The sequence below is a fragment of the Ranitomeya imitator genome, chromosome 5 (genome assembly GCF_032444005.1).
Source record: "Ranitomeya imitator isolate aRanImi1 chromosome 5, aRanImi1.pri, whole genome shotgun sequence".
Taxonomy (NCBI): domain Eukaryota; kingdom Metazoa; phylum Chordata; class Amphibia; order Anura; family Dendrobatidae; genus Ranitomeya; species Ranitomeya imitator.
Genome location: NC_091286.1, coordinates 330,053,532 through 330,197,710, shown reverse-complemented (window position 1 = coordinate 330,197,710; position 144,179 = coordinate 330,053,532).

The window sequence follows — 144,179 nt, the reverse complement described above, 5'->3', positions numbered from 1 at the left end:
TTCGCAACTCTCTTGATGTTAAGCCGATATAAATGAGTTTACATGTACATATCGCAAAGTATACGACATAAGTCGTACTACATGTGATATGATCCATTATTTTAAACTCGCGCTTACCATCAGATGAGCAGAAAGTGGAAGATCTAACCATATTTCTGCAGGCCATACAGTCACCACATGGAAAGAAACCATTCTTTGGTTTACCAGCTTTAAATGGATCATGTTTCTTTGCCACGTAGTGACTGTGCACAAGTATGTCTTTGATGTTATTACTACGGCGTGATGTCATTAGAGGTCGTTCGGAAAGACAATTCTTGAGTAAGGGGTCAGTTTTCAAAATGGGCCAGTGTTTGTTTAGAACACATCTCATCTCGTCCCACCTGTGATTAAAGGTGGATATAAATCTAGGTTGGTTATCCCCAATCTTATCTCTAGCTTTCCTGTTATCACTCAAAAGATCATTTCTGCATGTCTGTTTTGCTCTTATATACCCCTTCTTAATGGTACGTCTACTATATCCACGTTGGTGAAATCGTTCCCCAAGGTCCACAGCCTGCCTCTCAAACAAGATGTCAGAGGCACAGATCCTTCGAGCCCGAAGGAACTGTCCAATGGGGATGGCTCTTATCGTGGAGGGTGGATGGGAAGAGGAAGAATGCAGGAGCGCATTTTCTGAGGTTTCTTTCCTATACATATCAGTGTAAATTTCGCCACTTCCTTGGACCCTTAATGTAATGTCTAAAAATGAAATTTCATCATGATGGTACGTATATGTGAGCTTAATGTTGGAGCCGTTATCATTCAATCCCACCATAAACTTATGTAACTCCAGGGCAGGGCCCTGCCATATAAATAAGATATCATCAATATATCTGTACCAACCAAGAATTTGGTGGACATAGGACATACGGTGCGGACTGTGCGCCGCCCTGAAAGATCTCACGCTCCCAAAAGCCTAAAAATAAATTTGCATAGGACGGCGCACAGGCCTCCCCCATGGCAGTGCCCTGCCGCTGGAGAAAAAAACGATCTTTAAAAATAAAAACGTTATGCGTAAGGATGAATTCCAACAGCTCCAACACCAGCTCACGTAAATCCGGGTCCAAGTTACTTGCCTCCAGAAAAAATCTTGTGGCTCTCAACCCATCCACATGTCGAATACTCGTGTATAACTATTCGACATCAGCCGCAACCAAAAGCATGTTTTCCTCCACGATAAGGCCATCTACCCTACGCAGGACGTCTGTAGTGTTCCTGACATACGAGGGCAGCGTTTCGACCTGTGGTTTTAGATAATGTTCAATAAATTTGCATGTTGTATCGCATAGCCCTCCTATGCCAGAGACAATCGGACGCCCTGGCGGAGAGAGGAGGTCTTTGTGGACCTTGGGGAATAAGTAAAAGGTGGGTATCACCGGGCATTGGGTAAGCAGACCACCCAAAGTTTTTTTATTAATAATACCTCTTTCACAGGCTATTTCTAAAATTGTTTGAAGTTGTTTCTGAAAAATCAATAGAGGATTTTGTGTTAAAGGGGTATATGTGTCTCTATTCCTCAGCTGCCTAAATGCTTCCTTTTCGTACCTCTCCACTGGCCAAATGACCACATTTCCCCCCTTATCGGCTGGTTTAACAACCACATCATCCCACATCTTAATCTCTTGCAGAGCCTCTCTCTGCTTAGGTGTGAGATTATCTCTTTTCTTGTAATTGCTAATTTTACTGAGGTCCTCCGCCACTAATCTAGTAAAAATTTCCACCTGTGGACAGAGAGATAAGGGAGGAAATGTGGTACATCTGGCCGAAATGTGAGGTGGAGAGGTACTTACCCCCATGTCAAGGGACTCTCGTTCCAGATCTTCATGATCCCTTAAGGTTTCCAGTTCAATGGGATCCTTAATATCAGCATATCCCGAGGAGCGTAGGTGAAGCCTTTTGAGGATGATCTTCCAGGCAAATAGATGTAAGTCTTTCAGTGCTACAAAGAAGTCAAAATTATAGCATGGGGAAAACTACAAACCTAGACCCAACACCTCCCTCTGTGATTCTGAGAGAACATGAAATTAATTACCTCCAATACATTAGATTTCATTTTTTTATCCTTCACAGGAGATATATCCATTTTACGCTTATTTCTCAATCGTCCATTTCTCCACTCATTTCTCTCCTGATCTTTTTTGGTCCAGAATGGTCGACTATTTTCAGCTCTTGATCCTCTTTCCTCAGACGAGGATACAGAGGAGAAAGAAATAGACCGGCTCCTTGGGACTGACTTATTGAATGTACGTCTATTATACCACTTATATACATGACCTTGTTGTCAGTCAGTTACATCTCGCTGATATTTTTTAGTTTTGTTTTGTACTACTTCTGTCTCCCATTTCTTAAGAGCCAAATCTATTTCATCCTTAAATTTAGATTTTGCTTCACTCGTCAAACATTTATTAATTTCTTCTTGTACTACATTCAATTCATCGTCTAGTTCTTTCAGCTGTTTTTCATTATGTTTGGCCAATAATTCCATAAATTTTTTTGAACATGCTGATGCCGCATCTTCCCATTGTTGAACAAAATCGTTATCATTTACCACAAAGGATGGGAACACTTAATAATAATCTTTATTTTTATATAGCGCTAACATATTCCGCAGCGCTTTACAGTTTGCACACATTATCATCATTGTCCCTGATGGGGCTCACAATCTAGAATCCCTATCAGTATGTCTTTGGAATGTGGGAGGAAACCGGAGTACCCGGAGGAAACCCACGCAAACACGGAGAGAACATACAAACTCTTTGCAGATGTTGTCCTGGGTGGGATTAGAACCCAGGACCCCAGCGCTGCAAGGCTGCAGTGCTAACCACTGCGCCACCGTGCTGCAACACTTGTACCCGTAAGCCCCTAGGGACCAAATCGCATCCCATATACCGCTCAATAAAGGCTTTATTCCACCACAGACGAGTACGTCTGTGGAGAAGTTCCTTATATTTGTTGGTCAAAATACTAGTGTCTCCGGATCTAAAATCAGCTGTGCTACCAGCACCCTCATTAAACACTTGATCAAGCTGATTTAGCCACGCTTTTTCGCGTTCATGAAAGTCCATATCTTCAAATTTGGTTACTGTGAAAACACAGATAATAGCATAACAGAAAAAGGCCAAATTTAAATATTTAACAAATTTCTCTACCATGCTCACAACCCTAGTGGGGGAGCCTCACAGAGAGAACCACAATTACAAATTGGACACTCCACAATACAGAAATAACCATGAAGAATCGGAGTAAATGTCCATAGATATTCTTCAAATTTTTATTAAATTATCAACAAATACAGCTACAAAATATTAATATTAACAGATCAATACATAATACTAAGACAGCAAAATGAGGGATGATGGTAGCAAAAAGATGGAAAAACACAGCGTGGATATACCTAATGCCAAAATACTTTCCTAAAGTGCATAGTGCAACTACTAACTGGGCCAGGATCAAGGCACTGTAAGGTTACCACGTGAGTCATAACAATAGCTTAATCAGGTACGCAGAGCCATGCGCATTGGCTCAAAGACCCTCTAATAAGAGTATATTCATGCATATAAATGTGCTCAAATAACCTTACCCAGATACTGGCAATTAGGACGCTCCACGCTGTGGCCCCAACGCGCGTTTCGCGTCAGCTTCGTCAGGGGGCGGTGCTGCTACATGTCCTGCGTGTGTCTTATAAAGGCCGCTCTAATTACCTGCATTAAGCCCACATGTATCGGCGCATGTCACTCCCGTCCGGCAGGGAATTACATCCCGGGCGGCCCCCAAGATGGCGCCACGGTCAATTCGGGCGGAAGTGGCGTCATTGGACCGCACGCGTCATAACACGGCGCCGCCCACAATGTCCCACAATCCAGACGCAAGCGGACATGCGCACTGTGGGCCAAGGCATCTGAACTGTCGGTCATATCGTCATGGAGACAAAGACAGGGAGGGAGGGAAGGGGGGCGGTGTCAGCGAGCTCCACAAATGCAACGCCAGCCACTATACTATGGATACGAAGGTTAAGCCGCTGAGGGAGCTCACTTCCAATTTGTGCCACAAAGTGTAAAGAAGTGTGATACCCCATAATGTTGCAGTGACAATCATAAAAGACATAACCACAAAAATATGCATAAATACAATACTTGCATATCTCTACGCAGTGATAAATATACCATAAGGAAAACATGGGAGAAAGAAACTGAAAATATACATAATAACGCTAGAGCCATAGTCAGTAAATATGTGACGCACCATTCTAGCAAGAATTTTTTAAAATGTTTGTTATACCTAAGCTTAATAAAATGACAATATATCTCAAAACTCTCAATCAATGTGAGGCATAAAAAGTGAACACACCCATAAAGTTACATACAAACATGCATGTTAACAATACAATAATAGAATGCTTAATATGAAAAATAAGGGATATAACGATCTGTCTCCTTTTCTCCATAGTTGCTGTCCATTCAAAAACACCACCAAGGAGACTACAGGATGATTGAAGACACTGCATCTCAGAAGAAACGCTTCACCGTTACAATATAGTCCTGACTCGACCGAAGAACCAGCCCCTTGGTAAGTACAATTAGAGCGACATACTAATATAAATGCAGAAAGAAAGAAAAATTAGTAAAACACAAAAACACAAAGCAACACCAAAATAAAAACAGATTAAAGGCCGAAGACATGTACTACAAAAAGGAACTAAAACTCAGTTGCTCATTGAGACCCGCTGGGGCAAGCGTATTCAATACAGTAATCCAGCGGCATTCTCTTTGAGCCAATTTCCGTTTGGCATCACCACCTCTGATTCCCATTTGAATTTTTTCGATTCCCCATACTTGGAGTTCTTTGGGGTTACAATTATGGCACTTCCGAAAATGTTTCGGGATTGGTTTAAGATTTTCCACATCTTCCACCTCTCTTGCCGCCTTAATATCTCGTACATGTTCACGTACACGGATTCGCAACTCTCTTGATGTTAAGCCGATATAAATGAGTTTACATGTACATATCGCAAAGTATACGACATAAGTCGTACTACATGTGATATGATCCATTATTTTAAACTCGCGCTTACCATCAGATGAGCAGAAAGTGGAAGATCTAACCATATTTCTGCAGGCCATACAGTCACCACATGGAAAGAAACCATTCTTTGGTTTACCAGCTTTAAATGGATCATGTTTCTTTGCCACGTAGTGACTGTGCACAAGTATGTCTTTGATGTTATTACTACGGCGTGATGTCATTAGAGGTCGTTCGGAAAGACAATTCTTGAGTAAGGGGTCAGTTTTCAAAATGGGCCAGTGTTTGTTTAGAACACATCTCATCTCGTCCCACCTGTGATTAAAGGTGGATATAAATCTAGGTTGGTTATCCCCAATCTTATCTCTAGCTTTCCTGTTATCACTCAAAAGATCATTTCTGCATGTCTGTTTTGCTCTTATATACCCCTTCTTAATGGTACGTCTACTATATCCACGTTGGTGAAATCGTTCCCCAAGGTCCACAGCCTGCCTCTCAAACAAGATGTCAGAGGCACAGATCCTTCGAGCCCGAAGGAACTGTCCAATGGGGATGGCTCTTATCGTGGAGGGTGGATGGGAAGAGGAAGAATGCAGGAGCGCATTTACTGAGGTTTCTTTCCTATACATATCAGTGTAAATTTCGCCACTTCCTTGGACCCTTAATGCAATGTCTAAAAATGAAATTTCATCATGATGGTACGTATATGTGAGCTTGATGTTGGAGCCGTTATCATTCAATCCCACCATAAACTTATGTAACTCCAGGGCAGGGCCCTGCCATATAAATAAGATATCATCAATATATCTGTACCAACCAAGAATTTGGTGGACATAGGGTGCGGACTGTGCGCCGCCCTGAAAGATCTCATGCTCCCAAAAGCCTAAAAATAAATTTGCATAGGACGGCGCACAGGCCGCCCCCATGGCAGTGCCCTGCCGCTGGAGAAAAAAAACGATCTTTAAAAATAAAAAAGTTATGCGTAAGGATAAATTCCAACAGCTCCAACACCAGCTCACGTAAATCCGGGTCCAAGTTACTTGCCTCCAGAAAAAATCTTGTGGCTCTCAACTCATCCACATGTCGAATACTCGTGTATAACTGTTCGACATCAGCCGCAACCAAAAGCATGTTTTCCTCCACGATAAGGCCATCTACCCTACGCAGGATGTCCGTAGTGTCCCTGACATACGAGGGCAGCATTTCGACCTGTGGTTTTAGATAATGTTCAATAAATTTGCATGTTGTATCGCATAGCCCTCCTATGCCAGAGACAATCGGATGCCCTGGCGGAGAGAGGAGGTCTTTGTGGACCTTGGGGAGTAAGTAAAAGGTGGGTATCACCGGGCATTGGGTAAGCAGACCACCCAAAGTTTTTTTTATTAATAATACCTCTTTCACAGGCTATTTCTAAAATTGTTTGAAGTTGTTTCTGAAAAATCAATAGAGGATTTTGTGTTAAAGGGGTATATGTGTCTCTATTCCTCAGCTGCCTAAACGCTTCCTTTTCGTACCTCTCCACTGGCCAAATGACCACATTTCCCCCCTTATCGGCTGGTTTAACAACCACATCATCCCACATCTTAATCTCTTGCAGAGCCTCTCTCTGCTTAGGTGTGAGATTATCTCTTTTCTTGTAATTGCTAATTTTACTGAGGTCCTCTGCCACTAATCTAGTAAAAATTTCCACCTGTGGACAGAGAGATAAGGGAGGAAATGTGGTACATCTGGCCGAAATGTGAGGTGGAGAGGTACTTACCCCCATGTCAAGGGACTCTCGTTCCAGATCTTCAAGATCCCTTAAGGTTTCCAGTTCAATGGGATCCTTAATATCAGCATATCCCGAGGAGCGTAGGTGAAGCCTTTTGAGGATGATCTTCCGGGCAAATAGATGTAAGTCTTTCAGTGCTACAAAGAAGTCAAAATTATTGCATGGGGAAAACTACAAACCTAGACCCAACACCTCCCTCTGTGATTCTGAGAGAACATGAGTGGATAAATTAATTACCTCCAATACATTAGATTTCATTTTTTTATCCTTCACAGGAGATATATCCATTTTACGCTTATTTCTCAATCGTCCATTTCTCCACTCATTTATCTCCTGATCTTTTTTGGTCCAGAATGGTCGACTATTTTCAGCTCTTGATCCTCTTTCCTCAGACGAGGATACAGAGGAGAAAGAAATAGACCGGCTCCTTGGGACTGACTTATTGAATGTACGTCTATTATACCACTTATATACATGACCTTGTTGTCGGTCAGTTACATCTCGCTGATATTTTTTAGTTTTGTTTTGTACTACTTCTGTCTCCCATTTCTTAAGAGCCAAATCTATTTCATCCTTAAATTTAGATTTTGCTTCACTCGTCAAGCATTTATTAATTTCTTCTTGTACTACATTCAATTCATCGTCTAGTTCTTTCAGCTGTTTTTCATTATGTTTGGCCAATAATTCCATAAATTTTTTTGAACATGCTGATGCCGCATCTTCCCATTGTTGAACAAAATCGTTATCATTTACCACAAAGGATGGGAACACTTGTACCCGTAAGCCCCTAGGGACCAAATCGCATCCCATATACCGCTCAAGAAAGGCTTTATTCCACCACAGACGAGTACGTCTGTGGAGTAGTTCCTTATATTTGTTGGTCAAAATACTAGTGTCTCCGGATCTAAAATCAGCTGTGCTACCAGCACCCTCATTAAACACTTGATCAAGCTGATTTAGCCACGCTTTTTCGCGTTCATGAAAGTCCATATCTTCAAATTTGGTAACTGTGAAAACACAGATAATAGCATAACAGAAAAAGGCCAAATTTAAATATTTAACAAATTTCTCTACCATGCTCACAACCCTAGTGGGGGAGCCTCACAGAGAGAACCACAATTACAAATTGGACACTCCACAATACAGAAATAACCATGAAGAATCGGAGTAAATGTCCATAGATATGCTTCAAATTTTTATTAAATTATCAACAAATACAGCTACAAAATATTAATATTAACAGATCAATACATAAAACTAAGACAGCAAAATGAGGGATGATGGAAGCAAAAAGATGGAAAAACACAGCGTGGATATACCTAATGCCAAAATACTTTCCTAAAGTGCATAGTGCAACTACTAACTGGGCCAGGATCAAGGCACTGTAAGGTTACCACGTGAGTCATAACAATAGCTTAATCAGGTACGCAGAGCCATGCGCATTGGCTCAAAGACCCTCTAATAAGAGTATATTCATGCATATAAATGTGCTCAAATAACCTTACCCAGATACTGGCAATTAGAATGCTCCACGCTGTGGCCCCAACGCGCGTTTCGCGTCAGCTTCGTCAGGGGGCGGTGCTGCTACATGTCCTGCGTGTGTCTTATAAAGGCCGCTCTAATTACCTGCATTAAGCCCACATGTATCGGCGCATGTCACTCCCGTCCGGCAGGGAATTACATCCCGGGCGGCCCCCAAGATGGCGCCGCGGTCAATTCCGCCGGAAGTGGCGTCATTGGACCGCACGCGTCATAACACGGCGCCGCCCACAATGTCCCACAATCCAGACGCAAGCGGACATGCGCACTGTGGGCCAAGGCATCTGAACTGTCGGTCATATCGTCATGGAGACAAAGACAGGGAGGGAGGGAAGGGGGGCGGTGTCAGCGAGCTCCACAAATGCAACGCCAGCCACTATACTATGGATACGAAGGTTAAGCCGCTGAGGGAGCTCACTTCCAATTTGTGCCACAAAGTGTAAAGATGTAATTCCCTGCCAGATGGGAGTGACATGCGCCGATACATGTGAGCTTAATGCAGGTAATTAGAGCGGCCTTTATAAGACACACGCAGGACATGTAGCAGCACCGCCCCCTGATGAAGCTGACGCGAAACGCGCGTTGGGGCCACAGCGTGGAGCGTCCTAATTGCCAGTATCTGGGTAAGGTTATTTGAGCACATTTATATGCATGAATATACTCCTATTAGAGGGTCTTTGAGCCAATGCGCATGGCTCTGCGTACCTGATTAAGCTATTGTTATGACTCACGTGGTAACCTTACAGTGCCTTGATCCTGGCCCAGTTAGTAGTTGCACTATGCACTTTAGGAAAGTATTTTGGCATTAGGTATATCCACGCTGTGTTTTTCCATCTTTTTGCTACCATCATCCCTCATTTTGCTGTCTTAGTTTTATGTATTGATCTGTTAATATTAATATTTTGTAGCTGTATTTGTTGATAATTTAATAAAAATTTGAAGAATATCTATGGACATTTACTCCGATTCTTCATGGTTATTTATCGATTCAAAGTGACAGGAGACAGCATTTGTCCAGTATGGTTACAAACTGCTTTTCCTCCCTTATCGATGTTCTCCCTCACAGGTCATTCCCCTTTGATTACTGGGCATCTAAAATAGACACTTGGCCTGAATTGGCAGAATATGCATTACAGGAGTTCGCTTGCCCTGCTGCTAGTGTGCTATCAGAAAGAGTCTTCAGTGCTGCTGGTTCAATACTGACCGAAAAAAGGACACGTCTGGCTACCCAGAATGTTGATGATCTAACCTTCATTAAAATGAACCAATCATGGATTTCAAATTATTTTGCCCCACCTTCCTCTGCTGACACGTAGCTTGCCGGAAAAATGTCTTGCTTTTGGCCTCCTCTTACTGACTTCTCCAATTCCTCCATTTGCAGCTGCTGAATGTCCACCAAAAGCCATTTTTATATCTCCCTAAATGGGCTGACTCCCCCCACAGGGCCGTGGTCACCACCTGGCGTAAGCACCCGTGCCAGTGCCGTTTGCCTGGACAGGTGGGTGGGCCCATTTTTGGGTGACGGCACTGGCACAGGGTCCCTCATAGTACAATGAAGTGTCTCTGACGGTGATGGTGCAAAACCAACGTCAGACACACCGTCGTAATATGAGGGGCCCTGTGCCAGTACCGCCGCCCACAAGAGAGTGTTCCCCCCAGCTCGAACAGTGCTCTACCACTTGCAATACTTACCTCTCCCTGCTCCACCACTATGTAGTCTGTGCTGTTAAATCCTTCGATGGCACTGCCAATTCAAATTAGTTGAAATGATAGATGATAGTTAAAATATACAGGGGCCCTGGCCTCCATTTAGATCAGTTAAGACTAGGTTCACATTGTGTTAGTGCAGTCCGTTTAGCGCATACGCTAGTGGACTGCGTTAACGCAATGTCCAATAAGGATCGCGTTTAGCGATCGCGCTAGCGCAGATGCCCGATCTGTGCTAGCGATAACGGATCAAAAAATGCTGCAGACAGCGTTTGAGGTCCATCACAAAATAACGGAACATCGCTAACGCATGCCAAAAATGGCATGCGTTAGGGATGCGTTACATACATTGCGGTCAATGGGTGCGCTAAGGTATCCGTCACATTACGTTAGTGGCGCTATGTAACGGATTCCGTTAGCGGATACCCACTAACGCAATGTGAATCTAGCCTAATACTTTGCGCCTACTACCACTGTCTGCTACTCAGCAGAGGAGCCCACCCCTGTACCTAGCTATGCCACCTGTTTAGCCTTGTTACCAATTTTGAACTGCATTTAACCTACTTTATTATTTGGGCCTACTAACTGTGTCTGCCACTCATTACAGTTGTCCTCCACTGAACAAAACAATGCCGCCTGTTTAGTCCTGTTACCAATTTTGAACTGCATTTAGCCTACTTTATTATTTGGGCCTACTAACTGTGTCTGCCACTCATTACAGTTGTCCTCCACTGAACAAAGCAATGCCGCCCGTTTAGTCCTGTTACCAATTTTGAACTGCATTTAGCCTACTTTATTATTTGGGCCTACTAACTGTGTCTGCCACTCATTACAGTTGTGCTCCACTGAACAAAGCAATGACTCCCGTTTAGTCCTGTTACCAATTTTGAACTGCATTTAGCCTACTTTATTATTTGGGCCTATATCTGTGTTTCCTCCTCATCCTGCCCATTGCCCAGCCACTGCTAGATTTGTCTGCTGGTACATTGACCCAGACCAATACATTCCCCTTGCACTCTATACAGCCAGAATCTGACCCTGCTGAAAGTCAGGTTCCCCTTCCTGCATACTATACCACCTTACATGGGAACAAAGAGGAAGGTGCAGATGAAAGTGCAGGTTTCTTCATCAGGTGGGGGGGCATACTCGTAGGCGTCGTCACTGGCACAGGGCCCCTCATAGTACACAAAATTGTCTCTGCCAGTAGGAGGCGCCACCCGCCATCAAACACACCGCCGTACTATGAGGGGCCCTGTGCCAGTGCCAATGAGTGGGCCCCCCCCTGCTTGCTCAGGATCACAGCACTTGCAAAGTTGAAATACTTACCTGTCCCTGCTCCACCGCCGTGACGTAGTCTGCGTTTCCTGGGCCCACGAAAACCTTGAGCCAGCCCTACCCCCCACAACTTTAGCCAAATGACCCCCAGTTTTCAATGCCTAACTATTATTATAAAGTAAATTAAGATTGACAAGCTTAAGTAATAAGAATTGATGTTTTTGGCATTAAAATGGGCACTGTAGGTGTTTTCCTGTCCTCCACTCACTGCCGACTTTGATTCCCCTTTGACTTGCATTGAGTTTTGTGTTTTAGTCGGCCCCCGACTTTTCGCAATAATTGGCCGATTTCACCCGACCCAACCTTTGACAAAGTCAGGTTTTGCGAAACCTGACTCGATCCGAAAAAAGTAAAAGTCGCTCAACTCTAGTGGCAACATTACATTGGAACTGCCAGTTGTCAGTCCATTTTCTGATGACAGGTATTCCATCTCCCAATTATTCTATGGCCTTTAGTGGTGGGTTAGTCTGTCGAGTCTTCCCTTTCCCCCCCCTCCCCTTTTATTTTAATTTTTTTTTGGGAGGGGGTCTGTGGAGAACAGTGTATAAGGATTATTCACTATCCTTAGTACACACGTGGGCCAGGTTCTGGATTCTTTTTTGTTTTCTTCCCCAGCAGTTTTTGATGTCATGCTTTCAAACCAACTAGTTTGTCTACTGCTTTAATATTGTGCCGTCAATTATATTTTCTTAAACCACGGTGTGGGTGTGCAAAGATTGGTGGCTTTCTCTCCAGGGCCACTTCTTTGTATCCTTTTCACAAAGTGGCTACTATGTTCTTGTCATCATTGCTCATTTATAGCATCTGCGTAAATAAATAATTATATATTCAACTGGCTGGGTGCTTTGACACGTCAGTCTTGGTCCTATATGGTGATGTGTTCTTTGCATGCACCATTGTTCTATTTCTATTATATGATTGGGATGTCAGTCACGCGCTGTACAAGTATTATTCTCTTTTTCCACTGGGGCTTCTCTCCAGCACTGGTCCTGAACCTTATGTGACCACTGTTTGACATGACTTCTGTTCTTGTCTTTTTTGGTCTCCATGACATACTATGTCTTTTGTTCCCATGGTGACAGTTCATCACACCAGGTAACGTTTTTCGAGTTCTTTTTTGCGCATGCCTTGGTGTACAACCACTTTCTGTGGCTACGCACCGTGTGGGGGCCTCTATGGTCGTTGTGGCTCTTATCTTGTAAGTGTTTCTCGTGAGTGTATTGCATAATACCTGTTTATGCGCTGGTACAATCGTATACCAACAACTCACTATGCTCTTATTACAGGTCTTGCATGTGCTGGCACTTTTGTCCCTTTAGCTTCTCAGGTGACTTTCATCCTCCAGTTACGATTATGGTAATTTTCATTGTATAGACGCTATGCTATTTTAGCGTCTTATGCCTCTACCTCTCATTTGACGCTTTTTTGCTCATGTTTCCATGTTAGTGATGTATGCCATTTGGTAAATGTTCATCCGAGAACTGTTGTGAATTCTGTTGTCGAACTCCCTCCTGTGGTCGTGAATGGTATTTCGGCGAGTTCTGTCCATGGACTCCCTCTGGTGGCTGTGAGTGAAGCTGCTGCTTCTGAGGTTCCTTACACAGGTGACATGGTTTATCCTTTGGTTGGCTGCTCTATTTAACTCCACTTAGATCGTTACTCCATGCCAGCTGTCAATGTTCCTGCATTGGTTCAGTTCGCTCTTGGAGCTTTCTGGTGACCTGTCTTCTCCAGCAGAAGCTAAGTTCCTGATAGTTATTATTTGTTCATTGTTTCCTTGTCCAGCTGGTTATCATGATTTTGTCTTGCTAGCTGGAAGCTCTGGGATGCAGAGTGGCATCTCCGCACTGTTAGTCGGTGTGGAGGTCTTTTTGCACACTCTGCGTGGTCTTTTGTAGTTTTTTGTGCTGACCGCAAAGATACCTTTCCTATCCTCTGTCTGTTTAGTAAGTCTGGCCTCCCTTTGCTGAAACCTGTTTCATTTCTGCGTTTGTGACTTTCATCTTTACTCACAGTCAATATATGTGGGGGGCTGCCTTTTCCTTTGGGGAATTTCTCTGAGGCAAGGTAGGCTTTATTTTCTATCTCTAGGGCTAGCTAGCTCTTAGGCTGTGAAGAGGCGTCTAGGGAGTGTCAGGAACGCTCCACGGCTATTTCTAGTTGTTGTGATAGGATTAGGGCCTGCGGTCAGCAGAGCTCCCACATCCCAGAGCTTGTCCTGTGTGAGTTTAACTATCAGGTCGTGCCGGGTGCTCCTAACCACCAGGTCTATAACAGTACAGCTGGCCCAAAGTATTAATGCATCTCAATAGAGGGATAAGAGAAGTTCTGAGACCATTTTTTTTTCTTTGCACTGTGTTTTGTCTTTCTTTTCCCCTAATCCTTTGGGTGGTTCAGGACACAGGTGTAGATATAGACGTTCAAGGTCTGTCCTCTTGTGTGGATCATCTCACTGCAAGGGTACAAAACATTCAAGATTTTGTGGTTCAGAATCCTATGTTAGAGCCTAGAATTCCTATTCCTGATTTATTTTCTGGGGATAGATCTAAGTTTCTGAATTTCAAAAATAATTGTAAACTGTTTCTATCTTTGAAACCCCGCTCCTCTGGTGACCCCGTTCAACAAGTAAAAATCATTATTTCTTTGTTGCGTGGTGACCCTCAAGACTGGGCATTTTCCCTTGCGCCATGAGATCCTGCATTGCGTGATGTTGATGCGTTTTTTCTGGCGCTTGGATTGCTTTATGATGAACCAAATTCAGTGGATCAGGCAGAGAAAATCTTGCTGGCTTTGTGTCAGGGTCAGGATGAAGCGGAGGTGTACTGTCAGAAGTTTAGAAAGTGGTCTGTGCTTACTCAGTGGAATGAGTGTGCCCTGGCGGCAATTTTCAGAAAGGGTCTTTCTGAAGCCCATAAGGATGTCATGGTGGGATTTCCCACGCCTGCTGGTCTGAATGAGTCTATGTCCTTGGCCATTCAGATCGATCGGCGCTTGCGTGAGCGCAAAGCTGTGCACCATCTGGCGGTATTCTCTGAGCATAGGCCTGAGCCTATGCAGTGTGATAGGACTTTGACCAGAGCTGAACGGCAAGAACACAGACGTCGGAATGGGCTGTGTTTTTACTGTGGTGAATCGACTCATGCTATCTCCGATTGTCCTAAGCGCACAAAGCGGTTCGCTAGGTCTGCCACCATTGGTACAGTACAGTCTAAATTTCTTTTGTCCGTTACTCTGATTTGCTCTCTGTCATCCTATTCTGTTATGGCATTTGTGGATTCAGGCGCTGCCCTGAATTTGATGGACTTGGAGTTTGCCAGGCGCTGTGTTTTTTTCTTGGAGCCCTTGCAGTATCCTATTCCATTGAGAGGAATTGATGCTACGCCTTTGGCCAAGAATAAGCCTCAGTACTAGACTCAATTGACCATGTGCATGGCTCCTGCACATCAGGAGGATATTCGCTTTTTGGTGTTGCATAATCTGCATGATGTGGTCGTTTTGGGGTTGCCATGGCTACAGGTCCATAATCCAGTGTTGGATTGGAAATCTATGTCTGTGTCCGGCTGGGGTTGTCAGGGGGTACATGGTGATGTTCCATTGTTGTCAATTTCGCCTTCCACTCCTTCTGAAGTCCCTGAGTTTTTATCAGATTACCGGGATGTATTTGAAGAGCCCAAATCCGGTGCCCTACCTCCTCATAGGGATTGCGATTGTGCTATTAATTTGATTCCTGGTAGTAAGTTTCCTAAGGGCCGTCTGTTTAATTTATCTGTGCCAGAGCACGCCGCTATGCGGAGTTATATAAAGGAATCCTTGGAGAAGGGTCATATTCGCCCGTCGTCGTCACCATTGGGAGCAGCGTTCTTTTTTGTGGCCAAGAAGGATGGCTCTTTGAGACCTTGTATTGATTACCGCCTTCTTAATAAGATCACAGTCAAATTTCAGTATCCTTTGCCGCTGCTGTCTGATTTGTTTGCTCGGATTAAGGGGGCTAGTTGGTTCACCAAGATAGATCTTCGAGCGGCGTGTAATCTTGTGCGAATTAAACAGGGCGATGAATGGAAAACAGCATTTAATACGCCCGAGGGCCATTTTGAGTACCTGGTTATGCCATTCGGGCTTTCTAATGCTCCATCTGTGTTTCAGTCCTTTATGCATGACATCTTCCGAGAGTACCTGGACAGATTCATGATTGTATATTTGGATGACATTTTGGTATTTTCGGATGATTGGGAGTCTCATGTGAAGCAGGTCAGAATGGTGTTCCAGGTCCTTCGTGCGAATTCCTTGTTTGTGAAGGGGTCAAAGTGTCTCTTTGGAGTTCAGAAGGTTTCATTTTTGGGTTTCATTTTTTCCCCTTCTACTATCGAGATGGACCCTGTTAAAGTTCAGGCCATTTATGATTGGACTCAGCCGACATCTGTGAAGAGCCTGCAGAAGTTCCTGGGCTTTGCTAATTTTTACCGTTGCTTCATCGCTAATTTTTCTAGTATTGCTAAACCGTTGACTGATTTGACCAAGAAAGGTGCTGATGTGGTCAATTGGTCCTCTGCAGCTGTAGAGGCTTTTCAGGAGTTGAACATCGTCTCGGACAGAGGTTCCCAGTTTGTTTCGAGGTTTTGGCCGTCCTTTTGTGCTAAGATGGGCATTGATTTGTCTTTTTCTTCGGCTTTCCAGCCTCAGACTAATGGCCAAACTGAACGAACTAATCAGACTTTGGAAACATATCTGAGATGCTTTGTTTCTGCTGATCAGGATGATTGGGTGTCTGTTATGACCTGGTGGTAAGGACAATAATGGACCTGGTGGTTAAGAGCACACGGAATGACCTGATAGTTACTAATAATATAGGACGAGCTCTGAGACGTGGGAACTCTGCTGACCGCAATCCCTAATCATATCACACACACTAGAAATAGCCGTGGATTGCTCCTAACGCTCCCTATGCAACTCGACACAGCCTAAGAAACTAGCTAGCCCTAGAGATAGAAAAATAAAGCCTACCTTGCCTCAGAATAATTCCCCAAAGGAAAAGGCAGCCCCCCACATATAATGACTGTGAGTAAAGATGAAAATTACAAACACAGAGATGAAATAGATTTAGCAAAGTGAGGCCCGACTTACTGAACAGACAGAGGATAGGAAAGGTAACTTTGCGGTCAGCACAAAAACTACAAAAAGACCATGCAGAGGGCGCAAAAAGACCCTCCGCACCGACTCACGGTGCGGAGGCGCTCCCTCTGCGTCCCAGAGCTTCCAGCAAGCAAGACAAAAATCAAAATAGCAAGCTGGACAGAAAAATAGCAAACCAGAGAAAAACAAGCAGGAACTTAGCTTCTGCTGGGAAGACAGGTCACAAGAACGATCCAGGAGAGAACTAGACCAATACTGGAACATTGACAGGTGGCATGGAGCAATGATCTAAGTGGAGTTAAATAGAGCAGCCAGCTAATGAATTAACCTCGTCACCTGTGGAAGGAAACTCAGAAGCCGCAGCTCCACTCACAACCACCAGAGGAAGCCCATGGACAGAACCAGCCGAAGTACCATTCATGACCACAGGAGGGAGCTTGACAACAGAATTCACAACAGGTGTCCTTCTTGCCTTTGGCTGAGTTCGCCCTTAATAATCGGGCCAGCTCAGCTACTTTAGTTTCTCCTTTTTTCTGTAATTCTGGTTTAGATCCTCGTTTCTCTTCAGGGCAGGTTGAGCCTTCGGACTGTCCTGGTGTGGATACGGTGGTGGACAGGTTGCAGCAGATTTGGACTCATGTGATGGACAATTTGACATTGTCCCAGGAGAAGGCTCAACGTTTCGCTAACCGCCGGCGCTGTGTTGGTCCCCGACTTCGTGTTGGTGATTTGGTTTGGTTGTCATCTCATCATGTTCCTATGAAGGTTTCCTCTCCTAAGTTTAAGCCTCGTTTCATTGGGCCATATAAGATTTCTGAAGTTCTTAATCCTGTGTCATTTCATTTGGACCTTCCAGCTTCTTTTGCCATCCATAATGTGTTCCATAGGTTGTTGTTGCGGAGATACGTGGCGCCTATGGTTCCGTCCGTTGATTTTCCTGCCCCGGTGTTGGTCGAGGGGGAGTTGGAGTATGTGGTGGAGAAGATTTTGGATTCTCGTGTTTCGAGACTGAAACTCCAGTACCTGGTCAAGTGGAAGGGTTAGGGTCAGGAAGATAATTCCTGGGTTTTTGCCTCTGATGTTCATGCTGCCGATCTAGTTCGTGCCTTTCATTTGGCTCGTCCTGATCGGCCTGGGGGCTCTGGTGAGGGTTCGGTGACCCCTCCTCAAGGGGGGGGGGTTACTGTTGTGAATTCTGTTGTCGAACTCCTTCCTGTGGTTGTGAATGGTACTTCGGCGAGTTCTGTCCATGGACTCCCTCTGGTGGCTGTGAGTGAAGCTGCTGCTTCTGAGGTTCCTTACACAGGTGACGTGGTTTATCCTTTGGTTGGCTGCTCTATTTAACTCCACTTAGATCGTTACTCCATGCCAGCTGTCAATGTTCCTGCATTGGTTCAGTTCGCTCTTGGATCTTTCTGGTGACCTGTCTTCTCCAGCAGAAGCTAAGTTCCTGATAGTTATTATTTGTTCATTATTTCCTTGTCCAGCTGGTTATCATGATTTTGTCTTGCTAGCTGGAAGCTCTGGGATGCAGAGTGGCATCTCCGCACCGTTAGTCGGTGCGGAGGTCTTTTTGCACACTCTGCGTGGTCTTTTGTAGTTTTTTGTGCTGACCGCAAAGATACCTTTCCTATCCTCTGTCTGTTTAGTAAGTCTGGCCTCCCTTTGCTGAAACCTGTTTCATTTCTGCGTTTGTGACTTTCATCTTTACTCACAGTCAATATATGTGGGGGGCTGCCTTTTCCTTTGGGGAATTTCTCTGAGGCAAGGTAGGCTTTATTTTCTATCTCTAGGGCTAGCTAGCTCTTAGGCTGTGAAGAGGCGTCTAGGGAGTGTCAGGAACGCTCCACGGCTATTTCTACTTGTTGTGATAGGATTAGGGCCTGCGGTCAGCAGAGCTCCCACATCCCAGAGCTTGTCCTGTGTGAGTTTAACTATCAGGTCGTGCCGGGTGCTCCTAACCACCAGGTCCATAACAGAGAACTCACTGTTTCATATGTGCAGCGAATATCGTGGTTATGCGCCGTGGGGGCTTTTGGGGTTACGGTGGTCTTCTATCATATGGTTGCGTTTAAGATATATTCTAACAATTGCATTTGTACCACCATATTTCAGTATTGTACCAGGCTTCCACTTTTGGCAACCACTATAGTGCAGATACTATTCTCTGTATGGGCATGCGCAGCTGAAATCTTGTCTGTGAAGCCGTCTGGCATTCAGAAAGTGTTTCCCTGTGCCATGGTAACAGCAACTATCAGTGCGCCAGCGTTATTCGTCACTTCTCTTTTATCATACGATTGTGAACTAAATATATTTAACTTCGCTTCTGCACAAACAATATATTTATATCGATGTTGTCTAACTTATGACTGCTTTAGTTTTGTGCATCGCTGCCTCTTTGGTGCATTAGAAGGTTAATGCTTGTCGTCACCATGGCAACTTCCACTGTGCAAACGTCATATTTTATACCCTCGCATGCGCATGCGTAGTTTTACACTTTGCTTGTGCAGCTTTCCGGCACCCAGGAAGCGTGTCTTTTTGCCATGGTAACGGTAACTATTAGCGTGCAGGCACGATTTCCTCACTCTGTACTTGCACATGCGCATTTTTATGTGTAGCACTTCCTTCTTTGTCCACCATGGTTACGTACTCACATGCAGCCCAGTGTTTTGAGGAATGCACACGGCTGGTAAGTGCAGACGACGCCATCATAAGCATGAGCATTCCACTAATGCGTCTGCTGAGGCAAAGTTTGATGCACATTAAGGAGCTGGCGTCTGCAGCCGAGGAGGAGGGAAGCCTTGATGACAGTCAGCCATTGTCTGCTCAGGGAACTCTCCTGAACGAGGTGGCGGACAAAGAGGAGGAGGAGGAGGATGATGGGGATGAATATTTATTGGAGGAGGATGCTTCTCAGGGGGCAATACAAACTGGTGGCGTTGCAAGGTCAGGTACAGGGTTTTTGCGGGACACAAGTGATGTTGATTTGCAAGAAAGTGCTCCTCAACCCAGCACAAGCAGTGAATTGACACCTGGAACATTGGCCCACATGGCTGAGTATGCCTTGCGTATACTAAAAAGGGACCCCCGCATTATCAAAATGATGACCGATGACGATTACTGGTTGGCCTGCCTCCTGGATCCACGATATTAAGGAAAATTACAAAATATCATGCCACATGAGAGCCTTGAGCAAATATTGGCTACCAAACAAGCAACTCTTGTAGACCGTTTGGTTCAGGCATTCCCAGCACACAGCGGCGGTGATGGTTCTCACATGAGCCGTAGGGGGCAACATGGCAGAGGTGTTAGAGGTGCACAAATCCGAAGTGGCGTTGGACAGAGCGGTTTTTATGACCAGTTTGTGGAGTGATTTCGCAAAGACTGATTCAAAGTGACAGGAGACAGCATTTGTCCAGTATGGTTACAAACTACTTTTCCTCCCTTATCGATGTTCTCCCTCACAGGTCATTCCCCTTTGATTACTGGGCATCTAAAATAGACACCTGGCCTGAATTGGCAGAATATGCATTACAAGAGTTCGCTTGCCCTGCTGCTAGTGTGCTATCAGAAAGAGTATTCAGTGCTGCTGGTTCAATATTGACCGAAAAAAGGACACGTCTGGCTACCCAGAATGTTGATGATCTAACCTTCATTAAAGTGAACCAATCATGGATTTCAAATTATTTTGCCCCACCTTCCTCTGCTGACACGTAGCTTGCCAGAAAAATGTCTTGCTTTTGGCCTCCTCTTACTGACTTCTCCAATTCCTCCATTTGCAGCTGCTGAATGTCCACCATTAGCCATTTTTATATCTCCCTAAATGGGCTGACTCCCCCCACAGGGCCGTGGTCACCACCTGGCGCAAGCACCCATGCCAGTGCAGTTTGCCTGGACAGGTGGGTGGGCCCATTTTTGGGCGACGGCACTGGCACAGGGTCCCTCATAGTACAATGAAGTGTATCTGATGGTGATGGTGCAAAACCAACGTCAGACACACCGTCGTAATATGAGGGGCCCTGCGCCAGTACCGCCGCCCACGAGAGAGTGTTCCCCCCAGCTCAAACAGTGCTCTGCCACTTGCAATACTTACCTCTCCCTGCTCCACCACTGTGTAGTCTGTGCTGTTAAATCCTTCAATGGCACTGCCAATTCAAATTTGTTGAAATGATAGATGATAGTTAAAATATACAGGGGCCCTGGCCTCCATTTAAACCAGTTAAGGCTAGGTTCACATTGTGTTAGTGCAGTCCGTTTAGCGCATATGCTAATGGACTGCGTTAACGCAATGTCCAAAAAGGGATCGCGTTTAGCGATCGCGCTAGCGCAGATGCCCGATCTGTGCTAGCGATAACGGACCCAAAAACGCTGCAGACAGCGTTTGAGGTCCATCACAAAATAACAGAACATCGCTAACGCATGCCAAAAATGGCATGCGTTAGGCATGCGTTACACACATTGCGGTCAATGGGTGCGCTAAGGGATCTGTTACATTACGTTAGTGGCGCTATGTAACGGATTCCGTTAGCGGATACCCACTAACGCAATGTGAATCTAGTCTAATACTTTGCGCCTACTACCACTGTCTGCTACTCAGCAGAGGAGCCCACCCCTGTACCTAGCTATGCCACCTGTTTAGCCTTGTTACCAATTTTGAACTGCATTTAGCCTACTTTATTATTTGGGCCTACTAACTGTGTCTGCCACTCATTACAGTTGTCCTCCACTGAACAAAACAATGCCGCCCGTTTAGTCCTGTTACCAATTTTGAACTGCATTTAGCCTACTTTATTATTTGGGCCTACTGACTGTGTCTGCCACTCATTACAGTTGTCCTCCACTGAACAAAGCAATGACTCCCGTTTAGTCCTGTTACCAATTTTGAACTGCATTTAGCCTACTTTATTATTTGGGCCTATATCTGTGTTTCCTCCTCATCCTGCCCATTGCCCAGCCACTGCTAGATTTGTCTGCTGGTACATTGACCCAGACCACTACATTCCCCTTGCACTCTATACAGCCAGAATCTGACCATGCAGATAGTCAGGTTCCCCTTCCTGCATACTATACCACCTTACATGGGGACAAAGAGGAAGGTGCAGATGAAAGTGCAGGTTTCTTCATCAGGTGGGGGGGCATACTCATTGGTGACGTCACTGGCACAGGGCCCCTCATAGTACACAAAATTGTCTCTGCCAGTAGGAGGCGCCACCCGCCATCAAACACACCGCCGTACTATGAGGGGCCCTGTGCCAGTGCCAATGAGTGGGCCCCCCCTGCTTGCTCAGGATCACAGCACTTGCAAAGTTGAAATACTTACCTGTCCCTGCTCCACCGCCGTGACGTAGTCCGCGTTTCCTGGGCCCACCAAAACCTTGAGCCAGCCCTACCCCCCACAACTTTAGCCAAATGACCCCCAGTTTTCAATGCCTAACTATTATTATAAAGTAAATTAAGATTGACAAGCTTAAGTAATAAGAATTGATGTTTTTGGCATTAAAATGGGCACTGTAGGTGTTTTCCTGTCCTCCACTCACTGCCGACTTTGAATCCCCATTGACTTTCATTGGGTTTCGTGTTTTAGTCGGCCCCCGACTTTTCGCAATAATCGGCCGATTTCACCCGACCCAACCTTTGACAAAGTCGGGTTTTGCAAAACCTGACTCGATCCGAAAAAAGTAAAAGTCGCTCAACTCTAGTGGCAACATTACATTGGAACTGCCAGTTGGCAGTCCATTTTCTGACGACAGGTATTCCATCTCCCAATTATTCTATGGCCTTTAGTGGTGGGTTAGTCTGTCGAGTCTTCCCCTTCCCCCCCTCCCCTTTTATTTTAATTTTTTTTTGGGAGGGGGTCTGTGGAGAACAGTTTATAAGGATTATTCCCTGTCCTTAGTACACACGTGGGCCAGGTTCTGGATTCTTTTTTGTTTTCTTCCCCAGCAGTTTTTGATGTCATGCTTTCAAACCAACTAGTTTGTCTACTGCTTTAATATTGTGCCGTCAATTACAGTGTCTTAAACCACGGCGTGGGTGTGCAAAGATTGGTGGCTTTCTCTCCATGGCCACCTCTTTCTATCCTTTTCACAAAGTGGCTACTATGTTCTTGTCATCATTGCTCATTTATAGCATCTGCGTAAATAAATAATTATATATTCAACTGGCTGGGCGCTTTGACACGTCAGTCTTGGTCCTATATGGTGATGTGTTCTTTGCATGCACCATTGTTCTATTTCTATTATATGATTGGGATGTCAGTCACGCGCTGTACAAGTATTATTCTCTTTTTCCACTGGGGCTTCTCTCCAGCACTGGTCCTGAACCTTATGTGACCACTGTTTGACATGACTTCTGTTCTTGTCTTTTTGGTCTCCATGACATACTATGTCTTTTGTTCCCATGGTGACAGTTCATCACACCAGGTAACGTTTTTCGAGTTCTTTTTTGCGCATGCCTTGGTATACAACCACTTTCTGTGGCTACGCACCGTGCGGGGGCCTCTATGGTCGTTGTGGCTCTTATCTTGTAAGTGTTTCTCGTGAGTGTATTGCATAATACCTGTTTATGCGCTGGTACAATCGTATACCAAGAACTCACTATGTTCTTATTACAGGTCTTGCATGTCCCTTTAGCGTCTCGGGTGACTTTCATCCTCCAGTTACGATTATGGTAATTATCATTGTATAGACGCTATGCTATTTTAGAGTCTTATGCCTCTACCTCTCATTTGACGCTTTTTTGCTCATGTTTCCATGTTAGTGATGTATGCCATTTGGTAAATGTTCATCCGAGAACTCACTGTTTCATATGTGCAGCGAATATCGTGGTTATGCGCCATGGGGGCTTTTGGGGTTACGGTGGTCTTCTATCATATGGTTGCGATTAAGATATATTCTAACCATGCGTTTGTACCACCATATTTCAGTATTGTACCAGGCTTCCACTTTTGGCAACCACTATAGTGCAGATACTATTCTCTGTATGGGCATGCGCAGCTGAAATCTTGTCTGTGCAGCCGTCTGGCGTTCAGAAAGTGTTTCCCTGTGCCATGGTAACAGCAACTATCAGTGCGCCAGCGTTATTCGTCACTTCTCTTTTATTATATGATTGTGAACTAAATATATTTAACTTCGCTTCTGCACAAACAATATATTTATATCGATTTTGTCTAACTTATGACTGCTTTAGTTTTGTGCATCGCTGCCTCTTTGGTGCATTAGAAGGTTAATGCTTGTCGTCACCATGGCAACTTCCACTGTGCAAACATCATGTTTTATACCCTCGCATGCGCATGCGTAGTTTTACACTTTGCTTGTGCAGCTTTCCGGCACCCAGGAAGCGTGTCTTTTTGCCATGGTAACGGTAACTATTAGCGTGCAGGTACGATTTCCTCACTCTGTACTTGTGCATGCGCAATTTTATGTGTACCACTTCCTTCTTTGTCCACCATGGTTACGTACTCACATGCAGCCCATGCTGGTCGCCTCGGCGTCCCGGAAGCTGGTGTTCTCGCCCCTCAGGTAATATTACTACAGCTGTATCATATTTACTCTGATTTATTTGTATATTTAACGGTTACCGAACGGATCAGATCTTCAGCCCCTGACGAAGCCACCTAGCGGTGGCGACACGTGTCGGGCATCTCCACAGGCTCCCCCACCACATGGTTGTCTAAGTATCATCACACCGGTTCTTTCTTTGCTGGCCTCTGGGTATGCTTCTTTAGATATTTGCGGTACCTTGCCCATCTACTCTTTAATCGCTAGGACTCCCATCTAGGATTTTGCTCTATTTCAGCCCTAAGGATTCCCTCTATATTGAAGCCCTCTTTATTCATCTAGGCCCGTCTTTCAAACTTGGGTATGTTCATCCTTATTAGGCCTTTTTTGATTTTCACTTTATTTCATGCATATGCTTTTCATCTGCAATTTGTTTGTGAGCTCTGTTTTTCTTTGTTTGCCGTATTAGAGGCATACATATTATTCATCCTCACTACATTGTATGGTTTACAATATTATTCAGTCATTCATATATACATTTTTGCATGTTACTGTATTGCCTTTGTTTGTACTTTGATACTTTGACACCTAGGGTGGGGGCCCTTTTGGCTTCATTATGAGCCACATGTGTTGTGATTATGTCACGTTAGTGACTTTTTAAATGTTTTTATGTGTTTGGTCTGTTCTGTATCAATAAAATATTTCAATTGTTTATGGTGATCTTTGGTATTGGTCAGCAGCTTTTTTCTTTTTTTTGTCTATATCCTATACTGCTTGCTATATACTACGTGGCCACTATGTGGGCTGTGCTATATATTACATGGGCTGTGTTATATATTATGTGGCCAGTGTTACATACTATGTGGGCTGTGTTATATACTGCATGGCTGCTATATACTGCGTGGCTGCTATATACTGTGTGGGCTGTGTTATATACTACATGGGCTGTGTTATTTAGTGCATGGCCTATATTAACGCATCGCGTATTCTACAATATGTATGTATGTATGTATATAGCAGCCACATGGTATATACCACAGGCCACATAGTACTCCTATATACTACGTGGCCTGTGCTATATACTATGTGGCTGCTATATACATACATACATATTCTAGAATACCCGATGCTTTAGAATCTGGCCACCATCTAGTGTTATTATATTTACCATACCCCATTACACTTTGGGGTTCATATCACATTGATGCAAATGTACTTTAAGATAATAATTGATAATAAAGCCTCTTGATTTGTGGCAATCTTACTGCAAGTGTGTGTGTTTTATGAAGCATGCACCTACATGACATGCAGGTTCCAGCTAAGAACAGAAGATGTGGAAATACAAGATGGAACTGTCTTTGCAACTGGAAGTCAACTTATGTGATCGGCAGCACACTTCTGCACAGTCTCGGCAGCACACTGCTGCACAGACGCCTTCACTTCCTTGTTGCTGGGAGGGCGGGCACTTCTCCTTGAATGACAGTTCTGGTTCAGTAGCTTTGTCCTATTGCTGAGTTTCTAATTGCTACTTTTACATATTTATGGTCTGGTAGTGGCTTGTTCTAAAGTCTACACTATTATCACCATTTGCATATAGAACAATCAATAGTTTGGATAATGGCTAGAAGTATGAAGGAGACCAAAATATAAGCGTGCCTTGGTATAATGAGTTTAAAAATATAAGTCGAAAAAATATGTATATTTTTGAATTCAGTCTTTTTCCAAAAATTGTATCTTTGTGCAAGAGGAGTTGCTTGTTGAGAGACGATCTGCTTTAATTCTCACAACGATATTGTGTGTAGTTAATTTTTGAGGAATCTGCAGAATCATTTGCTGTGGAGACCAGCTGACAGAGCAATGATGTAAAAACACACACAAAGCTATTCTGATGAAGATGGCAGAACTTAAAATTGGCCCCTCAGTGTAGTGTACAGGAGCAGACTGGGCACTGAACATAGAGTATCTTTTTAGTATATGTGAGATGGTCAAAAAGATGAGTTCTTTTAATGGAAATGGCTTCAGAAAACATTTTTTTTTGTGATTTTTTGAAGGAGTTTTTCATTTTCTAAAATATTTCCTGAAGCGATTATGAAAAGTTTTTCAAGCTTTTTTGAAGATTTTTTTTTTTTTTAAATCGTCTTGACTATAAATTACCTTGTTTGGAACAACTGAATAAATTTGTGTGTAACGTTTTATAAAACCACATTATAATATATTATATAGAAATTATTAGTAAGGTGGGAAAGAGTACATAAGTAAGATGGAAAGGAAGTGTCTCAACTAGACAACTGCTTCTCAGAATGAAGTTGTCGTAATAAGATGGTTTTATATTTGCGAGTACATGCAGATACGTGTACTTAGTACATAAAGTAAGCAATTCTTCTGCACTAGATGGTGGCCCGATTCTAATGCATCGGGTATTCTAGAATATGTATGTCCACGTAGTATATTGCCTAACCACGTAGTATATTGCCCAGCCACGTAGTATATTGCCCAGCCACATAGTATATTGCGCAGCCACGTAGTATACTGCCCAGCCACGTAGTATACTGCACAGCCCACGTAGTATATTGCCCAGCCACATAGTATATTGCCCAACCACGTAGTATATTGCCCAGTGACGTAGAATATTGCCCAGTCACGTAGTATATCGCCCAGCCACATAGTATATTGCCCAACCACGTAGTATATTGCCCAGTCACGTAGTATATTGCCCAACCACGTAGTATATTGCCCAGCCACGTAGTATATTGCCCAGGCACGTAGTATATTGCCCAGTCATGTAGTATATTGCCCAGTGACATAGTATACAGCACATAGCCACATAGTATATTGCACAGCGACGTAGTATACAGCAGAGCCATGTAGTATACAGCACAGAGCCACGTAGTATATTGCCCAGTCACGTAGTATATTGCCCAGTCAAGTAGTATATTGCCTAGCTACGTAGTATATTGCCCAGTCACATAGTATATTGCCCAGTCACGTAGTATATTGCCCAGCCACGTAGTATATTGCCCAGTCACGTAGTATATTGCCCAGTCACGTAGTATATTGCCCAGTCACGTAGTATATTGCCCAGCCACATAGTATATTGCGCAGCCACATAGTATACTGCCCAGCCACGTAGTATACTGCACAGCCCACGTAGTATATTACCCAGCCACATAGTATATTGCCCAACCACGTAGTATATTGCCCAGTGACGTAGAATATTGCCCAGTCACGTAGTATATCGCCCAGCCACGTAGTATATCGCCCAACCACGTAGTATATTGCCCAGTCACGTAGTATATTGCCCAGCCACATAGTATATTGCCCAACCACGTAGTATATTGCCCAGCCACATAGTATATTGCCCAACCACGTAGTATATTGCCCAGTCACGTAGTATATTGCCCAACCACGTAGTATATTGCCCAGCCACGTAGTATATTGCCCAGTCACGTAGTATATTGCCCAGCCACATAGTATATTGCCCAACCACGTAGCATATTGCCCAGCCACGTAGTATATTGCCCAACTACGTAGTATATTGCCCAGCCACGTAGTATATTGCCCAACCACGTAGTATATTGCCCAGCCACATAGTATATTGCCCAACCACGTAGTATATTGCCCAGTCACGTAGTATATTGCCCAGCCACATAGTATATTGCCCAACCACGTAGCATATTGCCCAGCCACGTAGTATATTGCCCAACTACGTAGTATATTGCCCAGCCACGTAGTATATTGCCCAGGCACGTAGTATATTGCCCAGTCACATAGTATATTGCCCAGTGACATAGTATACAGCACATAGCCACGTAGTATATTGCACAGCGACGTAGTATACAGCAGAGCCATGTAGTATACAGCACAGAGCCACGTAGTATATTGCCCAGTCACGTAGTATACTGCACAGCCCACGTAGTATATTGCCCAACCACGTAGTATATTGCCCAGTGACGTAGAATATTGCCCAGTCACGTAGTATATCGCCCAGCCACATAGTATATTGCCCAACCACGTAGTATATTGCCCAGTCACGTAGTATATTGCCCAACCACGTAGTATATTGCCCAGCCACGTAGTATATTGCCCAGGCACGTAGTATATTGCCCAGTCACGTAGTATATTGCCCAGTGACATAGTATACAGCACATAGCCACATAGTATATTGCACAGCGACGTAGTATACAGCAGAGCCATGTAGTATACAGCACAGAGCCACGTAGTATATTGCCCAGTCACATAGTATATTGCCCAGTCACATAGTATATTGCCCAGCCACGTAGTATATTGCCCAGTCACGTAGTATATTGCCCAGTCACATAGTATATTGCCCAGTGGCGTAGTATATTGCCAAGCCACATAGTATATTGCCTAGCCACATAGTATATTGCACAGCGACGTAGTATACAGCACAGAGCCACGTAGTATACAGCACAGAGCCACGTAGTATACAGCCAGTGGCGTAACTACAAAGTGAGGGGCCCCGATGCGAACTTTCAAATGGGGACTCCCCCGCGCCAAAATATTTCCCACCGAAACTCACATTTTCCCTATTCATTTCGCACACTATAGTTGTGTTGCAATGTTGTATAGTCTGCCCAGCTACGTAGTATACTGCACAGCCCACGTAGTATATTGCCCAGCCACATAGTATATTGCCCAACCACGTAGTATATTGCCCAGTGACGTAGAATATTGCCCAGTCATGTAGTATATCGCCCAGCCACGTAGTATATTGCCCAACCACGTAGTATATTGCCCAGTCACGTAGTATATTGCCCAACCACGTAGTATATTGCCCAGCCACGTAGTATATTGCCCAACCACGTAGTATATTGCCCAGCCACATAGTATATTGCCCAACCACGTAGTATATTGCCCAGTCACGTAGTATATTGCCCAACCACGTAGTATATTGCCCAGCCACGTAGTATATTGCCCAGCCACATAGTATATTGCCCAACCACGTAGCATATTTCCCAGCCACGTAGTATATTGCCCAACTACGTAGTATATTGCCCATCCACGTAGTATATTGCCCAGGCACGTAGTATATTGCCCAGTCACATAGTATATTGCCCAGTGACATAGTATACAGCACATAGCCACGTAGTATATTGCACAGCGACGTAGTATACAGCAGAGCCATGTAGTATACAGCACAGAGCCACGTAGTATATTGCCCAGTCACGTAGTATATTGCCCAGTCACGTAGTATATTGCCTAGCTACGTAGTATATTGCCCAGTCACATAGTATATTGCCCAGTCACGTAGTATATTGCCCAGCCACGTAGTATATTGCCCAGTCACGTAGTATATTGCCCAGTCACGTAGTATATTGCCCAGTCACATAGTATATTGCCCAGTGGCGTAGTATATTGCCAAGCCACATAGTATATTGCCCAACTACGTAGTATATTGCCCAGCCACGTAGTATATTGCCCAGCCACATAGTATATTGCCCAACCACGTAGCATATTGCCCAGCCACGTAGTATATTGCCCAACTACGTAGTATATTGCCCAGCCACGTAGTATATTGCCTAGGCACATAGTATATTGCCCAGTCACATAGTATATTGCCCAGTGACATAGTATACAGCACATAGCCACGTAGTATATTGCACAGCGACGTAGTATACAGCAGAGCCATGTAGTATACAGCACAGAGCCACGTAGTATATTGCCCAGTCACGTAGTATACTGCACAGCCCACGTAGTATATTGCCCAACCACGTAGTATATTGCCCAGTGACGTAGAATATTGCCCAGTCACGTAGTATATCGCCCAGCCACATAGTATATTGCCCAACCACGTAGTATATTGCCCAGTCACGTAGTATATTGCCCAACCACGTAGTATATTGCCCAGCCACGTAGTATATTGCCCAGGCACGTAGTATATTGCCCAGTCACGTAGTATATTGCCCAGTGACATAGTATACAGCACATAGCCACATAGTATATTGCACAGCGACTTAGTATACAGCAGAGCCATGTAGTATACAGCACAGAGCCACGTAGTATATTGCCCAGTCACGTAGTATATTGCCCAGTCACGTAGTATATTGCCTAGCTACGTAGTATATTGCCCAGTCACATAGTATATTGCCCAGTCACATAGTATATTGCCCAGCCACGTAGTATATTGCCCAGTCACGTAGTATATTGCCCAGTCACATAGTATATTGCCAAAATTATATTGGGAAAAATAAATGATGGTCCAACTAAACGCAAACCGGATGGAATAGCATGCCACTGCAAGATGCTGTGGTATGCCTTCAATTTTGAATAAATCCCCAACATTATCACCAGCAAAGCACCCCCACACATCACACCTCCTCCATGCTTCACGGTGGGAACCAGGCATGTAGAGTCCATCCGTTCACCTTTTCTGCATCGCACAAAGACACGGTGGTTGGAACTAAAGATCTCAAATTTGGACTCAACAGACCAAAGCACAGATTTCCACTGGTCTAATGTCCATTCCTTATGTTCTTTAGCCCAAATAAGTCTCTTCTGCTTGTTGCCTGTCCTTAGCAGTGGTTTCCTAGCAGCTATTTTACCATGAAGGCCTGCTGCACAAAGTCTCCTCTTAACAGTTGTAGAGATGTGTCTGCTGCTAGAACTCTGTGTGGCATTGACCTGGTCTCTAATCGGAGCTGCTGTTAACCTGCGATTTCTAAGGCTGGTGACTCGGATAAACTTATCCTCAGAATCAGAGGTGACTCTTGGTCTACCTTTCCTGGGGCGGTCCTCGTGGAGCCAGTTTCTTTGTAGCGCTTGATGGTTTTTGCCACTGCACTTGGGGACACTTTAAAAGTTTTCCTTTTTTGGGGGGACTGACTGACCACTGATGGTCACTCATTTTTCTTTACTTAGCTGTTTTTTTCTTGCCATAATGCAAATTCTAACAGTCTATTCAGTAGGACTATCAGCTGTGTATCCACCAGACTTCTGCACAACACAACTGATGGTCCCAACCCCATTTATAAGGCAAGAAATCCCACTTATTAAACCTGACAGGGCATATCTGTGAATTGAAAACCTATCCCTGTGACTACCTCTTGAAGCTCATCAAGAGAATGCCAAGAGTGTGTGTGGCGCCCCAGGGTCCTGGTCATTACAGTAATGTCGCTTTCCTCCCCGGGAAGAGTGATGCTACGTTCAGATGCAAGGAAGGATAACTGCATCCAGGTATCACAAACATGCAACACATTTCATACTCAAGGCCACCAGGGGGAGCTTCTGATCCTATTTATTAGGTGACTCCCCATATATATACAGTATAACTGGCAGTCTGTAGGGAAAGTCAGTTCCTGTCAGAGAGACAGAGGGGAAGGAAGTAGAAAGATGTGCTAGAGAGAGAGATTGCAAGAAGTGAGCTTGTTGCGGAAAATCAGCTAGGCGGAGCTGGTAGGAGAGTAGCTGAGCAGACGTGGGGGTCTGCAGCTCCTGGCAGAAAAAAGAAACTCAGAAGGAAAGAACATCAGCAGAGTTAGTTCCAGACATCAGTCTGAGGAGGAGAGAGGATCCAGGGAGCTATGCATGCCCTCAGAGCTGCAGCTCCCAGAAAGATACATTTTGAAGGTAGAACTGTATTGCAGAGAGTGTAAAGGAAGGCAAAGCAAAGGAGAGGATACCAGAAGGGGACCAGTCCCAAACAGGCTGCCTCCTTCTGAGGCGCAGAACACCAGTAGCCGGGACACCGAGGTAGTAAGGACCTCTACGCCTTACTTCAGAGACCGGCAGGACAGCTAATTGCACGTTACCTGTCCGCACCTACACCCAGTAGGCACGGTGACACCCCACAGAGCCGGGTTATCTAAGAGACCCTTTAAATAGGCTCAAGTCACCAGTCATATGGGTTTTGTCCTATATTATACGGGGACAGAGAGAGAGACACTACATCTGTGAGGACCTTATTTGAAGCTTATGCAGTAAGGGACTACACCACTACAGCGCAAGGGAATGCTATTGATTTCCACCTGGACAAGGGGACTTTGGACTTGCCTCCGAACCAGCCGGACTCTGCTTGCCCTGTGGTCTGGTGCCCTGGACTGTGAATGCTGGAGTCTTAATAATAATAATCTTTATTTTTGTATAGCGCTAACATATTCCGCAGCGCTTTACAGTTTGTACACATTATCATCGCTGTCCCCGACGAGGCTCACAATCTAAATTCCCTATCTGTATGTCTTCAGTAAAGGTAAAGAGACTGCAACCTTGTGTCCTCATTCCTCACTTTGCCATTCACCATTCACCATCTACATACTGGGGAGCCCTGGGGATATACTTCACCTGTGGGAAGGTATACCATGTAGCTGCCATAACATCACCCCAGCAGACCCCTTAAAGCAGCGTCGGTCACCCTGACCGAATACCACAGGTGGTGTCACAAACACAAACTTTATCCCTTTTAAGACCTTTCCCTTTTATATGGACGTCCCATGGCCACGGACCGGGTCAGGCACCATGACATCCCCCTTTGAGCCGAACGGACCCGGAACGGAGTACCTGGAGCACCCCCAGACGCAGGGCCGTGGGTTATTCGGTACCGGTCCTCTCTGTCTCAGTTCTAAGGTTGTCACAGTGGCTGGACCCGGTCCGTGAGCCTGCTAAGGGGCGTCCAATAAAAGAGGTGATGAAAGTCGGCTAAAGTTTCATGACGCCACCTGTGGTATTCGGCCAGGTCGACCGACGCTGCTTGGGGTCCACTGGGGTGATGTGATGGCAGCTAGATGGTATACCTTCCCACAGGTGAAGTATATCCCCAGGGCTTCCCAGTAATGTAGGTGGCGATGGTGTGAGGTGCAGTCAATAACGAGGACACAGGGTTGCAATCTCTTTACCTTTTACTGAAGACTTTGGGATCTGCAATCCAGAGCACTGTCAATAGGGCTGTCTGAGACCGGCCGGTTTCTCACTTTCCACAATATCTTTCTCTTCGTGTCCTTTCTTAGGATACCGCTGCAAGGTAGTGCAGGCGCGGTTCCGTTGCTTTCTATTCGTTCTGCTAGGCCCCTGTTAGGAACCCACCCCTGACAGGTCCTCCCTGGACTCTCCCAGGCTGCGTTCTCTTCTAACTTCCTATCCGACCCCTAGTTTTACCAGTGTGAGGAGTGGCCTAATACATAGTGCCTTTTGCTCCCCCTAGTGGCCAGAGTGTGAAGTGTAATGTGTGCTTGTGATACCTGGTCAGGTGAACTCCTTTAGTGCAATCAGACATAACATTGCTCCCCTTAGTGGCAGAGCGACATTACTGCAATGACCAGGACTCTGGGGCGCTGCATACCCCCTTGCCCTGATGGGGTGCTCCATGTGCAAAGCAGTCATCAAAGCAAAAGGTGGCTACTTTGAAAAACCTAGAATATAAGACATAATTTCAGTTGTTTCACACTTTTTTGTTAAGTATATAATTCCATATTTGTTAATTCATAGTTTTGATGCCTTCAGTGTGAATGTACAATTTTCATAGTCATGAAAATACAGAAAAATCTTTAAATTAGTAGGTGTGTCCAAACTTTTGGTCTGTACTGTGTATGTATATATATATATATATATATATATTTAAACTTTTTAATCTAACACACTTTATGATTTTATTCAGTTTTTCTCACTGTAGGTCCAATCAGGATGAGGCATTACTCTAACTCATTGATGTTCAATTGGAAATAAAGGCAATTAGCATGTTAACTATCATCTTTAAAATTCTTTAATCTAATGGTGTTTCCTTTATCTGCACCTCTGTTGCTATACATTCTCGTTGTAATGCACAGTCAGTACCAGGACACAGTGGGAGGGCGCAGGTCTTTTTATAAATATGGCCAGGTTCAGCAAGGGTCAGGAGCCCTGACGAAAAAGATCCTAGCACTTTTGAAATGCATTGGCGTATTGACCCCTCTGAGCCTGCGTCCTTTTTGGTGATGTCATCCAGACCACGCCCCCTCCAAACACCACCACTGCTTGGTGGCGCCTCAGATTGAATTAGTAATCCATACAGTATTGGGTGCTTTCTGTTAATTTTCGTTGGTACATAACACTTAGAAAAAGCATTGAAAAATTGGTTTGGATTCAATTACTCATCCATACAGTATTCGGTGCTTTCTGTTAAACTTCAGTGGTTTATGCCACTCTAAAAAAGCATTAACATTTTTGTCTGGATTCAATTAGTCTTCCATAGAGTATTAGGTGCTCTCTGTTAAATTTTGGTGGTATGTAACACTCAAAAAAATAGTTGAAAAATTTGTCTGGATTCAATGAATCTTTCGTACAGTAGTATTAGGTGCTTTCTGTTACATTTTGCTGGTACAGTGGGTACGGAAAGTATTCAGATCCCTTTAAATTTTTCACTTTTGGTTTCATTGCAGCCATTTGATAAATTCTAAAAAGTTCATTTTTCTATTCATTAATGTATACTCTGCACCCTATCTTGAGTAAAAAAACAGAAATGTAGACATTTTTGCAAATGTATTATATACAGCTCTGGCAAAAATTAAAAGACCACCACATCAAATCCCTGTCAAGGGCAGCCCAATCCCCAATCTTGAACCCCATTGAAAACCTCTGGAATGTAATCAAGAGGATGATGGATAGCCATAAGCCATCAAACAAAGAAGAACTGTTTACATTTTTGCACCAGAAGCAGTGTGAAAAACTGGTGGAAAGCATGCCAAGACGCATGAAAGCTGTGATTAAAAATCATGGTTATTCCACAAAATATTGATTTCTGAACTCTTCCTGAGTTAAAACATTAGTATGATTGTATTCTAAATGATTATGAACTTGTTTTCTTTGCATTATATGAGGTCTGAAAGCATTGTTTTTTTTTTTAATTTTGACCATTTTTCTTTGTCTGAAAAAAATACAAAATTTCTTGCTTGGAAATTTGGAGACATGTTGTCAGAAGTTTAAGGAATAAAAGAACAATTTACATTTTACTCAAAAATATACCTATAAAGAGAAAAATCAGACAAACTGAACATTTTGCAGTGGTTTCTTATTTTTTGCCATAGCTTTATATTCAGAAAAAAATGAAATATCACATGGTCATAAGTATTCAGACCCTTTGCTCAGACACTCATATTTAAGTCATATGCTGTCCATTTCCTTGTGATCCTCCCTGAAATGGTTCTACTCCTTCATTGGAGTCCAGCTGTTTTTAATTAAACTGATAGGACTTGATTTGGAAAGGCACACACCTGTCTATATAAGACCTCACAGCTCACAGTGCATGTCAGACCAAATGAGAATCATGGGGTCAAAGGAACTGGCCAAGGAGCTCAGAGACAAAATTGTGGCAAGGCACAGATCTGGCCAATGTTACTGTTCTGTTTGATGAATCCTGTCATAAATCACACTCTGTGAGTATCTCCAGGCTCTTTATTCACATCATGTCTCAACCTCCATTACATGAATTCCGAGTACAACAACATCCAACAAGTTCCAAACAAAGAATATAGAACACACATGAAAGTAGTGAGACCCCTAGAGGCCACATGAACATATAACATATTGCTACATCCTTTCTCTTTTAACTAGAGGAACAATAAAAGATACTAAACTAATGTATACTATGACAAAGTTAGAAATTAACCTAGTACGTCCAGTTAGATATAATCTTTGAGGTGCGCCGGCTTTTTGCTAATTCTGCCAGCTCTGGTAATATAAGATGTGTCACTTTCTACATCTGGTACATCTGGTAGTTCTTCTGATATTGTCTGTCTCTGGCCAGAGTCCTCACCCTGATGGTCAGCTGTCACTGTTGGTGCCTGACTTGTACTTGCTGCCTTGTTGTCTTGGGTGTCTGGATACTGTTCAAAAGGCCATGAATCATCTCTTTCTTGCGTTTTCCTCAAATATCTTCGATTCCTCCTTAGTCTTCTTCCGTCGTATGTTAGAATTTTGTAAGACCGCGGTCCCAGTTTCTGGACAACCTTTGCCTTTTGCCAGTGTTTGTCAAATGTGGTGCTTGGCTGCAGCCGAATGTTGTCATTTCTCTGGAGCTCCGGTAGATCCTTTGCAGATTTATTGTAATAGAAAGCTTGCCTAGCTTGATTCTTCTGTAATTTAGCTTCGATGTTTCCCAGCAGCTTTGGCTCTAACAGAGGACACGCAGTTGGTACTAGTGTCTTTGTACGCCTACTCATGAGCCTCTGTGCCGGACTGCTGTCTAGGCCTTGGGTGGGTGTGTTTCTATGATCCAGTATAGACAGATATACATCAGCACCCACCTGGTTTGCTTTCTGCATGAGTCTTTTGGCCGTTTTTACTGCTGACTCTGCTTTCCCATTACTCTGAGGATATCTTGGAGAAGACATCTGGTGTTCAAATTCCCATTTCTTACTGAAAGTTTTGAATTCTTCCGACGTAAACTGTGCCGCATTGTCAGAGAAAACGATATCTGGAATGCCATACCTGGCAAAATGGGCATTGAGTTTTTTAATCACTGTTCTCGCCCTTGTGTCCTGCACCAAATCAACCTCCCAGAAGTTAGAGAAATAGTCCACTGTAATCAGGTATTCTTTGTCATTCCATGTGAACAAGTCTGTTCCTATTTTTGACCAAGGCCTATGTGGAATTTCATGAGGTTGCAATGTCTCCTTTGGTTGCTTATCATTGCAGGATGCACATATTTCACATTGTGCTATGTAATTTTTTATGTGGTCATTCATTCCTGGCCAATAAACTGACTCTCGTGCACGACGTAGGCATGCTTCCATGCCTAAGTGAGAAGAGTGCAATGTCTTCAATATGCCTCTTCTGAGAACTTCAGGTATAACAGCCCTGTCTCCTTTAAAGATGATTCCTTGCTGCACTGACAATTCATCTCTTATGTGGAAGAATGGTGAGACTTCCCTCGGAGCATGCTGCTTGTATTTTGGCCAGCCCTGCAAGATGACAGTCTTTAAACTCTGGAGACTTTTATCCTTCTCTGTAAAAGTCTGGATTTGCTTGACCTTTTTTTTTGACACTGCAAGGTAGTTACACATATTGATGGTTTCAATGTCTTCCTCCTCATCATTTGTGATAGGAAGGTAAGCTCTGCTTAGCGTATCTGCAATCAGTAAGTCTCTTCCTGGACAGTACCCGATGTCAACATCATATTTCTGAAGTCGCAACAGCATGCGCTGTAGTCTCTTTGGGGCATTTAGTAATGGTTTCTTTGTAATGCTCTCCAATGGTTTGTGATCCGACTGCACTGTTACCCGTCGACCGTAGGTGTACTGGTGAAACTTCTCCATCCCAAATACCACAGCCAGTAGTTCCTTCTCAATCTGCGCATATCCCTGCTCTGTTGTTGTAAGGGCTCTGCTTGCAAATGTAATTGGCTGTTTGTTCTGCATTAATGTGGCTCCAAGGCCTTTTTCCGAAGCATCACATTGTACCACCACTTCTCGATCTGGATCGAAATACTTTAGGGTTGCTGTATCTGCAGTGGCATTCTTTACTGCTCGGAAAGCAGTCTCCTGGCTTTCTGTCCATTCCCAGCGCACATCTTTGTTGGTTAGCTGTCTCAGTGGCTCACACATGTCTGACAGATGTCTGCAAAATTTTGAGAGATAATTCACCATGCCCAAAAATCGTTGTACTCCAGAAACATCAGTAGGGGTAGGCAAATCTTGTATTGCTCTCACCTTTTCAGGATCCACTTTGACCCCAGTTGAAGTCAGTCGATGACCAATATAGGCCACTTCTGTCATTTTCAATTTGAATTTGTCCAAATTCAGCTTTATGTTTTTTTCTCTGCATCTGTCCAAAAATTGTATCATCTTCTGATCGTGATCCTTGATTGCAGATTCCATATTTTCACCTTCTCCCACTACTAGGATATCATCCGCTATTGTCTTCACTCCAGTAAGTCCTTCCAAAGCCTGCATCAATTTCTGCTGGAATATCTCTGGAGCAGGTTTTAGTCCCATGGGCATTTTCAGCCATTTAAAGCGTCCAAATGGTGAAGAAAATTTTGTCAATAAACTTGAATCTTCAGTCAGGGCCACATGCCAGAATCCATTTTTTACATCACATACAGAAAATATTTTAGCCTTTGATAAATCTGGTAGAACATCATCTAATGTTGGCATTGGGTAATGATTTCGTTTCAGCGCCTTGTTGAGTGGCTTAGGATCAATACATATTCTTAACTTGCCCGATGGTTTCTGCACTATGACCAAACTGCTGATCCAATCTGTGCTCTTATGGACTGGTGCTATCATGCCTCTTCTCTGTAATCTTGCAGTTCTACTTTCAGCGGTTGCATTAACGCTACAGGCACTTTTCTTGTAGGTAATCTGGTGGGCTGCACTGTGTTGTCAATTTCTAGCCTATATTTACCTTCAAAGCATCCATCACCTTCAAATACATCAGCATACTCTGCTTTTATTTTCTGCATGTCCAAGTTGTGCTCTGCATTTAGTTTTGGATTTTGTATATCCTGGGCAACTTCAACAGACATAATGTTCTGAGACTGTACTTTTATTAAGTCCATTGCCTAAACTGCTTTTACTCCCAGTAATGGTACCTGGTTACCACCCCGTAACACGGTAAATTCAACTCTATAACTCTTTCTGTTACATGGGTTTCGTATTTTTAGCTTACATGTCCCCATTGGTTTCAGAACACTTTTGCTGTACATCACCAGAACCTTGTCAGTTGGCTCAATAGAAACCTGTTTGTTTAGCAGATCAAATGAAATTACATTGCAGCTTGCTCCACAATCCAGCTGAAATCTAATGGGCTTCTCATCCAACAAGAATGTTGCATAAAGCTGCTTGGCTTCCTTCACTACCTACTGCCCGACTACATTGACTTTCTCTGTTGTAGACTGCATTTGTAGCCATGTAATGTCCTCTGCACTGTCAGTGTCTGGTGTCACAGTGTGGAGCTGTCTATACTGTTTGCCTCTTCCTTGCCTGCAGACAGCAGAGGAATGATTCTTCTTGCCACATGACCTGCAGGTTTCCCCATATGCTGGACACATGGTTTTGTCTCTCTCATGTCTTTTCCCACAATACTTGCAGTGGACAGTATTTATAGGGTAGTCTGGTCCTGTCTTTCCTTTCATAGATACTGCATGTACCTTGTCATCATCATTCTCACTGGTGCCTGCCATCATCTTCAGGCTGTGCTTTGTGAGCTCAGCAGCCCTGCAGATTTGCATACATTTCTCTAAAGTCATGCCTTCCTCTCTCAGTAATCTTTCTTTGAGATGATTGTCCTTTATGCCACACACCATTCTGCCCTTGATTAGACTGTCCCTGATCTCTCCAAAGCCACATGTTTCTGCAAGTCTCCTCAGCTCTGTCAGATATCTGTCCACATTTTCACCATCCTCCTGATGTCTTGTGAAAAACTTATATCTTTCCACTGTCTCATTCTTCTTTGGGTTACAGTGTTTATCAAATGCCTGCACAATGTCTGCTAGGAGGAGGTTGTCTGTGTCTGGGAGCAAGGTGTGGGCTAATTCTCTGCCATTTTCCCCAATTAGGTAATAAAACAGCTTTACTTTCCGTTTGTCATCAGTGGGGCCCACAGTCAGATCCACATACAGTGTAAACTCTTCCTTCCAATGTCTCCAAGTCTGGGACAGATTACATGAAGTGACATCCAGTCTCTGAGGGGGCTTCAGACCAGTCTCCATTTTTCTGTACTGTCAGGGAATCTGTACTTACAGTTGCAGTGATCTGTGCAGTTCCAGTCTCATATAAGCTCTAAGAATTTGCAGGTTCTGTGCCCGGCTGCCACCATGTTCTGTTTGATGAATCCTGTCATAAATCACACTCTGTGAGTATCTCCAGGCTCTTTATTCACATCATGTCTCAACCTCCATTACATGAATTCCGAGTACAACATCCAACAAGTTCCAAACAAAGAATATAGAACACACATAAAAGTAGTGAGACCCCTAGAGGCCACATGAACATATAACATATTGCTACAGTTACACAAAGAATTTCTGCAGTACTCTAGGTTCCTAAGAGCACAGTGGCCTCCATAATCCTTTAACCCCTTCATGATCCAGCCTATTTTGACCTTAATTTCCTGGCCGATTTTTGCAATTCTGACCAGTGTCCCTTTATGAGGTAATAACTCAGGAACGCTTCAACGGATCCTAGCGGTTCTGAGATTGTTTTTTCATGACATATTGGGCTCCACATTAGTGGTAAATTTAGGTCAATAATTTTTGCATTTACCGTATATACTCGAGTATAAGCCGAGATTTTCAGCCCAAAATTTTGGGCTGAAAGTGCCCCTCTCAGCTTATACTCGAGTCACGGTGGGCGGCAGGGTCGGTGGGTGAGGGGGAGAGGGCGCTGAGGCATACTCACCTAGTCCCGGCGCTCCTGACGCTGCCCCTGCCTGTCACACTGTCTCCGGGTGCCGCAGCTCTTCCCCTGTTCAGCGGTCACGTGGGACCGCTGATTAGAGAAATGAATATGTGGCTCCACCTTCCATAGGGGTGGAGCCGCATATTCATTTCTCTAATCAGCGGTGCCGGTGACCGCTGATAGAGGAAGAGGCTGCGGCACCGAAGACCGTGTGACAGGCAGAGGGAGCGGGACGCCGGGAGCAGGTAAGTATTACATATTCACCTGTCCGCATTCCACACGCCGGGCGCCGCTCTGTCTTCCCGTCCTCTGGCTCTGACTGTTCAGGTCAGAGGGCGCGATGACGCATATAGTGTGCGCGCCGCCCTCTGCCTGAACAGTCAGTGCGGAGAGACGCCGGGACGAGACGCTGGGAGCTGCAAGCAGCGAGGTGAGTATGGCATTTTTTTTTAATTGCAGCAGCAATGACACAGCTTTATATGGCACAGCTATGGGGCAATAATGAACGGCGCAGAGCACTATATGGCACAGCTATGGGGCAATAATGAACGGTGCAGAGCACTATATGGCACATCTATGGGGCAAGAATGAACGGTGCAGAGCACTATATGGCACAGCTATGGGGCAATAATGAACAGTGCAGAGCACTATATGGCACAGCTATGGGGCAATAATGAACGGTGCAGAGCACTATATGGCACAGCTATGGGGCAATAATTAACGGCGCAGAGCACAATATGGCAGCTATTGGGCAATAATGAACGGCGCAGAACACTATATGGCAGCTATGGGGCAATAATGAATGGCGCAGAGCACTATATGGCACAGCTATGGGGCAATAATGAACAGCGCAGAGTACTATATGGCAGCTATGGGGCAATAATGAACGGTGCAGAGCACTATATGGCAGCTATGGGGCAATAATGAACGGTGCAGAGCACTATATGGCACAGCTATGGGGCAATAATGAACAGTGTAGAGCACTATATGGCACAGCTATGGGGCAATAATGAACGGCGCAGAGTACTATATGGCACAGCTATGGGGCAATAATGAACGGCGCAGAGCACTATATGGCACAGCTATGGGGCAATAATGAACGGTGCAGAGCACTATATGGCACAGCTATGGGGCAATAATGAACGGTGCAGAGCACTATATGGCACAGCTATGGGGCCATAATGAACAGTATGGAGCATCTATTTTTATTTTTGAAATTCACCGGTAGCTGCTGCATTTTCCACCCTAGGCTTATACTCAAGTCAATAAGTTTTCCCAGTTTTTTGTGGCAAAATTACGGGGGTCGGCTTATACTCGGGTCGGCTTATACTCGAGTATATACGGTATTTGTGAAAAAATAGAAATTTGGCTAAAATTTTGAAAATTTTGCAATTTTCAAATTTTGAATTTTTATTCTGTTAAACGAGAGAGTTATGTGACACAAAATAGTTAATAAATAACATTACCCACATGTCTACTTTACATCAGCACAATTTTGGAAACTAAATTTTTTTTTGCTAGGAAGTTATACGGGATAAAATTTGACCAGCAATTTCTCATTTTTACAACTAAATTTGCAAAACCATTTTTTTAGGGACCACCTCATATTTGAAGTCAGTTTGAGGGGTCTATATAGCTGAAAATACCCAAAAGTGACACCATTCTAAAAACCACCCCTGAAGGTGCTCAAAACCACATTCAAGAAGTTAATTAACCCTTCAGGTGCTTCACAGCAGCAGAAGCAACATGGAAAGAAAAAAATGAACATTTAACTTTTTTGTCACAAACTTTTTAGACACCAAAAGTTATTGTACAATTTGTCCTGAGTACGCTGATACCCCATATGTGGGGGGGAACCACTGTTTGGGCGCACGACAGGGCTCGGAAGGGAAGGAGTGCCATTTGACTTTTTCAATGAAAAATTGGCTCCAATCTTTAGCGGACACCATGTCGCGTTTGGAGAGCCCCTGTGTGCCTAAACATTGGAGCTCCCCCACAAGTGACCCCATTTTGGAAACTATACCCCCCAAGGAACTTATATAGATGAATATATATGAATGAACCCCCAGGTGCTTTACAAATTGATCCGTAAAAATGAAAAAGTACTTTTTTTTTTTTTAAATTCCTTTTAGCCTCAATTTATTCTTTTCCACATGGGCAACAGGATAAAATGGATCCGAAAATGTGTTGGGCAATTGCTCCTGAGTACACCGATACCTCATATGTGGTCAGAAACCACTGTTTGTGCACATGGCAAGGCTCGGAAGGGAAAGAGCGCCATTTGACTTTTGAATGAAAAATTAGCTCCAATTGTTAGCGGACACCATGTCACGTTTGGAGAGCCCCTGTGTGCCTAAACATTGGAGCTCCCCCACATGTGATCCAATTTTGGAAACTAGACCCCCAAGGAACTTATCTAGATGCATAGTGAGCACTTTCAACCCCCAGGTGCTTCACAAATTGATCCGTAAAAATGAAAAAGTATTTTTTTTCACAAAAAATTTATTTTAGTCTCAATTTGTTCATTTCCACATGGGAAACAGGATAAAATGGATCCTAAAGTTTATTGGGCAATTTCTCCTGAGTACACTGATACCTCACATGTGGGGGTAAAAAAAATGAACATTTAACTTTTTAGTCACAAACTTTTTAGACACCAAAAGTTATTGTACAATTTGTCCTGAGTACGCTGATACCCCATATGTGGGGGGGGGAACCACTGTTTGGGCGCACGACAGGGCTCGGAAGGGAAGGAGTGCCATTTGACTTTTTCAATGAAAAATTGGCTCCAATCTTTAGCGGACACCATGTCGCGTTTGGAGAGCCCCTGTGTGCCTAAACATTGGAGCTCCCCCACAAGTGACCCCATTTTGGAAACTATACCCCCCAAGGAACTTATATAGATGAATATATATGAATGAACCCCCAGGTGCTTTACAAATTGATCCGTAAAAATGAAAAAGTACTTTTTTTTTTTTTAAATTCCTTTTAGCCTCAATTTATTCTTTTCCACATGGGCAACCATGTCGCGTTTGGAGAGCCCCTCTCTGCCTAAACATTGGAGCTCCCCCACATGTGACCCCATTTTGGAAACTAGACCTCCCATGGAACTAATCTAGATGTGCGGTGGCCACTTTAAACCCCCAAGTGCTTCACAGAAGTTTATAACGCAGAGCCGTGAAAATAAAAAATCATTTTTCTTTCCTCAAAAATTATATTGTAGCCCGCAATTTTTTATTTTCACAAGAGTAACAGGAGAAATTGGACCCCAAAAGTTGTTGTCCAGTTTATCCTGAGTATGCTGATACCCCATAAGTGGGGGGGAACCACTGTTTGGGCACACGTCGGGGCTCGGAAGGGAAGTAGTGACGTTTTGGAATGCAGACTTTGATGGAATGGTCTGCGGGTATCATGTCACGTTTGCAGAGCCCCTGATGTGCCTACACAGTAGAAACCCCCACAAGTGACACCATTTTGGAAACTAGACCCCCCAAGGAACTTATCTAGATGGTGGTGAGCACTTTGTGAAGTGCTTCACAGAAGTTTACAACGCAGAGCCATGAAAATAAAAAAATATTTTTCTTTCCTCAAAAATGATGTTTTAACAAGCAAGTTTTTATTTTCACAGGGGTAATAGGAGAAATTGGACCCCAATAGTTGTTGCCCAGTTTGTCCTGAGTATGCTGGTACCCCATATGTGGGGGTAAACCACTGTTTGGGCACACGTCAGGGCTCGGAAGGGAAGTAGTGACGTTTTGAAATGCAGACTTTGATTGAATGGTCTGCGGGCGTCACGTTGCATTTGCAGAGCACCTGATGTGCCTAAACAGTAGAAAGCCACCACAAGTGACCCCATTTTGGAAACTAGACCACCCCCAAGGAACTTATCTAGATATGTGGTGAGCACTTTGAACACCCAAGTGCTTCACAGAAGTTTACAATGCAGAGCCATGAAAATAAAAATTTTTGGGCGCACGTCTGGGCTCGGAAGGGAAGAAGCACCATTTGACTTTTTGAAAGCAAGATTGGCTGGAATCAATGGTGGCGCCATGTTGCGTTTGGAGACCCCTGATGTGCCTAATCAGTGGAAACCCCTCAATTCTAACTCCAACACTAACCCCAACACACCCCTAACCCTAATCCCAACTCTAGCCATAACCCTAATCACAACCCTAACCTCAACACACCCCTAACCACAACCCTAACCCCAACACACCCCTAACCTTAATCCCAACCCTAACCCTAATCCTAACCCTAACCCCAACACACCCCTAACCCTAACCATAACCCTAACCGCAAGCCTAATCTTAACCCTATTTCCAACCCTAGCCCTAATTCCAACCCTAACTCTAATTCCAACCCTAACCCTAAGGCCATGTGCCCATGTTGCGGATTCGTGTGAGATTTTTCCGCACCATTTTTGAAAAATCCGCAGGTAAAAGGCACTGCGATTTACCGTGGATTTCCAGTGTTTTTTATGTGGATTTCACCTGCAGATTCGTATTGAGGAGCAAGTGTAAAACACTGCAGAATCCGCACAAAGAATTGACATGCTGTGGAAAATACAACGCAGCGTTTCCACTCGGTATTTTCTGCACCATGGGCACAGCGGATTTGGTTTTCCATAGGTTTACATGGTACTGTAAACCTGATGGAACACTGCTACGAATCTGCAGTGGCCAATCCGCTGCGGATCCGCAGCCAAATCCACACCGTGCGCACATAGCCTAATTCTAAGGGTATGTGCACACGCTGCGGAAAACGCTGTGGATCCGCAGCGTTTCCGCAGCTGTGTGTCCGCAGCAGTTTCCCATGAGTTTACAGTTCAATGTAAACCTGTGGGAAACAAAAAACACTGTGCACATGCTACGGAAAAAACTGTGTGGAAACGCAGCGGTTTACATTCCGCAGCATGCCACTTTCTGCGGATTCTGCAACGGTTTTACAACTGCTCCAATAGAAAACCGCACTTGTAAAACCGCAGTGAAATCCGCAGAAAAACCGCGGTAAATCCACGATAAATCTGCAGCGGTTTTGCACTGCGGATTTACCTAACCCTAACCCTAGCCCTAACCCTAACCCTAACCCTAGTTCTAACCCTAACCCAAGTGGAAAAATAAATGTCAATATATTTTCTTTATTTTATTATTGTCCCTACCTATGGGGGTGATAAAGGGGGGGTTAATTTACTATTTTTTTATTTTGATCACTGTGAGGGGAGCGGACCACAGAACGGAGGACTGGGGAGGAGATTGGTGGTGGTGGCGGGGGCAGATCAGGGTTGCTAGCCATGGCCAATGATATTGTAACATTGGCCATGGCTGGATTGGAATATTTCACCACTTTTCATATGTGAAATATTACAAATTGCTCTGATTGGCTGTTGCACTTTCAACAGCCAATCAGAGCGATTGTAGCCACGTGGGGGCAAAGCCACCCCCCCCCGGGCTAAAGTACCACTCCCCCCTGTCCCTGCAGATCGGGTGAAATCGGAGTTAACCCTTTCACCCAATCTGCAGGGACGCGATCCCTCCATGACACCCCAATAGAAGTTCCAACTTTTTTTATGGATTCAATTAGTCATCCATACAGTTTAACGCCGCTCTTGTTACATTATGGTGGTATATAAAACTCCCCAAAACCCTTCCAAAACTCTTCATGTTTTCAATTATTCATCCATATAATTTAATGCAGTTGTTGTTACATTATGGTGGTACATAAAACTCCCAAAAACCTTTCCCAAATTTTGCATGGATTCAATTAGTCACCCATACAGTTTAATGTGCTTTGTGTAAAATTACGGTGGGTTAAAATTTGTATAAACCACTTGACCTGGTACTGGTCATAAAATATTTTTGCTGAAAAAATGTACTATTTTCATATATACTGTAGAACCTTATTTGTGTGAAATTTTAATGGTTTGAAATAAAAAACAAAATTGGCCCACTACAGGTGTGCAAATTTGGTTGTTCAAAAATTGACTATTATCATATATACTATGGAACTTGGTTTGTGTGCAATTTTGCTTGCTTTAAATAAAAGATTAAATTGGCCTGCTACAGGTGTACAAATTTGGTCCCTTGGTACTCGGTCCCCAGCTGCCACTATTTCTCCTGATGTGGCATCCCTGCCTTTTAGCAACACGTGTCCAGGAACATCTCCTGTGTCCTTACCAACGCAGGTGCTGGGATTGTCCACTTAATCTTTTCATGACATGCGCCATACATATACTGCGCATGTTGTAAACAGGGGTATGCAGCGGGCTCACGGAGCATGTCCGCCCCATACCCTGCAGGTGATGGCTGTGAATTACTCTGACAACGACATTAAACTTGTGCCGATGGGCGTGCCTTTTCTTACCTCCACCCATCAGCACAGCCTTGATGTGATTGGGGAATGCAGGATTTTCATGTCTGTCATTATGACCTGTGGCAGAGCTTCAAATGATACTGTGATTTTTGTTATATGCAGCAATGCCGAGGCATCACTGCATATAGCACAAGTGAGCAAATGATTGCATCTTCAAGCCCCCTAAGGGGGCTAACAAAATCAGTAAAACGTTAAAAAAAATTAAAAAAAATAATAAAAGTTCAAATTCCAGTTGTGCTCAAAAGTTTACATACCCTGGCAGAAGTTTTGCTTTCTTGGCCTTTTTTTCAGAGAATATGATTAATAACACCAAAACTTTCTCCACTCATGGGCGGTTGGGTGAAGCTATTTATTGACAAACTACTGTGTTTTCTCTTTTCAAATCATAATGACATCCCAAAACATCCAAATGACCCTGATTAAAAGTTTACATACCTCATTTCTTAATACCGTGTATTGCCCCCTCTAACATCAATGACAGCTTGAAGTCTTTTGTGGTAGCTGTGGATGAAGTTTTTTATTTTCTCAGATTGTAAAGCTGCCCATTCTTCTCGGCAAAAAGCCTCCAGTTTCTGTAAATTCCTGGGCTGTCTAGCATGAACTGTGCACTTGAGATCTCCTGAAAGTGGCTCAATGATATTGAGGTCAGGAGACTCAGATGGCCACTCTAGAACTTTCACTTTGTTCTGCTGTAGCCAATGACAAGTCGACTTGGCCTTGTGTTTTGGATCATTGTGATGTTGAAACGTCCAAGTATGTCCCATGCGCAGCTTCCGGGCTGATGAGTGCAAATTTGCCTCCAGTATTTGCTGATAGCGTGCTGCATTCATCAATCCTTCAACTATGACCAAGTTTCCTGTGCCTTTCTAGCTCACACATCTCCAAAACATCAGCGATCCACCTCTGTGCTTTACAGTAGGAATGGTGTTCCTTTCATCATAGCCCTTGTTAACCTCTCTCCTGAAGTAACGTTTATGGTTGTGGCCAAAAGGTTCATTTTTGGTGTCATCACTCCAAATGACCTTTTTCCAGAAGTTTTGCGGCTTGTCTCTGTGCTGTTTTGCATATTGTAGGCTAGATAGTTTGTGGCATTCGCTCAGTAATAGCTTTCTTCTGGTGACTTGACCATGCAGCCAATTTTTCTTCAAATGCCTCCTTATTGTGCATCTTGAAACAGCCACACCGCCAGTTTTCAGAGAGTCCTATATTTCAGCTGATGTTATTTGTGGGTTTTTATTTGCATCCTGAACAATTTTCCTGAGAGTTGTAGACAACATCTTTGTTGGTCTACCTGACCCAGGTTTTGTTTTTATAGAGCCTCTGATTATCCATTTGTTAATCACAGTTTGAAAGCTGCTGACTGGCATTATCAATTCCTTTGATATCTTTTTGTATCCCTTTCCTGTTTTATACAGTTCAACTTCCTTTTCCCATAGATCCGTTGACAATTATTTTGCTTTCCCTGTGACTCACTATCCAGAAATGTCAGTGGCTGGATGGAATATGCAGAAGTCTGTCTGGATCCCAGAAACTCACTCAGCTTTTATTCACACACTGATTACAAGCAAACAGGTCACAGGTAAGGATACTACCTTTAGTAGCCATTCAAACCCATTGTGTCAACTTCTGTGCATGTTATCAGGCCAAAATCCCCAGGGTATGTAAACTTTTGATCATGGTCATTTGGGTGTTTTGGGTTGTCATTATGATTTAAATAGAGAAAGCACAGTAGTTTGACAATAAATGGCTTCGCCCAACCTCTAACCATGAGTGGAGAGAAAGTTTTGGTGTTATCATTCTTATTCTCTGAAAAAAGGCCAAGAAAGCAAAAATTCTGCAGGGGTATGAAAACTTTTGAGCACAATTATACCTCCTCTTTTTCCCCAGTGAAAATATAAATGGAAAAAAAATACACATATTTGGTATCTCCGTGTTCAGAAAAGTAAAATTTGTCAAAATATAAAACCAATTAACTCAATAGGTAAACACCGTAAAAGGAAAAAATTCAAGAACCTCAAAATTACTTTTTTTTGGTCTCCACAATTCCCCAAAAATGCTGTAACAAGCGATAAAAAAGTCACATCTATCCCAAAAAGATACTAATAAAAATGTCAACTCACCATGCAAAAAATAAGCTATCGCTCTGCTTCATCAGGTGAAGAATAAAAATGTTACGGGTCTCGGAAAATGGCAACACAACTCCAAAATTTTTTGGCAAACTTCAGATTTTTTGTTACTAAAATAATAAAAAGAACTGGACATGTTTGGTATCACCTTAATTGTATTTTTTTACCACAAAATGTACACCACAAAAGCAATTCCCAAAAAACCAATGTGAGAATTGTATTTTTTTCACAATTTCACCACACTTGGAATATTTTTTCCCGTTTTGGAGTACACTATGTGTTAAAATGAATGGAGCCACTCGAAAGTACAACTCGTCCTGCAGAAATCAAGCCCTCATAAGTCTATGTGGAGGAAAAATGAAAGAGTTATGGCTCTGGGAAAAAGGAGAGGGAAAAACCTTATCAAAAAAATTAAATTATTGACCGACATGTGGACAAGCGCTTGTGGCAAGCGAAGCTACATTTACTGACCGCACACTGGGTGAACATTGTGAGGCCAGGGCTCAGTCTCACCCTGGCACAGCACATGTGCTACTGATGCCGATGATTGATGGCCCTTCTTCTATCAGGGTTTCCTCCACCCCCTACACCAGTCCTTGCACCCCCTCCTGTTCCTGCTCATCCTCCATCTTCGACATGCTATATTAGAATACACATCAGCTGGAAGCTCTGCAGCACTGCCTCAGCAAAGTGGCAACAGGCTCTGCTGAAGCTAAATTGTCTAGGAGACAAACCGCGCACCATGGCACAAGAATAACAGACCATACAGATCTATGGCTCTCACCACTGAATCTGCAACCAGGCATGGTTGTGTGTGATAATGGCCATTACCTGGTGGCGGCTGTGAACTATTGCTGATCACATTATACCTGATCACACTATACCTGATCACACTATGTCTGATCACACTATCCCTGATCACACTATGCACGATCACACTGTACCTGATCACACTACGTCTGGTCATACTATACATGATCACACTATGCCTAATCACACTCTGCCTGATCACACTACACCTGATCACATTACACCTGATCTGTTGTGAATTCTGTTGTCGGGCTCCCTCCTGTGGTCATGAATGGTACTTCGGCTGGTTCTGTCCATGGACTTCCTCTGGTGGCTGTGGGTGTTTCTGAGTTTCCTTCCACAGGTGACGAGGCTAAGTCGTTAGTGGGCTGCTCTATTTAACTCCACTTGGATCTTTGCTCCATGCCAGCTGTCAATGTTGTACTATTGGTCTAGTTCGCTCCTGGATCGTTCTGGTTACCTGTTATTTCCAGCAGAAGCTAAGTTCCTCTTTGCTATTTTCTTGTTTGCTATTTTTTCTGTCCAGCTTGCTATTGTGAATATTGCCTTGCTTGCTGGAAGCTCTGGGACGCAGAGGGGCGCCTCCGCACCGTGAGTCAGTGTGTCAGGTTTTTTTTTCCCTGCACTCTCTGCGTGGCTTTTTGTAGGTTTTTGTGCTGACCGCAAAGTTGCCTTTCCTATCCTCTGTCTGTTCAGTAAGTCGGGCCTCACTTTGCTATATCTATTTCATCTCTGTGTTTGTGATTTCATCTTACTCACAGTCAATATATGTGGGGGCTGCCTTTTCCTTTGGGGAATTTCTCTGAGGCAAGGTAGGCTTTATTTTCCTATCTTTAGGGCTAGCTAGTTTCTTAGGCTGTGTCGAGTTGCATAGGGAGCGTTAGGAGCAATCCACGGCTATTTCTAGTGTGTGTGATAGGATTAGGGATTGCGGTCAGCAGAGTTTCCACTTCCCAGAGCTTGTCCTGTATTTTTGTAGCTATCAGGTCTTTCCGGGTGCTCTTGACCATCAGGTCCATTCTTGTCCTAACCACCAGGTCATAACACTGATCACACTATACCTGATCACACTATAACTGATCACACTATAACTGATCACACTATGCCTGATCACACCATGCCTGATCACACTATGCCTGATCACACTATGCCTGATCACTATACCCACACTATACCTGATCACACTATGCCTGTTCACACTATGCCTGATTACACTATGCCTGATCACACTATGCCTGATCACACTATGCCTGATCACACCATGCCTGATCATACTATGCCTGTTCACACTATGCCTGATTACACTATACCTGATCACACAATACCTGATCATACTATGTCTCATCATACTATACATGATCTCACTATGTCTGATCACACCATGCTTGATGAAGAGACCTGAGTTGTATGTAAAGTGTTCAATTTATTACCATCTTTTCAGTTAGCCATTAAAAGGTATCAGCCGGTCAGTACCCTCAAATTGTAATTTTTTACAAAATAGATACTGTATTTATATGAAGTATCTTCTTGTGTTTCAACTCTTGTCTGTTTTGCGTCACATAAGACTGTTTTTCAGCATCAGAATATGCAAATTCATGGTTTTGAAACAGTGTGTATGATATAAATGCTTAATAATCATGTGCCACATAATCGTTTCATGCTCTGATATCTATGCTATGACTTATTATTTAGCAAATGCGAAAATTAACCTTTAAAATGCATCTTCAATGAATATTTTAAGCACTTGCTTCCTGAGCTCGAGTTTTGAAGCTTATTCATCTTTATGGCACTGACACTCTGCAAAGTGGCTAGAATGCCTCAGGCGGTCCGTGTATTTATAGAAAAGATGCTCCACCGGAAAATACAGATCTGCTTCTTTTTTCAATCTAATTTAATGATTCTGTCTTTCACCACCTAATGTATCTTCTTATTTCTCGCTATTTCTACAGAACATATTAAAAGCAGATGAAAATATATTTTAATAATGTATGCTTTTTTGAACGTTTGAAACATTATGTTAATAGGAAGTCTGTATGGTTTAAAGATGCAGACAGTTTCTTGAAATTGATATAAGGTGGGTGGCATGTGACAGAAGCTTGAGGACTTGTTCTCACTTTGCGTTTGTTTCTGCTTCGAAAATGTAGCATTTGACAGTACCAGCAAAGAGAGTGAGATTTATGAAATCTGATGCACACAGTGCTTATTTTTTCCTTGCAGATTTGAAGCAAATTACCAACTGAAGCATGTTAATTCTTTCAGTGTTTTGGGAGCATTTTTCACTTACTCAAATGATAAGGAAAAAATGCATCAAAACACAAAAAGGCCAGGAGGAATAGACTGTTACCTACAGCTCTGGCAAAAATTAAGAGACCACCGCATCAAACCCCTGTCATGGGCAGCACAATCTTCAGACCTGAACCCCATTGAAAACCTCTGGAATGTAATCAGGAGGATGATGGATAAGTCACAAGCCATCAAACAAAGAAGAACTGCTTACATTTTTGCGCCAGGAGCAGTGTGAAAGACTCGTGGAAAGCATGCCAATACGCATGAAATCTGTGATTAAAAATCATGGTTATTCCATAAAATATTGATTTCTGAACTCTACTTGAGTTAAAACAAAAGTATTGTTGTTTCTAAATGATTATGAACTTGTTTTCTTTGCATTATTTGAGGTCTGAAAGCATTGTTGTTTTTTTTTCTATTTTGACCATTTTCTTTGTCAGAAAAAAATACAAAATTTATTGCTTGGAAATTCGGAGACATGTTGTCAGATCTTTAACCCCTTCATGACCGGGGGATTTTTCGTTTTTCCGTGTTCGTTTTTCGCTCCCCTCCTTCCCAGAGCCATAACTTTTTTATTTTTCCGTCAATTTGGCCATGTAATTATTTTTGCGGGACGAGTTGTATTTTTGCGGGACGAGTTGTACTTTTGAACGACATCATTGGTTTTAGCATGTCGTGTACTAGAAAACGGGAAAAAAATTCCAAGTGCGGTGAAATTGCAAAAAAAGTGCAATCCCACATTGGTTTTTTGTTTGGCTTTTTTGCTAGGTTCACTAAATGCTAAAAATGACCTGCCATTATGATTCTCCAGGTCATTACGAGTTCATAGACACCAAACATGACTAGGTTATTTTTTATCTAAGTGGTGAAAAAAAATTCCAAACTTTGCTAAAAAAAAAAAAAAAAAATGGCGCCATTTTCCGATACTCGTAGCGTCTCCAATTTTCATCATCTGGGGTCGGTTGAGGGCTTATTTTTTGCGTGCCGAGATGACGTTTTTAATGATAGCATTTCGGTGCAGATACGTTCTTTTGATCGCCCGTTATTGCATTTTAATGCAATGTCGCGGCGACCAAAAAAACGTAATTCTGGCGTTTCGAATTTTTTTCCCGCTACGCTGTTTAGCGATCAGGTTAATACTTTTTTTTAATTGATAGATTGGGCGATTCTGAGCGTGACGATACCAAATATGCGTAGATTTGATTTTTTTTTATTGATTTATTTTGATAGGGGCGAAAGGGGGGTGATTTAAACTTTTATGTTTTTTTTATTTTTTTCACATTTTTTTAAACTTTTTTTTTAAACTTTTGCCATGCTTCAATAGCCTCCATGAGAGGCTAGAAGCAGGCACAACTCGATCGGCTCTGCTACATAGCAGCGATCTGCTGATCGCTGCTATGTAGCAGAATTGCACGTGTGCTGTGAGCGCCAACCACAGGGTGGCGCTCACAGCGACGGGCAATCAGTAACCATGGAGGTCTCAAGGACCTCTATGGTTACCATTCACAAGCATCGCCGACCCCCGATCATGTGACGGGGGTCGGCGATGACGTCATTTCCGGCCGCCCGGCCGGAAGCGGTAGTTAAATGCCGCTGTCTGCGTTTGACAGCGGCATTTAACTAGTTAATAGGTGCGGGCAGATCGCGATTCTGCCCGCGCCTATTACGGGCACATGTCAGCTGTTCAAAACAGCTGACTTGTCCCGGCTTTGGTGCGGGCTCACCGCGGAGCCCTGCATCAAAGCAGGGGAGCCGGCATCGGACGGTATAGTACGTCCGATGCCGGTAAGGGGTTAAGGAATAAAAGAACAATTTACATTTCACTCAATAATATACCTATAAAGAGAAAAATAAGACAAACTGAATGTTTTGCAGTGGTCTCTTATTTTTTGCCAGAGCTGTATATGTTGACTTTTGAATTTATTTGTTTCTTTCTTGTTGGTCAAGAAAACACAGACTTTTGTATGGATAAGCCTGTAATATTGACTCGTAAGTTGACATTTGATATAACATATTGTGCTGTTATCCTGGATGACTAGTGATACAGAGTCATTGAACAATGATGTTTGCTGATATGTCGATTACACATTGTCCAAGCCAGCCTATTGGTTGACTTTCAAAACAGAGGAGGAAAAACTATGAAAATAGATTAGATAATCAAATAATGCAAGTTTATCGCGTCACCATTCTTCCCCTTTTCCTGTGGGTGCCGGATTGAAGGATACTTATTAACTATAAAAAGAGGTTTTATGCATCTGTAATATCAGACAGATATTCAGCCAAAACATCCAGACATTCAAACATCCAAAGAACCAAAGACAGAAGCCAAGACATCATGGCTCCATCACACGAGACAAGATTTGTAATTCTACTAGATGCTAGCTTAAGGGACCACAGTCCTGGCTGAAATAATGCAGATCTGCTCCATTGACATTGCTGAACCATGGATATGTTTGGGGTGTCAGGATTTGGACCCAAGGGTCACCTGGCACCATGGAGATGTTAGGGGAAGGCCGATCGTGACCCTCCGGTCAACTGGCCTTTTATCTCAATGGACTGTCATTTTCCTAAACTTGTTGTGACCTCCTGTCTGTGCATGTCACTGGTGGGGTAGTCGGCCCTGGAAGCTCTGAAGTCACAGCTGCTCTTATCCCAGCAAGTCAGCAGAACGGTGAGACTCTGTAGTGTGCACAATCTTGGGTATATTGCTGGGACTTCTATGTGTTATTTGCCTGTTTTGTGGTTCCATAAAGTATTGCCACAAGTGCGGGCATTCGGTGGGATGATCTCTGGTCCATGTGGTTTCGGCTAGCGGACTAGGGCTCTCGGTGACCCCTGTGTCTCCACATATGTACATACCCTTATAGTTCAACAATTATTGAAAGGAACAACACACTTGATGGTGTCAATAAACACTAGTGGCACCAAAGCTCCATGTTTTTTTTGCCCAGAATAGATGCATAACACTGACATAACTATTAACCCTGTCACAACCTTGGGGCTTTCCTTTGTGCGTTGCTGCTTTTTATTCCTCTTCCACCCAGAGCGGTAACTTTTTTATTTTTCAGTCAATATGGCCATGTGAGGGCTTGTTTTTTGCAGGATAAGTTGTACTTTTGAAAAACACAATAGATTTTACCACATAGTGCAACAGAAAATGGGAAAACAATTCCAAGTGTCCTGAAATTGCAAAAAAAATGCAATTCCACAATTGTTTTTTCTTTTTACCATGTTTACTAAATGCTAAAACTAAGCTGGCAGTATGATTCTCCGGATCATTACGCATTCGCAGATACCAAACATGTATAGGTTCTTTTTTTATTTAAATGGTGAAAAAAATGTAAAATTTGAAAAAAAAGGTGCCATTTTTGAGGCCTTTAGTGTCTCTACCTTTTGGTATATGGGGCTGGGTGGGGGCTTATTTTTTGCATGCCAAGCTGTCATTTTTATTAATACAATTTTGGGGTAGATACGATGTTTTGATCACCTGTTATTCTATTTCATTGCAATGTTGCCGTAACTGAAAACACGTAATTCTGGTGCTTTGTTGTTTGTGTTACAATGTTTACCGATTGGATTAATTTAGTTTATATTTTGATAGAATGGGTGTTTCTAAATGCAGAGATATCAAATATGTGTATTTTTTAGTGTTTTATTTTGAAAGAGGCAAAAGGGTGGTGATTTGAACTCTTATACTTTTTTTTTTTTAATATTTAAAATTTTTTTTTTAACTTTTTACTTGCTTTACTAGTCTCCTCAGGAGATTTGAAGCTGCGATCTTCTGATCGCTTGTGCTTCACATACCAGGGTTTCAGCCCTGGTCGTTATGGACACCGGAATGCTATGAGGTCCGTGAGTCGGGGAGCATAGTGCCAGCGCTGGCATCAACCCCCCTCAAGTATTTACCTCTCCTTTTTTCCTGCAGCTCCAGTGTCTTCAGCATCTTCTATCTCTCTGTGACACCTCAGGGCAGAGGGCATGATGATGTCCCTACAGCACACCCTGAGAACTGCAGAGAGTCAGAAGATGCTGAAGAGACTGGAGCTGCGGGGAACGGGAGAGGTGAATATTTTACTTTTTCATGTATGGAGCATTATATGGGGCCCATTATACTGTATGGATCATTATATGGAGCCTATTATACTGTATGGAGCATTATATGTGTCCCATTTTACTGTATGAGTCATTATATGGAGCCCATTATACTGTATGGAGCAATATATGGAGCCATTGTATACTGTATGGAACAATATATGTGGCCCATTATACTGTATGGAGAAATATATGGGGCGCATTATACCATATGGAGCAAAATATGGGTGTTATGCTATAATGGTCTTCGGTAAGGAAGGGGGGTTTCAAACTGTCCCTGGAACTGTGACTCTAGCTATCTCTGTCCCAGGGGTACTCTTGAAGGTTAAGAGGCCCAAGCCCCTGACCTTGCTATGCTCCTGTAAAACCCTGCTCTGTCCTCTACCCCTTCCCATGAAGCCTCGGACAGAAATATAAGGTAAACAAGACACAAAGACAAAACAGGTATAACAGAAAGCAACAAACATTTACTAAAGTAAAGAGGTATATAGGGAAGGATAGGAGTGTACCAACTAAAAGGGAATAGGACAATGAGGAAAGTATACACCCAAAAACAACATGCAGCAATCTCCAGTAGCAACAAGCACATCGTCTCCAAGGAGCAAGAAGCAAAGCTTTAACAAGAAAAGCAAAAAAACATAATATAGGAGTTCAAAAAATATATATAATACATATGTAGATATATAATAAAACAATGTATACAAAATAAGTATAATAAAAAATGCCTTTATTATGTGATAAAGGCAAACAATGACACGAAACAATGTGCACATACTTGGAAGTAATGAATAATATCATAAAAATCATAAAAACAGAAAGATAAATGGGAAGATGAATATAATATACTAGATGGTGGCCTGATTCTAACGCATCGGGTATTCTAGAATATGCATGTCCACGTAGTATATTGCCCAGTGACGCAGTGTATTGCAAAGCCCGCGTAGTATATTGCACAGCCCACATAGTATATTGCCCAGCCCGCGTAGTATATTGCCCAGCGCGCGTAGTATATTGCACAGCCCGCGTAGTACATTGCCCAGCACGCGTAGTATATTGCCCAGCCCGCGTAGTATATTGCACAGCCCACGTATTATATGGCAATGTGGGCATCATATCCCTGTTAAAAGAAAGAATTAAAATAAAAAATAGTTGTATACTCACCCTCCATTTGCCCCTGGATCCAGGAAGCGTTTACCGACGCTCCTCGCGCACTCCGGTCTCAAGAGTGCATTGCGGTCTCGCGAGATGATGACGTAGCGGTCTCGCGAGATCGCTACGTCATCATCTCGCGAGATCGTAATGCATGGACTGGTCACCGGAGCGTTGCAAGGAGCGGGAAAGGCGCCGGAAGGTGAGTGTATTATGATTTTTAATTTTTTTTTTATTATTTTTAACATTAGATCTTTTTACTATTGATGCTGCATAGGCAGCATCAATAGTAAAACAGTTTGTCACACAGTGTTAATAGCAGCGTTAATGGAGTGCGTTACACTGCGGCATATTGCGGACCATTAGCGCTGCCATTAACCCTGTGTGAGCGCTGACTGGAGAGGAGTATGGAGCGGGCACTGACTGCAGGGAGGAAGGAACGGCCATGTTGCTGCCGGACTGCGCCCGTCGCTGATTGGTCGTGGCAATGGTCGTGGGCGTTTTGCCACGACCAATCAGTGACTTGGATTTCCATGACAGACAGAGGCCACGACCAATGAATATCCGTGACAGAAAGACAGACAGACAGACGGAAGTGACCCTTAGACAATTATATAGTAGATTTTATATTCATCTTCCCCTTTTTCTGTCCGTTTTTGTGATTTTTATGGTATTCATTACTTCCAAGAATGTGCACATTGTTTCGTGCCATTGTTTGCCATTAACATATAATAAAGGCATTTTTTATTATACTTATTTTGTATATATTGTTTTATTATATATCTACACTAGCTGTTTCCAGCCAGCTAACGCTCGGCACGCTCATTGCTATCTAATTAACGCTGCTGGTGATTAAACTAAAGTAAATAATGACAACATTCAATAGCGCTTACACAGGTGGTAAATTAACTTAAAATGAAGTTAATAAAAATAATAATCATTAAAATTCTGAGTAATACTAATAATACATTTTATTCACAGTGTAAAATCAAAAACAAACTGGATTCAGTAAGATGTGCGTTTTTTATTCATTCCAGCATCTAAACAAATTTCATAACGAAACATAAATTAAGTTAAAATTTCTCTGTAAACACAATTAAATGTATAGTCATTTTCGTCATTTTCAAAGATCTTTCCTTGACTTCTACCAGGTACAATTTGAACTGAAAGACCTTTACAACTTGTTACTCTAGAGAATGCAGTGTATAATTGACCATGTGTGAATACAGGATCAGGTAGGAGAACGCCAATCTTATCGAATGTTTGTCCTTGCGATTTTGTAATTGTCATGGAATAAGCTAGTCGAAGTGGGAATTAATTTCTTGTTAGCTTAAACGGGATATCGCAATTTTAGCTAGTATCCAATGGTATTCTTGGTAATGTGTGGGGGCGAGGCCTCGTGTGGTAATGTGGAGGGACGGAGCCTCATGTGTTAATGTGTGAGGACGGAGCCTCGTGTGGTAATGTGCCGGAACGGAGCCTCATGTGGTAATGTGTGAGGACGGAGCCTCACGTGGTAATGTGTGGGGACGGAGCCTCGTGTGGTAATATGTGAGGACGGAGCCTCGTGTGGTAATGTGGGGGGACAGAGCCTCGTGTGGTAATGTGTGGGGACGGAGCCTCATGTGGTAATGTGTGGGGACGGAGCCTCGTGGTAATGTGTGGGGATGGAGCCTCGTGTGGTAATGTGTGGGGACGGAGCCTCGTGTGGTAATGTGTGGGGACGGAGCTTCGTGTGGTAATGTGGGGGGATAGAGCATTGCGTGGTAATGTGTGGGGATGGAGCCTCTTGTGGTAATGTGCGGGGAATGGAGCCTTGTATGGTAATGTGGGGGAAAGGAGCCTCGTGTGGTAATGTGTGGGGACGGACCCTCATGTTGTAATGTGGGGGGACAGGATTATGTGTGGTAATGTGGTGGGGGCAGGATTATGTGTGGTGATGTGGGGGGGTGGGATTGTGTGGTAATGTGGTGTGGGGCAGGATTATCTGTGGTGATGGTGTGGGGGGGCGGAATTATGTGTGGTGATGTGGTGGGGGGTGGGATTTTGTGTGGTGATGTGGTGGGGAGGTGGGATTATGTGTAGTGATGTGGTGGGGGCAGGATTATGTGTGGTGATGTGGTGGGGGAGGGATTATGTGTGGTGATGTGGTGGGATTAGGTGTGGTGATGTGGTGGGGGGCGGGATTATGTGTGGTGATGTGGTGGGGGGGCGGGATTACTGTATGTGTGGTGATGTTGTGGGGGGCGGGATTATGTGTGGTGATGTGGTGGGGGCGGGATTATGTGTGGTGATGTGGTGGGGGGGCGGGATTATGTGTGGTGATGTGGTGGGGGGGATTATCTCTAGTGATGTGGTGGGGGGCGGGATTATGTGTGGTGATGTGGTGGGGGGAGGGATTATGTGTGGTGATGTGGCGGGGGGGCGGGATTATGTGTGGTGATGTGGTGGGGGGAGGGATTATGTGTGGTGATGTGGTGGGGGGGCGGGATTATGTGTGGTGATGTGGTGGGGGGCAGGATTATGTGTAGTGATGTGGGGGCGGGATTATGTGTGGCAATGTGGTGGGGGGAGGGATTAAGTGTGGTGATGTGGTGGGGGGGCAGGATTATGTGTGGTGATGTGGTGGGGGGTGGGATTATGTGTGGTGATGTGGTGGAGGGGCGGGATTATGTGTGGTGATGTGGTGGGCGGGTGGCATTATGTGTAGTGATGTGGTGGGGGGGCAGAATTGTGTGTGGTAATGTGGTGGGGGCGGGATTGTGTGTGGTAATGTGGTGGGGGGTGGGATTGTGTGTAGTAATGTGGTGGGGGTGCGGGATTTTGTGTGGTAATGGGGTGGGGGGTAGGGATTATGTGTAATGATGTGGTGGGTGGAGCTACTGTGCAGGGGGCGGGATTAGAAAGTAATCACGATGCCTCTTATATATATATAGATATACATTATATATATTTTTTAACTCCTATATTGTGTTTTTTTGTTTTTCTACGCCCTATAAAATCAGGCCAGACCCTCTTTGCCTTGCCAGTTAAAGCTTTGCTACTTGCTCCTTGGAGACGATGTGTTTGTTGCTACTGGAGATTGTTGCATGTTGTTTTTGGGTGTATACTTTCCTCATTATCCTATTTCCTTTTAGTTGGTACACTCCTATCCTTCCCTATACGATTCTATACTATTCGTATACCTCTTTACTTTAGTAAATGTTTGTTGCTTTCTGTTATACCTGTTTTGTCTTTGTGTCTTGTTTACCTTATATTTCTGTCCAAGGCTTCATGGGAAGGGGTAGAGGACAGAGCAGGGTTTTACAGGAGCATAGCAAGGTCAGGGGCTTGGGCCCAGTACTCCTGGGACAGAGATAGCTAGTGTCACAGTGTCACAGTTCCAGGGACAGTTTGAGATCCCCCTTCCTTACCGAAGACCATTATAGCATAACACCCATATTTTATGGTATAATGCGCCCCATATATTTCTCCATACAGTATAATGGGCCACATGTATCGTTCCATACAGTATATAATGGCTCCATATATTGCTCCATACAGTATAATGGGCTCCATATAATGACTCATACAGTAAAATGGGCCCCATATAATGCTCCATACAGTATAATAGGCCCCATATAATGATCCATACAGTATAATGGGCCCCGTATAATGCTCCATACAGTATAATAGGCCCCATATAATGATCCATACAGTATAATGGGCCCCATATAATGCTCCATATATAAAAAAGTAAAATATCTCTCCCCAGGGCTGCCACTAGAAATTTCGGGGCCCCATACTGGCAAAATTTTCGGGGCCCCCTTGAAACTCCGCCCAGGCTCCACCCCAGCCCCGCCTCCAGGCTCCACCCCACGAACTGTCCACAGTCCCACCACTCTCTCTTGGAAAATCTCCACTTCTCACCTATCACACATTGACAGTTCCCATCACCAGATCACACATATAGCCGGCAGCTTTTGTTTTGGCCAAAAGATTTTTTAAGCCGCCACCACAACAAGGTAGACACTTTTGGCCGGGCCCTACTCTACTGTAACCTACTAAATATTTGTTAAAATATGCAATACAATTTAGGTATATTTTTATTTATTTTTCAATTTTTAAAATGACCTATAATACTACATACAAGGAACAAATACCACAACACTATGACCAGATGACATATTACCACCACAGTGATCGAATAATATAAAATACAAGGAACAAATACCGCTACACCATGACCAGACCACATATTACCTCCACATCATGACCAGACCACATATTACCAACAATGACTGAATACTACAATACTGATCAGTAATACAAAAAAAACCCACAATACTATCACCATCAGTGCCATTATGCACAGGAGATCTGTAATTAGTAAGCAGTGTCTGTGTACAGGTAATACAGTGATCACTGGTGACATTACACACAGGACCTCTGTATATAGTATACAGTGTATAGTGTAAGTGTATAGGTAACACTGACTCACCAGTGACGTCTCTAGGTGAAGTCCTTCATCTTTCATCCAGCACAGACCGCCATCACTTTATCCAGCCAGGACTCGTCTCTGCAGGAAATAAAACAGTTATCTCGAGTTCCGCTTGTAGAACACATTACTTAATTTTCCCAACTTCTACATTACACCACATGAAGAAGGCAACATAGTATCACTCTACACAGTAACAGGACCGCCCCCCCCATTTAAAACAGTATACTCAAAAAATAAAATAAATACATCACTGCAATAATAATATCCCTTAATTAGCCCCTATGGTAATATTCGCCATCCTGGCCACCGTGTGTCTCATTTCAGGCTCCAGCCATATGTTCTCTCATCCTGCCCTCATGAGTATCCATTCTACCCCATATGATCTCCCCATCCTGCCCCATCTGTCTCCATCGTATCCATCCTGCCCCATCTGTTTCCAATCCTGCACCATCTCTGTCCAGCACTCTGCCCCATCTCTGTCCAGCACTCTGCCCCATCTCTGTCCAGCACTCTGCCCCATCTCTGTCCAGCACTCTGCCCCATCTCTGTCCAGCACTCTGCCCCATCTCTGTCCAGCACTCTGCCCCATCTCTGTCCAGCACTCTGCCCCATCTCTGTCCAGCACTCTGCCCCATCTCTGTCCAGCACTCTGCCCAGCACTCTGCCCCATCTCTGTCCAGCACTCTGCCCCATCTCTGTCCAGCACTCTGCCCCATCTCTGTCCAGCACTCTGCCCCATCTCTGTCCAGCACTCTGCCCCATTTCTGTCCAGCACTCTGCCCCATCTCTGTCCAGCACTCTGCCCCATCTCTGTCCAGCACTCTGCCCCGTGTCCAGCTTTCTGCCCCCCATGTGTCCAGCTTTCTGCCCCCCATGTGTCCAGCTTTCTGCCCCCCATGTGTCCAGCTTTCTGCCCCCCCCGTGTCCAGCTTTCTGCCCCGCCCCCCCCTGTCCAGCTTTCTGCCCCCCCGTGTCCAGCTTTCTGCCCCCCCCGTGTCCAGCTTTCTGCCCCCCCGTGTCCAGCTTTCTGCCCCCCCCCGTGTCCAGCTTTCTGCCCCCCCCGTGTCCAGCTTTCTGCCCCCCCCCGTGTCCAGCTTTACTGCCCCCTCTGTGTCCAGCTTTACTGCCCCCTCTGTGTCCAGCTTTACTGCCCCCTCTGTGTCCAGCTTTACTGCCCCCTCTGTGTCCAGATTTACTGCCCCCTCTGTGTCCAGATTTACTGCCCCCTCTGTGTCCAGATTTACTGCCCCCTCTGTGTCCAGATTTACTGCCCCCTCTGTGTCCAGATTTACTGCCCCCTCTGTGTCCAGATTTACTGCCCCCTCTGTGTCCAGATTTACTGCCCCCTCTGTGTCCAGATTTACTGCCCCCTCTGTGTCCAGATTTACTGCCCCCTCTGTGTCCAGATTTACTGCCCCCTCTGTGTCCAGATTTACTGCCCCCTCTGTGTCCAGATTTACTGCCCCCTCTGTGTCCAGCTTTACTGCCCCCTCTGTGTCCAGCTTTACTGCCCCCTGTGTCCAGCTTTACTGCCCCCTCTGTGTCCAGATTTACTGCCCCCTCTGTGTCCAGATTTACTGCCCCCTCTGTGTCCAGATTTACTGCCCCCTCTGTGTCCAGATTTACTGCCCCCTCTGTGTCCAGCTTTACTGCCCCCTCTGTGTCCAGCTTTACTGCCCCCTGTGTCCAGCTTTACTCCCCCTCTGTGTCCAGCCTTCTGCCCCCCCCGTGTCCAGCCTTCTGCCCCCCGTGTCCAGCTTTACTGCCCTTCTGTGTCCAGCGGCCTTCTGCCCCCCCCCCGTGTCCAGCTTTACTGCCCCCGTGTCCAGCGGCCTTCTGCCCCCTCTGTGTCCAGCTGCCTTCTGCCCCCTCTGTGTCCAGCTGCCTTCTGCCCCCTCTGTGTCCAGCTGCCTTCTGCCCCCTCTGTGTCCAGCTGCCTTCTGCCCGCTCTGTGTCCAGCTGCCTTCTGCCCCCTCTGTGTCCAGCTGCCTTCTGCCCCGTGTCCAGCTGCCTTCTGCCCCCCTGTGTCCAGCTGCCTTCTGCCCCCTCTGTGTCCAGCTGCCTTCTGCCCCATCTGTGTCCAGCTGCCTTCTGCCCCCCTGTGTCCAGCTGCCTTCTGCCCCCTCTGTGTCCAGCTGCCTTCTGCCCCCCTGTGTCCAGCTGCCTTCTGCCCCCTCTGTGTCCAGCTGCCTTCTGCCCCCGTGTCCAGCTGCCTTCTGCCCCCTCTGTGTCCAGCTGCCTTCTGCCCCCGTGTCCAGCTGCCTTCTGCCCCCGTGTCCAGCTGCCTTCTGCCCCCTCTGTGTCCAGCTGCCTTCTGCCCCCTCTGTGTCCAGCTGCCTTCTGCCCCATCTGTGTCCAGCTGCCTTCTGCCCCCTCTGTGTCCAGCTGCCTTCTGCCCCATCTGTGTCCAGCTGCCTTCTGCCCCCCTGTGTCCAGCTGCCTTCTGCCCCCTCTGTGTCCAGCTGCCTTCTGCCCCCCTGTGTCCAGCTGCCTTCTGCCTCCTCTGTGTCCAGCTGCCTTCTGCCCCCCTGTGTCCAGCTGCCTTCTGCCCCCTCTGTGTCCAGCTGCCTTCTGCCCCCGTGTCCAGCTGCCTTCTGCCCCCTCTGTGTCCAGCTGCCTTCTGCCCCCCTGTGTCCAGCTGCCTTCTGCCCCCTCTGTGTCCAGCTGCCTTCTGCCCCCCTGTGTCCAGCTGCCTTCTGCCCCCTCTGTGTCCAGCTGCCTTCTGCCCCCGTGTCCAGCTGCCTTCTGCCCCCTCTGTGTCCAGCTGCCTTCTGCCCCCCTGTGTCCAGCTGCCTTCTGCCCCCTCTGTGTCCAGCTGCCTTCTGCCCCCCTGTGTCCAGCTGCCTTCTGCCCCCTCTGTGTCCAGCTGCCTTCTGCCCCCCTGTGTCCAGCTGCCTTCTGCCCCCTCTGTGTCCAGCTGCCTTCTGCCCCCCTGTGTCCAGCTGCCTTCTGCCCCCTCTGTGTCCAGCTGCCTTCTGCCCCCGTGTCCAGCTGCCTTCTGCCCCCGTGTCCAGCTGCCTTCTGCCCCCTCTGTGTCCAGCTGCCTTCTGCCCCATCTGTGTCCAGCTGCCTTCTGCCCCCCTGTGTCCAGCTGCCTTCTGCCCCCTCTGTGTCCAGCTGCCTTCTGCCCCCCTGTGTCCAGCTGCCTTCTGCCCCCTCTGTGTCCAGCTGCCTTCTGCCCCCGTGTCCAGCTGCCTTCTGCCCCCGTGTCCAGCTGCCTTCTGCCCCCTCTGTGTCCAGCTGCCTTCTGCCCCCGTGTCCAGCTGCCTTCTGCCCCCCTGTGTCCAGCTGCCTTCTGCCCCCTCTGTGTCCAGCTGCCTTCTGCCCCCCTGTGTCCAGCTGCCTTCTGCCCCCTCTGTGTCCAGCTGCCTTCTGCCCCCGTGTCCAGCTGCCTTCTGCCCCCGTGTCCAGCTGCCTTCTGCCCCCTCTGTGTCCAGCTGCCTTCTGCCCCCTCTGTGTCCAGCTGCCTTCTGCCCCCCCTGTGTCCAGCTGCCTTCTGCCCCCTCTGTGTCCAGCTTTACTGCCCCCCTGTGTCCAGCTGCCTTCTGCCCCCTCTGTGTCCAGCTGCCTTCTGCCCCCCTGTGTCCAGCTGCCTTCTGCCCCCCTGTGTCCAGCTGCCTTCTGCCCCCTCTGTGTCCAGCTGCCTTCTGCCCCCCTGTGTCCAGCTGCCTTCTGCCCCCTCTGTGTCCAGCTGCCTTCTGCCCCCCTATGTCCAGCTGCCTTCTGCCCCCTCTGTGTCCAGCTGCCTTCTGCCCCCCTGTGTCCAGCTGCCTTCTGCCCCCTCTGTGTCCAGCTGCCTTCTGCCCCCCTGTGTCCAGCTTTACTGCCCCCCTGTGTCCAGCTGCCTTCTGCCCCCGTGTCCAGCTGCCTTCTGCCCCCTCTGTGTCCAGCTGCCTTCTGCCCCCTCTGTGTCCAGCTTTACTGCCCCCGTGTCCAGCTGCCTTCTGCCCCCTCTGTGTCCAGCTGCCTTCTGCCCCCCTGTGTCCAGCTGCCTTCTGCCCCCCTGTGTCCAGCGGCCTTCTGCCCCCTCTGTTTCCAGCGGCCTTCTGCCCCCCTGTGTCCAGCTGCCTTCTGCCCCCCTGTGTCCAGCGGCCTTCTGCCCCCCTGTGTCCAGCGGCCTTCTGCCCCCTCTGTGTCCAGCGGCCTTCTGCCCCCTCTGTGTCCAGCCTTCTGCCCAAACCCCCCCCCCCCCCGATCGCCGCTCTCCGCTCTTAATAGAAAAAAAAAAGTTCTACTTACCTGCCGCGCTCCTCTCTCCACGCAGCTGCACTGTGCACTCGCCGGCGACTGACAATGACGTCAGACGCCGGCGACCTGCACGCTGCGGCTGGCGGCTGTTAACTATTGACGTGCGGGCGCGGGCCCGCATGTCAATAGCGTACAGCTGCAGCGTCGGCCGCCGCTAAGGGCCCGGTTCAGCCTGCGGCTGCCGGTAGGGGCCCGGTGAGCAGGTAAGAGGGGGCCCGATGCGGGCCCCCTCTGCTCACCGGGCCCCTTACGCCAGTCACGGCTGTAATGCCCTGATGGCGGCCCTGTCTCTCCCGTTCCCCGCAGCTCCAGTCTCTTCAGCATCTTCTGACTCTCTGCAGTTCTCAGGGTGTGCTGTAGGGACATCATCGTGCCCTCTGCCCTGAGGTGTCACAGAAAGTCAGAAGTTGCTGGATACACTGGAGCTGCAGGAAACAAGGAGAGGTAAATACTTGAGGGGGGTTGGTGCCAGCGCTGGCACTATGCTCCCCGACTCACGGACCCCATAGCATTCCGGTGTTCATAACGACCAGGGCTGAAACCTTGGTATGTGAAGCACAAGCGATCAGATTATCGCACATTTAAGTCTCCTGAGGAGACTAGTAAAACAAGTAAAAAGTTTAAAAAAAAGTTTTTAAAAATGTTAAAAAAAAGTATAAGTTCAAATCACCACCCTTTTGCCTCATTCAAAATATGCATCTTCCCCTTTTTCTGTCCGTTTTTGTAATTTTTATGGTATTCATTACTTCCAAGTACGTGCACAATTTTTTATGCCATTGTTTGCCATTAACATATAATAAAGGCATTTTTATTATACTTATTTTGTATATATTGTTTTATTATATATCTACATATACATATCTACTATACAATTGTCTAAGGGTCACTTCCATCTGTCTGTCTTTCTGTCACGGATGTTCATTGGTTGTGGCCTCTGTCTGTCATGGAAATCCAAGTCGCTGATTGGTCGTGGCAAAACACCCACGACCACTGCCACGACTAATCAGTGACGTGCGCAGTCCGGTGCCAACATGGCCGCTCTTTCCTCCCCGCAGTCAGTGCCCGCTCCATACTCCCCTCCAGTCAGCGCTCACACAGGGTTAATGGCAGCGCTAATGGACCGCGTTATGCCGCGGTGTAACGCACTCCATTAATGCTGCTATTAACCCTGTGTGACCAACTGTTTTACTATTGATGCTTTCTATGCAGCATCAATAGTAAAAAAGATCTAATGTTAAAAATAATACAAAAAAAATAAAATATCATCATACACTCACCTTCCGGCGCCTTTCCCGCTCCTTGCGACACTCCGGTGACCAGTCCATACATTGCGGTCTCGCGAGACCGCTACGTCATCATCTCGCGAGACCGCAATGCACTCTTGAGACTGGAGCGCGCGAGGAGCGTCGGTAAACGCTTCCTGGATCCAGGGGCAAACGGAGGGTGAGTATACAACTATTTTTTATTTTAATTCTTTTTTTTAACAGGGATATGATGCCCACATTGCTATATAATACGTGGGCTGTGTAATATACTACGCGGGCTGGGCAATATACTACGCGGGCTGGGCAATGTACTACACGGGCTGTGCAATATACTATGCGCGCTGGGCAATATACTACGCGGGCTGGGCAATATACTACGTGGACTGGGCAATATACTACGTGGGCTGTGCAATATACTACGCGGGCTGTGCAATATACTACGTGACTGTACAATATACTACGTGACTGGGCAATATACTACGTGACTGGGCAATATACTACGTGGCTGGGCAATATACTATGTGGCAGGGAAATATATTATGTGGCAGGGCAATATAGTACATGACTGGGCAATATAGTACGTGACTGGGCAATATTCTACATGACTGGGCAATATACTATGGCTGGGCAATATACTATGTGGCTGGGCAATATACTACGTGACTGGGCAATATAGTACGTGACTGGGCAATATACTACGTGGTTGGGCAATATAGTACGTGACTAGGCAATATACTATGTGGCTGGGCAATATACTATGTGGCTGAGCAATATACTATGTGGCTGGGCAATATACTATGTGACTGGGCAATATAGTACGTGACTGGGCAATATAGTACACGGTTGGGCAATATACTATGTGGCTGGGCAATATACTACGTGGGCTGTTCAATATAGTACGTGACTGGGCAATATACAGTTAGGTCTATATATATTTGGACAGAGACAACATTTTTCTAATTTTGGTTATAGACATTACAATAATGAATTTTAAACAAAACAATTCAGATGCAGTTGAAGTTCAGATTATCACCTTTCATTTAAGGGTATCCACATTAAAATTGGATGAAGGGTTTAGGAGTTTCAGCTCCTTAACCTGTGCCACCCTGTTTTTAAAGGGACCTAAAGTAATATTTTGGGCCCATTAAACTGTATGGGGCAATATATGGGCCCATTATACTGTATGGAGCACAATATGATGCCCATAATTCTGAAGGACAATGTGGTGCCTATAATACTGTTTGGAGGACTAAGTGGTGCCCATAATACTGTAGGGAGGACTATGTGGTGCCTATAATACTGTATGGAGGACTATGTGGTGCCCCTATTACTGTTTGCAGTACTATGTGGTGCCCATAACACTGTATGGAAGACTAGTTGATGCCCATGATACTGTTTGGAGTACCCAATTGTGGTGCCCATAATTCTGTATGGAGGATTATGTGGTGCCCATAATACTGTTTGGAGGACTATGTGGTGCCCATAGTACTATTTGAAGGACTATGCAGTGCCCATAATACTGTATAAAGGATTATGTGGTGCCCATAATACTGTATGGAGGACTACACTATCTGCTCTAAAATGATAAGTCTGCATTCACTCTGTGTGCTGTGCACTGTGAGGATTTGCTGGTTTCTGAGCCATTGTAGAATTTACAATAGATATCACTCATGTAATGTAAGAAGTAAGTGAAATCTTTGGCATTCTACTATACCCATTGCAAGCGTTAGGTGCAGGCAGACATGGCAGCTGCCTAGGGTTCCCGCTCCTCCAGGGGCCCCCACCAGCCAGTGGCATGCCGCTAATAGTGGCACACCACGCTGCTGCTATGGGACCCTTGAGTAAGAGGGGCCCAGCGCCGCCCCTCCCTGCATTCAACTTATTGTCATCATAGATGCGATACAGTTGAAAGCAGTGATGGAGGAGAGAGTGTCATGTGATGCTCCCTCTCCCATCACTTCCCTCTGCCTCTGACACAGCAGCATGTGCCATCAGTGGAGCTGATGAGATGCTGAGACTCTCTGCAGAAGCCAGAGCAGCAGGGGAATGAGAAGGAGAGGTGTGTATTGGGTGTGTGTCTGCTGCACTATACTGTAGTGTGTGTCTGCTGCACTATACTGTAGTGTGTGTGTCTGCTGCACCATACTGTGTGAGGGGGACTACACTATACTGTATTGTGTGTGTGGGAACTGCAATTTACCTTTGTGTTTGGGGCTGCATTATACTATGTGTGGGGGACTGCACTATACTGTGTATGTAGGGGGCTATAAAATACTGAGTCCAAGGCTGCATTATAATTTGTGTGGGGATGGTGCTATCCTGTGTGTAGGGGACTGCACTATACTGTGTGTGGGGGGGGGGGGGGGGCTGCATTATACTGTGAGTTGGGGGGTTGCATGTTATGGACCTGGTGGTTAGGAGCACCCGGCACGACCTGATAGTTAAACTCACACAGGACAAGCTCTGGGATGTGGGAGCTCTGCTGACCGCAACCCCTAATCCTATCACAACAACTAGAAATAGCCGTGGAGCGTTCCTGACACTCCCTAGACTCCTCTTCACAGCCTAAGAGCTAGCTAGCCCTAGAGATAGAAAACAAAGCCTACCTTGCCTCAGAGAAATTCCCCAAAGGAAAAGGCAGCCCACCACATATATTGACTGTGAGTAAAGATGAAAGTCACAAACGCAGAAATGAAACAGGTTTCAGCAAAGGGAGGCCAGACTTACTAAACAGACAGAGGATAGGAAAGGTATCTTTGCGGTCAGCACAAAAAAACTACAAAAGACCACACAGAGTGTGCAAAAAGACCTCCGCACCGACTAACGGTGCAGAGATGCCACTCTGCATCCCAGAGCTTCCAGCTAGCAAGGCAAAATCATGATATCCAGCTGGACAAGGAAACAATGAACAAATAATAACTAGCAGGAACTTAGCTTCTGCTGGGGTAGACAGGTCACCAGAAAGATCCAAGAGCGAACTGAACCAATGCAGGAACATTGACAGCTGGCATGGAGTAACGATCTGAGTGGAGTTAAATAGAGCAGCCAACCAAAGGATAAACCACGTCACCTGTGTAAGGAACCTCAGAAGCAGCAGCTCCACTCACAGCCACCAGAGGTAGTCCATGGACAGAACTCGCCGAAGTACCATTCACGACCACAGGAGGGAGTTCAACAACAGAATTCACAACAGTTGCACTAAACTGTGTTGTGGACTGCACTATACTGTGTGTGTGGGGGCTGCACTATACTGTGTGTGGGGGGCTTCATTATACAATGTGTGAGGGTCATGCACTATACTTTGTATGTTGGGGCTGCATTATACTGTATTGGAGCTGCACTAAACTGTGTGTGGGGCTGCACTATACTGTGTGTGGGGGGCTGCATTATACTGTGTGTGAGGGGCCTGCACTATACTGTTTATGAAGACACAAAAGAGAATAGTAAAACCAAAAACACTCAGTTTGAAAAAAATGTTGCAGTAATCCGCAAGTGCTAGTAAAAGATGTAAAAAACAGGGTATTTGGTTGATACGTTTTTTGCAAAAAATGTATACTAAGCTGCTCTACCAATCTTCACGGTATACCCTTATCAGAGCAGTCCTAACTAATGTATGCAATCCCTATCTGATGTATTTAAAAACCTGATCATCTGTATATTACCTGTGTGAACAGGGTTCAGAGAGGAAAAATCCATGTGTGCATACAGAGTAGAACAGCTTTTGTGCAGATAGCCCAAGAGGAGTGGTGGGTAGCTCCCCAGTCTTGTAGACACAAGAGAACAATTATGGAAACATGAACACATGGGCTACTTGCACAGTGAACAAGTCTGTAGGATCATGTTCACACACCACCAAGAAACCTGAAGACACAAAAGAGAATAGTAAAACCAAAAACACTCAGTTTGAAAAAAATGTTGCAGTAATCCGCAAGTGCTAGTAAAAGATGTAAAAAACAGGGTATTTGGTTGATACGTTTTTTGCAAAAAATGTATACTAAGCTGCTCTACCAATCTTCACGGTATACCCTTATCAGAGCAGTCTGCACAAAAGCTGTTCTACTCTGTATGCACACATGGATTTTTCCTCTCTGAACCCTGTTCACACAGGTAATATACAGATGATCAGGTTTTTAAATACATCAGATAGGGATTGCATACATTAGTTAGGACTGCTCTGATAAGGGTATACCGTGAAGATTGGTAGAGCAGCTTAGTATACATTTTTTGCAAAAAACGTATCAACCAAATACCCTGTTTTTTACATCTTTTACTAGCACTTGCGGATTACTGCAACATTTTTTTCAAACTGAGTGTTTTTGGTTTTACTATTCTCTTTTGTGTCTTCAGGTTTCTTGGTGGTGTGTGAACATGATCCTACAGACTTGTTCACTGTGCAAGTAGCCCATGTGTTCATGTTTCCATAATTGTTCTCTTGTGTCTACAAGACTGGGGAGCTACCCACCACTCCTCTTGGGCTATCTGCACAAAAGCTGTTCTACTCTGTATGCACACATGGATTTTTCCTCTCTGAACCCTGTTCACACAGGTAATATACAGATGATCAGGTTTTTAAATACATCAGATAGGGATTGCATACATTAGTTAGGACTGCTCTGATAAGGGTATACCGTGAAGATTGGTAGAGCAGCTTAGTATACATTTTTTGCAAAAAACGTATCAACCAAATACCCTGTTTTTTACATCTTTTACTAGCACTTGCGGATTACTGCAACATTTTTTTCAAACTGAGTGTTTTTGGTTTTACTATTCTCTTTTGTGTCTTCAGGTTTCTTGGTGGTGTGTGAACATGATCCTACAGACTTGTTCACTGTGCAAGTAGCCCATGTGTTCATGTTTCCACTATACTGTTTATGTGGGGGGCTGCATTATACTGTTTTGGGGCTGCACTATACTGTGTGGGGCTGCATTGTACTGTGTGGGAACTTCACTATACTGTGTGTGGGGACTGCATTATACTGTGAGTGGGGGCTGCACTAAACTGTGTGGGTGTACTGAACTCTACTGTGTGTGGGGAGGTCACACTATACTGTGTGTGTGGGGCTGCAATATACTGTGTGTGGGGCTGCACTATACTGTGTGTGAGGTGGCTACATTATACTGTGTGTGGGGGCTGCACTATACTGTGTGTTTGTGGGGGCAGCATTATACTGTGTTTGGGGCTGCATTAAACTCTGAAGGGTCTGCGTTACACTCTCAGGGGTCTACATTACACTCTGAGGGGGTTGCATTATACTCTGAGGGTACTGCATTATACTGTGTGTGGGGGACTGCATTATACTGTGTGTGAAGGGGCTGCACTATACTGTGTGTTTGTGGGGGGGTTGAATTATACTGTGTGGGGGGTTGAATTATACTGTGCGTGTGGGGGGCTGCATTATACTGTGTGTGGGGCTGCATTATTCTCTGAGGGGACTTCATTATACTCTGAAAGGGCTGAATTTATACTCTGAAGGGGCTGCAATATACAGGACTGCATTATACTCTGAGGTGGGCTACATTATACTCTGAAGGGTGCTGCATTATACTCTTTCAAGGAACGTGGGGAGTGCATGTTACTATATGTACTATATTGGACCTGCCTTATACTGTATCAAGGACTGTCTGTTCCAATCATTCTTCCTCAGCCGCAGTAAGGGTAGGTGCACATGGTCAGTAAACAATGCGGGTTGGATACTGCGTACTTTATTTGTAGAAATCCCATGTCCACTTTGCCAGCGGCTCCCCTGAGGAGACAGACATGCGGTGCGTCTCTCCAGACTGCAGCATGTCTATTCATGCGGAGATGCAAGCCTATGTGTGCAATAATGTGTGCAAAAAAACTGTAAAGCGCTGCGGAATATGTTAGCGCTATGTAAAAATAAAGATTATTATTATAAGACTAGATGGTGGCCCGATTCTAACACAACGGGTATTCTAGAATATGCATGTCCACATAGTATATTGCACAGCCCACATAGTATATTGCCCAGTCACGTAGTATATTGCCCAGCTACGTAGTATATTGCCCAGCCACTTACTATATTGCCCAGCCACGTGGCATATTGCCCAGTCACGTAGTATATTGCCCAGTCACGTAGTATATTGCCCAGTCACGTAGTATATCGCCCAGCCACATAGTATGTTGCCCAGCCACGTAGTATATTGCCCAGCTACGTAGTATATTGCCCAGCCACGTAGTATATTGCCCAGCTACGTAGTATACTGCCCAGCCATATAGTATATTGCCCAGCTACATAGTACATAGTATATTGCCCAGTCACGTAGTATATTGCCCATTCACGTAGTATATTGCCCAGTCACGTAGTATATTGCCCAGCGACGTAGTATACAGCACAGAGCCACGTAGTATATTGGCCAGCCACGTAGTATATTGCCCAGTGACGTAGTATACAGCACAGAGCCAGGTAGTATACAGCACAGAGCCATGTAGTATACAGCACAGAGCCACGTACTATATTGCTCAGTCACGTAGTATATTGTCCAGTCACGTGGTATATAACACTGCCCACACAGTATATAACAGTGGCCACGTAATATCTAGCACAGCCCACGGAGTATATCACGCAGCCCACATAGTATATAACACTGCCTATGTAGTACATAGCAGCCACGCGGTATCTAACACAGCCCATGCAGTATTTAGCAATGTGGGCACCATATCCCTGTTAAAAAAATAATTAAAATAAAAAATACCGTATTTTCCAGCGTATAAGACGACCCCCAGCTTTTCCAGTTAAAATATAAAATCTTCTCAAAAGTTGGGGGTTGTCTTATATGCCAGGTGTCGTCTTATAGGGTGGGTGCAGAGCAATCTGCGGTCGACGTGTATAGTGGGGGGAAGTGGTCCCGATGACGAGGTGAGGGAGCGCCTCACCAGAAAGGTGTAAGTGAAGCAAACTGTCAACGTCTGGGATGCCAGGGGTATGCAAAAAAGAGAGAGAGAGAGCGGTGCTGTGCCTAGAAAAACACTCCTCTTTCACTCATCTGGCTCGCCCTTGTATCCTATTATCTCCTTCTCTGCCTCTGCTTCACTTACACCTTCCCGGTGAGGCGACCCCTCACCTTGTCATTGGGATCGCTCCCCCCACAATATGCGGCGACCGCAGATTACTCCGCATCTGCCCTATAAGACGACACCTGGCGTATAAGACGACACTCGACTTTTGATAGAATTTTCAGGGGTTAAAAAGTAGTCTTATACACCAGAAAATACAGTAGTTATATACTCATCCCTGGGATCCACCAAAGCCTCGCCGAGCCGCTCACGCCTGCCACCATCTTCCGTTCCCAGGATGCATTGCAAAATTACCCAGATGACTTAGCGGTCTCGCGACTACGCGGACTACGGAGGGTGAGTATAGCAGGTTATTTTGTTTTTTTTATTATTTTTAACATTACATTTTTTTAATCTTGATGCCGCATAGGCAGCATCAATAGTAAAAAGTTGGGGACACACAGGGTTAATAGCGGTGGTAACGGAGTGCGTTACCTGCGGCATAACGCGGTCCGTTACCGCCGGCATTAACCCTGTGTGAGCGGTGACCGGAGGGGAGTATGCGGGCGCCGGGCAGTGACTGCGGGGAGTAAGGAGTGGCCATTTTCTTCTGGACTGTGCCCGTCGCTGATTGGTCATGGCTGTTTTGCCGGCTGCCAATCAGCGACTTGGATTTCCATGACAGACAGAGGCCGCGACCAATGAATATCCGTGACAGACAGACAGACAGACGGAAGTGACCCTTAGACAATTACAGTGGGGCAAAAAAGTATTTAGTCAGTCAGCAATAGTGCAAGTTCCACCACTTAAAAAGATGAGAGGCGTCTGTAATTTACATCATAGGTAGACCTCATCTATGGGAGACAAATTGAGAAAAAAAAATCCAGAAAATCATATTGTCTGTTTTTTTAACATTTTATTTGCATATTATGGTGGAAAATAAGTATTTGGTCAGAAACAAACAATCAAGATTTCTGGCTCTCACAGACCTGTAACTTCTTCTTTAAGAGTCTCCTCTTTCCTCCACTCATTACCTGTAGTAATGGCACCTGTTTAAACTTGTTATCAGTATAAAAAGACACCTGTGCACACCCTCAAACAGTATGACTCCAAACTCCACTATGGTGAACACCAAAGAGCTGTCAAAGGACACCAGAAACAAAATTGTAGCCCTGCACCAGGCTGGGAAGACTGAATCTGCAATAGCCAACCAGCTTGGAGTGAAGAAATCAACAGTGGGAGCAATAATTAGAAAATGGAAGACATACAAGACCACTGATAATCTCCCTCGATCTGGGGTTCCACGCAAAATCCCACCCCGTGGGGTCAAAATGATCACAAGAACGGTGAGCAAAAATCCCAGAACCACGCGGGGGGACCTAGTGAATGAACTGCAGAGAGGTGGGACCAATGTAACAAGGCCTACCATAAGTAACACACTACGCCACCATGGACTCAGATCCTGCAGTGCCAGACGTGTCCCACTGCTTAAGCCAGTGCATGTCCGGGCCCGTCTGAAGTTTTCTAGAGAGCATTTGGATGATCCAGAGGAGTTTTGGGAGAATGTCCTATGGTCTGATGAAACCAAACTGGAACTGTTTGGTAGAAACACAACTTGTCGTGTTTGGAGGAAAAAGAATACTGAGTTGCATCCATCAAACACCATACCTACTGTAAAGCATGGTGGTGGAAACATCATGCTTTGGGGCTGTTTCTCTGCAAAGGGGCCAGGACGACTGATCCGGGTACATGAAAGAATGAATGGGGCCATGTATCGTGAGATTATGAGTGCAAACCTCCTTCCATCAGCAAGGGCATTGAAGATGAAATGTGGCTGGGTCTTTCAACATGACAATGATCCAAAGCACACCGCCAGGGCAACGAAGGAGTGGGTTCGTAAGAAGCATTTCAAGGTCCTGGAGTGGCCTAGCCAGTCTCCAGATCTCAACCCTATAGAAAACCTTTGGAGGGAGTTGAAAGTCCGTGTTGCCAAGCGAAAAGCCAAAAACATCACTGCTCTAGAGGAGATCTGCATGGAGGAATGGGCCAACATACCAACAACAGTGTGTGGCAACCTTGTGAAGACTTACAGAAAACGTTTGACCTCTGTCATTGCCAACAAAGGATATATTACAAAGTATTGAGATGAAATTTTGTTTCTGACCAAATACTTATTTTCCACCATAATATGCAAATAAAATGTTAAAAAAACAGACAATGTGATTTTCTGGATTTTTTTTTCTCAGTTTGTCTCCCATAGTTGACGTCTACCTATGATGTAAATAACAGACGCCTCTCATCTTTTTAAGTGGTGGAACTTGCACTATTGCTGACTGACTAAATACTTTTTTGCCCCACTGTATATAGTAGATAAATTTCACTCGTACAATGTATTGGGTGCGGTGAATCCGCACAGTACAATAAACACATGTGGATTCGCCTGCGTTCAATAGCTGGCAGCACTTTGTACGCAGCAGACATGTGCTGCATCCAAAGCGCTGCCAATTACTGAACGTGTGCACCTACCCTAAAGGGGCTGGGAAACAAGCATCGAATGACTTCAATATTGTCAATCTCGCTCGTTTAGCGGCCTCAACTCAGTGCAAGTAAATGCACCATCAGACAGAAACATTTTTGTTACAATATGTGAGCATTTTGGGCCCCACTTTAAACTTTTGCCCAGGGCCCCACTTTATCTAAAACTGGCCCTGACTGTACCTTTATTTCGTATCATCATGAATCGTATGTATTAAAGGGGCCCACTGAGACTCCTTAGCCTTGGGCCCATGAAAACCTGGAGCCGACCCTGCTTTTGACAATAAGACAAATTCTTCTCACATTTAGTGCAGGACCTAACAAGGGGGAAGGGGGCTTTTAGGCGTAATTTTGATTCCAAAGACATACTGATCGGGAATTTAGATTGTGAGCCCCATCGGGGACAGTGATGATAATGTGTGCAAAGCTGTAAAGCGCTGCGGAATATGTTAGCGCTATATAAAAATAAAGATTATTATTATTATTATTATTATTATTAAATAAAGATTATTATCAGTAGGCCAGACTGTATCAAATATACAGGTTGGGGGGTCACTTAGGTAATATTGACAATAAAATGATAAGTTAACTTTTACCCAGTAGTGCATTGTTTAGTAGAGGGGTAACCAAAGGACTAAAGATCAGTAATGCTACGGTCTCCTACATACGAACGTGTACATACAATTTTTAACTACGGTAATTTGCATCCATTTTTCACCCATATGTCCAGTTTTTACATCCGTGTGACATCCGTTTACTGTATGTTTACGTTCGTGTGCAATCCATTTTCATACATCTACACTAAAAATATATGTGAACAAATACAGTTTCCTAGATTTATAATAAAAATGTATCTGTAAAAATTGGATGCCACTTGGATGTTTCTTAACTTTTTTACACACCCAAAGACTGGAATGGGTGAGCATCATCATCATAACTTGGAGAAAAGTAGAGCATGCTGCTTTCTTTTTCTCACAGACAGTAGAGCTGAGAGAAATATCGTTCATCTGAACAGCCTTATGGAATAACATGGGTCAGTGTCAGTGTGCTGTCCATGTGCTATCTGATCAAATATCTGATAGTACATGCGATTTATACGCTCGTCTTCATGAGCCTTACATCTCAGGAAAAAGGATCATCTATATGTAATAAACTGGAATAATGTCCTCTAAACAGATGTTCTCAAAGAAAACTAATAGGTCATTTTATAAGCATCCTGAAACAAAAAACAGGTAAGGAATTTTCAGAGGGAAAAATAAAGTGCGTAAATACTAAATAAGGCAGTGCAGATTGAGACAGAGAGACTCATTGCCAAAAAAACAATAATCTAAAAATATTCTTCAATTATATAAACAGTAAGAGACTTAAAAATTATGGTATTGGCCCCCTCAAAAATAATTAATCTGAGTTAAGGGTGGTTTCACACTTGCGTTTTTGTCTGCAGCGTTTTTTGCAAAAAAAGCATGCGTTTTTTTTCCTATATTTAACATTGAAAACGCATGCGTTTTTTGGTGTACGCGTTTGCATGCGTTTTTGAACGCATGCGTTTTTTTACTGCATGCGTTCATTTTCAGAAATGCAATGGGGGTCAAAAAATACATTGGAGTCAATGGGGACGCATGCGTTTTTTTGTGCATGCGTTTTTTTGCGTTAAAATAACAGAAAACACACTGATATGCCACCCCCCAACATAAAGGTGATAAAGGGATCCTAACCCTAACCCTACCCCTACCCCTAACCCTAACCTTACCCCTAACCCTAAACCCTAAGGGATACTAACCCTAACCCTAACCCTAACCTTACCCCTAACCCTAACCCTAAGGGATCCTAACCCTACCCCTAACCCTACCCCTAACCCTACCCCTAACCCTACCCCTAACCCTAATCCCTAACCCTAAACCCTTTAGGGTTAGGGGTAGGGTTAGGGGTAGGGTTAGGGTTAGGATCCCTTAGGGTTAGAGGTAGCGTTAGGGGTAGGGTTAGGGTTAGGATCCCTTAGGGTTAGAGGTAGGGTTAGGGTTAGGGGTAGGGTTAGGGTTAGGATCCCTTAGGGTTAGGGGTAGGGTTAGGGGTAGGGTTAGGGTTAGGATCCCTTAGGGTTAGGGTTAGCGGTAGGGTTAGGGTTAGGATCCCTTTAGGGTTAGGTTTAGGGTTATGATCCCTACCCCTAACCCTACCCCTAACCCTAACCCTAACTATTTCTGTTTATAGTGGGTTTTTTACTTTATTTTGATGATTGGCAGCTGTCACACATTTCTCAGCATGCGTTTTAAAAACGCAAACGCATGAAAAAACGCATGTAAGCGTGTCAAAACGCCGCGTTTTTTCACCACATGCAAAAACGCATGCGTCAAAAAAACGCAGCGTTTGCACGCGTTTACATGCGTTTTTTCACCATGCTTTTTTTGCGTTTTTTACCGCAAAAGCGCACCCAAAAAAACGCAAATGTGAAACCAGCCTTAAATAGTGGAATGGAGTGGAGGATGACAGAAAAATGTATTAAGAAACTTCCTCTATAGTATTTGCATGGGAAAATGGCATCATAGATGACGTGTTTAGAGATAAGATAAGTTCTCAATTACCGTATATGTTATGGATCTGCAACACAGGACTAAGGTTGAAGGGGTAAAACTGACCCTGCACTAGGCTGAAACCCTACGATGGAGTGGGCGACCCATTCCTTGCGAATAGACCCACCGACGATCCTAGGTTAATCTCAAGCGAAGACCTATAGATAAGGGGTTCCCTAACAGAACTAAGGACTGGGTACAAAAACAGGTCACCTCCTAGTAGAGAACACAGAGAAGGTTGCAGAAACCAATAGAAAACAGAAACTAAGGCTAGCAGAACCAGAGGTACCAGCACTGCACAAATAACACACACAGAACACAAAGCAAAGCACCACGCTAGAGCTCAAGCAGATTAACACTGTTATCCAGCAAGGACTGGGAGGCAGGTGCTGGTTAATAAAGAGTGATACAAACACCTGACCCAAGACAAACCCAGCACCAGAGGAAAAAGACCAGCAGCCAGAACTCCACAAGAAAATGGCGGATAGTCACAAACTAAACAGATTCTAACAGTATATAGTCGAGTATAAGCTGAGTTTTTCAGCATATTTTTTGTGCTGAAAATGCTCCCCTCGGCTTATGCTCGAGTCATTGTCATTGAAGATGGAGGGGGAGAGGCAGCGGGGCACAGGCGGCAGAAGCCGGATAATGCGGCTAACACCTGTGCCCGCTGCTAAAGAGAAATACATATTTACTGTGCTGGCAGTGAACATTCATTTCTCTGTAATAGCATGCACAGTGTCAGCAACAGCTGAAAATTTCCTGCAGTGTCTGGGCAATCACGGGTGCGCGCTAGTTATGAGAACTGAATGTTCACCTCTCTCCACTCCCTTAGATATGGAGTGCAGTGAATATTCATTCCCTTAAGTAGCAGGCACACGTGATCGCTCGGCTGCTGCAGCTGTTGGCACTAGAACAAGATGCTGTGAGTCAGCGCAGGGCCGGTAAGTAGGATGGATTATTATTTTTTTTATGATTTTCTGATGGGGACCATATGTTACAACGACTGTTGTGCGCCCCAAACCTGTCCCAGTTAAGTACTAGTGCTGTACATATTATTATGCATATTTATGTGATATTCTGTCAAGTGTACATAAGTATAGTATTCTGCTGCTGCACTACGTATATTGTTGGCATCATAATTTATGGGGACAATTAAAGATTAATTTAGGACTTCAGCAGGAGGAAAATTACTATGTAAAGGCTGAAAAGTTATGAGATATGAGTTCTGTGACCCTGACAATTATTTATTAAGTTATTGATTTGGGGTGGGGGAGAATTAGAACTTCTGTTATGAAGCCCCATGATTTCTATATATTCCCATGGCTCCACCCTAAGCTAAAAAAAAAAAATCTGTAAAAATGTGAAATCACACAAAACACACACAAAAAATAATGGAAATCTATTTTACCACTAAAAATGCACTTTTTGTGTAAAAATAAAAATCAACAAAAAATACTCATAATTGGTATTGGCACACTTTGAATGGCTGTAGCTATAAAACTGTCACATCATTTATCTCATATGGTGAACAGTGCAAAAAAGTAGCTATTTCATTGTGCTGACACACAAAAAATGAAATAAACAGCAATAAAAAAAGAAAAATTGTCATCAGTGAAAACTTCAACTCAACTCGCAAAAAAATAATAAAAAAGTAACAGCTCTCAGAATATGCCAAAAATGATTAAAAAAAATATAAATCTGGTATCCCTATAATCAGATTAATTTAAAGAATAAATCTGTCTTATCACTTTTATTACATGGTGAATGGTATAAATAGAAATGCAATTCTTGACCTGCTGTTTATATGTTCATTTTGCTTACCAAAAATCGGAATGAGGCACAATTCACATTTATTCCATGGTCTACGCTGAGCACATGCTTTCGGGTTTCCACGTAAATTTCCAAAAATGTGATTCAAACGAAACCCCCTTCAGAACCATTCACTATAATACCTAAAATGCAGATCCAAAATGAAGTCCAAAGTGACTAACTGACTCATTATAGTGAGTGGTTTCATTGGGGGTTTTGTCTGAACCACATTCAACATAGGAAAATTGTGAACATGACCTTATAGTGAAAGTGATCAAGAAAGATATGTACCCCAAAATGCTACCAATAAAAACCTTAACAAAAAACAAGCCCTACTCAAGTCCAGGGCTGCCACTAGAAATTTCGGGGCCCCATACTGGCAAAATTTTCGGGGCCCCCTTGAAACTCCGCCCAGGCTCCACCCCAGCCCCGCCTCCAGGCTCCACCCCACGAACTGTCCACAGTCCCACCACTCTCTCTTGGAAAATCTCCACTTCTCACCTATCACACATTGACAGTTCCCATCACCAGATCACACATATAGCCGGCAGCTTTTGTTTTGGCCAAAAGATTTTTTAAGCCGCCACCACAACAAGGTAGACACTTTTGGCCGGGCCCTACTCTACTGTAACCTACTAAATATTTGTTAAAATATGCAATACAATTTAGGTATATTTTTATTTATTTTTCAATTTTTAAAATGACCTATAATACTACATACAAGGAACAAATACCACAACACTATGACCAGATGACATATTACCACCACAGTGATCGAATAATATAAAATACAAGGAACAAATACCGCTACACCATGACCAGACCACATATTACCTCCACATCATGACCAGACCACATATTACCAACAATGACTGAATACTACAATACTGATCAGTAATACAAAAAAAACCCACAATACTATCACCATCAGTGCCATTATGCACAGGAGATCTGTAATTAGTAAGCAGTGTCTGTGTACAGGTAATACAGTGATCACTGGTGACATTACACACAGGACCTCTGTATATAGTATACAGTGTATAGTGTAAGTGTATAGGTAACACTGACTCACCAGTGACGTCTCTAGGTGAAGTCCTTCATCTTTCATCCAGCACAGACCGCCATCACTTTATCCAGCCAGGACTCGTCTCTGCAGGAAATAAAACAGTTATCTCAAGTTCCGCTTGTAGAACACATTACTTAATTTTCCCAACTTCTACATTACACCACATGAAGAAGGCAACATAGTATCACTCTACACAGTAACAGGACCGCCCCCCCCATTTATACTTTTGAGTATACTCAAAAAATAAAATAAATACATCACTGCAATAATAATATCCCTTAATTAGCCCCTATGGTAATATTCGCCATCCTGGCCACCGTGTGTCTCATTTCAGGCTCCAGCCATATGTTCTCTCATCCTGCCCTCATGAGTATCCATTCTACCCCATATGATCTCCCCATCCTGCCCCATCTGTCTCCATCGTATCCATCCTGCCCCATCTGTTTCCAATCCTGCACCATCTCTGTCCAGCACTCTGCCCCATCTCTGTCCAGCACTCTGCCCCATCTCTGTCCAGCACTCTGCCCCATCTCTGTCCAGCACTCTGCCCCATCTCTGTCCAGCACTCTGCCCCATCTCTGTCCAGCACTCTGCCCAGCACTCTGCCCCATCTCTGTCCAGCACTCTGCCCCATCTCTGTCCAGCACTCTGCCCCATCTCTGTCCAGCACTCTGCCCCATCTCTGTCCAGCACTCTGCCCCATCTCTGTCCAGCACTCTGCCCCATCTCTGTCCAGCACTCTGCCCCATCTCTGTCCAGCACTCTGCCCCGTGTCCAGCTTTCTGCCCCCCATGTGTCCAGCTTTCTGCCCCCCATGTGTCCAGCTTTCTGCCCCCCATGTGTCCAGCTTTCTGCCCCCCGCCGTGTCCAGCTTTCTGCCCCGCCCCCCCTGTCCAGCTTTCTGCCCCCCCCCGTGTCCAGCTTTCTGCCCCCCCCGTGTCCAGCTTTCTGCCCCCCCCCGTGTCCAGCTTTCTGCCCCCCCCCATGTCCAGCTTTCTGCCCCCCCCCGTGTCCAGCTTTCTGCCCCCCCCCGTGTCCAGCTTTACTGCCCCCTCTGTGTCCAGCTTTACTGCCCCCTCTGTGTCCAGCTTTACTGCCCCCTCTGTGTCCAGATTTACTACCCCCTCTGCGTCCAGATTTACTGCCCCCTCTGCGTCCAGATTTACTGCCCCCTCTGTGTCCAGATTTACTGCCCCCTCTGTGTCCAGATTTACTGCCCCCTCTGTGTCCAGATTTACTGCCCCTCTGTGTCCAGATTTACTGCCCCCTCTGTGTCCAGATTTACTGCCCCCTCTGTGTCCAGATTTACTGCCCCCTCTGTGTCCAGATTTACTGCCCCCTCTGTGTCCAGATTTACTGCCCCCTCTGTGTCCAGATTTACTGCCCCCTCTGTGTCCAGCTTTACTGCCCCCTCTGTGTCCAGCTTTACTGCCCCCTGTGTCCAGCTTTACTGCCCCCTCTGTGTCCAGCCTTCTGCCCCCCGTGTCCAGCTTTACTGCCCCCCTGTGTCCAGCCTTCTGCCCCCCGTGTCCAGCCTTCTGCCCCCCGTGTCCAGCTTTACTGCCCTTCTGTGTCCAGCGGCCTTCTGCCCCCCCCCCCGTGTCCAGCTTTACTGCCCCCGTGTCCAGCGGCCTTCTGCCCCCTCTGTGTCCAGCTGCCTTCTGCCCCCTCTGTGTCCAGCTGCCTTCTGCCCCCTCTGTGTCCAGCTGCCTTCTGCCCCCTCTGTGTCCAGCTGCCTTCTGCCCGCTCTGTGTCCAGCTGCCTTCTGCCCCCTCTGTGTCCAGCTGCCTTCTGCCCCGTGTCCAGCTGCCTTCTGCCCCCCTGTGTCCAGCTGCCTTCTGCCCCCTCTGTGTCCAGCTGCCTTCTGCCCCATCTGTGTCCAGCTGCCTTCTGCCCCCCTGTGTCCAGCTGCCTTCTGCCCCCTCTGTGTCCAGCTGCCTTCTGCCCCCCTGTGTCCAGCTGCCTTCTGCCCCCTCTGTGTCCAGCTGCCTTCTGCCCCCCTGTGTCCAGCTGCCTTCTGCCCCCTCTGTGTCCAGCTGCCTTCTGCCCCCGTGTCCAGCTGCCTTCTGCCCCCGTGTCCAGCTGCCTTCTGCCCCCTCTGTGTCCAGCTGCCTTCTGCCCCATCTGTGTCCAGCTGCCTTCTGCCCCATCTGTGTCCAGCTGCCTTCTGCCCCCCTGTGTCCAGCTGCCTTCTGCCCCCTCTGTGTCCAGCTGCCTTCTGCCCCCCTGTGTCCAGCTGCCTTCTGCCCCCTCTGTGTCCAGCTGCCTTCTGCCCCCCTGTGTCCAGCTGCCTTCTGCCCCCTCTGTGTCCAGCTGCCTTCTGCCCCCGTGTCCAGCTGCCTTCTGCCCCCGTGTCCAGCTGCCTTCTGCCCCCTCTGTGTCCAGCTGCCTTCTGCCCCATCTGTGTCCAGCTGCCTTCTGCCCCCCTGTGTCCAGCTGCCTTCTGCCCCCTCTGTGTCCAGCTGCCTTCTGCCCCCCTGTGTCCAGCTGCCTTCTGCCCCCTCTGTGTCCAGCTGCCTTCTGCCCCCGTGTCCAGCTGCCTTCTGCCCCCGTGTCCAGCTGCCTTCTGCCCCCTCTGTGTCCAGCTGCCTTCTGCCCCCGTGTCCAGCTGCCTTCTGCCCCCTCTGTGTCCAGCTGCCTTCTGCCCCCCTGTGTCCAGCTGCCTTCTGCCCCCTCTGTGTCCAGCTTTACTGCCCCCCTGTGTCCAGCTGCCTTCTGCCCCCTCTGTGTCCAGCTGCCTTCTGCCCCCCTGTGTCCAGCTGCCTTCTGCCCCCCTGTGTCCAGCTGCCTTCTGCCCCCTCTGTGTCCAGCTGCCTTCTGCCCCCCTGTGTCCAGCTGCCTTCTGCCCCCTCTGTGTCCAGCTGCCTTCTGCCCCCCTGTGTCCAGCTGCCTTCTGCCCCCTCTGTGTCCAGCTGCCTTCTGCCCCCCTGTGTCCAGCTGCCTTCTGCCCCCTCTGTGTCCAGCTGCCTTCTGCCCCCCTGTGTCCAGCTTTACTGCCCCCCTGTGTCCAGCTGCCTTCTGCCCCCGTGTCCAGCTGCCTTCTGCCCCCTCTGTGTCCAGCTTTACTGCCCCCCTGTGTCCAGCTGCCTTCTGCCCCCTCTGTGTCCAGCTGCCTTCTGCCCCCCTGTGTCCAGCTGCCTTCTGCCCCCTCTGTGTCCAGCTGCCTTCTGCCCCCTCTGTGTCCAGCTTTACTGCCCCCCTGTGTCCAGCTGCCTTCTGCCCCCCTGTGTCCAGCTGCCTTCTGCCCCCCTGTGTCCAGCGGCCTTCTGCCCCCCTGTGTCCAGCGGCCTTCTGCCCCCCTGTGTCCAGCGGCCTTCTGCCCCCTCTGTGTCCAGCGGCCTTCTGCCCCCTCTGTGTCCAGCCTTCTGCCCAAACCCCCCCCCCCGATCGTCGCTCTCCGCTCTTAATAGAAAAAAAAAAAGTTCTACTTACCTGCCGCGCTCCTCTCTCCACGCAGCTGCACTGTGCACTCGCCGGCGACTGACAATGACGTCAGACGCCGGCGACCTGCACGCTGCGGCTGGCGGCTGTTAACTATTGACGTGCGGGCGCGGGCCCGCATGTCAATAGCGTACAGCTGCAGCGCCGGCCGCCGCTAAGGGCCCGGTTCAGCCTGCGGCTGCCGGTAGGGGCCCGGTGAGCAGGTAAGAGGGGGCCCGATGCGGGCCCCCTCTGCTCACCGGGCCCCTTACGCCAGTCACGGCTGTAATGCCCTGATGGCGGCCCTGCTCAAGTCCATAATCTGTGAATAGAAATATAAAGTGTTTCTACATGAATGGTAGCACAAATGCTCCAGAAGAGCGACATGTCCCCTCCCTCCAGTGAAATCCACGCTCCCAAATTCAAATAATCCCTTCTCTCTGAGTCCTACAGTGTGTCTAAACTGCAGTTAATATCCACATGTTTGATATTACTGTAGTGGAAAGAGCTCTCTTAACAATGTATGGATTGCATGTAGTCAGAAGATCAAGCTAGGCACAAAGTATTTGCATAAAATTGGCATATTTGCAATTTTCCAGAAAAAAACATGGTGTGGTCAAATAGTAGTAATCCAACAACATATGGGGTACCACAGCATTTGGAACAAATAGACGGAACCTGAAAACCCACCTCTTCAGGAAAGCCTACAGCCTGCACTGACCCCGCTGCCTCCTCACGAATAGCGAAGCTACCACCTCACCAACATCGGAGCTCCTGCAACCCTCAACCTATTGTCTCCTTCCCAGTGGCGTAGGAAGAGGGGTGCGGGGGGGGGAGGTCCGCCCCGGGCGGCACAATGCGGGGGGCGGCCGGCGCTGCAGGAGAAGAAGAAAAAAAAAAAAAAAAGACGCCCCTTTAAATCTTCGGGCGGCGCCGTCCGCCGCCACGACCAGGGCCAGCTCCCCCCACCCCCGGGCCCCGCCCCCGCCCCCGCCCCCCGCTCTAATACTCACCTCTCCTGGTTCCTGCGGCTTCAGCGTCCTCTGACTCTGCGACGTCTCAGAGCAGAGGGCGCGATGACGTCACTACTGTGCGCGCCGCTCTGCCTCTCTGTCCTGAGCGTCGCAGAGCCAGAGAGACGCTGACTGGCTGCACCGGACCAGCACTAGGAACGGGAGAGGTGAGGATTTTACTTTTTTTTTTTTTTTCTTTATGTCTGACTGTCTGCAATACTGGAGACCATGGGGCAGATTGCTGGACACACTGGGGCAATACTGGAGACCATGGGGCAGAATGCTGGACACACTGGGGCAATACAGGAGACCATGGGGCAGAATGCTGGACACACTGGGGCAATACAGGAGACCATGGGACAGATTGCTGGACACACTGGGGCAATACAGGAGACTATGGGGCAGATTGCTGGACACACTGGGGCAATACAGGAGACCATGGGGCAGATTGCTGGACACACTGGGGCAATACAGGAGACCATGTGGCAGAATGCTGGACACACTGAGGCAATACAGGAGACCATGGGGCAGATTGCTGGACACACTGGGGCAATACAGGAGACTATGGGGCAGATTGCTGGACACACTGGGGCAATACTGGAGACCATGGGGCAGAATGCTGGACACACTGGGGCAATACAGGAGACCATGTGGCAGAATGCTGGACACACTGGGGCAATACAGGAGACCATGGGGCAGATTGCTGGACACACTGGGGCAATACTGGAGACCATGGGGCAGAATGCTGGACACACTGGGGCAATACTGGAGATCATGGGGCAGAATGCTGGACACACTGGGGCAATACAGGAGACTATGGGGCAGATTGCTGGACACACTGAATACTGGAGACCATGGGGCAGATTTCAGGACACATTGAGGCAATGCTGCAGACCCTGGGGCAGACTTCTGGACATACTGGGGCAATACTGGAGACCATGGGGCAGATTGCTGGACACACCGGGGCAATACTGGAGACCATGGGGCAGAATGCTGGACACACTGGGGCAATACTGGAGACCATGGGGCAGAATTCTGGACACACTGGGGCAATACAGGAGACTATGGGGCAGATTGCTGGACACACTGAATACTGGAGACCATGGGGCAGATTTCAGGACACATTGAGGCAATGCTGGAGACCCTGGGGCAGACTTCTGGACATACTGGGGCAATACTGGAGACCATGGGGCAGATTGCTGGACACACCGGGGCAATACTGGAGACCATGGGGCAGATTGCTGGACACACCGGGGCAATACTGGAGACCATGGGGCAGAATGCTGGACACACTGGGGCAATACTGGAGACCCTGGGGAAGATTTCTGGACACATTGAGGCAATGCTGGAGACCCTGGGGCAGACTTCTGGACACACTGGGGCAATGCTGGACACTGGGGCAGATTGCTGGACACACTGGGGGTAATATGCTGGACACACTGGGGCAATGCTGGACACTGGGGGTAATATGCTGGACACACTGGGGCAGACTGCTGGACACACTGGGGAAAGGCTGGACACTGGGGCAGATTGCTGGACACACTGGGGGCAGTGCTGGACATACTGGGGCAGATTGCTGGACACACTGGGGGTAATATGCTGGACACACTGGGGCAGATTGCTGGACAACATGGGGGTAATATGCTGGACACACTGGGGGCAGGACTTGAGGCATGGGCAGAATGTAGATACGGGGCATGATTGGAGACACGGGGCAGGATTGGATCATGGGGCAGGACGGATACGATGGAGGCTGGTGGGGCAGGATGGGGAGATCATATGGGGTAGAATGGATACTCATGAGGGCAGGATGCGAGAACATATGGCTGGAGCCAGGAATGAGATAAACGGGGCCAGGGTGGGGAATAGTGTTACCATAGGGGATAATTAAGGGATATTATTACTGCAGTGATGTATTTATTTTATTTTTTGAGTATACTGTTTTAAATGGGGGGGCGGTCCTGTTACTGTGCAGAGTGACACTATATCGCCTTTTTATCTTCATGTGGTGTAATGTAGAAGTTGTGAAAAATTAAGTAATGTGTTCTGCCCCCTCTGTGTCCAGCTGCCTTCTGCCCCCGTGTCCAGCTGCCTTCTGCCCCCGTGTCCAGCTGCCTTCTGCCCCCTCTGTGTCCAGCTGCCTTCTGCCCCCGTGTCCAGCTGCCTTCTGCCCCCTCTGTGTCCAGCTGCCTTCTGCCCCCCTGTGTCCAGCTGCCTTCTGCCCCCTCTGTGTCCAGCTTTACTGCCCCCCTGTGTCCAGCTGCCTTCTGCCCCCTCTGTGTCCAGCTGCCTTCTGCCCCCCTGTGTCCAGCTGCCTTCTGCCCCCCTGCGTCCAGCTGCCTTCTGCCTCCTCTGTGTCCAGCTGCCTTCTGCCCCCCTGTGTCCAGCTGCCTTCTGCCCCCTCTGTGTCCAGCTGCCTTCTGCCCCCCTGTGTCCAGCTGCCTTCTGCCCCCTCTGTGTCCAGCTGCCTTCTGCCCCCCTGTGTCCAGCTGCCTTCTGCCCCCTCTGTGTCCAGCTGCCTTCTGCCCCCCTGTGTCCAGCTTTACTGCCCCCCTGTGTCCAGCTGCCTTCTGCCCCCGTGTCCAGCTGCCTTCTGCCCCCTCTGTGTCCAGCTGCCTTCTGCCCCCTCTGTGTCCAGCTTTACTGCCCCCCTGTGTCCAGCTGCCTTCTGCCCCCTCTGTGTCCAGCTGCCTTCTGCCCCCCTGTGTCCAGCTGCCTTCTGCCCCCTCTGTGTCCAGCTGCCTTCTGCCCCCTCTGTGTCCAGCTTTACTGCCCCCCTGTGTCCAGCTGCCTTCTGCCCCCCTGTGTCCAGCTGCCTTCTGCCCCCCTGTGTCCAGCTGCCTTCTGCCCCCCTGTGTCCAGCGGCCTTCTGCCCCCCTGTGTCCAGCGGCCTTCTGCCCCCTCTGTGTCCAGCGGCCTTCTGCCCCCTCTGTGTCCAGCCTTCTGCCCAAACCCCCCCCCCGATCGCCGCTCTCCGCTCTTAATAGAAAAAAAAAAGTTCTACTTACCTGCCGCGCTCCTCTCTCCACGCAGCTGCACTGTGCACTCGCCGGCGACTGACAATGACGTCAGACGCCGGCGACCTGCACGCTGCGGCTGGTGGCTGTTAACTATTGACGTGCGGGCGCGGGCCCGCATGTCAATAGCGTACAGCTGCAGCGCCGGCCGATTGCTGGACACACTGGGGGTAATATGCTGGACACACTGGGGCAGATTGCTGGACAACATGGGGGTAATATGCTGGACACACTGGGGGCAGGACTTGAGGCATGGGCAGAATGTAGATACGGGGCATGATTGGAGACACGGGGCAGGATTGGATCATGGGGCAGGACGGATACGATGGAGGCTGGTGGGGCAGGATGGGGAGATCATATGGGGTAGAATGGATACTCATGAGGGCAGGATGCGAGAACATATGGCTGGAGCCAGGAATGAGATAAACGGGGCCAGGGTGGGGAATAGTGTTACCATAGGGGATAATTAAGGGATATTATTACTGCAGTGATGTATTTATTTTATTTTTTGAGTATACTGTTTTAAATGGGGGGGCGGTCCTGTTACTGTGCAGAGTGACACTATATCGCCTTTTTATCTTCATGTGGTGTAATGTAGAAGTTGTGAAAAATTAAGTAATGTGTTCTGCAAGCGGAGCTCAAGATAACTGTGTTATTTCCTGCAGAAACGAGTCCTGGCTGGAAGGAATGATGGCGGTCTGTGCTGGATGAAAGATGAAGGACTTCACCTAGAGACGTCACTGGTGAGTCAGTGTTACCTATACACTGACACTATACACTGTATACTATATAGAGTAGAGTTGAGCGACCTTGACCTTTTTAGAGTCGAGCCGGGTTTTGCGAAACCCGACTATGTCCAAAGTCGGGTCGAGTGAAATCGGCCGATTATGACGTAAAGTCGGGATCGACCGAAACACGAAACCCAATGCAAGTCAATGGGGCAGCATAGTCGGCAGTGAGTGGGGGCCAGGAAAACACCTAGAGTGCCCATTTTAATGTCAAAACCATCCATTCTTCTTAATGAAGCTTGTCAAGCGTAATTTACCTTATAATAATTGGAAGGCATTTGAAATTGGGGGTCATTTGGCTAAAGTTGTGGGGGGTAGGGCTGGTTCAAGTAATTAGTGGGCCCAGGAAATCTGGACCACGTCACGGCAGTGGAGCAGGGAGAGGTAAGTATTTCAACTTTGCAAGTGCTGTGAACCTGAGCAAGCAGGGGGGGCCCACTCGTTGGCATTGGCACTGGCACAGGGCCCCTCAAAGTACAGCGGTGTGTTTGCACGGCGGGGGCGCCTCCCACCGGCAGCAACACTTTTGCGTACTATGAGAGGCCCTGTGCCAGTGACGTCGCCAACTAGTATTACTCCCCCCACCTGATGAAGGAACCTGCACTTTCATCTGCACCTTCCTCTTTGTCCCCGTGTAAGGTGGTATGGTATGCGGGAAGAGCAACCTGACTTTCAGCAGGGTCACAATGTTGTTGTGTAGCGTGCACGGGGAATGTTGCGTTATGGGTCAATGTACCAGCAGACTCATCTATCACTGGCTGGGCAATGGGCACGATGAAGTGGAAACACAGATATAGGCCCAAAGAAGAAAGTGGGCTAAATGCAGTTCAAAATTGGTAACACAGGAATAACCAGGGGGCATTGCAGTGGAGGACAACTGGAATGAGAGGCTGACACAGAGAGTAGGGCCAAATCAGTAAGTAGTCGAAATGCAGTTCAAAATTGGCAACCGTAGTAAACAGGCGGCACAGCTTTGTTCAGTGGAGGAGAACAGCAAGGAGTGGCAGACACCGATAGTAGGCCCCAACCCAACTAGTAGGCCAAATGCAGTCTAACATTAACAACTACTTAACGAGAGGCTGAAAATGGTATTTCAGGACAGGAAACCAGGAGAACAGCAAGGAGTGGCAGACACCGATAGTAGGCCCCAAACCAACTAGTACGCCAAATGCAGTTGTTCCATTTAACCACAATTTAATGAGAGCCTGAAGATAGAAGCTCAGGAAAGGCAACCTGGGGAACACCTTGGAGTGTAACACACCATCTCTCTCCACCCCATACCCATTTTGTAGGCCTAATGCTGTGTACTTTTCTACAACTACTAAACGAGAGTCGGAAGACCGAAGCAATGGCAAGGAAACCTGGGGAACACCTTGGAGTGTAACACACCATCTCTCTCCACCCCATACCCAATTTGTAGGCCTAATGCAGCCTACTTTCCGACACCTACTAAACGAGAGCATGAAGATCGAAGCTCAGGAAAGGCAACCTGGGGAACACCTTGGAGTGTAACACACCATCTCTCTCCACCCCATACCCATTTTTTAGGCCTAATGCAGTGTACTTTTCTACAACTACTAAACGAGAGTCGGAAGACCGAAGCAATGGCAAGGAAACCTGGGGAACACCTTGGAGTGTAACACACCATCTCTCTCCACCCCATTCCCCATTTTTTAGGCCTAATGCAGCCTACTTTCCGACACCTACTAAACGAGAGCATGAAGATCGAAGCTCAGGAAAGGCAACCTGGGGAACACCTTGGAGTGTAACACACCATCTCTCTCCACCCCATACCCATTTTGTAGGCCTAATGCTGTGTACTTTTCTACAACTACTAAACGAGAGTCGGAAGACCGAAGCAATGGCAAGGAAACCTGGGGAACACCTTGGAGTGTAACACACCATCTCTCTCCACCCCATACCCAATTTGTAGGCCTAATGCAGCCTACTTTCCGACACCTACTAAACGAGAGCATGAAGATCGAAGCTCAGGAAAGGCAACCTGGGGAACACCTTGGAGTGTAACACACCATCTCTCTCCACCCCATACCCATTTTGTAGGCCTAATGCTGTGTACTTTTCTACAACTACTAAACGAGAGTCGGAAGACCGAAGCAATGGCAAGGAAACCTGGGGAACACCTTGGAGTGTAACACACCATCTCTCTCCACCCCATACCCAATTTGTAGGCCTAATGCAGCCTACTTTCCGACACCTACTAAACGAGAGCATGAAGATCGAAGCTCAGGAAAGGCAACCTGGGGAACACCTTGGAGTGTAACACACCATCTCTCTCCACCCCATACCCATTTTGTAGGCCTAATGCTGTGTACTTTTCTACAACTACTAAACGAGAGTCGGAAGACCGAAGCAATGGCAAGGAAACCTGGGGAACACCTTGGAGTGTAACACACCATCTCTCTCCACCCCATACCCAATTTGTAGGCCTAATGCAGCCTACTTTCCGACACCTACTAAACGAGAGCATGAAGATCGAAGCTCAGGAAAGGCTACCTGGTGAAAACCTTGGAGTGTAACACAACCTGTCTCTACACCCCATACCAAATTTGTAGGCCTAATGCAGCGTAGTTTCCACCAACTACTAAACGAGAGCCGGAAGATCGAAGCTCATGAAAGGCAACCCGGGGAACACCTTGGAGTGTAACACAACCTCTCTCTACACCACGAAAGGGCTGATTCTTAGGAAGGAAGGCTGTTGTAAATAAGCATTGCGCGTCCGAGGGTGATTATATTCTTATTCGGTATCTACTCACCCTCGGACGCGCCATGCTTCTTGATTTGTAATTAATGTTTATTTGCAATGTGCTTTTGACTTACTCAATTATTTTTTTAATTATTGATTTTATTAAATTAATAGTTTAACATCTTATTGGAAATAATTTAAAGGAGACGCGACAGGACAACACTCGGTGGATGCCATATCTGTGTTAACAACTCCAAAAAACTTTCAGTTAACTTCTTGCAGGAGAAAGAAATTGTAGCTGTTGGACCTTTGTAGTACAGTTCCAGATATTTGTTGTGTTTGTTTTGATTGTTAAAATGTCTGCATTTGAGATCTCAACACGATCTTATTTTTTATAATCAAATTAATTTTTTAAATATTTTATTAGGTTGGTTCAAGGGGTACACGGGCCGCAGTAGACAGGTCAGTGGAGGCCTAGTGGAAGGAGGGACCGCAGATGCGCCACTGTTTCACCCATACACAATTAGTAGGCCTAATGCAGCGTAGTTTCCAACAGCTACTAAACGAGAGCCGGAAGATCGAAGCTCAGGAAAGGCAACCTGGGGAACACCTTGGAGTGTAACACAACCTCTCTCTACACCACGGAAGGGCTGATTCTTAGGAAGGAAGGCTGTTGTAAATAAGCATTGCGCGTCCGAGGGTGATTATATTCTTATTCGGTATCTACTCACCCTCGGACGCGCCATGCTTCTTGATTTGTAATTAATGTTTATTTGCAATGTGCTTTTGACTTACTCAATTATTTTTTTAATTATTGATTTTATTAAATTAATAGTTTAACATCTTATTGGAAATAATTTAAAGGAGACGCGACAGGACAACACTCGGTGGATGCCATATCTGTGTTAACAACTCCAAAAAACTTTCAGTTAACTTCTTGCAGGAGAAAGAAATTGTAGCTGTTGGACCTTTGTAGTACAGTTCCAGATATTTGTTGTGTGTTTGTTTTGATTGTTAAAATGTCTGCATTTGAGATCTCAACACGATCTTATTTTTTATAATCAAATTAATTTTTTTTATATTTAATGATGTTGGTTCAAGGGGTACACGGGCAGCAATAGACAGGTCAGTGGAGGCCTAGTGGAAGGAGTGACGGCAGACAGGCATCAAAGGCCTAACATTGGGCTGGCTGTAGGCAAGTTAAAATTGGTTCCAGGGGAACACGGCCATCAGTGGCCTGGTCAGTGTAGTTGTAGTTGAAAGAACGGGACGCAGACAGGCTTCGAAGGCCTAACATAACAAACTTGGGCTGGCTGTAGGCACTTTTAAATTGGTTCCAGGGGTACATGGGCAGCAGTGTATGGTCAGTGGAAGTCTAGTGGAAGGAGTGACGGCAGACAGTCTTCCAAGGCCTAACATAACAAAATTGGGCTGACTGTAGGCACTTTTAAATTGGTTCCAGGGTAACACGGCCAGCAGTGGCCTGGTCAGTGTAGTAGTTGTAGAAAGAAGGGACCGCAGACAGGCTTCGAAGGCCTAACATAACAAAAATGTCAAAACAATGGTATTGTCAGTGCCAGGCATTGAAGGATGTCAGCACCTAGACTACACATTGGTGAAGCTGTGAGAGATAATTTTGCTAGTGGTAGAGCACTGTTTGAGCTGGGGGGGAGAACTGTCTTGTGGCCGGCGGTACAGGCACAGGGCCCCTCATATTACAACGGTGTGTCTGACGTTGGGTGCGCACCACCACCGCCAGAGACACTTTATTGTACTATGAGGGACCCAGTGGCAGTGCCGTCGACCAAAAGCGGCCACACCCACCTCTTCAGACAAACAGCACTCTCAAGGGTCCAAGCGCAAAGTGGCGATAGCACGGCCCCGTGTGGGGAGTTTGGCCATTTCGTGAGGTGGAAACATGTCGTATGCTGGACAATCAGGTGAAGAAAATTACGAGATTGGAAAAGTCATTCAGAATAGTCCACAGGCAAGACCTTTTCATAGGAAAGCTAGGTGTCAGCCGGGCAGGGTGGGGCAAAAGATTTTGAAATCCAGTTGTGGTTCATTTTAATGAAGGTTAGATCATCTACATTTTGGGTAGCCAGACGAGTCCTTTTTTCTGTTAGTATTGAACCTGCAGCACTGAATACTCTTTCTGATAGGACACTAGCTGCCGGGCAAGCAAGCTCCTGCAATGCATATTCTGCCAATTCTGGCCAGGTGTCTAATTTGGATGCCCAGTAATCAAATGGGAATGACGGTTGAGGGAGAACGTCGATAAGGGATGAAAAATAGTTTGTAACCATACTGGACAAATGTTGTCTCCTGTCACTTTGAATTGATGCTGCAGTACCTGTCCTGTCTGCGGTCATAGAAAAATCACTCCACAACCTGGTCAGAAAACCCCTCTGGCCAACGCCACTTCTGATTTCTGCCCCTCTAACACCTCTGGTCTGCTGGCCCCTGGAGCTCGTGTGAGAACGATCACGGGCGCTGTGTGCAGGGAATGCCAGAAGCAAACGGTCAACAAGAGTTGATTGTTTTGTTGCTAATATTAGTTCCAAGTTCTCATGTGGCATAATATTTTGCAATTTGCCTTTATAGCGAGGATCAAGGAGGCAGGACAACCAGTAATCGTCATCGTTCATCATTTTTGTAATGCGTGTGTCCCTTTTGAGGATACGCAAGGCATAATCCGCCATGTGGGCCAAAGTTCCCGTTGTCAAATCTGCGGTTGTGCTTGGTTGAGGGGCAGTTGCAGGCAAATCTACGTCACTTGTGTCCCTCAAAAAACCAGAACCCGGCCTTGCCACGCCACCAATTTCCCGTGCCCCCGGGAAAGCTTCCTCATTAAAAATATACTCATCCCCATCATCCTCCTCATCCTCCACCTCCTCTTCGCCCGGTACCTCGTCATGTACACTGCCCTGACCAGACAATCGCTGACTGTCATCAAGGCTTTCCTCTTCCTCTGGTGCAGACGCCTGATCCTTTATGTGCGTCAAACTTTGCATCAGCAGACGCATTAGGGGGATGCTCATGCTTATTATGGCGTTGTCTGCACTAACCAGCCGTGTGCATTCCTCAAAACACTGAAGGACTTGACACATGTCTTGAATCTTCGACCACTGCACACCTGACAACTCCATGTCTGCCATCCTACTGCCTGCCCGTGTATGTGTATCCTCCCACAAAAACATAACAGCCCGCCTCTGTTCGCACAGTCTCTGAAGCATGTGCAGTGTTGAGTTCCACCTTGTTGCAACGTCTATGATTAGGCGATGCTGGGGAAGGTTCAAAGAACGCTGATAGGTCTGCATACGGCTGGAGTGTACAGGCGAACGGCGGATATGTGCGCAAAGTCCACGTACTTTGAGGAGCAGGTCGGATAACCCCGGATAACTTTTCAGGAAGCACTGCACCACCAGGTTTAAGGTGTGAGCCAGGCAAAGAATGTGTTTCAGTTGGGAAAGGGAGATGGCAGCCATGAAATTCCTTCCGTTATCACTCACTACCTTGCCTGCCTCAAGATCTACAGTGCCCAGCCACGACTGCGTTTCTTGCTGCAAGAACTCGGACAGAACTTCCGCGGTGTGTCTATTGTCGCCCAAACACTTCATAGCCAATACAGCCTGCTGACGTATGCAAGTAGCTGCCCCATAATGGGAGACCTGGTGTGCAACAGTGGCAGGTGCGGATGGAGTGTTTGTGCGACTGCGGTCTGTGGACGAGCTCTTGCTTCTGCAGGAGGACGAGGAGGAGGAGGAGGAGGAGGAGGGGGTGCGAACGGCTACAGACAACTGTTTACTAGACCGTGGGCTAGGCAGAACTGTCCCAAACTTGCTGTCCCCTGTGGACCCTGAATCCACCACATTTACCCAGTGTGCCGTGATGGACACGTAACGTCCCTGGCCATGCCTACTGGTCCATGCATCTGTTGTCAGGTGCACCTTTGTGCTCACAGATTGCCTGAGTGCATGGACGATGCGCTCTTTAACATGCTGGTGGAGGGCTGGGATGGCTTTTCTGGAAAAAAAGTGTCGACTGGGTAGCTCGTAGCGTGGTACAGCGTAGTCCATCAGGTCTTTGAAAGCTTCGCTTTCAACTAACCGGTAGGGCATCATCTCTAACGAGATTAGTCTAGCTATGTGGGCGTTCAAACCCTGTGTACGCGGATGCGAGGCTAAGTATTTCCTTTTTCTAACCATAGTCTCATGTAGGGTGAGCTGGACTGGAGAGCTGGAGATCGTGGAACTAGCGGGGGTGCCGGTGGACATGGCAGACTGAGAGACGGTGGGAGATGGTATTGTTGCCGCCGGTGCCCTAGATGCAGTGTTTCCTACTACGAAACTGGTGATTCCCTGACCCTGACTGCTTTGGCCTGGCAAAGATACCTGCACAGATACAGCAGGTGGTGCGCTAAATGGTGGTCCTACACTGCCGGAAGGGATGTTGCGTTGATGACTAGCTTCATTGGCCGAGGGTGCAACAACCTTAAGGGACGTTTGGTAGTTAGTCCAAGCTTTCAAATGCATGGTGGTTAAATGTCTATGCATGCAACTAGTATTGAGACTTTTCAGATTCTGACCTCTGCTTAAGGAAGTAGAACATTTTTGACAGATGACTTTGCGCTGATCAATTGGATGTTGTTTAAAAAAATGCCAGACTGCACTCTTTCTAGCATCGGATACCTTTTCAGGCATTGCAGACTGAGCTTTAACCGGATGGCCACGCTGTCCTCCACCAGGTTTTGGCTTTGCCACGCGTTTTGGGCAAGATACGGGCCCGGCAGATGGAACCTGTGGCGATGTTGATGCCTGCTGCGGCCCCTCCTCCTCCTCTGCTTCAGAACTGCTGCCGCCTGCACCCTGTTCCCCCAATGGCTGCCAATCGGGGTCAAGAACTGGGTCATCTAATAACTCTTCTTGTACCTCCTGCGCAACTTCGTCTGTGTCACCGTGTCGTTCGGTGGTATAGCGTTCGTGATGGGGCAACATAGTCTCATCAGGGTCTGATTCTTGATCAGCACCCTGCGAGGGCAATGTTGTGGTCTGAGTCAAAGGACCAGCATAGTAGTCTGGCTGTGGCTGTGCGTCAGTGCACTCCATGTCAGATTCAATTTGTAATGGGCATGGACTGTTAACTGCTTCACTTTCTAAGCCAGGGACGGTATGTGTAAAGAGCTCCATGGAGTAACCCGTTGTGTCGCCTGCTGCATTCTTCTCTGTTGTTGTTTTTGCTGAAGAGGACAAGGAAGTGACTTGTCCCTGACCGTGAACATCCACTAACGACGCGCTGCTTTTACTTTTACCAGTTTCACGAGAGGAGGCAAAAGAGCTAGAGGCTGAGTCAGCAAGATAAGCCAAAACTTGCTCTTGCTGCTCCGGCTTTAAAAGCGGTTTTCCTAATCCCAGAAAAGGGAGCGTTCGAGGCCTTGTGTAGCCGGACGACGAACCTGGCTCCACAGCTCCAGACTTAGGTGCAATATTTTTTTCCCCACGACCACCTGATGCTCCACCACTACCACTACCCTCATTACCAGCTGACAATGAACTCCCCCGGCCACGACCTCTTCCACTAGACTTCCTCATTGTTTTAAAAACGTAACCAAACTAACGTTATTTGTTGCAGTCACACAACTTACACGGTGAGCTATAACTTCAGTATGATTTAGCTACCCCTTTACAGGTTGGTGAGACCACAGCGAAAATCAGGCCCAATGTTACACACTCTTTTTTTGGTGGCTGCAAATTAGAGAGATGCCCCACACGCAGGACTGTCACTGAAGCACAAATGTTAATATTAATGTCACACTATTATTTTTTTTTTATTTTTTTTTTTTTCAGGAACACTTTAGAAACCCCCCAAAAAAAAAAAATAGATTTTTGCAGGGAGAATTTAGAAAACAAATGTAACAAACTATATGCTTTCTATGGGCCACTGAGTGAGAGATGACGCACACAGGAATCAGGAGTGGCACACAAGCCCAGAGGCCAATATTTTTCTACCAATGATTGATGGAGTTATTTTCTCTGGTAGATTTTGGAACCCAAATCAAGGAAAAAAAATATAGGCTTTCTATGGACCACAATTGGAGAGAGAGAGAGAGAGAGAGAGAGAGATGGCACACCCAGGAGTCAAGACTGGCACACAAGCAGAAAGGCCAATATTAATCTCCCATTTTTTTGGGGGGTTTGTTGTTTTTTTTTTTTTTTTTTTTTTTTCAGGGAGACTTTAGAAAAAAAAATAATAAAAAAAATATGATTTTATCAGGAAGAATTTAGAAACCAAATAAAATAAAATTATTTTTTCAGGGAGAATTTATAAAACAAATAAAAACAAAAATAGGCGTTCTATGGCCCACTGACTGAGAGATGACGCACACAGGAGTCAGGAGTGGCACACAAGCCCAGAGGCCAATATTTTTCTACCAATGATTGATGTAGTTATTTTCTCTGGTAGATTTTGGAACCCAAATCAAGGAAAAAAAATATAGGCTTTCTATGGACCACAATTGGAGAGAGAGAGAGAGAGAGAGAGAGAGATGGCACACCCAGGAGTCAAGACTGGCACACAAGCAGAAAGGCCAATATTAATCTCCCACTGTTTTTTTTGTTTGTTTTTTTTTTTTTTTTTTCAGGGAGACTTTAGAAAAAAAAATAATAAAAAAAATATGATTTTATCAGGAAGAATTTAGAAACCAAATAAAATAAAATGATTTTTTCAGGGAGAATTTATAAAACAAATAAAAACAAAAATAGGCGTTCTATGGCCCACTGACTGAGAGATGACGCACCCAGGAGTCAGGAGTGGCACACAAACCCAGAGGCCAATATTTTTCTACCAATGATTGATGTAGTTATTTTCTCTGGTAGATTTTAGAACCCAAATCAAGGAAAAAAAATATAGGCTTTCTATGGACCACAATTGGAGAGAGAGAGAGAGAGAGAGAGAGAGAGAGATGGCACACCCAGGAGTCAAGACTGGCACACAAGCAGAAAGGCCAATATTAATCTCCCACTGTTTTTTTGTTTGTTTTTTTTTTTTTTTTTTCAGGGAGACTTTAGAAAAAAAAATAATAAAAAAAATATGATTTTATCAGGAAGAATTTAGAAACCAAATAAAATAAAATGATTTTTTCAGGGAGAATTTATAAAACAAATAAAACCAAAAATAGGCGTTCTATGGCCCACTGACTGAGAGATGACGCACCCAGGAGTCAAGACTGGCACACAAGCAGAAAGGCCAATATTAATCTCCCACTGTTTTTTTTTTTTTTTTTCAGGGAGACTTTAGAAAAAAAAATAATAAAAAAAATATGATTTTATCAGGAAGAATTTAGAAACCAAATAAAATAAAATGATTTTTTCAGGGAGAATTTAGAAAACAAATAAAACCAAAAATAGGCGTTCTATGGCCCACTGACTGAGAGAGAGAGAGAGATGGAATGCTTAGTACTGGCACACAAGCCCAAAGGGCAATATTAATCTCCCTTTTTTTTTCCAGGGAGAATTTCTAAAACCCAAAAAAAAAAAAAATAGGCTTTCTATGGCCCACTATTTGTGAGAGAGATGGGACGCTCAGGACTGGCACAGATGGCACGCTCAGGACTGGCACAGAAGCCCAGAGGCCAATATTAATCTCCCTTTTTTTCTGGGAGAATTTATAAAACCAAAAAAATATTTAAATAGGCTTTCTATGGCCCACTATTTGTGAGAGAGATGGCACGCTCAGGACTGGCACAGATGGCACGCTCACAACTGGCACACAAGCCCAGAGGCCAATATTAATCTCCCTTTTTTCAGGGAAAATTTATAAAACCAAAAAAAAAATTAAATAGGCTTTCTATGGCCCACTATTTGTGAGAGAGATGGCACGCTCAGGACTGGCACAGATGGCACGCTCACAACTGGCACACAAGCCCAGAGGCCAATATTAATCTCCCTTTTTTCAGGGAAAATTTATAAAACAAAAAAAAAAATTAAATAGGCTTTCTATGGCCCACTATTTGTGAGAGAGATGGCACGCTCAGGGCTGGCACAGATGGCACGCTCAGGACTGGCACACAAGCCCAGAGGCCAATATTAATCTCCCTTTTTTTCAGGGAGAATTTATAAAACCAAAAAAAAAAATAAATAGGCTTTCTATGGCCCACTATTTGTGAGAGAGATGGCACGCTCAGGGCTGGCACAGATGGCACGCTCAGGACTGGCACACAAGCCCAGAGGCCAATATTAATCTCCCTTTTTTTCAGGGAGAATTTATAAAACCCAAAAAAAAATAAAATAGGCTTTCTATGGCCCACTATTTGTGAGAGAGATGGCACACTCAGGACTGGCACACAAGCCCAAAGGCCAATATTAATCTCCCACTGTATTTTTATCAGGGAGAATTTATACACCCCACAAAAAAAAAATACAGAAAAATGAAAAGGCTTTCTATGGCCCACTATGTGAGAGAGATGGCACACACAGGGATGGCACTCTAGCAGAAATGCCAAATTGCCAATCTTAATCTCCCACCAAAAAAAAAAAAAAAAAAAAAACAGGGAATGTCCTACAATTACTATCTCCCTGCCTGCAGTAATCTCAGCCAGGTATGGCAGGCAGCTACTATCTCCCTGCCTGCAGTAATCTCAGCCAGGTATGGCAGGCAGCAATAAGGAGTGGACTGATGCACAAATGAAATAAAAAGTGTGGACAAACAAAAAAGATAGCTGTGCAGAAAGGAAGGAACAAGAGGATTTGTGCTTTGAAAAAAGCAGTTGGTTTGCACAGCGGCGTACACACAGCAATGCAGCTATCAGGGAGCCTTCTAGGGCAGCCCAATGAGCTACAGCGCTGAGGGGAAAAAAAAAAAAAAAAAAACTTCCACTGTCCCTGCACACCGAGGGTGGTGTTGGACAGTGCAAATCGCTGCAGCACAAGCGGTTTTGTGGTTAATGGACCCTGCCTAACGCTATCCCTGCTTCTGACAAAGCGGCAGCAACCTCTCCCTAAGCTCAGATCAGCAGCAGTAAGATGGCGGTCGGCGGGAACGCCTCTTTATAGCCCCTGTGACGTCGCAGACAGCAAGCCAATCACTGCAATGCCCTTCTCTAAGATGGTGGGGACCAGGACCTATGTCATCACGCTGCCCACACTCTGCGTTTACCTTCATTGGCTGAGAAATGGCGCTTTTCGCGTCATTGAAACGCGACTTTGGCGCGAAAGTCGCGTACCGCATGGCCGACCCCGCACAGGGGTCGGATCGGGTTTCATGAAACCCCGACTTAGCCAAAAGTCGGCGACTTTTGAAAATGTTCGACCCGTTTCGCTCAACCCTAATATAGAGGTCCTGTGTATAATGTCACCAGTGATCTCTGTATTACCTCTACACAGACACTGCATACTAAGTACAGATCTCCTGTGAATACTGGCACTTATGGTGATAGTATTGTGGGTTTTTTTTTATTACTGATCAGTATTGTAGTATTCAGTCACTATGTGGTGGTAATATGTGGTCTGGAAATGGTGTTGTGGTATTTGTCCCTTGTATGTAGTATTATTCGGTCACTATGTGGCCTGGTCATGGTGTGGTGGTATTAAGTCACAGGTGTGGCATGTGGGGGTGACACCATTAGGCCCAGTTTAAGTTCTACAAAACAGGAAAACCATTTTTGGTAACCTTTGTGTGTATTGAGCGGGGGGGGGGGAGAAGCCAAACTCGGGAACAGCCCCGGGCGGCAAAAGCTCTAGCTACGCCTCTGCTCCTTCCCCACCATCCTGTAGAATGTAAGCCCGCAGGGGCAGGGTCTTCACCCCTCTGTTCCAGTCTGTCATTGTTAGTTTGTTTACTGTAAGTGATATCTGTAATTTGTATGTAACTGTATGTAGTATGGAATCAATAGTGCTATATAAATAAATAATAATAAAAAAATAATAAAATTGCATAACAGGTTGTGAAAACATTTTATACTATTACATTTATTCAAATAGACAATTTACAGTTAATAAAAAAAAATTACCATAAAATGTTATATTTCTATGGCCCAATAGGAAAAAATTCTGTGATATACTTAACTCTAGAGGAATTCTTATTTCTTTGAGCAGTGAAGTCTAAAACCAGGGCCACTTGGGGCTTCTGCTGATCTGGCACCTCATGCACTCAGCTAATGGCACCTATAGTCTATACTAGGGTTGAGCGAAACGGGTCGAACATTTTCAAAAGTCGCCGACTTTTGGCTAAGTCGGGGTTTCATGAAACCCGATCCGACCCCTGTGCGGGGTCGGCCATGCGGTACGCGACTTTCGCGCCAAAGTCGCGTTTCAATGACGCGAAAAGCGCCATTTCTCAGCCAATGAAGGTAAACGCAGAGTGTGGGCAGCGTGATGACATAGGTCCTGGTCCCCACCATCTTAGAGAAGGGCATTGCAGTGATTGGCTTGCTGTCTGCGACGTCACAGGGGCTATAAAGAGGCGTTCCCGCCGACCGCCATCTTACTGCTGCTGATCTGAGCTTAGGGAGAGGTTGCTGCCGCTTTGTCAGAAGCAGGGATAGCGTTAGGCAGGGTCCATTAACCACAAAACCGCTTGTGCTGCAGCGATTTGCACTGTCCAACACCACCCTCGGTGTGCAGGGACAGTGGAATTTTTTTTTTTTTTTTTTTCCCCTCAGCGCTGTAGCTCATTGGGCTGCCCTAGAAGGCTCCCTGATAGCTGCATTGCTGTGTGTACGCCGCTGTGCAAACCAACTGCTTTTTTCAAAGCACAAATCCTCTTGTTCCTTCCTTTCTGCACAGCTATCTTTTTTGTTTGTCCACACTTTTTATTTCATTTGTGCATCAGTCCACTCCTTATTGCTGCCTGCCATACCTGGCTGAGATTACTGCAGGCAGGGAGATAGTAGCTGCCTGCCATACCTGGCTGAGATTACTGCAGGCAGGGAGATAGTAATTGTAGGACATTCCCTGTTTTTTTTTTTTTTTTTTTTTTTGGTGTTAGATTAAGATTGGCAATTTGGCATTTCTGCTAGAGTGCCATCCCTGTGTGTGCCATCTCTCTCACATAGTGGGCCATAGAAAGCCTTTTCATTTTTCTGTATTTTTTTTTGTGGGGTGTATAAATTCTCCCTGATAAAAATACAGTGGGAGATTAATATTGGCCTTTGGGCTTGTGTGCCAGTCCTGAGTGTGCCATCTCTCTCACAAATAGTGGGCCATAGAAAGCCTATTTTATTTTTTTTTGGGTTTTATAAATTCTCCCTGAAAAAAAGGGAGATTAATATTGGCCTCTGGGCTTGTGTGCCAGTCCTGAGCGTGCCATCTGTGCCAGCCCTGAGCGTGCCATCTCTCTCACAAATAGTGGGCCATAGAAAGCCTATTTATTTTTTTTTTTGGTTTTATAAATTCTCCCTGAAAAAAAGGGAGATTAATATTGGCCTCTGGGCTTGTGTGCCAGTCCTGAGCGTGCCATCTGTGCCAGCCCTGAGCGTGCCATCTCTCTCACAAATAGTGGGCCATAGAAAGCCTATTTATTTTTTTTTTTGGTTTTATAAATTCTCCCTGAAAAAAAGGGAGATTAATATTGGCCTCTGGGCTTGTGTGCCAGTCCTGAGCGTGCCATCTGTGCCAGCCCTGAGCGTGCCATCTCTCTCACAAATAGTGGGCCATAGAAAGCCTATTTAATTTTTTTTTTTGTTTTATAAATTTTCCCTGAAAAAAGGGAGATTAATATTGGCCTCTGGGCTTGTGTGCCAGTTGTGAGCGTGCCATCTGTGCCAGTCCTGAGCGTGCCATCTCTCTCACAAATAGTGGGCCATAGAAAGCCTATTTAATTTTTTTTTTGGTTTTATAAATTTTCCCTGAAAAAAGGGAGATTAATATTGGCCTCTGGGCTTGTGTGCCAGTTGTGAGCGTGCCATCTGTGCCAGTCCTGAGCGTGCCATCTCTCTCACAAATAGTGGGCCATAGAAAGCCTATTTAAATATTTTTTTGGTTTTATAAATTCTCCCAGAAAAAAAGGGAGATTAATATTGGCCTCTGGGCTTCTGTGCCAGTCCTGAGCGTGCCATCTGTGCCAGTCCTGAGCGTCCCATCTCTCTCACAAATAGTGGGCCATAGAAAGCCTATTTTTTTTTTTTTTGGGTTTTAGAAATTCTCCCTGGAAAAAAAAAGGGAGATTAATATTGCCCTTTGGGCTTGTGTGCCAGTACTAAGCATTCCATCTCTCTCTCTCTCTCAGTCAGTGGGCCATAGAACGCCTATTTTTGGTTTTATTTGTTTTCTAAATTCTCCCTGAAAAAATCATTTTATTTTATTTGGTTTCTAAATTCTTCCTGATAAAATCATATTTTTTTTATTATTTTTTTTTCTAAAGTCTCCCTGAAAAAAAAAAAAAAAAACAGTGGGAGATTAATATTGGCCTTTCTGCTTGTGTGCCAGTCTTGACTCCTGGGTGCGTCATCTCTCAGTCAGTGGGCCATAGAACGCCTATTTTTGGTTTTATTTGTTTTCTAAATTCTCCCTGAAAAAATCATTTTATTTTATTTGGTTTCTAAATTCTTCCTGATAAAATCATATTTTTTTTATTATTTTTTTTTCTAAAGTCTCCCTGAAAAAAAAAAAAAAAAAAAACAAACAAAAAAAACAGTGGGAGATTAATATTGGCCTTTCTGCTTGTGTGCCAGTCTTGACTCCTGGGTGCGTCATCTCTCAGTCAGTGGGCCATAGAACGCCTATTTTTGGTTTTATTTGTTTTCTAAATTCTCCCTGAAAAAATCATTTTATTTTATTTGGTTTCTAAATTCTTCCTGATAAAATCATATTTTTTTTATTATTTTTTTTTCTAAAGTCTCCCTGAAAAAAAAAAAAAACAAACAAACAAAAAAAACAGTGGGAGATTAATATTGGCCTTTCTGCTTGTGTGCCAGTCTTGACTCCTGGGTGTGCCATCTCTCTCTCTCTCTCTCTCTCTCTCTCTCTCTCTCCAATTGTGGTCCTTAGAAAGCCTATATTTTTTTTCCTTGATTTGGGTTCTAAAATCTACCAGAGAAAATAACTACATCAATCATTGGTAGAAAAATATTGGCCTCTGGGCTTGTGTGCCACTCCTGACTCCTGTGTGCGTCATCTCTCAGTCAGTGGGCCATAGAACGCCTATTTTTGTTTTTATTTGTTTTATAAATTCTCCCTGAAAAAATCATTTTATTTTATTTGGTTTCTAAATTCTTCCTGATAAAATCATATTTTTTTTATTATTTTTTTTTCTAAAGTCTCCCTGAAAAAAAAAAAAAACAAAAAAAAAAAACAAAACCCCCCAAAAAATGGGAGATTAATATTGGCCTTTCTGCTTGTGTGCCAGTCTTGACTCCTGGGTGTGCCATCTCTCTCTCTCTCTCTCTCTCTCTCCAATTGTGGTCCATAGAAAGCCTACATTTTTTTTCCTTGATTTGGGTTCCAAAATCTACCAGAGAAAATAACTCCATCAATCATTGGTAGAAAAATATTGGCCTCTGGGCTTGTGTGCCACTCCTGATTCCTGTGTGCGTCATCTCTCACTCAGTGGCCCATAGAAAGCATATAGTTTGTTACATTTGTTTTCTAAATTCTCCCTGCAAAAATCTATTTTTTTTTGGGGGGGGGGTTTCTAAAGTGTTCCTGAAAAAAAAAAAAAAAAAAAAAAAATAATAGTGTGACATTAATATTAACATTTGTGCTTCAGTGACAGTCCTGCGTGTGGGGCATCTCTCTAATTTGCAGCCACCAAAAAAAGAGTGTGTAACATTGGGCCTGATTTTCGCTGTGGTCTCACCAACCTGTAAAGGGGTAGCTAAATCATACTGAAGTTATAGCTCACCGTGTAAGTTGTGTGACTGCAACAAATAACGTTAGTTTGGTTACGTTTTTAAAACAATGAGGAAGTCTAGTGGAAGAGGTCGTGGCCGGGGGCGTTCATTGTCAGCTGGTAATGAGGGTAGTGGTAGTGGTGGAGCATCAGGTGGTCGTGGGGAAAAAAATATTGCACCTAAGTCTGGAGCTGTGGAGCCAGGTTCGTCGTCCGGCTACACAAGGCCTCGAACGCTCCCTTTTCTGGGATTAGGAAAACCGCTTTTAAAGCCGGAGCAGCAAGAGCAAGTTTTGGCTTATCTTGCTGACTCAGCCTCTAGCTCTTTTGCCTCATCTCGTGAAACTGGTAAAAGTAAAAGCAGCGCGTCGTTAGTGGATGTTCACGGTCAGGGACAAGTCACTTCCTTGTCCTCTTCAGCAAAAACAACAACAGAGAAGAATGCAGCAGGCGACACAACGGGTTACTCCATGGAGCTCTTTACACATACCGTCCCTGGCTTAGAAAGTGAAGCAGTTAACAGTCCATGCCCATTACAAATTGAATCTGACATGGAGTGCACTGACGCACAGCCACAGCCAGACTACTATGCTGGTCCTTTGACTCAGACCACAACATTGCCCTCGCAGGGTGCTGATCAAGAATCAGACCCTGATGAGACTATGTTGCCCCATCACGAACGCTATACCACCGAACGACACGGTGACACAGACGAAGTTGCGCAGGAGGTACAAGAAGAGTTATTAGATGACCCAGTTCTTGACCCCGATTGGCAGCCATTGGGGGAACAGGGTGCAGGCGGCAGCAGTTCTGAAGCAGAGGAGGAGGAGGGGCCGCAGCAGGCATCAACATCGCCACAGGTTCCATCTGCCGGGCCCGTATCTTGCCCAAAACGCGTGGCAAAGCCAAAACCTGGTGGAGGACAGCGTGGCCATCCGGTTAAAGCTCAGTCTGCAATGCCTGAAAAGGTATCCGATGCTAGAAAGAGTGCAGTCTGGCATTTTTTTAAACAACATCCAATTGATCAGCGCAAAGTCATCTGTCAAAAATGTTCTACTTCCTTAAGCAGAGGTCAGAATCTGAAAAGTCTCAATACTAGTTGCATGCATAGACATTTAACCACCATGCATTTGAAAGCTTGGACTAACTACCAAACGTCCCTTAAGGTTGTTGCACCCTCGGCCAATGAAGCTAGTCATCAACGCAACATCCCTTCCGGCAGTGTAGGACCACCATTTAGCGCACCACCTGCTGTATCTGTGCAGGTATCTTTGCCAGGCCAAAGCAGTCAGGGTCAGGGAATCACCAGTTTCGTAGTAGGAAACACTGCATCTAGGGCACCGGCGGCAACAATACCATCTCCCACCGTCTCTCAGTCTGCCATGTCCACCGGCACCCCCGCTAGTTCCACGATCTCCAGCTCTCCAGTCCAGCTCACCCTACATGAGACTATGGTTAGAAAAAGGAAATACTTAGCCTCGCATCCGCGTACACAGGGTTTGAACGCCCACATAGCTAGACTAATCTCGTTAGAGATGATGCCCTACCGGTTAGTTGAAAGCAAAGCTTTCAAAGACCTGATGGACTACGCTGTACCACGCTACGAGCTACCCAGTCGACACTTTTTTTCCAGAAAAGCCATCCCAGCCCTCCACCAGCATGTTAAAGAGCGCATCGTCCATGCACTCAGGCAATCTGTGAGCACAAAGGTGCACCTGACAACAGATGCATGGACCAGTAGGCATGGCCAGGGACGTTACGTGTCCATCACGGCACACTGGGTAAATGTGGTGGATTCAGGGTCCACAGGGGACAGCAAGTTTGGGACAGTTCTGCCTAGCCCACGGTCTAGTAAACAGTTGTCTGTAGCCGTTCGCACCCCCTCCTCCTCCTCCTCCTCCTCGTCCTCCTGCAGAAGCAAGAGCTCGTCCACAGACCGCAGTCGCACAAACACTCCATCCGCACCTGCCACTGTTGCACACCAGGTCTCCCATTATGGGGCAGCTACTGGCATACGTCAGCAGGCTGTATTGGCTATGAAGTGTTTGGGCGACAATAGACACACCGCGGAAGTTCTGTCCGAGTTCTTGCAGCAAGAAACGCAGTCGTGGCTGGGCACTGTAGATCTTGAGGCAGGCAAGGTAGTGAGTGATAACGGAAGGAATTTCATGGCTGCCATCTCCTTTTCCCAACTGAAACACATTCCTTGCCTGGCTCACACCTTAAACCTGGTGGTGCAGTGCTTCCTGAAAAGTTATCCGGGGTTATCCGACCTGCTCCTCAAAGTGCGTGGACTTTGCGCACATATCCGCCGTTCGCCTGTACACTCCAGCCGTATGCAGACCTATCAGCGTTCTTTGAACCTTCCCCAGCATCGCCTAATCATAGACGTTGCAACAAGGTGGAACTCAACACTGCACATGCTTCAGAGACTGTGCGAACAGAGGCGGGCTGTTATGTTTTTGTGGGAGGATACACATACACGGGCAGGCAGTAGGATGGCAGACATGGAGTTGTCAGGTGTGCAGTGGTCGAAGATTCAAGACATGTGTCAAGTCCTTCAGTGTTTTGAGGAATGCACACGGCTGGTTAGTGCAGACAACGCCATAATAAGCATGAGCATCCCCCTAATGCGTCTGCTGATGCAAAGTTTGACGCACATAAAGGATCAGGCGTCTGCACCAGAGGAAGAGGAAAGCCTTGATGACAGTCAGCGATTGTCTGGTCAGGGCAGTGTACATGACGAGGTACCGGGCGAAGAGGAGGTGGAGGATGAGGAGGATGATGGGGATGAGTATATTTTTAATGAGGAAGCTTTCCCGGGGGCACGGGAAATTGGTGGCGTGGCAAGGCCGGGTTCTGGTTTTTTGAGGGACACAAGTGACGTAGATTTGCCTGCAACTGCCCCTCAACCAAGCACAACCGCAGATTTGACAACGGGAACTTTGGCCCACATGGCGGATTATGCCTTGCGTATCCTCAAAAGGGACACACGCATTACAAAAATGATGAACGATGACGATTACTGGTTGTCCTGCCTCCTTGATCCTCGCTATAAAGGCAAATTGCAAAATATTATGCCACATGAGAACTTGGAACTAATATTAGCAACAAAACAATCAACTCTTGTTGACCGTTTGCTTCTGGCATTCCCTGCACACAGCGCCCGTGATCGTTCTCACACGAGCTCCAGGGGCCAGCAGACCAGAGGTGTTAGAGGGGCAGAAATCAGAAGTGGCGTTGGCCAGAGGGGTTTTCTGACCAGGTTGTGGAGTGATTTTTCTATGACCGCAGACAGGACAGGTACTGCAGCATCAATTCAAAGTGACAGGAGACAACATTTGTCCAGTATGGTTACAAACTATTTTTCATCCCTTATCGACGTTCTCCCTCAACCGTCATTCCCATTTGATTACTGGGCATCCAAATTAGACACCTGGCCAGAATTGGCAGAATATGCATTGCAGGAGCTTGCTTGCCCGGCAGCTAGTGTCCTATCAGAAAGAGTATTCAGTGCTGCAGGTTCAATACTAACAGAAAAAAGGACTCGTCTGGCTACCCAAAATGTAGATGATCTAACCTTCATTAAAATGAACCACAACTGGATTTCAAAATCTTTTGCCCCACCCTGCCCGGCTGACACCTAGCTTTCCTATGAAAAGGTCTTGCTTGTGGACTATTCTGAATGACTTTTCCAATCTCGTAATTTTCTTCACCTGATTGTCCAGCATACGACATGTTTCCACCTCACGAAATGGCCAAACTCCCCACACGGGGCCGTGCTATCGCCACTTTGCGCTTGGACCCTTGAGAGTGCTGTTTGTCTGAAGAGGTGGGTGTGGCCGCTTTTGGTCGACGGCACTGCCACTGGGTCCCTCATAGTACAATAAAGTGTCTCTGGCGGTGGTGGTGCGCACCCAACGTCAGACACACCGTTGTAATATGAGGGGCCCTGTGCCTGTACCGCCGGCCACAAGACAGTTCCCCCCCCCAGCTCAAACAGTGCTCTACCACTAGCAAAATTATCTCTCACAGCTTCACCAATGTGTAGTCTAGGCGCTGACATCCTTCAATGCCTGGCACTGACAATACCATTGTTTTGACATTTTTGTTATGTTAGGCCTTCGAAGCCTGTCTGCGGTCCCTTCTTTCTACAACTACTACACTGACCAGGCCACTGCTGGCCGTGTTACCCTGGAACCAATTTAAAAGTGCCTACAGTCAGCCCAATTTTGTTATGTTAGGCCTTCGAAGACTGTCTGCCGTCACTCCTTCCACTAGACTTCCACTGACCATACACTGCTGCCCATGTACCCCTGGAACCAATTTAAAGTGCCTACAGCCAGCCCAATTTTGTTATGTTAGGCCTTCGAAGCCTGTCTGCGGTCACTCCTTCCACTAGACTTCCACTGACCAGACCACTGCTGCCCGTGTACCCCTGCAACCAATTTAAAAGTGCCTACAGCCAGCCCAAGTTTGTTATGTTAGGCCTTGGAAGCCTGTCTGCGGTCACTCCTTCCACTAGACTTCCACAGACCAGACCACTGCTGCCCGTGTACCCCTGGAACCAATTTAAAAGTGCCTACAGCCAGCCCAAGTTTGTTATGTTAGGCCTTGGAAGCCTGTCTGCGGTCACTCCTTCCACTAGACTTCCACAGACCAGACCACTGCTGCCCGTGTACCCTTGGAACCAATTTAAAAGTGCCTACAGCCAGCCCAAGTTTGTTATGTTAGGCCTTCGAAGCCTGTCTGCGGTCACTCCTTCCACTAGACTTCCACAGACCAGACCACTGCTGCCCGTGTACCCCTGGAACCAATTTAAAAGTGCCTACAGCCAGCCCAAGTTTGTTATGTTAGGCCTTGGAAGCCTGTCTGCGGTCACTCCTTCCACTAGACTTCCACAGACCAGACCACTGCTGCCCGTGTACCCCTGGAACCAATTTAAAAGTGCCTACAGCCAGCCCAAGTTTGTTATGTTAGGCCTTCGAAGCCTGTCTGCGGTCACTCCTTCCACTAGACTTCCACAGACCAGACCACTGCTGCCCGTGTACCCCTGGAACCAATTTAAAAGTGCCTACAGCCAGCCCAAGTTTGTTATGTTAGGCCTTGGAAGCCTGTCTGCGGTCACTCCTTCCACTAGACTTCCACAGACCAGACCACTGCTGCCCGTGTACCCCTGGAACCAATTTAAAAGTGCCTACAGCCAGCCCAAGTTTGTTATGTTAGGCCTTCAAAGCCTGTCTGCGGTCACTCCTTCCACTAGACTTCCACAGACCAGACCACTGCTGCCCGTGTACCCCTGGAACCAATTTAAAAGTGCCTACAGCCAGCCCAAGTTTGTTATGTTAGGCCTTGGAAGCCTGTCTGCGGTCACTCCTTCCACTAGACTTCCACAGACCAGACCACTGCTGCCCGTGTACCCCTGGAACCAATTTAAAAGTGCCTACAGCCAGCCCAAGTTTGTTATGTTAGGCCTTGGAAGCCTGTCTGCGGTCACTCCTTCCACTAGACTTCCACTGACCATACACTGCTGCCCATGTACCCCTGGAACAAATTTAAAAGTGCCTACAGCCAGCCCAAGTTTGTTATGTTAGGCCTTCGAAGCCTGTCTGCGTCCCGTTCTTTCAACTACAACTACACTGACCAGGCCACTGATGGCCGTGTTCCCCTGGAACCAATTTTAACTTGCCTACAGCCAGCCCAATGTTAGGCCTTTGATGCCTGTCTGCCGTCACTCCTTCCACTAGGCCTCCACTGACCTGTCTATTGCTGCCCGTGTACCCCTTGAACCAACCTAATAAAATATTTAAAAAATTAATTTGATTATAAAAAATAAGATCGTGTTGAGATCTCAAATGCAGACATTTTAACAATCAAAACAAACACACAACAAATATCTGGAACTGTACTACAAAGGTCCAACAGCTACAATTTCTTTCTCCTGCAAGAAGTTAACTGAAAGTTTTTTGGAGTTGTTAACACAGATATGGCATCCACCGAGTGTTGTCCTGTCGCGTCTCCTTTAAATTATTTCCAATAAGATGTTAAACTATTAATTTAATAAAATCAATAATTAAAAAAATAATTGAGTAAGTCAAAAGCACATTGCAAATAAACATTAATTACAAATCAAGAAGCATGGCGCGTCCGAGGGTGAGTAGATACCGAATAAGAATATAATCACCCTCGGACGCGCAATGCTTATTTACAACAGCCTTCCTTCCTAAGAATCAGCCCTTTCGTGGTGTAGAGAGAGGTTGTGTTACACTCCAAGGTGTTCCCCGGGTTGCCTTTCATGAGCTTCGATCTTCCGGCTCTCGTTTAGTAGTTGGTGGAAAAGTACACAGCATTAGGCCTACAAAATGGGTATGGGGTGGAGAGAGATGGTGTGTTACACTCCAAGGTGTTCCCCAGGTTGCCTTTCCTGAGCTTCGATCTTCATGCTCTCGTTTAGTAGGTGTCGGAAAGTAGGCTGCATTAGGCCTACAAATTGGGTATGGGGTGGAGAGAGATGGTGTGTTACACTCCAAGGTGTTCCCCAGGTTTCCTTGCCATTGCTTCGGTCTTCCGACTCTCGTTTAGTAGTTGTAGAAAAGTACACAGCATTAGGCCTACAAAATGGGTATGGGGTGGAGAGAGATGGTGTGTTACACTCCAAGGTGTTCCCCAGGTTGCCTTTCCTGAGCTTCTATCTTCAGGCTCTCATTAAATTGTGGTTAAATGGAACAACTGCATTTGGCGTACTAGTTGGTTTGGGGCCTACTATCGGTGTCTGCCACTCCTTGCTGTTCTCCTGGTTTCCTGTCCTGAAATACCATTTTCAGCCTCTCGTTAAGTAGTTGTTAATGTTAGACTGCATTTGGCCTACTAGTTGGGTTGGGGCCTACTATCGGTGTCTGCCACTCCTTGCTGTTCTCCTCCACTGAACAAAGCTGTGCCGCCTGTTTACTACGGTTGCCAATTTTGAACTGCATTTCGACTACTTACTGATTTGGCCCTACTCTCTGTGTCAGCCTCTCATTCCAGTTGTCCTCCACTGCAATGCCCCCTGGTTATTCCTGTGTTACCAATTTTGAACTGCATTTAGCCCACTTTCTTCTTTGGGCCTATATCTGTGTTTCCACTTCATCGTGCCCATTGCCCAGCCAGTGATAGATGAGTCTGCTGGTACATTGACCCATAACGCAACATTCCCCGTGCACGCTACACAACAACATTGTGACCCTGCTGAAAGTCAGGTTGCTCTTCCCGCATACCATACCACCTTACACGGGGACAAAGAGGAAGGTGCAGATGAAAGTGCAGGTTCCTTCATCAGGTGGGGGGAGGAATACTAGTTGGCGACGTCACTGGCACAGGGCCTCTCATAGTACGCAAAAGTGTTGCTGCCGGTGGGAGGCGCCCCCGCCGTGCAAACACACCGCTGTACTTTGAGGGGCCCTGTGCCAGTGCCAATGCCAACGAGTGGGCCCCCCCTGCTTGCTCAGGTTCACAGCACTTGCAAAGTTGAAATACTTACCTCTCCCTGCTCCACTGCCGTGACGTGGTCCAGATTTCCTGGGCCCACTAATTACTTGAACCAGCCCTACCCCCCACAACTTTAGCCAAATGACCCCCAATTTCAAATGCCTTCCAATTATTATAAGGTAAATTACGCTTGACAAGCTTCATTAAGAAGAATGGATGGTTTTGACATTAAAATGGCCACTCTAGGTGTTTTCCTGGCCCCCACTCACTGCCGACTATGCTGCCCCATTGACTTGCATTGGGTTTCGTGTTTCGGTCGATCCCGACTTTACGTAATAATCGGCCGATTTCACTCGACCCGACTTTGGACATAGTCGGGTTTCGCAAAACCCGGCTCGACTCTAAAAAGGTCAAGGTCGCTCAACTCTAGTCTATACAAACAAAATTTCAAAAGCCAACTCGCTTTCCTTTCGATCCCTACCATGTGCTCAAACAGCAATGTTGTGACCACTTATGGTGTATTAACAAGTTTGGTAAAAATTAAATAACAAATTATGTAGTCCAATTTCTCTTAATACTTCTTGTGTAAATTAAAACTTTGAGGTTAAAGTAATATTTTAGTGGACATACAACTTCATCAAGACCATGATGCAATGGTAGGCCATGAAATGGAATGAGGTTAAATAAACCAGTATATCTGGTATTTAAGGATTCCATAATGACAATATCTTATTTTCTTGAAGCCAAGTTCGCATCTCGGCTTCATGAAAATGGCCGCCGTGATCTCCATCTGCGCACGCGCGGCATCCCGCGGCCATTTTCATGAAGCCCCGGGAAGCCAAGCACTACCATCTGCGCACGTGCGGCCTCAAGAAGATGGCCGCCGCCAGCGATAATCCGTTGAATAGCGCAGATCGCGCTCTTTTTCTTCAGCTGCGCAGTGGATTCGGCTGTTGGGCATGCGCAAACCACTGCGCCACCAACAGAAAGAGAAGCAAGATCTGGGGGAAATACAGCGATTTCACCACGCCCATTTGACCAGACCACCTTGATTGACAGGCGAAACTGCGACTTTGGTAAGGTATTTCGGCAGCATAGGTGGGGAATCAGGGTACACAAAATACATTATTGTAAAGCACAGCTCAGGTCCTATTTAACGGTATTTTTATCTCATACTGAAAAAACGGGGCGACAGGTTCCCTTTAACACCCTGGAGTTTCCCAATCAAAGGCAAAAACTCCTAACAAAGCATCAACACATGCACAAGTCTTATACAAACTATAATTTGCAGATTTTTAATCTATTCCTGCTGCTTACAACACTGTTCAAAAAAGTAGTTGGAGACTAAAGCATGGGCAGGGACCCATATACTGTAGGTTGTCATTTATTATAGTTTATAGTAGTATAAACTTTAATGTGAATTTGTGGCGGGCAGAGATTTGTATTTCTGCTGAATGCATCATGTAATGCATCATGTGATTTATTAAGATGCATATAAAACTTAATAATTTTCCATTAATCAGTACAATTTTGGGCCCCAGTATAGAAGTACATAGCTGAACTACAGCAGGAGAAGAGGAGAGCAACTAAGGTTATTAAGAGACTATGTAGGACAGCTTCTGGGCTATTGTGTAAGCCGAGGAGTCATTCTACAGAAATGAATAAGAATGAGAAAAGTGGCCAGGATTAAAAGTCAGAACTCACGCGTGCTGCCGAGCTCACTGCCAACCTCAGGGCAGCAACTATACTTCTGCCACCACTCCTAGGCAGCAGCGGTGGGCAGTCCCCTCGAGAAGGAGCAGTTAAAAATACAAAAGAAGACATAGCATGTAAATAAAGCAAATATAAAAAGCAAGTACCGGTAAATTGCAAACTTTCTTATTTTCACATTGCCAACCTGCATATAGTTCTTTAATCAAATGGGAATAAAACTTTAATAAGGATGTAAAATAATGAAGTATGCAGGAAAATAATTAAAGTATAATAAAAATGACTTTGTTGAGTATACTCTGCAGCTAATTAAGCAAATTGTCATTTGACAGCTTCATATACAATGACAACATATTGAAGTGGCAAGAAAGGTTGCATAGGGCATTAAGCAAGCATGAAGAAGCCCTAGCGATGTTCAGTCTAACTATAATGCGTGGGTGGTAAATGCTTTCACAACTCTTGCAAAACCTTCTCATGGCTGTTAAAGTTTCTTGACATACAAAGCATCATGTAAAATTCAGTTATGTTCTATTTTAATCTTCAAATTGTTAACAGATAAGAGGATGCAATAACACAAACAATGAGGAGACAGTGATTTTTAACAAACAACTATTTATTTAGCCATTCTCCAGACCTGAACCCCATTGAAAACCTCTGGAATAAACTCAAGAGGATGATGGATAGTCACAAGCCATCAAACAAAGAAGAACTGCTTACATTTTTGCGCCAGAAGCAGTGTGAAAGACTGGTGGAAAGCATGCCAAGATGCATGAAAGCTGTGATTAAAAATCATGGTTATTCCATAAAATATTGATTTCTGAACTCTACTTGAGTTAAAACAAAAGTATTCTTGTTTCTAAATGATTATGAACTTGTTTTCTTTGCATTATTTGAGGTCTGAAAGCACTGTTATTTTTTTTATTTTGACCACTTTTCTTTGTCAGAAAAAAAATGTAAAATGTATTGCTTGGAAATTCGGAGACATGTCAGAAGTTTATAGAATAAAATAACAATTTACATTTTACTCAAAAATATATCTATAAAGAGAAAAATCAGACAAACTGAACATTTTGAAGTGGTCTCTTAAAGGGACTCTGTCACCTGAATTTGGCGGGCTCTGTTAATGGTCAGATAGGCGGTGTTTTCTGTTCTTTCATGCACCCCTTCCTTTCCCGCTGGCCGCAATATTGTCTTGAATTTGATTAGGTTTCCTCCATAGTACATGCGTGCGCAAAGCAGTCTCGCCTTGCGCACGCGCAGTATGCTTTGCCCAACTGCGGGCAAAGCCGAAAAGCATTAGTGCACATGTTCCAGCGCACTATGTCCCGGAAGTATTTCGCTGTGTTCCGGGACATAGTGCGCCGGCACATGCGCATTAATGCTTTTTGGCTTTGCCCGCAGTAGGGCAAAGCATACTGCGCGTGTACTACGGAGGAAACCTAATCAAATTCAAGACAATATTGCGGCCACGGGAAAGGAAGGGGTGCATGAAAGAACAGAAAACACCGCCCATCTGACCATTAACAGAGCCCGCCAAATTCAGGTGACAGAGTCCCTTTAATTTTTGCCAGAGCCGTATGTATATATGCACAGTATATAATGACAATACAGTACAATATGGAAAATAACAGATTTGCGGTCTCTGGGGAGTGCTGAAGATGAGGCCAGAGAGATTGGATAGATTAAGTTAGCGGTAAGCCGCAGCAGCTCCAGCCGTGAAATTGAAATTTCTCAACTGATGTCTGCAATAGGGTTGAGCGAAACGGATTGGACAAATTCAAAAATCGCCCACTTTCGGCAAAGTCGGGTTTCATGAAACCCGACCTGATCCTAGTGTGGGATTGGCAATGAGGACGGCGATCTTCACGCCAAAGTCGCGTTTCGTATGATACTTTCAGCGCTTTTTTTCAGCAAATGAAGGAGGACGCAGAGTGTGGGCAGCGTGATGACATAGGTCTCGGTCCCCACCATCTTAGAGAAGGGCATGACAGTGATTGGCTTGCTTTCTGCGGCATCACAGGGGCTATAAAGGGGCGTGCACGCCAACCGCCATCTTACTTCTGCCGATCGTAGCATACGGAGGGGTTGCCGCAGCTGCATCAGAAGAAGGGGTATAGTTAGGGAGGGAAGATTACGCCCCGAAACTGCTTGTGCTGTAGCAATTTCCACTGTCCAACAACACCATTTATTTGCAGGGACAGTGGAGGCTATATTTTTGTGCATCTGCTCTGTAGCTTATTAGGCTGCCTTATAAGGCTCCCTGATAGCTGCATTGCTGTTTGCACGCCGCTGTGCAAACCAACTGCTTTTTTAAAAGCAAAAATCCTGTTGCTCCTTTCTGCACAGTTATCTTGTTTATTTGTTCACACTTTTGTGTGCAGCAGTCCTTCTTATTGGTGCCATACTTTTCCTGAGATCATTGTAGGGAGATTGAAATTGTACTACAGTCCTTGTATTTTTTCATATATCTTCCAGTCACTTTTTGCCACTTAGATTGCATTGTTTTATACACTGGGCTTGAGTTTTGGGTCAGTCTCCCCCCCAAAAAGGGAGTTTCAAATTCTCACAAAGTGAATCTACTCCAGTCCTGTTAGTTTGGTGTATGTGAGCCAGCCACTTTCTGCCACTTAAATTGCGTTGTTTTATACACTGGGCCTGAGTTTTGGTCAGTCTCCCCCCAAAAAAGGGAGTTTCAAATTCTCACAAAGTGGATCTACTGCAGTCCTGTTAGTTTGGTGTATGTCAGCCAGCCACTTTCTGCCACTTAGATTGCGTTGTTTTATACACTGGGCCTGAGTTTTGGGTCAGTCTCCCCCCAAAAAAGGGAGTTTCAAATTCTCACAAAGTGGATCTACTGCAGTCCTGTTAGTTTGGTGTATGTCAGCCAGCCACTTTCTGCCACTTAGATTTAGTTGTTTTATACACTGGGCCTGAGTTTTGGGTCAGTCTCCCAAAAAAAACGGAGATTCAAATTCTCAACAAGTTTATATACACCTTCTACCTTGTTTTACAGTACCATATAACGGTTGTTATTTTGGTTAGATTCTCCAAAAAATGAGGAAGTCTCGTGGAAGAGGCCGTGGACGTTGGTTGCCAGCTGGTACTGATGGTGGTGGTGGTGGTGCATCTGGTGGTAGTGGCAAAAGCACAATAGCACCTAAGGCTGGAGGTGTTGAGCCAGCGTCATCATCTGGCTACACAAGGCCTCGAAGGCACCCTTTGCTGGGAGCAGGAAAACGGCTTTTAAAGCAGGAGCAGCAGGAAAAAGTTTTGTCTTTCATTGCTGACTCAGCCTCTAGCTCTTTCGCCTCCTCTTCAGAAAGTTCCAAATATAAAAGCAGCGAGTCGTCAGTGGATGCTTCCGGTCAGGAACAAGATGTTTCCTTGTGTCCTTCACCCAAACCAAAAGTGAAGGATGCATCAGGTGACACTACAGGTTACTCCATGGAGCTCTTTACACATACCTTGCCGGGGTAAAACGGGAAATTGTTAACTGCCCATTACAAGATGAATCGGACATGGAGTGCACTGATAATAATATAATATATAATAATAATAATAATAATTTTATTTATATAGCGCCAACATATTCCGCAGCGCTTTACAAATTATAGAGGGGACTTGTACAGACAATAAACATTACAGCATAACAGAAATACAGTTCAAAACAGATACCAGGAGGAGTGAGGGCCCTGCTCGCAAGCTTACAAACTATGGGGAAAAGGGGAGACACGAGAGGTGGATGGTAACAATTGCTTTAGTTATTCGGACCAGCTATAGTGTAAGGCTCAGGTGTTCATGTAAAGCTGCATGAACCAGTTACCTGCCTAAGTATGTAGCAGTACAGACACAGAGGGCTAATACTGCATAAAGTGTATGAGAACATGATGCGAGGAACCTTTTTTTTTTTTTATTTTTTTTATTATAAATAGGCCACACAGGGATCGTTAGGTTAATGCATTGAGGCGGTAGGCCAGTCTGAACAAATGAGTTTTTAGGGCACGCTTAAAACTGTGGGGATTGGGGATTAATCGTATTAACCTAGGTAGTGCATTCCAAAGAATCGGCGCAGCACGTGTAAAGTCTTGGAGACGGGAGTGGGAGGTTCTGATTATTGAGGATGCTAACCTGAGGTCATTAGCGGAGCGGAGGGCACGGGTAGGGTGGTAGACTGATACCAGGGAGGAGATGTAGGGTGGTGCTGAGCCATGGAGTGCTTTGTGGATGAGGGTAGTAGTTTTGTACTGGATTCTGGAGTGGATGGGTAGCCAGTGTAATGACTGGCACAGGGTAGAGGCATCGGTGTAACGGTTGGTGAGGAATATGATCCTGGCTGCAGCATTCAGGACAGATTGGAGCGGGGAGAGTTTTGCAAGAGGGAGACCGATTAGTAGAGAGTTACAATAGTCCAGACGAGAATGAATAAGTGAAACAGTCAGAGTTTTTGCAGAGTCGAAATTAAGAAAAGGGTGAATTCTAGAAATGTTTTTGAGATGCAGGTAAGAAGAGCGAGCCAGTGATCGGATGTAGGGGGTGAATGAAAGGTCAGAATCAAGGATGACCCCAAGGCAGCGGGCATGTTGCTTTGGAGTAATGGTGGAACCGCACACGGAGATGGCAATGTCAGGCAAAGGTAGGTTAGTAGAGGGAGAGAACACGAGGAGTTCAGTTTTTGACAGGTTTAGTTTCAGATAGAGGGAGGACATGATGTTAGAGACAGCGGTAAGACAATCACTGGTGTTTTCTAAAAAGGTCGGTGTGATATCGGGAGCAGAAGTGTATAATTGGGTGTCGTCAGCATAGAGATGGTACTGGAAACCAAATCTACTGATTGTTTGTCCAATAGGGGCAGTATACAACGAGAAGAGTAGGGGGCCTAGGACTGATCCTTGAGGAACCCCAACAGTAAGGGGAAGGTGAGAGGATCTGAGTCAATGATGCACAGCCACAGCTAGATTAGCCACAGTTCCATTGACTCAGATCACTACATTGCCCTCGCAGTGTACTGAGCCAGAATCTGACCCTGATGAGACTATGGTGCCCCGTCCCGAACGCTGTAGCACCTTACACAGTGACACAGAGGAAGGTGCACATGACATTGAAGAGGAGGTGATAGATGACCCAGTTGTTGACCCAGATTGGCAGCCATTGGGGGAAGAGGGTGCCGCTGCCAGTAGCTCTGAAGCGGAGAAGGATGATCCGCAGCAGCCATCTACATCGCCACAGCTGTCATCTGGCAGGCCCTTATCAGGCCAAAAACGTTTGTCAAAAACAAAAACAGTTTTAGGACAGCATGGCCATCCGGTGAAAGTAGCACAGTGTGCAATGCCTGAAAAGGTATTCCATAGTAGGAAGAGTGCAGTGTGGCAATTTTTTAACCAAGATCCGAATGATCAGTCAAAAGTTATCTGTAAGAAATGCTCAAAGACCTTTAGCAGAGGGAAGAATCTTCAAAATTTAAATACAACGTGCATGCTTAGACATTTAACCAGCATGCACTTGCAAGCCTGGACTAACTACCAAATGTCCCGTTGGTGCACCTGCTCAGAATGAAGGATGTCAGCAACGCTACATTGCTTCCCTCACTATAAGCCCACCGGTTAGGACACCATCAGCAGCAAATGTGGAGGTATCGTGGCAAGGCCAAAGCAGTCAGGGAATCACAAGGTTATTGGTAGGAAACACTGTATGTAGGCCAACATCCAGAATACCATCACCAACCCTCTCTCAATCCGCCATGTCCACCGTCACCATCGCTAGTTCCACCATATGCACCACTCCAGTCCAGCTCACCCTACAAGAGACTCTCGTTAGGAAAATAAAGTACTCATCCTCTCATCTGCGTACACAGGGTTTGAATGCCCACATTGCTAGACTAATCTCGTTAGAGATGATCCCCTACCGTTTGGTTGTAAGCGAAGCTTTCAAAGCCCTGATGGCCTATGCAGTACCACGCTATGACCTACCCAGTCGGCACTTCTTTGCAAGAAAAGCCATTCCAGCCCTCCACCAGCATGTCAAAGACCACATTGTCCATGCACTGAGGCAATCAGTCAGTAGAAAATTGCACCTCACAACAGATGCATGGACCAGTAGGCATGGCCAGGGACGTTACATGTCCATCACGGCACACTTAGTTAATGTGGTGGATGCAGGGTCCACAGGGGACAGCCATAGTGGAACAGTTCTGCCTAGCCCATGGTCTGGGAAACAGTTGGCTGTAGGCGTTCGCAACCCCTCCTTCTCCTCCTCCTCCAGAAGTGAAAGCTCATCCACAGAGCACATGACCACTCCATCCGCAGCTGCCAGTGTTGCACACGAGGTGTCCCATTATCGAACAGCTGGTGGTAAAAGTCAGCATGCTGTGTTAGAAATGAAGTGTTTGGGCAACAACAGACACACCGCGGAAGTACTGGCCGAGTACTTGCAGAAACAAACTCAGTCATGGCTGGGCAGTGTACATCTTGAGGCAGGCAAGGTAGTGAGTGATAACGGAAGGAATTTTATGGCTGCCATAGCCCTTTCAGAACTTAAACACATACCTTGCCTGGCTCACACCTTGAACCTGGTGGTGCAGTGCTTCCTCAAAAATTATCCGGAGTTACCAGCCCTGCTCCTGAAGGTGCAAAGACTTTGCTCGCACATCCGCCGGTCGCCCGTACACTCCAGCCATATGCTGAACCATCAGCGATCGCTGAATCTTCCCCAGCACCGCCTAATAATCGATGTTGCAACAAGGTGGAACTCCACACTGCACATGGTTCAGAGGCTGTGTGAGCAGAGGCGTGCTGTGATTAATTTGTGGGAGGATACACATGCACGGGCAGGCAGTTGGATGGCAGACATGGAGTTGTCTGGTGTGCAGTGGTCGAAGCTCCAAGACATCTGTCAAGTCCTTCAGTGTTTTGAGGAATGCACACGGCTGGTAAGTGCAGACGACACCATCATAAGCATGAGCATTCCACTAATGCGTCTGCTGATGCAAAGTTTGATGCACATTAAGGAGCTGGCATCTGCAGCTGAGGAGAGGGAAGCCTTAATGACTGTCAGCCATTGTCTGGTCAGGGAACTCTACTTGACGAGGTGGCGGACGAAGAGGAGGATGATGGGGATGAATATTTATGGGAGGAGGATGCTTCTCAGGGGGCAGTAGAAACTGGTAGCGTTGGTCAGGTACAGGGTTTTTGCGGGACACAAGTGATGTCGATTTGCAAGAAAGTGCTCCTCAACTCAGCACAAGCAGTGAATTGACACCTGGAACATTGGCCCACATGGCTGAGTATGCCTTGCGTGTCCTAAAAAGGGACCACCGCATTATCAAAATGATGACTGATGACGATTACTGGTTGGCCTGCCTCCTGGATCCACAATATAAAGGAAAATTACAAAATATCATGCCACATGAGAACCTTGAGCAAATATTGGATACCAAACACGCAACTGTTGTAGACCGTTTGGTTCAGGCATTCCCAGCACACAGCGGCGGTGATGGTTCTCACACGAGCCATAGGGGGCAACATGGCAGAGGTGTTAGAGGTGCACAAATCCGAAGTGGCATTGGACAGAGGGGTTTTATGACCAGGTTGTGGAGTGATTTCGCAATGACCGCTGACACGACAGGTAGTGCTGCATCGATTCAAAGTGACAGGAGACAGCATTTGTCCAGTATGGTTACAAACTACTTTTCCTCCCTTATCGATGTTCTCCCTCACAGGTCATTCCCCTTTGATTACTGGGCATCTAAAATAGACACCTGGCCTGAATTGGCAGAATATGCATTATAGGAACTCACTTGCCCTGCTTCTAGTGTGCTATCAGAAAGAGTCTTCAGTGCTGCTGGTTCAATACTGACTGAAAAAAGGACACGTCTGGCTACCCAGAATGTTGATGATCTAACCTTCATTTAAATGAACCAATCATGGATTTCAAATTATTTTGCCCCACCTTCTCCTGCTGACACGTAGCTTGCCTGAAAAATGTCTTGCTTTTTGCCTCCTCTTACTGACTTCTCCAATTCCTCCATTTGCAGCTACTGAATGTCCACCATTTTTATACCTCCCTAAATGAGCTGACTCCCCCACAGGGCCATGGTCACTACCTGGCGCAAGCACCCGTGCGAGTGCCGTTTGCCTGGACAGGTGGGTGCTCCCACTCTTGGGCGATGGCACTGGCACAGGGTCCCTCATAGTACAATGAAGTGTCTCTGACGGTGGTGGTGCACAACCAATGTCAGACACACTGTCGTAATATCAGGGGCCCTGTGCCAGTACCGCCACCCACAAGAGAGTGTTCCCCCCCAGCTCGAACAGTGCTCTACCACTTGCAATACTTACTTCTCCCTGCTCCACCACTGTGCAGTCTGTGCTGTTAAATCCTTCAATGGCACTGCCAATACAAATTTGTTGAAATGATAGATGATAGTTAAAATATATAGGGGCTCTGGCCTCCATTTAGACCAGTTAATACTTTGTGCCTACTACCACTGTCTGCTACTCAGCAGAAGAGCCCACCCCAGTACCTAGCTATGCCGCCTGTTTAGTCCTGTTACCAATTTTGAACTGCTTTTAGCCTACTTTTGTATTTGGGCCTACTACCTGTGTCTGCGCCACTCACTACAATTGTCCTCCTCTGAACAAAGCTATGCCGCCTGTTTAGTCCTGTTACCGATTTTGAACTGCATTTAGCTTACTTTTTTATTTTGGGCCTACTAACTGTGTTTGCGCCACTCGTTACAATTGTCCTCCACTGAACAAAGCAATGCCGCCTGTTTAGTCCTGTTACCAATTTTGAACTGCTTTTAGCCTACTTTTGTATTTGGGCCTACTACCTGTGTGTGAACATAAATTGCCATAAAATTAAATCTTTAACCCCTTCATGACCCAGCCTATTTTGACCTTAAAGACCTTGCCGTTTTTTGCAATTCTGACCAGTGTCCCTTTATGAGGTAATAACTCAGGAACGCTTCAACGGATCCTAGCGGTTCTGAGATTGTTTTTTCGTGACATATTGGGCTTCATGTTAGTGGTAAATTTAGGTCAATAAATTCTGCGTTTATTTGTGATAAAAACAGAAATTTGGCGAAAATTTAGAAAATTTCGCAATTTTCACATTTTTAATTTTTATTCTGTTAAACCAGAGAGTTATGTGACACAAAATAGTTAATAAATACCATTTCCCACATGTATACTTTACATCAGCACAATTTTGGAAACAAAATTTTTTTTTGCTAGGAAGTTATAAGGGTTAAAATTTGACCAGCGATTTCTCATTTTTACAACGAAATTTACAAAACCATTTTTCTTAGGGACCACCTCACATTTGAAGTCAGTTTGAGGGGTCTATATGGCTGAAAATACCCAAAAGTGACACCATTCTAAAAACTGCACCCTTCAAGGTATTCAAAACCACATTCAAGAAGTTTATTAACCCTTCAGGTGCTTCACAGCAGCAGAAGCAACATGGAAGGAAAAAATGAACATTTAACTTTTTAGTCACAAAAATTATCTATTAGGAACAATATTTTTATTTTCCCAATGGTAAAAGGAGAAACTGAATCACGAAAGTTGTTGTCCAATTTGTCCTGAGTACGCTGATACCTCATATGTGGGGGTAAACCACTGTTTGGGCGCACGGCAGGGCTTGGAAGGGAAGGAGCGCCATTTGACTTTTTGAATGAAAAATTGGCTCCACTCTTTAGCGGACACCATGTCACGTTTGGAGAGCCCCCGTGTGCCTAAAAATTGGAGCTCCCCTACAAGTGACCCCATTTTGGAAACTAGACGCCCCAAGGAACTTGTCTAGATGCATAGTGAGCACTTTGAACCCCCAGGTGCTTCACAAATTGATTTGTAAAAATGAAAAAGTACTTTTTTTTCACGAAAAAAAATTCTCTTAGCCTCAATTTTTTCATTTTCACATGGGCAACAGGATAAAATGGATCCTAAAATTTGTTGGGCAATATCTCCTGAGTACACCAATACCCCATATGTGGGGGTAAACCACTGTTTGGGCACATGGTAAGGCTCGGAAGGGAAGGAGCGCCATTTGACTTTTTGAATGGAAAATTAGCTCCAATTGTTAGCGGACACCATGTCGCGTTTGGAGAGCCCCTGTGTGCCTAAACATTGGAGTTCCCCCACAAGTGACCCCATTTTGGAAACTAGACCCCCCAAGGAACTTATCTAGATGCATATTGAGCACTTTAAACCCCCAGGTGCTTCACAGAAGTTTATAACGCAGAGCCATGAAAATAAAAAATAATTTTTCTTTCCTCCAAAATGATTTTTAGCCTGGAATTTCCTATTTTGCCAAGGGTAATAGGAGAAATTGGACCCCAAATGTTGTTGTCCAGTTTGTCCTGAGTACGCTGATACCCCATATGTGGGGGTAAACCACTGTTTGGGCGCGCGACAGGGCTCGGAAGGGAAGGCACGCCATTTGGCTTTTTAAATGGAAAAATTAGCTCCAATCATTAGCGGACACCATGTCACGTTTGGAGAGCCCCTGTGTGCCTAAACATTGGAGATCCCCCAGAAATGACCCCATTTTGGAAACTAGACCCCCAAAGGAACTAATCTAGATGTGTGGTGAGGACTTTGAACCTCCAAGTGCGTCACAGAAGTTTATAACGCAGAGCCATGAAAATAAAATAAAAAAATTATTTTCTCAAAAATGATCTTTTAGCCTGCAATTTTTTATTTTCCCAAGGGTAACAGGAGAAATTTGACCCCAAAAGTTGTTGTCCAGTTTCTCCTGAGTATGCTGATACCCCATATGTGGGGGTAAACTACTGTTTGGGCACATGCCGGGGCTCGGAAGTGAAGTAGTGACATTTTGAAATGCAGACTTTGATGGAATGCTCTGCGGGCGTCACGTTGAGTTTGCAGAGCCCCTGATGTGGCTTAACAGTAGAAACCCCCCACAAGTAACCCCATTTTGGAAACTAGACCCCGAAAGGAACTTATCTAGATGTGTGGTGAGCACTTTGAACCCCCAAGTGCTTCACAGAAGTTTATAATGCAGAGCCGTGAAAATAATAAATACGTTTTCTTTCCTCAAAAATAATTATTTAGCCCAGAATTTTTTAATTTTCCCAAGGGTAACAGGAGAAATTTGACCCCAATATTTGTTGTCCAGTTTCTCCTGAGTACGGTGATACCCCATATGTGGGGGTAAACTACTGTTTGGGCACATGCCGGGGCTCGGAATTGAAGTAGTGACGTTTTGAAATGCAGACTTTGATGGAATGCTCTGCGGGCGTCACGTTGCGTTTGCAGAGCCCCTGATGTGGCTAAACAGTAGAAACCCCCCACAAGTGACCCCATTTTGGAAACTAGACCCCGAAAGGAACTTATCTAGATGTGTGGTGAGCACTATGAACCCCCAAATGCTTCATAGAAGTTTATAATGCAGAGCAGTGAAAATAATAAATACGTTTTCTTTCCTCAAAAATAATTATTTAGCCCAGAATTTTTTTATTTTCCCAAGGGTTACAGGAGAAATTGGACCCCAAAAGTTGTTGTCCAGTTTCTCCTGAGTATGCTGATACCCCATGTGTGGAGGTAAACCACTGTTTGGGCACACGTCGGGGCTCAGAAGGGAAGTAGTGACTTTTGAAATGCAGACTTTGATGGAATGGTCTGCGGGCGTCACGTTGCGTTTGCAGAGCCCCTGGTGTGCCTAAACAGTAGAAACCCCCCACAAGTGACCCCATTTTAGAAACTAGACCCCCCAAGGAACTTATCTAGATATGTGGTGAGCACTTTGAACCCCCAAGTGCTTCACAGACGTTTACAACGCAGAGCCGTGAAAATAAAAAATCATTTTTCTTTCCTCAAAAATGATGTTTTAGCAAGCATTTTTTTATTTTCACAAGGGTAACAGGAGAAATTGGACCCCAGTAATTGTTGCGCAGTTTATCCTGAGTATGCTGGTACTCCATATGTGGGGGTAAACCACTGTTTGGGCACACGTCGGGGCTCAGAAGTGAGGGAGCACCATTTGGCTTTTTGAATACAAGATTGGCTGGAATCAATGGTGGCGCCATGTTGCGTTTGGAGACCCCTGATGTGCCTAAACAGTGGTAACCCCTCAATTCTACCTCCAACACTAACCCCAACACACCCCTAACCCTAATCCCAACTGTAGCCATAACCCTAATCACAACCCTAACCACAATCCTAATTCCAACCCAACCCTAACCCTAAGGCTATGTGCCCACGTTGCGGATTCGTGTGAGATTTTTCAGCATCATTTTTGAAAAATCCGCGGATAAAAGGCACTGCGTTTTACCTGCGGATTTTCCGCGGATTTTTAGTGTTTTTTGTGCGGATTTCACCTGCGGATTCCTATTGAGGAACAGGTGTAAAACGCTGCGGAATCCGCACAAAGAATTGACATGCTGCGGAAAATACAACGCAGCGTTTCCGCGTGGTATTTTCTGCACCATGGGCACAGCGGATTTGGTTTTCCATATGTTTACATGGTACTGTAAACCTGATGGAACACTGCTGCGAATCCGCAGCGGCCAATCCGCACCGTGTGCACATAGCCTAATTCTAAAGGTATGTGCACACGCTGCTGAAAACGCTGCGGGTCCGCAGCAGTTTCCCATGAGTTTACAGTTCAATGTAAACCTATGGGAAACAAAAATCGCTGTACACATGCTGCGGAAAAACTGCACGGAAACGCAGCGGTTTACATTCCGCAGCATGTCACTTCTTTGTGCGGATTCCGCAGAGGTTTTACAACTGCTCAAATAGAAAATCGCAGTTGTAAAACCGCAGTGAAATGCGCAGAAAAAACGCGGTAAATCCGCCATGAATCCGCAGCGGTTTAGCACTGCGGATTTATCAAATCCACAGCGGAAAAATCCGCAGAGGACCAGAATACGTGTGCACATTCCTAACCCTAGCCCTAACCCTACCCCTGACCCTAGCCCTAACCCTACCCCTACCCCTAACCCTACCCCTAACCCTAACCCTACCCCTAACCCTACCCCTAACCCTAACCCTAGCCCTAAGCCTACCCCTAACGCTACCCCTAACCCTATTCTAACATTAGTGGAAAAAAAAAAATTCTTTATTTTTTATTGTCCCTACCTATGGGGGTGACAAAGGGGGGGGTCATTTATTATTTTTTTTATTTTGATCACTGAGATATAATCTATCTCAGTGATCAAAATGTATTTTGGAACGAATCTGCCGGCCGGCAGATTCGGCGGGCGCACTGCGCATGCGCCCGCCATTTTGGAAGATGGCGGCGCCCAGGGAGAAGACAGACGGACCCCGGCAGGATCGGTAAGTATGATGGGGTGGGGGGGGAGCACGGGGGGGGGAATCGGAGCATGGGGGGGTGGATCAGTGCGCGGGAGGGGTGAAACGGAGCACGGGGGGGGTGCATTGGAGCATCGGGGGGTGGATCGGACTGCAGGGGGGGTGGATCGGACTGCAGGGGGGGTGGATCGTACTGCAGGGGGGGTGGATCGGAGTGCAGGGGGGGTGGTTGGAGCACGGGGGAGGGTGACTGGACCACGGGGGGAGCGGACAAGAGCACGGGGGGAGCGGAGCACAGGACGGAGGGGAGCCGGAGCAGTGTACCGGACAGATCGGGGGGCTGGGGGGGCGATCGGTGGGGTGGGGTGGGGGCACATTAGTGTTTCCAGCCATGGCCGATGATATTGCAGCATCGGCCATGGCTGGATTGTAATATTTCACCCGTTATAATAGGTGAAATATTACAAATCGCTCTGATTGGCAGTTTCACTTTCAACAGCCAATCAGAGCGATCGTAGCCACGGGGGGGGTGAAGCCACCCCCCCTGGGCTAAACTACCACTCCCCCTGTCCCTGCAGATCGGGTGAAATGGGAGTTAACCCTTTCACCCGATCTGCAGGGACGCGATCTTTCCATGATGCCACATAGGCGTCATGGGTCGGATTGGCACCGACTTTCATGACGCCTACGTGGCGTCAAAGGTCGGGAAGTGGTTAATAATACATATATAAAAAAAACACCCACCCAGTGAAAAAAAGTATGATACCAAAAAATATTAAATTGACCAAAAAACACAATTTGCCTATAGATTCCCTGTAGTAGGCCTCAGTATATCCCTGCCTGTCTGTGGAGGTTGGCACCCTATAGAGCGATCTGGCGCCCCCACTCAACATGGTCTATCCCTCACTCTCCTATTACAGCCCTCTTAATAAAGGTGGGAAAACAATTTCTCATAGAGTAGGGATGAAGAGAGCCTTTTTGATAAACATAATCTGTACAAATTCTTTACAGGTATCTTATATGGCAACTAAATTCTAAAAAAACACATCCGTATTCACAACTCGTACTCCACAATTAAACACATAATAAAGTCCTTTTGGCACATAAATTAAATAGAAGTATATGCCTGGATAAATAGCATTAACCATGATAGAAAATAAGGAGTAAAAATTATGCATGGGTTAAATACCCCCTGCTAATCCTCCACAATCCAACATATCATATAGCATATTTGGCACCAAGATTGAACATAAAGATAAAGCGCAGGCCAAAAAGGACCATAATAATTGTAAATTATTAAGAGTCAACTTAGCATGAGACAGATGCACCCTGAAGCGTTTCCTCGTCAACCCGGTTTATCAGGAGGTAGTATAGATGTAAGAGAAGCTGGATGCCATGATGATTAGTGACCTGTGGCAGCGGTCAAAAGGAGGACGTAAATAGCCTTCATGATTCCTGTTAATAAAGTGCGCTCTGCCCCAAATAGTCGGTGGTTAGAATTACCGGGTCATGAACTTATTACTCCATTGAATTGATAGACCCTTACTCATCTCAGTGTGCGTTCCAGTAATAGGAAATGATCAAGCTTCTGGCCTCCAGAGGGAATATGCGTTCCACTGTCCACTGTTCCACCTCATTTCCGGCTGCGGCTCCTAATTTCCAGGTGGCCGTATGTGTTCCAGAGTGCATTCCAGCATGTGGGATGTACACGTCATTAATATGCATCCTGCCAGGCCCCCAACTCTACGCATACAAATATGCGTTCCACTGCGTGGAGCGCAAACGTAATTTCCAGTTTGCAATTCCTGATTTACGGGCTGCCGTATGTAATCCCTGCCTGATCCTGGTGATAAACCCTGCATTGGTAAGGACAGGATTAGCGCTAGTCAATCCCTACCACCACTAAAGGCAGATGGAAAAAACACAAATGCAGCGCCCCAGAGTCCTGGTCGTTGCAGCAATGTTATTCTTCCACCAGGGGGAGTGATGTTACGTCTGATGGCACTAAAGGAGTTCACCTTGCCAGGTATCACTAACCATACACTATGCTTCACACTCCAGTCCACCAGGGGGAGCCTTGCTCCTATCTACTAGGGCACTCCTCACTGGTGGGTTGGATAGAGAGTTAGGAGAAGCTGACTGGGCTCGGCTCAGGCAGACAGGAGAAGGAGGAACATCTGAGCTGCAGACAGAGGGCCCTTGTCAGGGGTGGGATCCTGACAGAGGCCTAGCACGAGACAGAGGGGCACGGAGCTGCGCCTGCCCCATGTGCAGCAGCATCCTAGGAAGGGACAGGAAAGGAATTGTGTTGTAGAGAGTGAGAGGCGAAGTCACAGCACAAGGAGACAAAACCAGAAGGAGTTCTGCCCTGAGAGAGGCTGCCTCCTTCTGAGGCGCGTAGCCGGTGGCCGGAACACCGAGGGAATAATAGACTCTACGCTTTACTTCAGAGACCGGCAGGACAGTCAATTCCAAGTTGGCTGCCCAACCTTAATACCTAAAAAGACACGGTAGCAAATTGTGGGGGTCGGGGCATCTCTAGGGTCCCTATAAACAAGCCTCAGGCCATCAGTCATACGGGTTGTCCTATCCACACCATCTGGGGGACAGAGAGGAAGAAATAACATCTAGAACATCTACAAAGGTTGTGAGGACTATCACGAGTTGCTCAGCAGGGAGGTACTACAACACCCAGGCGCTAGTAGGAAGGCTACTGATTTTCACCGGGATCAGGGAACTCTGGATTTGCCTTCAGACCGGCTGGACTCTGCCTACCCTGTGGTCCCTACCCTGGACTGTGGATGCTGAAGCCTTCAGTAAAGGTAAAGAGACTGCAACCTTGTGTCCTCGTTATTCATTGCGCCTTACATCAGCCACCATCCACCATCTACACTCTGGGAAGCCCTGGGGACATACGTCACCTGTGGGAAGGTATACCAACTAGCTGCCATAACATCACCCCAGCAGACCCCTAAGCAGTAGGGTTGAGCAAAACGGATCGTTCATTTTCAAAAGTCGCCGACTTTTGGCAAAGTCGGGTTTCATGAAACCCGATCCGACCCCTGTGCGGGGTCGGCCATGCGGTACACGACTTTTGCGCCAAAGTCGCGTTTCAATGACGCGAAAAGCGCCATTTCTCAGCCAATGATGGTAAACGCAGAGTGTGGGCAGCGTGATGACATAGGTCCTGGTCCCCACCATCTTAGAGAAGGGCATTGCAGTGATTGGCTTGCTGTCTGCGGCGTCACAGGGGCTATAAAGGGGCGTTCCCGCCGACCGCCATGTTACTGCTGCTGATCTGAGCTTAGGGAGAGGTTGCTGCCGCTTCGTCAGAAGCAGGGATAGCGTTAGGCAGGGTCCATTAACCACCAAACCGCTTGTGCTGTAGCGATTTCCACTGTCCAACACCACCTTCGGTGTGCAGGGACAGTGGAAGCTACATTTTTTTTTTTCTCAGCGCTGTAGCTCATTGGGCTGCCCTAGAAGGCTCCCTGATAGCTGCATTGCTGTGTGTACGCCGCTGTGCAAACCAACTGCTTTTTTCAAAGCACAAATCCTCTTGTTCCTTCCTTTCTGCACAGCTATCTTGTTTGTTTGTCCACACTTTTTATTTAATTTGTGCATCAGTCCACTCCTTATTGCTGCCTGCCATACCTGGCTGAGATTACTGCAGGGAGATAGTAATTGAAGGACAGTTCCTTTTTTTTTTTTTTTTTGGGAGATTAAGATTGGCATTTCTGCTAGAGTGCCATCCCTGTCTGTGCCATCTCTCACTCAGTGGGCCATAGAAAGCCTATTTATTTTTTTGCTTGATTTGGGTTCTAAAATCTACCTGAAAAAATCACTACATCAATCAGTGGGAGAAAAATATTGGCCTCAGGGCTTGTGTGCCACTCCTGACTCCTGTGTGTGCCATCTCTCACTCAGTGGGCCATAGAAAGCCTATTTATTTTTTTGCTTGATTTGGGTTCCAAAATCTACCTGAAAAAATCACTACATCAATCAGTGGGAGAAAAATATTGGCCTCAGGGCTTGTGTGCCACTCCTGACTCCTGTGTGCATCATCACTCACTCAGTGGGCCATAGAAAGCCTTTTTTTTTTTTTGCTTTATTTGGGTTCTAAATTCTACCTGAAAAAATCAATAAATCAATCAGTGGGAGATTAATATTGGCCTTTGGGCTTGTGTGCCAGTCCTAAGCGTGCCATCTCTCTCTCTCGGATAGTGGGCCATAGAAAGCCTATTTATTTTTTTTATTGGGTTTGTAAATTTTCCCTGAAAAAAAAAAAAAAAAAGTGGGAGATTAATATTGGCCTCTGGGCTTGTGTGCCAGTCCTGAGCGTGCCATCTCTCTCACAAATAGTGGGCCATAGAAAGCCTATTTATTTTTTTTTTTTTTGGTTTTATAAATTCTCCCTGAAAAAAAAAAGGGAGATTAATATTGGCCTTTGGGCTTGTGTGCCAGTCCTAAGCGTGCCATCTCTCTCTCTCAGATAGTGGGCCATAGAAAGCCTATTTATTATTTTTTTTATTGGGTTTAGAAATTTTCCCTGAAAAAAAAAGAAAAAAGTGAGAGATTAATATTGGCCTCTGGGCTTGTGTGCCAGTCCTGAGCGTGCCATCTCTCTCACAAATAGTGGGCCATAGAAAGCCTATTTATTTATTTTTTTTTGGTTTTATAAATTCTCCCTGAAAAAAAAAGGGAGATTAATATTGGCCTTTGGGCTTGTGTGCCAGTCCTAATCGTGCCATCTCTCTCTCTCAGATAGTGGGCCATAGAAAGCCTATGTATTATTTATTTTATTGGGTTTATAAATTTTCCCTGAAAAAAAAAAAAAAGTGGGAGATTAATATTGGCCTCTGGGCTTGTGTGCCAGTCCTGAGCGTGCCATCTCTCTCACAAATGGTGGGCCATAGAAAGCCTATTTATTTTTTTGGTTGATTTGGGTTCTAAATTCTACCTGAAAAAATCAATAAATCAATCAGTGGGAGATAAATATTGGCCTCTGGGCTTGTGTGCCACTCCTGACTCCTGTGTGCGTCATCTCTCACTCAGTGGGCCATAGAAAGCCTATTTTTTGTTTTATTTGTTTTCTAAATTCTCCCTGAAAAAATCATTTTATTTTATTTGGTTTCTAAATTCTTCCTGAAAAAATCATTTTTTTTTTATTATTTTTTTTTCTAAAGTCTCCCTGAAAAAAAACTAAATAAGTAAAATCAGTGGGAGATTAATATTGCCCTTTCTGCTTGTGTGCCAGTCTTGACTCCTGGGTGTGCCATCTCTCTCTCTCTCTCTCCAATTGTGGGCCATAGAAAGCCTATTATTTTTTTTGCTTGATTTGGGTTCCAAAATCTACCTGAAAAAATCACTACATCAATCAGTGGGAGATAAATATTGGCCTCTGGGCTTGTGTGCCACTCCTGACTCCTGTGTGCGTCATCTCTCACTCAGTGGGCCATAGAAAGCCTATTTTTTGTTTTATTTGTTTTCTAAATTCTCCCTGAAAAAATCATTTTATTTTATTTGGTTTCTAAATTCTTCCTGAAAAAATCATTTTTTTTAATAATTTTTTTTTTCTAAAGTCTCCCTGAAAAACAAAAACAAAAAAACAAATCAGTGGGAGATTAATATTGCCCTTTCTGCTTGTGTGCCAGTCTTGACTCCTGGGTGTGCCATCTCTCTCTCCCTCTCCAATTGTGGGCCATAGAAAGCCTATTATTTTTTTTGCTTGATTTGGGTTCCAAAATCTACCTGAAAAAATCACTAAATCAATCAGTGGGAGATAAATATTGGCCTCTGGGCTTGTGTGCCACTCCTGACTCCTGTGTGCGTCATCTCTCACTCAGTGGGCCATAGAAAGCCTATTTTTTGTTTTATTTGTTTTCTAAATTCTCCCTGAAAAAATCGTTTTATCTTATTTGGTTTCTAAATTCTTCCTGAAAAAATCATTTTTTTTTTATTATTTTGTTTTTCTAAAGTCTCCCTGAAAAAAAAAAAAATCAAATCAGTGGGAGATTAATATTGCCCTTTCTGCTTGTGTGCCAGTCTTGACTCCTGGGTGTGCCATCTCTCTCTCTCTCTCCAATTGTGGGTCATAGAAAGCCTATTATTTTTTTAGCTTGATTTGGGTTCCAAAATCTACCTGAGAAAATCACTACATCAATCATTGGGAGAACAATATTGGCCTCTGGGCTTGTGTGCCACTCCTGACTCCTGTGTGCGTCATCTCTCACTCAGTGGGCCATAGAAAGCCTATTTTTTGTTTTATTTGTTTTCTAAATTCTCCCTGAAAAAATCATTTTATTTTATTTGGTTTCTAAATTCTTCCTGAAAAAATCATTTTTTTTTTATTATTTTTTTTTCTAAAGTCTCCCTGAAAAAAAACTAAATAAGTAAAATCAGTGGGAGATTAATATTGCCCTTTCTGCTTGTGTGCCAGTCTTGACTCCTGGGTGTGCCATCTCTCTCTCTCTCTCTCCAATTGTGGGCCATAGAAAGCCTATTATTTTTTTTGCTTGATTTGGGTTCCAAAATCTACCTGAAAAAATCACTACATCAATCAGTGGGAGATAAATATTGGCCTCTGGGCTTGTGTGCCACTCCTGACTCCTGTGTGCGTCATCTCTCACTCAGTGGGCCATAGAAAGCCTATTTTTTGTTTTATTTGTTTTCTAAATTCTCCCTGAAAAAATCATTTTATTTTATTTGGTTTCTAAATTCTTCCTGAAAAAATCATTTTTTTTAATAATTTTTTTTTTCTAAAGTCTCCCTGAAAAACAAAAACAAAAAAACAAATCAGTGGGAGATTAATATTGCCCTTTCTGCTTGTGTGCCAGTCTTGACTCCTGGGTGTGCCATCTCTCTCTCCCTCTCCAATTGTGGGCCATAGAAAGCCTATTATTTTTTTTGCTTGATTTGGGTTCCAAAATCTACCTGAAAAAATCACTAAATCAATCAGTGGGAGATAAATATTGGCCTCTGGGCTTGTGTGCCACTCCTGACTCCTGTGTGCGTCATCTCTCACTCAGTGGGCCATAGAAAGCCTATTTTTTGTTTTATTTGTTTTCTAAATTCTCCCTGAAAAAATCGTTTTATCTTATTTGGTTTCTAAATTCTTCCTGAAAAAATCATTTTTTTTTTATTATTTTGTTTTTCTAAAGTCTCCCTGAAAAAAAAAAAAATCAAATCAGTGGGAGATTAATATTGCCCTTTCTGCTTGTGTGCCAGTCTTGACTCCTGGGTGTGCCATCTCTCTCTCTCTCTCCAATTGTGGGTCATAGAAAGCCTATTATTTTTTTAGCTTGATTTGGGTTCCAAAATCTACCTGAGAAAATCACTACATCAATCATTGGGAGAACAATATTGGCCTCTGGGCTTGTGTGCCACTCCTGACTCCTGTGTGCGTCATCTCTCACTCAGTGGGCCATAGAAAGCCTATTTTTTGTTTTATTTGTTTTCTAAATTCTCCCTGAAAAAATCATTTTATTTTATTTGGTTTCTAAATTCTTCCTGAAAAAATCATTTTTTTTAATAATTTTTTTTTTCTAAAGTCTCCCTGAAAAACAAAAACAAAAAAACAAATCAGTGGGAGATTAATATTGCCCTTTCTGCTTGTGTGCCAGTCTTGACTCCTGGGTGTGCCATCTCTCTCTCCCTCTCCAATTGTGGGCCATAGAAAGCCTATTATTTTTTTTGCTTGATTTGGGTTCCAAAATCTACCTGAAAAAATCACTAAATCAATCAGTGGGAGATAAATATTGGCCTCTGGGCTTGTGTGCCACTCCTGACTCCTGTGTGCGTCATCTCTCACTCAGTGGGCCATAGAAAGCCTATTTTTTGTTTTATTTGTTTTCTAAATTCTCCCTGAAAAAATCGTTTTATCTTATTTGGTTTCTAAATTCTTCCTGAAAAAATCATTTTTTTTTTATTATTTTGTTTTTCTAAAGTCTCCCTGAAAAAAAAAAAAATCAAATCAGTGGGAGATTAATATTGCCCTTTCTGCTTGTGTGCCAGTCTTGACTCCTGGGTGTGCCATCTCTCTCTCTCTCTCCAATTGTGGGTCATAGAAAGCCTATTATTTTTTTAGCTTGATTTGGGTTCCAAAATCTACCTGAGAAAATCACTACATCAATCATTGGGAGAACAATATTGGCCTCTGGGCTTGTGTGCCACTCCTGACTCCTGTGTGCGTCATCTCTCACTCAGTGGGCCATAGAAAGCCTATTTTTTGTTTTATTTGTTTTCTAAATTCTCCCTGAAGAAATCATTTCTTTTTATTATTTTTTTTTTCTAAAGTCTCCCTGAAAAAAAAAACAAAAAAAAACAAATCAGTGGGAGATAGGGTTGAGCGAAACGGGTCGTTCATTTTCAAAAGTCGCCGACTTTTGGCAAAGTCGGGTTTCATGAAACCCGATCCGACCCCTGTGCGGGGTCGGCCATGCGGTACGCGACTTTCGCGCCAAAGTCGCGTTTCAATGACGCGAAAAGCGCCATTTCTCAGCCAATGAAGGTAAACGCAGAGTGTGGGCAGCGTGATGACATAGGTCCTGGTCCCCACCATCTTAGAGAAGGGCATTGCAGTGATTGGCTTGCTGTCTGCGGCGTCACAGGGGCTATAAAGGGGCGTTCCACCGACCGCCATGTTACTGCTGCTGATCTGAGCTTAGGGAGAGGTTGCTGCCGCTTCGTCAGAAGCAGGGATAGCGTTAGGCAGGGTCCATTAACCACCAAACCGCTTGTGCTGTAGCGATTTCCACTGCCCAACACCACCTTCGGTGTGCAGGGACAGTGGAAGCTACATTTTTTTTTTTTCCCCTCAGCACTGTAGCTCATTGGGCTGCCCTAGAAGGCTCCCTGATAGCTGCATTGCTGTGTGTACGCCGCTGTGCAAACCAACTGCTTTTTTCAAAGCACAAATCCTCTTGTTCCTTCCTTTCTGCACAGCTATCTTGTTTGTTTGTACACACTTTTTATTTAATTTGTGCATCAGTCCACTCCTTATTGCTGCCTGCCATACCTGGCTGAGATTACTGCAGGGAGATAGTAATTGAAGGACACTCCCTGTTTTTTTTTTTTGTGGGAGATTAAGATTGACATTTCTGCTAGAGTGCCATCCCTGTGTGTGCCATCTCTCACTCAGTGGGCCATAGAAAGCCTATTTATTTTTTTGCTTGATTTGGGTTATAAAATCTACCTGAAAAAATCACTACATCAATCAGTGGGAGAAAAATATTGGCCTCAGGGCTTGTGTGCCACTCTTGACTCCTGTGTGTGCCATCTCACAGTCAGTGGGCCATAGAAAGCCTATTTATTTTTTTGCTTGATTTTGGTACTAAAATCTACCTGAAAAAATCACTACATCAATCAGTGGGAGAAAAATATTGGCCTCAGGGCTTGTGTGCCACTCCTGACTCCTGTGTGCATCATCACTCACTCAGTGGGCCATAGAAAGCCCATTTTTTTTTTTTTTTTGCTTTATTTGGGTTCTAAATTCTACCTGAAAAAATCAATAAATCAATCAGTGGGAGATTAATATTGGCCTTTGGGCTTGTGTGCCAGTCCTAAGCGTGCCATCTCTCTCTCTCAGATAGTGGGCCATAGAAAGCCTATTTATTATTTTTTTTATTGGGTTTATAAATTTTCCCTGGAACAAAAAAAAAAAAAGTGGGAGATTAATATTGGCCTCTGGGCTTGTGTGCCAGTCCTGAGCGTGCCATCTCTCTCACAAATAGTGGGCCATAGAAAGCCTATTTATTTTTTTGCTTGATTTGGGTTCTAAAATCTACCTGAAAAAATCACTACATCAATCAGTGGGAGAAAAATATTGGCCTCAGGGCTTGTGTGCCACTCCTGACTCCTGTGTGCATCATCACTCACTCAGTGGGCCATAGAAAGCCCTTTTTTTTTTTTTTTTGCTTTATTTGGGTTCTAAATTCTACCTGAAAAAATCAATAAATCAATCAGTGGGAGATTAATATTGGCCTTTGGGCTTGTGTGCCAGTCCTAAGCGTGCCATCTCTCTCTCTCAGATAGTGGGCCATAGAAAGCCTATTTATTATTTTTTTTATTGGGTTTATAAATTTTCCCTGGAACAAAAAAAAAAAAAGTGGGAGATTAATATTGGCCTCTGGGCTTGTGTGCCAGTCCTGAGCGTGCCATCTCTCTCACAAATAGTGGGCCATAGAAAGCCTATTTATTTATTTTTTTTTGGTTTTATAAATTCTCCCTGAAAAAAAAAAGGGAGATTAATATTGGCCTTTGGGCTTGTGTGCCAGTCCTAAGCGTGCCATCTCTCTCTCTCTCTCTCTCAGATAGTGGGCCATAGAAAGCCTATTTATTATTTTTTTTATTGGGTTTATAAATTTTCCCTGGAACAAAAAAAAAAAGTGGGAGATAAATATTGGCCTCTGGGCTTGTGTGCCACTCCTGACTCCTGTGTGCGTCATCTCTCACTCAGTGGGCCATAGAAAGCCTTTTTTGTTTTATTTGTTTTCTAAATTCTCCCTGAAAAAATCATTTTATTTTATTTGGTTTCTAAATTCTTCCTGAAAAAATCATTTTATTCTATTTTTTTTTTCCTAAAGTCTCCCTGAAAAAACAAACAAAAACAAATCAGTGGGAGATTAATATTGCCCTTTCTGCTTGTGTGCCAGTCTTGACTCCTGGGTGTGCCATCTCTCTCTCTCTCTCCAATTGTGGGCCATAGAAAGCCTATTATTTCTTTAGCTTGATTTGGGTTCCAAAATCTACCTGAAAAAATCACTACATCAATCAGTGGGAGATAAATATTGGCCTCTGGGCTTGTGTGCCACTCCTGACTCCTGTGTGCGTCATCTCTCACTCAGTGGGCCATAGAAAGCCTTTTTTTGTTTTATTTGTTTTCTAAATTCTCCCTGAAAAAATCATTTTATTGTATTTGGTTTCTAAATTCTTCCTGAAAAAATCATTGTATTCTATTTTTTTTTTTCCTAAAGTCTCCCTGAAAAAAAAAAAAATCAAATCAGTGGGAGATTAATATTTACATTTGTGCTTCAGTGACAGTCCTGCGTGTGTGGCATCTCTCTCATTTGTTGCCACCAACAACAGAGTGTGTAACATTGTGCCTGATTTTCATTGTGGTCTCACTCACCTGTAAAGGGGTAGCTAAATCATACTGAAGTTATAGCTCACCGTGTAATTTGTGTGACAGCAACAAATACCGTTAGTTTGTTTACGTTTTTAAAACAATGAGGAAGTCTGGTGGAAGAGGTCGTGGCCGGGGGCGTTCATTGTCAGCTGGTAATGAGAGTAGTGGTAGTGGTGGAGCATCAGCTGGTCGTGGGAAAAAAAATATTGCACCTAAGTCTGGAGCTGTGGAGCCAGGTTCGTCGTCTGGCTACACAAGGCCTCGAACGCTCCCTTTTCTGGGAGTAGGAAAACCGCTTTTAAAGCCGGAGCAGCAAGAGCAAGTTTTGGCTTATCTTGCTGACTCAGCCTCTAGCTCTTTTGCCTCCTCTCGTGAAACTGGTAAATGTCAAAGCAGCGCGTCGTTAGTGGATGTTCACGGTCAGGGACAAGTCGCTTCCTTATCCTCTTCAGCAAAAACAACAACAGAGAAGAATGCAGCAGGCGACACAACGGGTTACTCCATGGAGCTCTTTACACATACCATCCCTGGCTTAGAAAGTGAAGCAGTTAACAGTCCATGCCCATTACAAGTTGAATCTGACATGGAGTGCACTGATGCACAGCCACAGCCAGACTACTATGCTGGTCCTTTGACTCAGACCACAACATTGCCCTCGCAGGGTAATGATCAAGAATCAGACCCTGATGAGACTATGTTGCCCCATCACGAACGCTATACCACCGACCGACACGGTGACACAGACGAAGTTGCACACGAGCTACAAGAAGAGGTAATAGATGACCCAGTTCTTGACCCCGATTGGCAGCCATTGGGGGAACAGGGTGCAGGCGGCAGCAGTTCTGAAGCGGAGGAGGAGGGGCCGCAGCAGGCATCAACATCGCAACAGGTTCCATCTGCCGGGCCCGTATCTTGCCCAAAACGCGTGGCAAAGCCAAAACCTGTTGGAGGACAGCGTGGCCATCCGGTTAAAGCTCAGTCTGCAATGCCTGAAAAGGCATCCGATGCTAGAAAGAGTGCAGTCTGGCATTTTTTTAAACAACATCCAATTGATCAGCGCAAAGTCATCTGTCAAAAATGTTCAACTACCTTAAGCAGAGGACAGAATCTGAAAAGTCTGAATACAAGTTGCATGCATAGACATGTAACCACCATGCATTTGCAAGCCTGGACTAACTACCAAACGTCCCTTAAGGTTGTAGCACCCTCGGCCAATGAAGCTAGTCAGCAACGCAACATCCCTTCCAGCAGTGTAGGGCCACCATTTTCCGCACCACCTGCAGTATCTGTGCAGGTTTCTTTGCCAGGCCAAAGCAGTTAGGGTCAGGGAATCACCAGTTTCGTAGTAGGAAACACTGCATCTAGGACACCGGCGGCAACAATACCATCTGCCACCGTCTCTCAGTCTGCCATGTCCACCGGCACCCCCGCTAGTTCCACGATCTCCAGCTCTCCAGTCCAGCTCACCCTACATGAGACTATGGTTAGAAAAAGGAAGTACTTAGCCTCGCATCCGCGTACACAGGGTTTGAACGCCCACATAGCTAGACTAATCTCGTTAGAGATGATGCCCTACCGGTTAGTTGAAAGCGAAGCTTTCAAAGCCCTGATGGACTACGCTGTACCACGCTACGAGCTACCCAGTCGACACTTTTTTTCCAGAAAAGCCATCCCAGCCCTCCACCAGCATGTTAAAGAGCGCATCGTCCATGCACTCAGGCAATCTGTGAGCACAAAGGTGCACCTGACAACAGATGCATGGACCAGTAGGCATGGCCAGGGACGTTACGTGTCCATCACGGCACACTGGGTAAATGTGGTGGATGCAGGGTCCACAGGGGACAGCAAGTTTGGGACAGTTCTGCCTAGCCCACGGTCTAGAAAACAGTTGGCTGTAGCCGTTCGCACCCCCTCCTCCTCCTCTTCGTCCTCCTGCAGAAGCGAGAGCTCGTCCACAGACCGCAGTCACACAACCACTCCATCCGCAGCTGCCACTGTTGCACACCAGGTCTCCCATTATGGGGCAGCTACTGGCAAACGTCAGCAGGCTGTATTGGCTATGAAGTGTTTGGGCGACAACAGACACACCGCGGAAGTTCTGTCCGAGTTCTTGCAGAAAGAAACGCAGTCGTGGCTGGGCACTGTAGATCTTGAGGCAGGCAAGGTAGTGAGTGATAACGGAAGGAATTTCATGGCTGCCATCTCCCTTTCCCAACTGAAACACATTCCTTGCCTGGCTCACACCTTAAACCTGGTGGTGCAGTGCTTCTTGAAAAGTTATCCGGGGTTATCCGACCTGCTCCTCAAAGTGCGTGGACTTTGCTCACATATCCGCCGTTCGCCCGTACACTCCAGCCGTATGCAGACCTATCAGCGTTCTTTGAACCTTCCCCAGCATCGCCTAATCATAGACGTTGCAACAAGGTGGAACTCAACACTGCACATGCTTCAGAGACTGTGCGAACAGAGGCGGGCTGTTATGTTTTTGTGGGAGGATACACATACACGGGCAGGCAGTAGGATGGCAGACATGGAGTTGTCAGGTGTGCAGTGGTCGAAGATTCAAGACATGTGTCAAGTCCTTCAGTGTTTTGAGGAATGCACACGGCTGGTTAGTGCAGACAACGCCATAATAAGCATGAGCATCCCCCTAATGCGTCTGCTGATGCAAAGTTTGACGCACATAAAGGATCAGGCGTCTGCAGCTGAGGAAGAGGAAAGCCTTGATGACAGTCAGCCATTGTCTGGCCAGGGCAGTGTACAGGACGAGTTAGCGGGCGAAGAGGAGGAGGAGGACGAGGAGGATGATGGGGATGATTATATTTGTAATGAGGAAGCTTTTCCGGGGCCACTGGAAATTGGTGGCGCGGCAAGGCCGGGTTCTGGTTTTTGGAGGGACACAAGTGACGTGGATTTGCCTGAAACTGCCCCTCAACCAAGCACAACCGGAGATTTGAGAACTGGAACTTTGGCCCACATGGCCACATTATGCCTTACGTATCCTCAAACGGGACACACGCATTACTAAAATGATGAACGATGACGATTACTGGTTGGCCTGCCTCCTTGATCCTCGCTATAAAGGCAAATTGCAAAATATAATGCCACATGAGAACTTGGAACTAATATTAGCAACCAAACAATCAAGTCTTGTTGACCGTTTGCTTCTGGCATTCCCTGCACACAGCGCCCGTGATCGTTCTCACACGAGCTGCAGGGGCCAGCAGACCAGAGGAGTTAGAGGGGCAGAAATCAGAAGTGGCGTTGGCCAGAGGGGTTTTCTGACCGGGTTGTGGAGTGATTTTGCTATGACCGCAGACAGGACAGGTACTGCAGCATCAATTCAAAGTGACAGGAGACAACATTTGTCCAGTATGGTTACAAACTATTTTTCATCCCTTATCGATGTTCTCCCTCAACCGTCATTCCCATTTGATTACTGGGCATCAAAATTAGACACCTGGCCAGAATTGGCAGAATATGCATTGCAGGAGCTTGCTTGCCCGGCAGCTAGTGTCCTATCAGAAAGAGTATTCAGTGCTGCAGGTTCAATACTAACAGAAAAAAGGACTCGTCTGGCTACCCAAAATGTAGATGATCTAACCTTCATTAAAATGAACCACAACTGGATTTCGAAATCTTTTGCCCCA